Below are 119165 nucleotides of genomic sequence, written 5' to 3'. Positions count from 1 at the left end.
TTGACTGGTACTGTATATATATATACTGCTCGACTAAAACTATCTCGGTCGTCCAACAACCTAACGACCAAACAATCGACCAGTCAACTAATTGGGGTAAGCTCTAATATATACATTGCATTCGGAAAGTATTCCGACACCTTGACTTTTTCCACATTTTGTTACGTTACAGCCTTATTCTAAAATGTATTAAATCATTTTTTCCCCTCATCAACATTTTAGTCATTTAGCAGACGCTCTTATCCAGAGCGACTTACAGGAGCAATTAGGGTTAAGTGCCTTGCTCAAGGGCACATCGACAGATTTTTCACCAAGTCGGCTCGGGGATTAGAACCAGCGACCTTTCGGTTACTGGCACTACGCTCTTAACCACTAAGCTACCTGCCTACACACAATAACCCATATTTTTTTGTACTGTTTCAGTGCATGCATTCAACAAACTTTGGATGAAGACTCCAAAGTTCACTCAAAAAGGCCACCGTTCTGAACTAGGTTTGACTTAGATTTTGTTTTAATTATTTAAATGTTGTTAATTGTTTTTTAAACTTCCATTGGTTGAAATCTATTGCTCAGTTAGCACTTGGCTCATGTAAATAATTATGTAGTTGCCCCTTTAAACATCCCCATAGTGTTCACATTTCTCTCATGTAAATGTTGTAGCTACAAAAAAAGATTAAATAAACCATTTATTTTTTCTTCATTACCATGCTGATGATTTCAAGTTGTGTTGGATTTATTTTTTATCTGTTAAGACATTGAATACATGTTTAGTAGTATTTTTACTACATTTAATGTTGTTGTTTTTTCTCTCTGAGAAGAAATTCATTGAAAGTTATGTGATTTGGTTTATGTAGATACATTTCAATGTTAAAACACAGTAACCAAAAATCGGATCTAATTTGCATATTCATACTGAGTTTGCAGCAAACAGAATGTTCGCCACAAGTTTCCCAGAATTGTTGGCCTGAAGTTCACAAGTTGCCACAAATTTACCGCAACAGTTTGCCACAAAATTTATTTGCATGTGAAAATATGAGCTTGCCGCAAATTTACCGCAACAGTTTGCCACAAAACTAATTTACATGTGAAAATATGACCTTGACAAAGTGCATATAACATCCTTTGATAACTGGTTAGATGTGGTTGTGTATTTCAAAAACTTTAGTTTACTTTAATGTAGATGTAAGCTAGGCGTTGATAGAAACTGGCTGACTCATGAAGTGCTAATTTAACGTTAGCAGGCTGGTAGGGCTAACGTTAGCAGGCTAGCAACCTTTTTTTTTAAATGTAATTTTTTTTTTTTGGGGTCATTTAGCAGACGCTCTTATCCAGAGCGACTTACAGTTAGTGAGTGCATACATTTTTCATACTGAAGTAACCTTGTAACTGATTTGTAACAATATATTCATAAAGTATTTGCTTGTAAGTTGGCTGACAATTAAATTGAAACCAGTAGTCATGAGTGCAAACGTTTTGGTTTAAATTGAAGTTATACATTTGAAGTTACTTCTGTTGGAGTTTAAATTATACAGAACAGGCTGGCTTGCCGGGTCCTCCATATTACGTCAAACCCCGCAAATGTTTTTCCGGCATTACATTTACATTTTAGTCATTTAGCAGACGCTCTTATCCAGAGCGACTTACAGTTAGTGAGTGCATACATTATTATTATTATATATATTTTTTATATACTGGCCCTCGTGAGAATCAAACCCACAACCCTGGCGTTGCAAACGCCATGCTCTACCAACTGAGCTACATCCCTGCCGGCCATGCCCTCCCCTACCCTGGACGACGCTGGGCTAATTGTGCGCCGCCCCATGGGTCTCCCATTACTTCGGCATTCTTCGGAATTCAGATCAGTTTTTTAAAAAATTGAAAAGTGAGGTGTAACTTTGCATTGGGACTTTTAATGCGTATTCTAATGCAAATCCATATGTTACATGTGGTTACATTTATGATACCTACCCTTTAAGTGGATGCTGGGAGAATCTCAATTGGTTTTGCTCACCGCCTGCCTCCTCTCCTCCGTCCTTTCTCCTTGCCTCCTTTTGAAAAAGGTCAAAACTAATCGAGGAGAGGCGGTGAGGAGAGGGAACGTGGAAACAAATGCGCTTGTATGAAATGAGACTCATTTTCCACTTGCGCATTATCAGGCAAATTACGTTTACAGGGGTGGAATCTCTAAATAAATGTGTAAAGTGATACAAATTAATTAAGCTAGTTGTGCAAAACATTTTATAGATAAAAGGATAAGTAGCGTATAGTTTTTAAATGTGTGCATGCTTTTCTCCTTTGAGAAACCAATAGCTGATTCAAAGGGGGTGTGGCGGATTTTAAAACACTTATGAGCTAGCCAGCGAAAGGATACTAATGAATTGACACTCCTCAACCACTCATTGGTTTCCAAGTCACGAAGGAGACATATACAAATATTTACATGATCAAACAAGTATAGAAACAGTACATACACTTTCTTTGAAAATCTGTAAATATTATTCTCTCCCATTATGTAAAGATCAGACCATAGATATAGTACAAATAGAATGGCTTTCAGTATAGATAGAGATCCAATAGAATATTTGTATCGTCAGGCAGGATACTTTCCACAGTCCAACCCTATTCACAGTTCAAGGTTCCACAAACAAATACAAACTCACAAGGAATGATCTGCAGACAGCCAGACGTATGGGAGTAAGTTCTCTTCTCCATATTTACATTTTAGTCATTTAGCAGACGCTCTTATCCAGAGCGACTTACAGTTAGTGAGTGCATACATTTTTTTTTTCATACTGGCCCCCCGTGGGAAACGAACCCACAACCCTGGCGTTGCAAACGCCATGCTCTACCAACTGAGCTACATCATATGAACTACATATGAGCTACATCAACTGAGCTACATCATATGCCATGATTCTCTTCCAGATCAGTCAACAGTTTGTCAGTGCTTTGCCAGGCTATGCAGAATTGGTCTATTTTTAGTCAGTAACAATGTGGGCTCATTAGGAAAATATTGGGAAATACAAAAAGAGGATAAGAAATACAAAAGCAAACATAAACTAATTACAACATTTTATACACAAAATTCCATTGCCGCAACCAACAGTTCAGTGTCCTGTCCGCTAGGCGGGAAATGGAAGAAAGTAGTCTTTCCACGTTTCGGACCATCTGAACATGACCAATAACAAACGTTTGTTTTTATTGCAAAATGTTTCGCTACGTTTTCCTACGGTGTGCACTAATGAACATGATCCTGGTGTGCTTGAACTTCCAGAGGAGAGAAACAAGGCCTTGACCAACATTTTCCCATCCTTCTCTGCCTGCACTCCATCCCAGTCTTTCGCCACCCCTCTCTCCGTCCCCCTTTCATCTCAATCCTTTCCTCCTACTCTCCCATCCATCCTTCTCCTCTTTCTCCATTTCTCTCTCTCTCCTCAGTTTGATATGAGTCTGGTAACTGGTGAGTAGTTGTTGACGATGACCTGGACCACAAAGTCTTTCTGTATCTTGGTGTCCTGGAGTCGGGTCTTGTCTGTGAGCAGTTTCCCTGCAAAGAACCAGCGTTGGTGGGCCGCTTCAATGTCCTCCTGCCCCTCCAGGACTCTCTTCAGCTGGGAAATGGAGTTTGACATGGAGGCGCTTATACGGAGGTCCTTACCTGTGGAGGACAGAGACATTGGTCAATTTACTTCTACAATCAAGGGTCTGTTCAAGAATGGGGAATGGTGTCAACTCTATTCATTATATTTCTTCCTGCAACGTTCGGAATGTTGCCCTCACTGAATGCACCACAGATGTCTAATCTATTTCCAAATATCAGCCATGTGCTGACCCTCCAGATCTCCGTGAGGAATCCCCAGAGAGAAATTGAGCAGATGGAGCAACTCAACGGAAAAAGGGTGGGGTGTAGAGCTGGGATGATAAACCGGAAATTATCGACATCGACCACTTATCGCAGGCATTTTGCTGATATTGTTCCTTTGAAATGAAATATGTTTGCCAATCCGGGTGATTGTTAATGGTACACTTGATGGCTACAACCACCAAAATAGTAGTAGTATTTTAAAGGATAATGAAAAAAAAATAACTGTGTTGCACATTAATGTTATAAACTTATCATTATATTTATTGTTTTTGCCTCAATTCATGCAATTTATCGCAATATGAATTTTTGTCCATATCGCCCCGCTCTAGTATAGTGTCTCTCTTACCGCATGAGAGGCGAACTCGCAGCTGGAACTCCTCTTTGGGAAAGGTGGGAGGCTTTTTCTGCTCCTTTTGATCTGGAGCTTCGCTGTCATTGGTGCGTTCAGTGATGAGATTGGCGGGAGGGGTAAGAGTGTAAGCAGGAAGCTGATAGTGGTTCCCCAGTTCATCATAACTCTCTGTCAGAGTACCTGAAGAGGACAGATAAAGACACAAAACAAACCTCAGTAGCAGTCCTGACTCAAATTAACCAATAGCCCCTAGGGACCCCTAGACTAAGGGTGGCCAACCCTCCTCCCGGAGCTACAGTCCCCCACTGTGTCCTTGCTGTCTATGTAGCTAAATGCCTGATGTCCTGTCATGCTGCCCAGGACTATTATATAACCACACAGCAGTAATATGGGAGGTTCCACACCACTCTCTCACTTGAATATCTTACCTAGTTATTTATAGATTATCTCATTTTGCTCTTCTGTAACTTTGTCAACTATGTGTGTGTTTTCTATACCTGTTCGCACCTCTCCCTGTAGGTTTCACAGACGCTCCCCACCCCTTGGCTGCAACCCTTTTAATTCCGGGTCTCTGGCAGCGTTTGGAACTGCCGATCTGTGGTCAAGAACGCTGAGTTAATCTCAGCCTATGCTGCCCTTCAGTCCCTTGACTTTCTGGCCCTGACGGAGACATGGATCACCCCAAAGAACACTGCTACTCGAGCTGCTCTTTCTTCATCTGACAATGTTTTCTCTCATAGTCTGAGAGCATCTGGTCGTCGTGGTGGTGGCACAGGGCTACTCATTTCTCCTATGTGGAGATTTTCTCTTTTCTCCCTCTCTCACCTGTCCATCTCCTCATTTGAATTCCATGCTGTCACTTGTCCACTCAAGCATAACATTATTGTCATCTATCGCCCACCAGGTGCCCTTGGAGAGTTCCTCAATGAGCTTGACACCTTGATAAGATAATTTCCTGACGATGGCTCACCACTCTTCGTACTTGGCAACTAAAACCTAATGACGTCTGCCTTCGATTAATTTCATTCCAACTCTCTCTTTCCCCTCCTTGCCTCTTTTGACCTCACCCTTTCCCAATCCCCTCCAACTCACAAGGCAGGCAATACGCTTGACCTCATCTTTACCAGAGGCTGCTCGCCTACTAATCTCACTGCAACCCCCCTCCAGGTCTCTGATCACTACTTTGTTTCCTTTTCTGTCTCCCTTTCCTCCAACCCTAACCACTCAGTCCCTTCCCAGATGGCCATGCGCCGTTGCAATCTTTGCTGTCTCTCTCCCACTACTCTCTCCTCTTCTGTCCTATCATCTCTCCCTTCTGCTAAATCCTTCTCCCTTCTGTCTCCTGATTCTGCCTCTTCGACCCTACTCTCCTCCCTTTCCGCATCCTATGACTCGCACTGTCCCCTTTCCTCCCGGCCGGCTCGGCCCTCCCCTCCTGCTCCGTGGCTGAGTGACTCATTGCGAGCTTACAGAACAGGGCTGCGGGCAGCTGAGCAGAATTTGCAAACTAAACCTCCGGAGGACCTATCATCCTTTCACTCCCTCTTCTCTACCTTCTCTTCCTCTGTATCCACTGCCAAAGCCACTTTCTACCACTCTAACCCCAGGAAACTATTTTCCACCTTTTCCCTCCTTAATCCACCCCTCCCTCCTCCCTCTCTGTGGGTGACTTTGTCAACCATTTTGAAAAAAAGGTTGACGACATCCGCTCCTCTTTCACTCAGCCTATTGAGTAGACTGGTCTCACTCAAACAAAACTACCCTACGCCTTGACCTCTTTCTACCCTCTCTCTCCAGATGACATCCTGCGACTAGTGAGGTCTGGCCGCCCGACAACCTGCCTGCTCGACCCCATCCCCTCCTCCCTTCTCCAGACCATCTCTGGAGACCTTCTCCAGACCATCTCTGGAGACCTTCTCCCATTCCTCACTTCCCTCCTCAACTCATCCCAGACCACTGGCTGCATCCCCTCTGACTTCAAAATGGCCCGAGTTGCTCCCCTCCTCAAGAAACAAACACTTGACTCCTCTGACGTCAAAAACTATAGACCTGTATCCCTTCTTTCTTTTCTTTCCAAAACACTTGAGTGTGCTGTCTCTGATCAACTTTCTTGTTATCTCTCTCAGAATGATCTTCTTGACCCTAACCAGTCAGGCTTCAACCGAGACTGCTCTTCTCTGTGTTACGGAGGCTCTCCGCACTGCCAAAGTTGACTCTCTCTCCTCTGTTCTTATCCTCCTAGATCTATCCACTGCCTTTGACACCGTGAACCATCAGATCTTCTTCTCCACCCTCTCAGGGCTGGGCGTCTCAGGCTATGCACACTCTTGGATTGCATCCTACCTGGCAGGTCGCTCCTACCAGGTGATGTGGAGAGGATCTGTGTCTGCACCACGTACACTCATTACTGGGGTCCCCCAGGGCTCAGTTCTAGGCCCTCTCCTCTTCTCTCTATACACCAAGTCACTCGGCTCCGTCATATCCTCACATGGTCTCTCCTATCATTGCTATGCGGATGACACTCAACTACTTTTCTCCTTCCCCCCTTCTGACATGCAGGTGGCGACACACATCTCTGCGTGCCTGGCAGATATCTCAACTTGGATGTCGGCCCACCACCTCAAGCTCAACCTCGACAAGACGGAACTGCTCTTCCTCCCGGGGAAGGCCTGCCTGCTCAAAGACCTCTCCATCACGGTTGACAACTTCACAGTGTTGCCCTCCCAGACTGCAAAGAACCTTGGCGTGACCCTGGACAACACCCTGTCATTCTCTGCAAACATCAAAGCAGTGACCCGCTCCTGCAGGTTCAAATGCGCCGAATACAACAGGTGTAGACCTTACAGTGAAATGCTTACTTACAAACCCTTAACCAACAATGCAGTTTTAAGAAAGAATACCTAAAAAAAAAAAAAAAAGAATAAAGTAACAAATAATTAAAGAGAAGCAGTAAAATAACAATAGCAAGGCTATATACAGGGTGTACCGGTACCGAGTCAATGTACGGGGGCACCGGTTAGTTCATGCTCTACAACATCCGTAGAGTACGACCCTACTTCACACAGCAAGCTGTGCAGGTCCTAATCCAGGCACATGTCCTCTCCCGTCTGGACTACTGCAACTTGCTGTTGGTTGGGCTCCCAGCTTGTGCCATCAGACCCCTGCAACTTATTCAGAACGCTGCAGCCGGCCTAGTTTTCAACCTTCCCAAGTTCTCTGTCACCCCGCTCCTCCGCACACTCCACTGGCTTCCAGTTGAAGCTCGCATCCACTACAAGACCATGGTGCATACCTACGGAACAGCAAGAGGAACTGCCCCCTTCAGGCTATGCTCAAACCCTACACTCCAACCCGAGCACTCCGTTCTGCCACTTCAGGTCTCTTGGCCCTCCCACCCCTACGGGAGGGCAGCTCCCACTCAGTCCAAGCTCTTCTCTGTCCTGGCACCCCAAGCTTCCCCCTGAAGCTAGGACAGCAGAGTCCCTGCCCATCTTCCGAAAACATCTGAAACCCTACCTTCAAACAGTATCTTAAATAATCCTCCCCCTCACCTCGACCCCCCCCCCCCACCAATAAAAACCCCCAGCACTTGCACTTGACCCCCCCCCCCACCCCCCTTCTAGCTCTGACTCTACTGACAGCTACGTTATTGAGGAAAAATTTACTTTCTATGCCTGTGATATGTGGTTGTCCCACCTAAATATCTTAAGATGAATGCACTAACTGTAAGTCACTCTGGATAAGAGCGTCTGCTAAATTACTAAAATGTAATCTGACAACCACAGAGACACCCATAGCCTGGTGAAACCAGCCTGATCACAGTGTTAAGTGAAGCAGAATGCCACATAGAAATATAATTTTAAAAATGTACTTTCTATTTCTATGGGTAAGCCATATGTCATGTCATTCAGGCTGGTTCCATCAGGCTTCATCACCCAGGCTATAAGAAGACATGGTGGAGCTGTTACTTTATTGATACCAATCCAAGTGCATATAGGGAGTTTGGGGTCGATTTGGGTTTAGGCATAGGTTAATATATAGCATTATAATGGCCGTCAGGTTGGTGCCAAATGTTATATTAGTTAAACGTTACAAGTTAGTTATTGGTATGAAACCAATGTTGTATATAAACCCTGAATTGCTGATGCTATGTATTGGCCAATGAGAGGCTTTGAAGCCACCGGTCGGCCATATTGGCACTCCAGTGCGGTGATCTGGTACAAAATCCGCAAGGAGGCCAGGGGAAAGGCAGCCTCGCTGTGTGCCTTTCTCCCACCCTCCAAACTCAATGCAATGCAAGGCATTGACATGACAGCTAACAGACGCCGAAAGGCAGGCAGAGAGCTTCGCTGCTTTTCATGTGTCAATATGTCCTATTCATTTTCATTGCACTCAAATAATAAATGAGCATGCGTATTGGCGTGAAAAAGTAATGGGATGGGCAGGAGGATAGGAAGAGCTTGCAAAATGGATGAAATATATTTTTCTCTCACCCATTTACACACAATACCCCATGATGACAAAGTGTTTTGTAAATGAAATACATAAATATCAAATTTACATAAGTATTCACACCCCTGAGTCAATACTTTGTAGAAGCACTATGGTGCCGATTACAGCTGTTTCTTTTTGGATAAGTCTCTAAGAGCTTTGCACACCTGGATTGTACAATATTTGCCCATTATTCTTTTTAAACTTCTTCAAGCTCTGTCAAGTTGATTGTTGATCATTTCTAGACAGCCATTTTCAAGACTTGCCATAGATTTTCAGGCTGATTTAAGTCAAAACTGTAACTAGGCCACTCAGGAACATTCAATGTCATCTTGGTAAGCAACTCCTTGTGCTTTAGGTTATTGTCCTGCTGAAAGGTGAATTTGTCTCCCAGTGTCTTTTGGAAAGCAGACTGAACTAGGTTTTCCTCTAGGATTTTGTCTGTGCTTAGCTCTATTCTGTTTCTTTTTATCCTAAAAAACTCCCTAGTCCTTGCCGATGACAAGCATACCCATAACATGATGCAGCCACCACCATGCTTGAAAAGAGTGGTACTTAGTGATGTGTTGTGTTGGATTTGCCCCAAACATAACAATTTGTATTCAGGACAAAAAGTTCAATTCTTAGACAATTTTTTTGCAGTATTATTTACATGCCTTGTTGCAAACAGGATGCATGTTTTTGAATGTTTGTATTCTGTACAGGCTTCCTTCTTTTCACTCTTTCATTTAAGTTAGTATTGTGGAGTAACTACAATGTTGTTGATCCATCCTCAAGTTTCTCATATCACAACAATTAAACTCTGTAACTGTTTTAAAATCACCATTGACCTCGTGGTGAAATCCCTGAGCAGTTTCCTTCCTCTCCAGCAACTGAGTTAGGAAGGACGCCTGTATCTTTGTGGTGACTGGGTGTATTGATACAACATCCAAAATTGCAATAACATTGTCATGCTTAAAGGGATATTCAGCGGCTGCTTTTTTAATTTTTACACATCGGTGCCCTTCTTTGCAAGGCATTGATAAAACTCTTTGGTCTTGAAATCCACTACTCGATTGAGGGATCTTACAGATAATTGTATGTGTAGGATACAGAGTTGGGGTAGTCATTCAAAAATCAAGTTAACCTCTATTATTGAACACGGAATGAGTCCATGCAACTTATTATGCAATTTGTTAAGCACATTTTTACTTCTAAACTTATTTAGGCTTGCCATAACAAAGGGGTTGAATACTTATTGACTGAAGACATTTCAGCTTTACATTTTTTATTAATTTCTAAAATGTTCTACAAACAAAATTCTACTTTGACATTATGAGGTATTGTGTGTAGATCTGTGACACCAAATCTCAATTTAATCAATTTTAAATTCAGGCTGAAAAAGTAAAGGGGTGTGAATACTTTCTGAAGGCACTGTAAGGCTTTGCATTTAGGCCAAAAGGTGTGTTCCCTTACTTTAGTGCCTTGTCGCATACAAGATGCATGTTTTGGAATATTTATTCGGTGTATTTATATTCTTCTTTTCACTCTGACATTTACGTCATTATTGTTGATGGTCATTAAGCATGGTCATTAACTTGACCATGCTTAAAGAGATAGTCAATGTCAATGTTGTCGATCCATCCTCAGTTTTCTCACAGCCATTGAACACTGAAGCTGTTTTAAAATTTAAAATCCCCAATGGCCTCATGGTAATATCCCTGAGCAGTCTCTTTCCTGCCCTGCAGCTCATCTATGAATATATGCCACTGTGTAGTGGGGGCAGTAACAAGAACTTTCTAAAGAATTATGCTTTAAAGAAAATGTTTCTATATGTTTAGCTCACATAATATCATGTAAAAGTAGGCATTAAGGTATCTGTAATAGAATAGATGTGGCAAAAGCAAATGTAGACATTAATAAATCAATTTCTATAGTTTCCAAAATATTATTTACAGTGGTGGGGAAGTGCCAAGATGGATGAGCAGTGGCTTGAAAACAGCACCCCCTGTCAGTCTAGTGTATATATTAATCATTGGACGGAACGTGTGAGCTCGTGTGTGCATGCGTGGATCTAACCGTGTGGTAGTGTGATGCAGGCTCCGTCCACTATGGCCTGAGCCTGTTCCACGTCGTTGAGCTCTGCGGCCACTGCTGCCGCTCGGAGCGCGTCCCAAATCTCCTTCCTGCCATCGAAGGCTGGGGCTGTGTCCCAAAACTCATCCCTCTTACTCCTCAGCTGGCCCTCCGTCATAGGGTACTCATTCTTCCATTTAGGACGCTCCTTCTTCAGGGGCTCGTTGCGTCCTGAAGGGACATAAAGATAATTAAATACATCAGTTTGGTTCCCGAAGGTTAGGATATTTTACTCAGTGTTTTATTGTGCATGTCCACTGCCATTCCTCTGAATGTCATGTCACAGCACTCATTACAGAGTGTAGCTTCCTAGCTATCATTCCGTCTATGGCATTGTCTATGGCATTATATCAAAACAGGTGCAAAGATTTCATTTCCAAATGCCAGAACTAGCCATTGTTTAATGGTTTATTAGGGGGTATTTCTACAGTGAGCTCCATAATTCATTGGACAGTAACCATTATTTTGTTATTTTAGTTCTGTACTTGAGTTTGAAAGGATACAATGACAATGAGGGTGAAGTGCAGACTGTCAGCTTTAATTTGAGGGTATTTTCATACATATCGGATGAATCATTTAGAAATGACAGCACCTTTTGTACATGGTCCCCCCATTTTAAGGTACTACAAGTATTTGTTAAATTGGCTTCACAGATGTGTGTCATTAGGCAGGTGTATTAATTTGTGTCGTTAGTGAATGCAGGAGAGCTGTTGATGAATAGTATTGATTCTAGACTTTGCTATTGCCTTTGGAGGTTGTTGTTGGGGTGTGACAACATGAGGAAGACAGCAGTGTCGATGCAAATGAAGCTGGCCGTCATAAGGCTCAGAAATGAAAATCAATCAATCAGGAACATTGCAAAAACCCTGGCCATGCCCAAGTCAACAGTTTGGTTCATCATTAACAAGAAAAAAACAACCGGTGAACTCAATTATGTCAAAAGACCCGGTAGACTGAGGAAGACCACTGTAGTGGATGACCGGTGAGAATACTCTCTATGGTGAAGAAAACCCCCCTGACAACAGCCCAACAGATCAAAAACACTCTCCTGGATGCAGGTGTAGATGTGTCAAAGTCTACCATACGTAGAAGACTACACCAGCAGGACTACAGAGGGTACACTACAAGATGCAAACCACTGATAAGCCTGAAGAACAGAAAGGTGAGATTACAGTTTGCTAAAAAGCACCTAAAAGAGCCCCAAGAGTTCTGGAAAAAAGTATTGTGGACAGATGAGACAAAGATTAACATGTACCAGAGGGATGGAAAGAGGAACGTGTGGAGAAAAAAAAGAAATTCCCATGATCCAAAGCATACCACCTCATCCGTGGAGGGGGTGTTATGGCTTGGGCCTGTATGGCTGCCAGTGGAACAGGCTCACTTGTCTTTATCGATGATGTGACTGCAGACAGAAGTAGAACAATGAATGAAAGTCTACAGAAATATTTTATCTGCTCAGATAAAACCAAATGCCTCCAAACTCATTGGACGGCACTTCATCATGCAACAAGACAATGACCCTAAACATACTGCTAGAGCAACAAAGGGGTTTTTAATGGCCAAAAAGTGGAAAATCCTTGTCTGGCCGAGTCAATCACCGGATCTGAATCCAATTGAACATGCATTTTACATGCTGAAGAGGAGACTGAAGGCAATAAGTCCCCAAAATAAGCAGGAACTGAAGATGGCTGCAGTACAGGCCTGGCAGAGCATCACCAGGGAAGATACCCAGCGTCTGGTGATGTCAATGCATCGCAGACTTCAAGCAGTCATTGCATGCAAAGGATATGCGACCAAATATTAACAATGATTACTTTATTCTACATTATGTTAAACTGTCCAATGTTTTTTGATGCCCGAAAATGGGGGGGACCATGTACAAAAGCTTCTATAATTTCTAAACGGTTCATCCGATATGTATGAAAATACCCTCAAATTAAAGCTGACAGTCTACACTCCACCCTCATTGTCATTGTATTCTTTCAAACTCAAAGTGCTAGAGTACAGAACCAAAATAACAAAAACATGGTCACTGTCCAATGAATTATGGAGCTCACTGTATATGCAGAAGTGGAGACATTCACAGTCTCTTCTTAGGTCACCATGTCTTAGACTCATGCCATCAATTGCTTATCAATTATTTGACCATGCTTGTCACTTATGAACATTTTTGAACATCTTGGCATGGTTCTGTTATAATCTCCACCCGGCACAGCCAGAAGAGGACTGGCCACCCCTCATAGCCTGGTTCCTCTCTAGGTTTCTTCCTAGGTTTTGCCTTTCTAGGGAGTTTTTCCTAGCCACCGTGCTTCTACACCTGCATTACTAGCTGTTTGGGGTTTTAGGCTGGGTTTCTGTACAGCACTTCGAGATATTAGCTGATGTAAGAAGGGCTATATAAAATAAAATTGATTGATTGATTGATTGAATTGCTGAACAGAGTGAGAAGTGAGAAAACATGTAGGGTTAACAGAACCAACCAAAGCAGAATCGTACAAATCCAACAAGGTAAATAAGTGAATAGTCATAGACCTCCACATGCAAGCAGGAATAGTTCTCTAGGCACTCTGTCAATGTCTGCCTCTGAGATAACCAGATATTCTGAGTGAATCTCTACTGGTATTGCCGTGTTAGCTCATATCTAAGGTTTAGAGATATCTGGGGCTTGACTTGATACTGCTGAAGCACATCTCAAGGAGCGGTGTGTTTGTGTGTACCCGTCTGTAAGAATCTTTCTGCAAAGAGACTCAGTATAATACTCTGCTGCCTGCTGGTAGTCATAGTGCTGGAAACAAATTAAGGGAACTTTGAGAGAGAGAGCGGGAGAGAGCAGGAGAGAGCGAGAGAGAGAAAGAGAGAGACAGAACAAGAGAGAGAGAGCGATAGAAATCAAAGTGGTTATTTATAGTGCAGTGTATTACCCACAGTCACACACATACACACACACACACACACACACACACACACACACACACACACACATGGACAACAGTCCAGTGGATTACCGCAGTAATCGGGTGCCACATAACAGGATGTAGTGTCTGCTACCCCACAATGCATTGCTCTGAGAGATGAGTGTTGAGTGGAGACTGCCAGGTGACTGCAATATACTCAATGGACCTCACATTTCTGATAATAACTACATTCTGAAACAACTCCTCAATTGATTAAACAAATCCCTATTTCTTAGATCATGAACCAACAAAGATAGAACCAACCCATTAGATAGATACTCGTTTACCCCCAATGTACACAGCTGTCAACTACAACCTACTGACTCAAGTGGCTTTCAAATAAATAAATCACTGTGCATGTAGCTAAGCTTACACAAACAAAACACACATACACACACGCAGGGACGGCCTGTTCAATAGGGCGATATGGGCGACGCACTGCCAAACTGGAAAAGGAAGGGATTTTTTTTCTAATCAATTATATCACGGCAACAGTAGTTATCAGTGTTGTAATCTGATCTGACTGCCACTAAATGTCAAATCAGGCTAAAGTCGTGCTTCAAATGGCCCCGCCCGTTTTTGGGGCGATTTCAGTCAGGTTGAAAATCGCCCAGAAGTCTCTCATAGCCTGTCATGTAAAATCTATTTTTTTCAAATTTCAAAGCTTTCAATACAATCTCTATGGGTGTCTGTGGGCTTGCACTTACGCGCTTTCGTCATACGTGACGTAACCATGAACGTAACTAAGCAAATAGCGGCTAGCAGCGTCTCTGTTGCGACCTGCAGTGTGGCGTTATCTTATGTTTTTAATTTGTACACTTAGTGGCGTTATTTTATGTTTTTAATTTGTACACTTAGTTTACAAACATTCTGCCAACCATTTCCAGTGGTGGGTTTTGGACTGATCTTGTTGATCGTGTACATACCCGCTACGAACGGACTAAATAATGAAAACGCTGCTTGCAGCGGAATCCAATACAGCTGGGAGACTTGGCTGGATGACAGAGTCCCGGAGAAGTGGAGCCGGCCGGCTTCACCCTGGTCAGAGCGGACCGCGATCTGACAGTCACAGATCGATCCTGGTAAGAGAGCGACTCTGTACCCCCGACATTGAACTGCTTTCTGTGTCACTGCGACCTTACTATCTGCCCCGTGAGTTCCCCCAATTGTTTGTTACCGTTGTGTACTGTTGATAATCACAAGTTTACTGGAGAACTGAGACCAAGTAGAGACTTTGGACAGGGTGGATATGGTATAATAAAGGCAGTTTATTCAGAGGTAAAGATATCTGGAATCGCGTGCACGGACTCGTTCGTCAAACTCTTAGGGAGCTATCTGAAGAGAGCCCCGAAAACATTGTGCAGACATTTTATACAATAAATGATGTAGGTTGAATCTAGTAGTTCTGATCTTCTGATTGGTCCTGATGAGTTGGGCGAGGTCCCCTCCACTGTTGCATTGGCTCTGAGTCGGGTTCTCTGTCTTCAAATGTTCAGCCTAAAGAGAGGGGATTTTTGTGTGTGTGTGTGTGTGTGTTTAACAGTGATGATGTGTGTGTGTGTGTGTGTTATCAGTGATGATGTGTGTGTGTGTGTGTGTGTGTGTGTGTGTCCTCAGAGCAAGAACTCGTGAGTTGGAAGAACTGAGAGACCTATGGCGTGGGTGTTGTCCTTGGCCACCTGCTGACAAGGCTGACAAGATAGGACTCTTTTGTCCATTGTTATAGGATAGGAACAGCATTGATTGAAAACAAACGCCCAACACAAAATGGGTCATGCACAAGATTTTAGTCAGACCAAGCTATAACATTATATATTTACTACCACAGTACATTCAACCAAAAGCTAATATAACAAAGGCATCAGAGATTATTTATAATCTGTCACAGAAACTGGAATCCATCTCCCCAGATCAGTCAATAAATGCTTCTGGTATTGACTTATATGCTGCCCCTGTCTTCATGTTGTTGCTGGACATATCTTTTTTAAAATGTGTGTAGGTCACCTAAATCATCAGAAAAATTGCCCCTCCTGAGAATTTTTTCAGGAGCCGCCACTGCACACACGCACACAGAGGCTTGACATGTGTGAGCATAAGCCCATGATAGCAGCTGCAGGGGGTTGCGCAATGTCATTGTCAGACAAACACAGGGTTGCATGCTAGCATGTTAGCTGCTAAGTGTTAGCCTGTTATGAGCACTAATCCTCACTGCTCCTGTGGTGGATTTAGGCTACTGAACAGAGAGAGAGGTAGCCAAATGCAACGATGCTGTATGTCTTGGCCAATTAATTGACTGTTTGGTTCATTGATTGATTGACTGATATTTATCATCCTTTGATAAGAAATTCTTAGCCCTAGTTGATTCTGACCAACTAATTCTCTCATCCTTGGCATAAGAATAACACTATAGGTGAACCCTATTAAGGTCATTTCCATGTAAAAGGATCCATGAGCACCAACATGTGAAGTTCATAGGAGCGTATCTAAGAGTCTATATTTTGGAGACATATCTCACATATCTTTAATATTTAAGATTTTTCTAATTCCTCTCCCTCATGAGGGAGGATAATGAAAGTTCACAGAAGTAACAAGTAAAGGTAGACCTATCAATTTGTTACAGTGTTGTAATGGAATTTTCACTACTGTCCTCTCTTCCACTGGCATATTGTTATGTTCAGCTGGTGGTCATCTTGTGGTCAAAGCAAAGGTGTGATGTCTGGACAAGCTCTCTCTTTCTCAAACTTAGACGTCTATGATTGGTTCAGATTTGGTCTGGTCCAGACCAACCATATTTGGTCTTGTTTGGTGGCGGAGCTCATTAAAATAATAGCTTTGTTTGTAGAATAATACCCAAATATGCAAAGGAGGATATTGCATATTTATACTTTTGCATACCTATTTAGGATACATCCCCATGAAGAGAACGACAGTTCACTTACTGTAGATCAATAACAAAAATATATTTTTTCAAACTCAAGGTGTCATGTCATAGTTGGCACCCCATTCTTTCTGCAGACATCTTTGAATCTTAATTCTGAGCAGATATTTAACGGTTTTTGGAAAACATGGTCGCATAAAAAACAGAGGGAGATTTTACAGAAATTCTGTTACCAAACTTTGCATCGGCACATTCTTCCAGTAAATGTGTTTTCGTGAAATGTTCAGTGTCAATTGTTAAAAGTAGTCCTTGTGCATAAAGCTGTATGGTATGTAAAACTTTGAAATCAATTGTTTTGTTTATGCATACATTTCAATTGAAAAATCGGAGTAAGCGCAATTCCGTTCCCGTGGAATTGCCCTTAAGTGCTAAAACAAGCCTTATCTGACCATATGCCTGTACACAAAGCACATCAGACCAACTGAACCATGGATCCACCTCCTCAGTGTCCAAATACTGCATGTTATTGTCCATGCCAATTTTTAAGAGGAGAGGAGCAGGAGGTCGGAATTCATTGCTAGATACAGTCTTACAGTCTAAAGCCGCAGATACACACCATGATTTATGAAATCCTACAGTCACATTGCAAGACACGCAAGAGTTCCAATAGGGCGATTCCAGCGTTATGGATGTTACATTCAGCGTTATGGATGTTATATTTACCCCAAAAAGCGGACTTCAAAAAATTGGCAAGATGTTACATGAAATTGGCAAGCATTTTGGGGAGACTGAAAATATTAGCAAAAGTCTGAGTTTGTAAGTCTTAGGTCAAAACATGCATAGCTACTTCGTTATGGTTGAAACAGTCTGAAATAGACGTTCAAATCTTAATCTTGATCAAAATATGTCATCATCTGGAACGTTTCTAAAATGTCAGCAGAAAGCATAGTGCCTTAGGACTGACTACATAATTAAAAGTAGCCTAAATAGTATACTGCATAGGCTAAGGCCATATCAAAATGTTTATTTACCAGTTGAATGGAGACACAAACATTTTAGCATGTATACAGTGGGGAGAACAAGTATTTGATACACTGCCGATTTTGCAGGTTTTCCTACTTACAAAGCATGTAGAGGTCTGTAATTTTTATCATAAGTACACTTCAACTGTGAGAGACGGAATCTAAAACAAAAATCCAGAAAATCAAATTGTATGATTTTTAAGTAATGAATTTGCATTTTATTGCATGACATAAGTATTTGATCACCTACCAACCAGTAAGAATTCCGGCTCTCACAGACCTGTTAGTTTTTCTTTAAGAAGCCCTCCTGTTCTCCACTCATTACCTGTATTAACTGCACCTGTTTGAACTCGTTACCTGTATAAAAGACACCTGTCCACACACTCAATCAAACAGACTCCAACCTCTCCACAATGGCCAAGACCAGAGAGCTGTGTAAGGACATCAGGGATAAAATTGTAGACCTGCACAAGGCTGGGATGGGCTACAGAACAATAGGCAAGCAGCTTGGTGAGAAGGCAACAATTATTAGAAAATGGAAGAAGTTCAAGATGATGGTCAATCACCCTCGGTCTGGGGCTCCATGCAAGATCTCACCTCGTGGGGCATCAATGATCATGAGGAAGGTGAGGGATCAGCCCAGAACTACACGGCAGGACCTGGTCAATGATCTGATGAGACAAAAATAGAGCTTTTTGGTCTAAACTCCACTCGCCGTGTTTGGAGGAAGAAGAAGGATGAGTACAACCCCAAGAACACCATCCCAACGGTGAAGCATGGAGGTAGAAACATCATTCTTTGGGGATGCTTTTCTGCAAAGGGGACAGGACGACTGCACCGTATTAAGGGGAGGATGGATGGGGCCATGTATCGCGAGATCTTGGCCAACAACCTCCTTCCCTCAGTAAGAGCATTGAAGATGGGTCGTGGCTGGGTCTTCCAGCATGACAACGACCCGAAACACACAGCCAGGGCAATTAAGGAGTGGCTCCGTAAGAAGCATCTCAAGGTCCTGGAGTGGCATAGCCAGTCTCCAGACCTGAACCCAATAGAAAATATTTGGAGGGAGCTGAAAGTCTGTATTGCCCAGCGACAGCCCCGAAACCTGAAGGATCTGGAGAAGGTCTGTATGGAGGAGTGGGCTAAAATCCCTGCTGCAGTGTGTGCAAACCTGGTCAAGACCTACAGGAAACGTATGATCTCTGTAATTGCAAACAAAGGTTTCTGTACCAAATATTAAGTTCTGCTTTTCTGATGTATCAAATACTTATGTCATGCAATAAAATGCAAATTAATTACTTAAAAATCATACAATGTGATTTTCTGGATTTTTGTTTTAGATTCCGTCTCTCACAGTTGAAGTGTACCTATGATTAAAAATTACAGACCTCTACATGCTTTGTAAGTAGGAAACCCTGCAAAATCGGCAGTGTATCAAATACTTGTTCTCCCCACTGTATGTTGGTGGCGCAAACCCCCCAAAAATGTTTTAGATGCATGCCAGCAGTCACAAGACAACACTAAACAATAAATCAATTGCACTATAACGGTGACAAACAGTGCCCACAAACTATTATGGGCTACATAAAGCGGTGATGTAGTGTCCCCATGAGTGACAGAACACTGAGCCAATCACGGCGCAACTAGAGAGCATTACCAACCCCTACGCTCTGTATTTTCCGCTGGCTGCCCCACCACCACAGAAAGCACTGGGCTAGGCTGAAACACCTGCATTTTGGAGCTGCATTACTCAAGAAAGCAAAAAACAGACCATGTTTGTATGCGGCTTTATTAACTCAATGATATATTTTTTTATTGTTTGCAAACTGATATGTGACATGAAGTAATGCCAAAATAACATGCAAAACATGCAACAACAACAAACCCAAAACTTTTATATACAGTACCAGTCAAAAGTTTTAGAACACCTACTCATTCCAAGGTTTTTCTTTATTTGTACTATTTTCTACATTATAGAATAATAGTGAAGACATCAAAACTATGAAATAACACATATGGAATCATGTAGTAACCAAAAAAGTGTTAAACAAATCAAAATATATTTTATATTTGAGATTCTTCAAAGTAGCCACCCTTTGCCTTGATGACAGCATTGCACACTTTTGACATTCTCTCAACCAGCTTCACCTGGAATGCTTTTCCAATAGTCTTGAAGGAGTTCCCACATATGCTGAGCACTTGTTGGCTGCTTTTCCTTCACTCTGCCTCCGACTCATCCCAAACCATCTCGATTGGGTTGAGGTCAGGGGATTGTGGAGGCCAGGTCATCTGATGCAGCACCCCATCACTCTCCTTCTTGGTAAAATAGCCCTTACACAGCCTGGAGGTGTGTTGGGTCATTGTCCTGTTGAAAAACAAATGATAGTCCCACTAAGCCCAAACCAGATGGGATGGCGTATCGCTGCAGAATGCTTTGGTAGCCATGGTGGTTAACTGTGCCTTGAATTCTAAATAAATCCTTGACAGTGTCACCAGCAAAGCACCCCCACACCATAACACCTCCTCCTCCATGCTTTACGGTGGGAACTACACATGCGGAGATCATCCGTTCACCCACACCGCGCCTCACAAAGACACAGCGGTTGGAACCAAAAATATTAAAGTAATGATGGACTGTCATTTCATTATTTGAGCTGTTCTTGGCAAATAAATGAGAGCATAGAACTCAGAGATAGCATATAGGCCAATGCAGCAGTAGGCCTATAAGTTCCATCATCAACTAAGTAAAATTCATAGGCTTAAAGCCGACAAATAAAAACAGTAGAAAATATCCTGATGAAAACTCCAGTTCTTTCAATCACATTCATCTCTCTACTCCGCCAGTCGGCCTCCCTTTCTATTTGTCTTGACTTGAGCTATTGCTAGTTAAGTTTAACATTGTATCAATTTATCACAGGGTCTGGCCGGAAGCTGTCGCTAACGAACTTGTAACATTTTATCAACAAGCCTATTCCGGGCCCTCTAAGTTTCCTGCGCCAGTAAGCTTAGAACAGAAGCAGTTTTTTATTATGTTTCTACTGGATAGGATATATGAGATCATCAAATCATGATATTTTGATCTTTCACTCCGAGGCTTGGTGATTATCGAGGCCGGGAGCGTTGGAATGATTTTTTAAAATACTGAGGAACTATCATTCGCATGGATGTTAGTAAAACAGACTTTGTTGACTGGTGTGAGGCAAAGAAAAAATTAGTGGTGAGTTAAGACATAAGACACTGCCAAATGGGCACTTTCCTACATATGCATGCATTCTCGAGAGACGCACCATATCTTCGCCACACCCCCCTCCCCTTTTTCTTGATGCGGCATTTTAAATTATACTCTCGACACATTATCTTCACACATATTTTAGACGCCTTTCACTGACAGCCGCAACTCAATCAGCTAGACCTATTGTCACAAGCACTACCCACATTGCGGCCTACCCAAACACACTAGTGTTTTGAAACAATCCACAGCAATTTTTTTTTTAAAGCTAATGATCCTCTGTGGCTAAGTCATGCTCTCTGGTTAAGTATTTTGAAAGATTTAATTTAGACAGGAGTAATTATATAATTTAGGCGAAACATCAATTTACTTTAGGGCAATCCAGCATCCTAACAGTGCACTATCACCTACAAACTTTCCTTTCCAATTCGCAACAGGCTGAAACCAGAGATCTGTATATAATGACGAGATGTTCATGTCTCCGCCCTAACAATGTGAGTCTTTGTCCCAAAGGCGGGAAGGCAGGCGTGAAGCTTAGGTCTGCATATTATTTCCATAGAAACGCATTGGGCTTATAATGGACAGATTTTCCGAGAGTGTGCCCTTTCGCTTCGCCTCTTCCTCTCTGTTGAAACTTTATCTCCGGAGAAAGCATCCAAGCGAGCAAAACAGCGCCCCTCTATATGTAGCCCATTATGGATGTTATGGATATCATAAAGCTGAAAACAGATACTGACAATAAAAAGGCAGAAACCAATTATAGACCATATAAAACCTTGATGAAAGTTAGCTTTGCAGAGAAAGTGTCAAGATGATCCGATGTAAGGGGCATGCTTTACAAAAACGTATCCTAAAAACATTATGGATGTCACATTGCCTGTCTCAATCACCCCCCTATCTTCACAAAACTGTAGAACTAGGAAATACAACCAAAGACACTCCAATTCAGTCTGTATTACTTCATTAACATCTCAATTTCATAACAAACACTGGTGGACAGCTGTGAGTGGAAAAACAAGATGTGAGCACTTTCGAAAAGCCATGAAATATGATTGACTGAAAATACTTATTTAAGACTTGGCCTCCTACTCTGTAATGGCCAAAATTCATGCAATTTTCTATTTTAACTGGTCAAATAAAACTTGAACTCCAACATTTAGAACCTAAGGATAATTATGAAAGTGGTTTAGTTTGAAAATTACTAACTTTATTTTGCATGCTCAGGTTAAATTTACCACAGAATCGCCCAATAACACAGCTTTAAAATGTTAAGATGTCATAACAGGATGTAGTGAATGTGTTTCAGTGTGCATCAGGGACTGCAAAACATTAAACAAAGTGCAGATCTGCCCCTAGAATAATATAATAGGCATTACAATGTCTCAAAAACGTCTGACAAAGCATTGTCCAGTGTGAGGAAGCCAAGGGTTGTGTTCATTAGGCACCAAACAGGGAGAGACTACCTGGACAATAAGAAACGGCTTTCATTCGCCATTGCAAAATGTTTTAAAACATGTTTTGTTTCGTGAACTAATGAACATGACCTTGCGGTGGCCTAGTGCCAATTTAAGACACAGTAGCATAATAGTTTAGATTAGAGGCCTCTTAATATATAAGGCAGTGTTTCTTAATTCTGGTCCCAAATTGATGCACATTTTAGTTTTTGCCCTAGCACTACACACACCTGATTCCACTAGTCAACTCATCATAAAACCTTTGATTAGTGGAATCAGGTGTGTAGTGCTAGGGCAAAAACTAAAATGTACACCGCTTTGGGTCCATAGGACCAAGATTAAGAAACACTGATATAAGGCCATAGTCCAAAATACAACCTAGTCCTACTCATCCCCACACTCCCTCAGCTTACGCTGCTCCCCAAAGTCGCGACCTTAACTCCCCTCTCCTCTCCCAGGGTTCATGAACCAGGGTCGTGTTCAGTAGGGCACACCATAGCAAAAGGTTTTGAAATGGAAAACTGACATTTCTTACTGAACAAGTTCAGGTAGTACCTCCCTGTTTCACTCTGTTTCAAAAAGTTTTCTCCTGTTTCGCGCATGAACCAGGGTCATGTTCATTAGGCACCATAAAACTGAAACGGAGGGACAACCTGCTCGACCTGTCCAATAAGAAACACTCATTTTAATTTTCCATTGCAAAATGTTTTCGGTTGCACGTCCTAATAAACATGAACCAGGTCTGTGGAGGGTGATGGCACTGGTATAGTAGTACAGGAGAGAGGTCAGAGCTAATAGAATGATCCCTGGGCAGCCACCTGGACTGCAGCCTGTCTACCAATGTTCTCCAGGAAGAAGATTAGAGAGGTGGATCAGGAACTGGAGGTTAAAACTCTTCTGATGAATGGGATACTACTTACCGCACAGCCAAAAGCACAGTTACTTCTAAAGTGTAATACTGTGGCTCCCTTGAACACCAGTAAACAAAACTCCTTGCATCAATGCATTCCTTTTTCATATACATCCAAATAATGTTCTCCAGATTTAAATGGTGCACAACACATCAACAGTCAAATATCACTGGGAAACATAACAATCCTTTGTAAACTGCAGGTTATTTTAGAGTTAAGATTCACGATTATATAAGTATTTGATACATGATACTACAGTATATTCCCATAATAATGTGTCTAAGTCCCCTTATTTACATTACACACTTCCTTCTCCTCATATCCCTTTATAAGCTTCCCTTGTCCCCTTACCTTTTCCCTGTTAACTAAATTAATGAAAAGAGGTAGGTTATATTAACACAGGTCATACTATAACTTATGAGAGATTTTACAACCTGATGCAACCTGATGACAAGTTGTTACTAATATCTAATGACCACATCTTACCTCTTCAACTTGACGTGGTAGAAAGACAAACTACACACAGACTAAACACTGTTGTGTTTCTGGCAATTGCAGCTCTAGAAACTTGAGGCTCACTAAGACAGTTATACAACACTCCAACAATCCATAGTTCATCTCCATCCATACTCACTTTTCAGCACCACCTTGATGGGAGACTGTGAGGGGTGGTACGGATGGTGGTCCCTAGAGTTAGCGACTCCCATGTTCTTCTCTTTCTCTCTCCAAGAGACTTGATCTCTTAGTTCCAGAGACTTGTTGTTTAAATCAAACACGACACCGACTCAGCATCAGAGAAAAGAGCCTTTCAGAGACTTCAACCAGCGACTGGAGCCAACGAAAACAAAGTTATTAGCTTACGTCTCTTTGTCTAAGAAGGTCGTAGTGGTCAAGGGTACAATCCCACCACCTGGACTAGATTTCCACACTTCGGCTATCTGTGATGACTACAGGTATCTGTGAGGAGTCAGAGGTAGGTTAGCTAGCTGTCGTGACACTTCCCCAGTTCTTTACTAATGAATGCCTTAATAGCACACACCCAACCACCCAAAATACCTCCACATGATCAATATATGGCAGATGGAATATCTGACAGCATATGCTATAAACAGCAACAGGAGCAGTATCTGAGGGCATCTATCAATAGTGTTCTATCCACATTGGCTAGTAAGGCAGCTAATGCTTTACACAACAGCACTAATCCAATCAGCTATTTAGAGGAAAAGATCAAGAATAACTTGAGCCAACACAGCAAACCCATTATAGACTTTAAACCCTGGTCAGACCATACTTATCTGCTGGGAATGTGATTGCACCTGTTGAGGACAAGTTAAAGCAAGGTATAAACCATTGTTTGGCCCGCTGGGGCCACCCACAATGTAAAATGTATGCACACAAGACTAAGTCCCTTTGGAAAAAAGTGTCTGCTAAATGGCATATATTATTATATTGTTTGGGGGTGGACAGTTCTTGGTAGAGTCTATTGTATAAGTTACCTGAGTCGTTCCTTATCATTTCAGGAAGTCATGACACCCACCATCTCAGATTGTTCAGATTTTTTGTCTGCAGTTAGAAACAGGTAAGATTGGCATTCCTGAAACATTATTTTGTTGACATGTTATTTTATCTCTTTTAAGCTAATTGATTGTACCCAAATTGGCCAATTTAATGAATAGGTTTCAGATAATATTAAATAAATATAGTACCCAACATCCGATTAGGACCAAACTTCTTTCTACCAATGATTAAGACATGAGGAATCCAAAATAATTGTCAAAAGCCACCCACGGACCCCCCTCCATACTATGTAATGTATTCCCTGTGAATCTGGTGATGTTTTTTTCCCCCTGTTCAGAGAAATTTGTAATTTAAGTCGATTGCATTATTTACCATAAAGTAGTGTGAAAGTACCCAGTTATGACCACTAGATGCCGCTGTTCCTGCTATACCGCCACACTCTTTTATTCATTTAGCTGGTCTCTTTTGTTTATTAAATAGATCACAACATTTCTTTTGTAGAAAACCAATAGATTTGGCTCATGGTGAAAATAAATTGTGTGGTCATCCTCCATGAAAGCAAATCAGTTTGTTCTTCTTTTATGCTTAATATGTGTCCAGGAAACGGACCCTTTGTGTGTGGTTTATTCCCTTAAAAAAAGGTCTGGATTAGTTACTGTTAGACCATTCCTGGCGAACAATCAAACCATGAGGCAGCAGTTCTAATGGTTTCAATGTTATGGTCTCTAATGGTCTTCAATGGTAAAAGTCCTAAATGCACATTGTATAGTGTTTTTCAATTGTAATGGTATTGAGTTGCATTGGGTTTAATGGTGAATTTAGTACATACAGAGGGATCTGTTATCAGAAAAATTATTTTATTAACAAAAGGTATATACGTTTACAGAACATTATTTTTTTGTTGCATTTCTACACCACATTTCCTGCAATTCTACACATTTTGCCATGGGGTGGGGGTAATGTTTTTGCAGTTTTAAAGCTAATTTCCTGCAATTCTACACATTTTGCCATGGGGTGGGGGTAATGTTTTTGCAGTTTTAAAGCTAATTTCCTGCAATTCTACACATTTTGTCATGTTCTATGCCTTGTTAATATGATATCTGAGTGAAAGTGACTAACAAAAATCAATGTGGGCCCCATGGAGATCAGGGTCCCTGGGCACGTGCCCTGCTTGCCTGGTCGGTAATTCGGCCATGATAACTAAAAGTTTAGATAACTGGCTAGACTAACTAGACTAATTTACCAATGGAATTTTGTTTAACTGACATGGGCTCACTGAATATGTTTATATGCACACTAATGACTCAATGTTAAACTGTTTATGGTAGTAGGCCGAGTATGGCATATGTCACTTAAACACCATACTCCGCTTATCTTAATCGGCGTGAGGTCATAATCGGAGTAAGCATACGGCGATTAAAACACTTGGTTTCTGAGCAATCTTTCAAATTATTAGGACATGTAAACAGTGTAATGAGAGTTCCAGCGACGTATTTGATTTGCACATGTGCGGGCACCAGCAGTGCAATCATCCCTCTTATGCTGAAAGTATGCATCTTAGAAATAGTTTTCACATATAAACATAATATATCCGAACTCAGAATCAAATAGAGTTCCCAAAAAAAACATATAACTTATTTTGATTGGCGATTTTCTGCATTTATCAAAGTCCCATCACGTAGCCTGATAATCCCATCACGTAGCCCCACCTGGACAAGAGGAACACCTACGTGAGAATGCTATTCATTGACTACAGCTCAGCATTCAACACCATAGTGCCCTCTAAGCTCATCACTAAGCTAAGGATCCTGGGACTAAACACCTCCCTCTGCAACTGGATCCTGGACTTCCTGACGGGCCGCCCCCAGGTGGTAAGGGTAGGTAACAACACATCTGCCACACTGATCCTCAACACGGGGGCCCCTCAGGGGTGCGTGCTCAGTCCCCTCCTGTACTCTCTGTTCACCCATGACTGCATGGCCAGGCACGACTCCAACACCATCATTAAGTTTGCCGACGACACAACAGTGGTAGGCCTGATCACCGACAACGATGAGACAGCCTATAGGGAGGAGGTCAGAGATCTGGCCGTGTGGTGCCAGGACAACAACCTCTCCCTCAACGTGACCAAGACAAAGGAGATGATTGTGGACTACAGGAAAAAAAAGAGGACTGAGCACGCCCCCATTCTCATCGACGGGGCTGTAGTGGAACAGGTTGAGAGCTTCAAGTTCCTTGGTGTCCACATCACCAACGAACTATCATGGTCCAAACACACCAAGACAGTCGTGAAGAGGGCACGACAAAGCCTATTCCCCCTCAGGAGACTAAAAAGATTTGGCATGGGTCCTCAGATCCTCAAAAAATTATACAGCTGCACCATCGAGAGCATCCTGACTGGTTGCATCACCGCCTGGTATGGCAACTGCTTGGCCTCCGACCGCAAGGCACTACAGAGGGTAGTGCGTACGGCCCAGTACATCACTGGGGCAAAGCTTCCTGCCATCCAGGACCTCTATACCAGGCGGTGTCAGAGGAAGGCCCTCAAAATTGTCAAAGACTCCAGCCACCCTAGTCATAGACTGTTCTCTCTGCTACCGCACGGCAAGCGGTACCGGAGTGCCAAGTCTAGGTCCAAAAGACTTCTCAACAGCTTCTACCCCCAAGCCATAAGACTCCTGAACAGCTAATCATGGCTACCCGGACTATTTGCACTGCCCCCCCACCCCATCCTTTTTACGCTGCTGCTACTCTGTTAAGTATTTATGCATAGTCACTTTAACTCTAACCACATGTACATATTACCTCAACTACCTCAACTAGCCGGTGCCCCCGCACATTGACTCTGTAACGGTACCCCCCTGTATATATAGCCTCCCTACTGTCACTTTATTTTACTTCTGCTCTTTTTTTTCTCAACACTTTTTTGTTGTTGTTGTTGTTTTATTTTTACTTTTTTTGTTTAAAATAAATGCACTGTTGGTTAAGGGCTGTAAGTAAGCATTTCACTGTAATGTCTGCACCTGTTGTATTCGGCGCATGTGACCAATAAAATTTGATTTGATTTGATTTGATTTCAGATGTGTCCATGTAAACTGAATTATTAGGGAAATCATTCTTCTTGCAAAGCATGTAAACGTTTAAATCAAACTATTATATTAATCTGACTATTCACAATAAAAATATTAGTATTATTGTGTGTATGTAACCATACTCACTGTCAGTGAGTGACATATAACACTAGGTAGGTGCAATGGCGACCGAAGTCAGCGTGCATGCGCCTGGCCACCACAAGGAGTCGCTAGAGCGCGATGGGACAAGGACATCCCAGCCGGCCAAACCCTCCCCTAACCCGGATGACGCTGGGCCAATTGTGCGCCGCCTCATGGGTCTCCCGGTCACGGCCGGCTGCGACACAGCCCGGGATCGAACCCAGATCTGTAGTGATGCCTCTAGCACTGCCTTAAACCGCTGCACCACTAGGGAGGCCTCAATAAAAACAAATTGACACTGTAGTGAGGTCTAAGTGCTTGGATCGATAGGCAGTGATAAATTGAGTGATATGAGAAAGAAACATTTGGATAATTTAGAATGCTTTCATAAAACAAAAATAGATTTACTGTTGACACGAAGACTTCACTCTTGGTAGTTAAACATACCGGCACAGATAATCTGGCAAAATGGAAACGCTGGAAATCCATTTCCAAATATTACACAATGCATTTGCATACAAAGAGAGCGAGAGCACAGGATGCAATTATTGTGATAACCAGACCCCTGTATGTATGGCTCCACCCACCTCTGCACACAAGTGGAAGTAGCACAGCAGGATGGTGGCCTTGGAGCAGGTGATGAGGAAAATGATGAACACCAGGAACAGGAACCCAAACATGTAGTACATCTGGTGAGATAAACTATTGAGAAAATACTCAACAATCAATCAAATTCAGTCTCATTGCTTAAAGGCTGAGTTGACCTTGGTTCAAATAAATGATTAGGTATTTACTTATTAGTTAGATTGTAAATGTTATTTACACATTAATAATCAATTAATTACTTGTTTGTTTCTTTATTAATCATTATACAAGCACCACTAGGCTAATTCAGGCTCATGGTTGAGTGGCAGACTTGACCCTTGTTCTTGCCAGATGCTGTTGAGGATGAAGACGAGCTGAATGCAGCCGAAGGGCAGGATGCCCTCCATCACGATGTTGGGTACGGGCTTGGTGAAGAAGGAATGTTCATGGATCTGCCGAGTGATCTTGTTGGTTCACACTGGCTGCTCAATTGCCTGGAGCACAAAGAGTAGCATAGAAACTCATCAAGACATTTTTAGACCCTTGATAGTGTGCTATATTTTCTCTGATTGTTATGCCAGTATGAAAGAGATCGCAAACACAGGAGGGAAATGCACATGATGTAAGATGACCTGAAAGACATTCATACAGACAGTGTGATTGATAGGTGAAACTCACAGGCCTCTTGAAGCCAAAGTAGGCTAGGCGCCCACGAAGGTGAGGGGCACAGAGATGCCAAACCACAAAGCCAAGATGGCCACCAGCGTGCCGAAGGGGATGGCTGCCAAGAAGCCCTCCACCTACAGGATCAGGTTAAAATGTAATGTCAAGGGCCTCCCGAATGGTGCAGCGGTCTAAGGCACTGCATCACAGTGCTAGAGGAGTCAATACAGACCCGGGTTCGATCCCGGGCTGTATCACAACCGGCCGTGATCGGGAGTCCAATAGGGCGGCGCACATTTGGCCCAGCATCGTCTGGGTTAGGGGAGGGTTTGTCCAGGGGGGGGCTTTACTTGGCTCATTGCGCTCTAGTGACTCCTTGTGGCGGGCCGGGCGCCTGCAGGCTGACATCGGTCATCAGTTGAACGGTGTTTCCTCCGACACATTGGTGCAGGCGGGTGTTAAGAAGCGCAGTTTGGCGGGTCATGTTTTGGAGGACGCATTACTCAATCTTCGCCGCCCGTTGGGGAGTTGGAGCGATGAGACAAGATCGAAATTGGGGAGAAAAGGGGGGTAAAATATGTAGATTTATATGAGAAGGACATGCATAAACTTGGTATCATTGGAAGGAAAACACCTGGGAGATAAAGAATGGCACAGTTCAGATCACACAAAATCAAGCACACACTCTTTCATGGACAATCTATAAGTCTATTCTTGATGAATAGAGCTGGAAACGCATCAGATGGCTTCCACAAGAAGTCAAAAACCTTCGGGGAAAAAATTGGGATTGATAGACATAACAGCTAGAACTTTACAGACGTTTTAGTAAGTGGTTTCAGGTGCGGTCAAGGGACATCTCCAAGTGTCCCCTCAACCTCTCCAAAGTGTCCTAAGTGTGTAAATGAGGTAATTCCACAGTTTTACTCATTGAATATGACTAAAAGTTATTGGTCACTGTAAAAACAATTTCTACAATATAAACCTTGCTCAAACATTGTGGTGGTGTCAAGGGACATCCACATGTCCTTTCAACCTCTCCAAATGGGGTAATTTCACTGCTGTTACACATTGAATAAGCCTAAAAGGTATTGGTCCCACATACAAATTAACTATTTACAAAACAAATTATGAAAACAGATATGTCAAATTGTCTTATCGAAACACACACATGGCCTAACTAACTATGCCTATTTACAAAGGAAAACCAGTCATTCACTATAAAACAGTGCAAAGATTGTCACGAGTCTGGGGACTCTTATTTGTTGAGTCAGGGTGTGTATTTTCTATGTGGTGTAGGTCTATGTTGTGATCTAGATGTGTAGTTCTATGTTGGCCGGTGTGGTTCCCAATCAGAAGCAGCTGTCACTCGTTGTCTCTGATTGGGGATCATACTTAGGCAGCCTATTGGCACTTGTTAAGTTGTGGGATCTTGTTCCGTGTGAGGTATGTTGTTTGTGTACCTTGGACTTCACGTTTCGTTTAGTTTTGTCGTTGTTTATTCGTTTCAAATAAACATGTATGCATATCACGCTGCGCCTTGGTCCGTCCCGTCCTTCAACGACCGAGACAGAAGATCCCACCAAACGAGGACCAAGCAGCGTGTCCAGGAGCAGACAGCCTGGACATGGGAGGAGATCCTGGAAGGAAAGGGTTCCTGGACATGGGAGGAGATTCAGGCCGGGATGGATCGCCATCCTTGGGAGGAGACAGTGGAGGCGCGGTATAGAGAGGAGCAACGGCAACGCAGAAGGCGCCGGCCGAGGAAGAAGCCAGAGAGACAGCCCCAAGATACTTTTGGGGGGGGGCTAAAAGGGTGGTTGGCGGAGCCTAGTGTTAGAGCAGAGCCAACTCCCCGTACTCACGCGAGGAGGCGTGTGACTGGGCAGCCTCTGTGTTATGCGGAGCTACGTACTGTGTCGCCAGTGTGCCGGCACAGCCCTGTACGTCCTGTGCTAGCACCACGCACGTGCCGTGCGAAGATGGGCATCCAGCCAGGACGGGGTGTGCCGGCTCAACGCTCCTGGTCTCCAGTATGCCTCCTCGGTCCCGCATATCCTGCGCCAGTTCTACGTACTGTATCGCCAGTACGCGTGCACAGCCCAGTGCGTCCTGTGCCAGCGCCCCGCATGTGTAGTGCGAAAGTGGGTAGCCAGCCAGGACGGGTTGTGCCAGCTCTCCGCTCCAGACCTCCAGTCCGCCTTCGCAGTCCGGTCCGGCCCGTTCCTGCTCCTCGCACCAAGCCAGTGGTGCGCGTCGCCAGCCCGGCCCGTTCCTGTCCCTCGCACCAAGCCAGTGGTCCGCGTCGCCAGCCCGGTCCAGCCCGTTCCTGTCCCTCGCACCAAGCCAGTGGTGCGCGTCGCCAGCCCGGTCCAGCCCGTTCCTGTCCCTCGCACCAAGCCAGTGGTGCGCGTCACCAGTCCGGCCCGGCCTGTTTCTGCTCCTCGCACCAAGCCAGTGGTGCCTGTTCCTAGTCCGGTTCGGCCCGTGCCTGCTCCTCGCACCAGACCAGTGGTGAGTGTGTCCAGTCCGGCACGGCCCGTGCCCGTTCCACCGGTGCCTGGTCCGGCACCAGTCAGCAGCTCCAGTCCGGAGCCAGAGTAGTCCGCTCCACCAGTGCCTGATCCAGCTCCGGTAAGCTGCTCCAGTCCGGAGCCAGAGCAGTCCACTCCACCGGGGTCCAGTCCTGCTCCGGTCAGCGGCTCCACTCCGGAGCCAGAGGAGTCCGCTCCACCGGGGTCCAGTCCAGATCCGGTCAGCGGCTCCAGTCCGGAGCCTGAGCAGTCCGCTCCACCGGTGCCCGGTCCAGCTCCGGTCAGCGGCTCCAGTCCAGACCCAGACGTCAGCCCCTCTCCAGGTTCGGGGTCTCCCACACCAGGGTCCAGACAGGGCTTGGAGTATAGTGGGAGGAAGGAGAGGGGAAGCAGCGCGCCGAGGTCTAGACCAGACCAGGGGCGCAACAGGGAGGCGGAGAATAGGTGGTTGTCACGCCCGGAGCCGGATCCGCCTCCGAGGCGGAATGCCCACCCGGCCCCTACCCTGTTAAGTAAAGGTTGTGCGGTCGGAGTCCGCACCTTTGGGGGGGGGGGGGTACTGTCACGCCCTGACTCTGGGGACTCTTATTTGTTGAGTCAGGGTGTGTATTTCCTATGTGGTGTAGGTCTATGTTGTGATCTAGATGTGTAGTTCTATGTTGGCCGGTGTGGTTCCAAATCAGAGGCAGCTGTCACTCGTTGTCTCTGATTGGGGATCATACTTAGGCAGCCTATTGGCACTCGTTAAGTTGTGGGATCTTGTTCCGTGTGAGGTATGTTGTTTGTGTACCTTGGACTTCACGTTTCGTTTAGTTTGTTGTTTTGTCGTTGTTTATTCGTTTCAAATAAACATGTATGCATATCACGCTGCGCCTTGGTCCGTCCCATCCTTCAACGAGCGTGACAAAGATAGAAATAGACTGAACTATTTACAAGTGACAGTGTTAGTTTCACATCCCAGACTTATATGATCAGCTTTCTTCACTTTGACCATAGATTGCCAAGGTCGTGATACATCTTGAAGCAGTCCCCCTCTGCAGTGAAACAAAGAGAGACCAGGCATTTTGGACAGAAATGGGTGTCTTCACCCTTGGTCTCTTGTTATTTGTGCAATGTCTGCAGTTCTTCCTTTTAGCCACTGCCTTCATCCTTTGTGTGACTGTCTTGGCTTCTGACAAGTATGTTGGGTATTGGCGCTCACCGCGAGTGGAAGGTGCTGCGATGGACGTGAGGTTGCTTTGAACTCCCTGTATTCAGGGATAGGGGCTGCCGTTCTCATCTTAGATGTCATTGAATTAAAACTTTATATCAAGAACCCCTATTTAACGGGAACCTACAATTAAGAAGTTAATTGGGAAGTCTGCAAACACGATCCTGAGAGGGAGGGAGAGAAAAGGGATGGGGGAGGGGTGGGACAGTGAATATCTCACCGGAAACATGGGCAACATAACCTCCATAAAGTCTAAAGGGATGTTTCAAGATTTTTTCAGTCAAGCATGTTGCCGTAATGTGTAGAAGCTGTTATTGACAAAAGGGAATATTTAAATACATAGAAAACATTTTTTCCATGTACAATAGATTGAGGAGGAGTGTTTATTAGAAAAGTGGTGGTGGATTGCATGTAGATGGTAGTTATAAATAATTATGGATGTTAGTAATCCTAGCGAATAATTTACATTCAAATGTAGTCCACTCCAGATCAGCTAAACATTCACATTTGCAAAATAAGGATATACAAACACAACACTCATTGTTCTTGTTACAAATGCATGACTATTGTCTCACGTTAATCAGGACAGCCCTGATCAACAGTCAATCACAGTGCTTTACAGATACCCAGCCTAAAACCCCAAAGAGCAAGCAATGAAGAGGCAGAAGCACAGTGACTACCTGGCTAAACTTGATCAGCAGGGAACATGTAAATGCCAGCTGAAAAGTACCAGTGGCCTGGCTTTGAACTCAAGTGAGAGCAGTTCCGCCGGAGGCATTGCCCAGTGAGACGCGGGTGCCGGCCCGGGTAGATGGAAACAGAAAAGTCTGAGCCTTTTGGGTAAAACACGGGGGTAAATTCTTAATGGAAACACTCATCTTCCTCTATCTTTTTTACTACAAAACATAGAAATGGCCATTTTCACATACAGTACCAGTCAAAGGTTTGGACACATTCAAGGGTTTTTCTTTATTTTTCCTATTTTCTACATTGTAGAATAATAGTGAAGACATCAAAACTATTAAATAACACATATGGAATCATGTAGTAACCAAAAAAGTGTTAAACATATCAAAATATATTTTATATTTGAGATTCTTCAAAGTAGCCACCGTTTGCCTTGATGACAGCTTTGCACATTCTTGGCAGTCTCTCAACCAGCTTCATGAGGTAGTCACCTGGAATGCATTTCAATTAACAGGTGTGCCTTCTCAAAAGTTAATTTGTGGAATGTATTTTCTTCTTAATGCATTTGAGCCAAATAGTTGTGCTGTGACAAAGAGGGGGGGGGGGGGGTTATACAGAAGATAGCCCTATTTGGTAAAAGACCAAGTCCATATTATGGCAAGAACAGCTCAAATTTGCAAGGATAAACGACAGTCCATCATTACTTTAAGACATGAAGGTCAGTCAATCTGGAAAATTCAAGTGCAGTCGCAAACCCCCCCCCCAAACTGGCTTTCATGAGGACCGCAACAGGAAAGGATGACCCAGAGTTACCTCTGCTGCAGAGGATAAATTCCTTAGAGTTAACTGCTCCTCAGATTGCAGCCCAAATAAATGCTTCACAGAGTTCAAGTAACAGACACATCTCAACATCAACTGATCAGAGGAGACTGTGTGAATCAGGCCTTCATGGTCGAATTGCTGCAAAGAAACCACTACTAAAGGACACCAACAAGAAGAAGAGACTTGCTTGGGCCATGAAACACGAGCAATGGACATTAGACTGGTGGAAATCTGTCCTTTGGTCTGATGAGTCCAAATTTGAGATTTTTGGTTCCAACCGCCGTGTCTTTGTGAGACGCAGAGTAGGTGAACGGATGATCTTCGCATGTGTGGTTCCCACCATAAAGCATGGAGGAGGAGGTGTGATGGTGTGGGGGTGCTTTGCTGGTGACACTGTCTGTGATTTATTTAGAATTCAAGTCACACTTAACCAGCATGGCTACCACAGCATTCTGCAGCTTAATGGGACTATAATTCGTTTTTCAACAGGACAATGACCCAAAACACACCTCCAGGCTGTGCAAGGGCTATTTGACCAAGGAGAGTGATGGAGTGCTGCATCAGATGACCTGGCCTCCACAATCACCCGACCTCAACCCAATTGAGATGGTTTGGGATGAGTTGGACCGCAGAGTGAAGGAAAAGCAGCCAACAAGTGCTCAGCATTTGTGGAAACTCCTTCAAGACAGTTGGAAAAGCATTCCTCATGAAGCTGCTTGAGAGAATGCCAAGAGTGTGCAAAGCTGTCATCAGGGCAAAGGGTGGCTACTTTGAACAATCTAAAATATATCTGATTTGCTTAACACTTATTTGGTTACTACATGATTCCATATGTGTCATTTCATAGTTTTGATGTCTTCACTATTATTCTATAATGTAGAAAATAGTAAAAGTAAAGAAAAACCCTTGAATGAGTAGGTGTGTCCAAACTTTTGACTGGTACTGTATGTTGATTTAGGGTGGTGCTGGAGATGATGAACTGTCACAACTTCCTCCGAAGCTGCCTCCTACAGTGGGGAAAAAAAGTATTTAGTCAGCCACCAATTGTGCAAGTTCTCCCACTTAAAAAGATGAGAGAGGACTGTAATTTTCATCATAGGTACACGTCAACTATGACAGACAAAATGAGAAAAAAATGTTATAAATTGATTTGCATTTTAATGAGGGAAATAAGTATTTGACCCCCTCTCAATCAGAAAGATTTCTGGCTCCCAGGTGTCTTTTATACAGGTAATGAGCTGAGATTAGGAGCACACTCTTAAAGGGAGTGCTCCTAATCTCAGCTTGTTACCTGTATAAAAGACACCTGTCCACAGAAGCAATCAATCAATCAGATTCCAAACTCTCCACCATGGCCAAGACCAAAGAGCTCTCCAAGGATGTCAGGGACAAGATTGTAGACCTACACAAGGCTGGAATGGGCTACAAGACCATCTCCAAGCAGCTTGGTGAGAAGGTGACAACAATTGGTGCGATTATTCGCAAATGGAAGAAACACAAAAGAACTGTCAATCTCCCTCGGCCTGGGGTTCCATGCAAGATCTCACCTCGTGGAGTTGCAATGATCATGAGAACGGTGAGGAATCAGCCTAGAACTACACGGGAGGATCTTGTCAATGATCTCAAGGCAGCTGGGACCATAGTCACCAAGAAAACAATTGGTAACACACTACGCCGTGAAGGACTGAAATCCTGCAGCGCCCGCAAGGTCCCCGTGCTCAAGAAAGCACATATACATGGCCGTCTAAAACTTGAAACTCACGTGCTGCTTAAGGACACCAGTTAGGCTCTACACCCATTGTAAAGCGCATTAATGTGCTTAATTATAAGAAGTCATTTGGCCACTTTAGTTGTGATACAAACCTTATCAAAAACATATAGGCCTATGAGCTAGGCTACATGAGGTGTAGTCTATGATTAGAAAAAGTAAAAAATAATTTTTAAAAGGCTTTGTTTCTTGCCTTAAGCTGGGCATCATTCCCAAGTGATAATATATATTTCACAAGTGATAGGCTAATATTGTCACCCATCAGGCTACTCTTGATTTAATCTTGTCTTTACATATACTAAATAATATATGTGTGAAATTTGTTTTGATTTAGAATGGACCATTATCATGCACCTGTCTCGAAACAGGGGCAGGGGAAAAAAACACGTCATCTCTGCACTTAAATAGTGAATGCAGAACGCTTTTCATGTCGTTCATTTTCATGACAGCCAGGTAGGCTATACTCCTGTTGTAAAGATAAGAAATATGCTTAATATTTGCTTAATATTAGGAAAGTTGAGAAAGAAATATAGTAGGCCTAGCCTATAGAAAGCTGATGGGATCCTCCTCTTTTTAATAGAGGCCATCACTCTGTTTTCTTGCGCAATTGCATAGCCTATAGAAATGTTGCGCAACATGAGCTCATGGGCTCTCATGAAGTGTTTGATTAGATTTTCGATACATTTGCATTGATGTCAGAGTGATTGATTAGAGGGACAATAGAGTGCTGAGTACCAGGCAGTTAGCAGGTTTGGTAGGCAACTAATGACCATCAGCAGCATCAGAGCTTGGAGAAGCCTAATTACCATGACTAAACGGTCACGTGGAATTTGACTGTCTTCATGACTCGTGACCGCCGATGTGGCGGTAATACAGTCACCGCAACAGCCCTACCTGTAAAGAGAAGCCAGTCAGGGAATAGATTCATCTTAGTCATTTGCGACTATGCTACCAGATATCCTGAAGCCTGCCCACTAAGAGAAGTGACAGTTAAGCAGGTAGCTACAGCCATGCTCAGGTTTTACTCCCAAGTAGGCATCCAAGGAGGTTTGACTGACCAAGGTCCCAATTTCATGAGTCGTACCTTATCCCTTCTCACTTACATATCTGTTCAATCTAACCTTGGAATGTAATGAAATTCCAAAGATCTGGAAATCAGCATTTGTCCTACCACTTTTAAAAGGGGGAGATCCAACTCTTTTAAATAATTATAGGCCAATCTCAAAGCTGTCACCCCTGGTGAAAATACTTGAAACCCTTGTAAGTGAACAGCTAAAAGAGTTTTTATTTACTAACTCTATTTTATCAATGTATCAATCGGGCTTCAGGAAGAAGCATAGCACAATTACAGCAGCCATGAAGGTTTTAAATGATATCACTGAAGCCCTTGACAAAAAACAGCACTGTGTCTCACTTTTTATTGATCTCTCTAAGGCTTTTGATACAGTTGATCATGCTATACTAAGGCAGAGATTGTTGAGTGTAGGTCTTTCGGAGCATGCAGTTGCATGGTTTGCTAACTATCTGTCTGATAGAACTCAGTGCACTCAATTTGATGGGCTTATGTCTGTTAAATTGTCTGTCCTGAATGGTGTGCCCCAGGGCTCTGTACTTGGTCCTCTCTTATTCACTATTTATATTAATGATTTAGACAAAAATGTCCAAAATGCACAACTTCATTTTTATGCTGATGATACTGTTATTTACTGTTGTGCCTCATCTCTTACAAAAGCTTTCCAGAACTTGCAAACTGCTTTTTATACTGTTCAACATACCTTGTGTCAATTGAAGCTTATCCTCAATACTGACAAAACTAAACTAATGGTGTTTTCTAATGCAAGAAATAGACCTCTGAACCTTTCACCTGTTACTACCTGTCAGGGCAAGGAGATTGAGGTTGTAACCTCATATAAATATCTTGGAATTCTAATTGATGACGGCCTCTCTTTTAAATTGCATATTCAACAACTTACAAAAAAATTGAAGCTGAAATTGGGATTTTATTTTAGGAATAAGGCCTGTTTTTCTTTTGAAGCCAGAAGGAGGCTAGTATCAGCTACATTTATGCCTTTACTAGACTATGGGGATATTTTATATATGAATGCTTCCGCTCAGTGTTTGAGATCAATTGACACTCTTTATCATGGTACTTTGAGATTTATTTTAAACTGTAAAACCCTTACGCACCACTGTACTTTGTATACCAGGGTTGGCTGGCCTTCTCTAGTCACTCGTAGGCTCAGTCACTGGTATACTTTTATTTACAAAGCCATTTTGGGTTTACTACCTTTTTATTTGGGCATTTTTATTGTTCAGAAATGTGGTGGGTACTCTCTTCGTTCACTGGACTTTATCCTGCTAACTGTTCCAAATGTCCGAACTGAATTTGGTAAAAGGTCTTTTATGTACTCTGCGCCATCGTCTTGGAACACCTTACAAAATAATTTTAAACTGGAAGAACTTGTCCCGATTGGTGTTTTTAAATCTCTGATGAAGGATTTTGAGGCTGATTCCCTGACCTGTCAATGTTTTTAATTTGCTGTTTTTGATATTGTTATACTCTTGTGAATTCATGAATGGTTTTTACTAGATTACTTGTAGTTTTTCATGTTGTCTGTCTGTAATTTTTTGTAATGACTTGGTGCTGCCTATCTTGGCCAGGACGCTCTTGAAAAAGAGATTTTAAATCTCAATGAGCCCTTCCTGGTTAAATAAAGGTTAAATAAATAAAAATAAAAATCCCAGGTCTATTAGCGGTTAGTGATTAAGAGTCAGAAGCACGCCTTTCCACCCTCAGACTGATGGTCTCGAAGAACGCTTTAACGCTACCCTCAAAGGTATGTTGAGAAAGTTTGTCTCTGAAACAGGCAAGGACTGAGACAAGTGGCTGCCCTTCCTCCTATTTGCCTACCGTGGGGTGCCGCGGAGCTCCATGGGTTTCTCACCTTTTGAGCTGCTGTATGCCCACCAGGTCAGAGGTCCCTTGGACATGCTGAGGGAGAGCTAGGAGGAGCCGGACAAGCCACAGGGGATAAACCTGAGAGAGCAGCTCATGAAGTCGACAGCCATAGCACGGGAGAACCTGTTGAAGTGGTATGATCGTCGAGCAAGAGAATGAAGCTTTGACCCTGGTGAGGAGGTCCTGTTGCTAACATCAGAGCACAAATTGTTGGCAAAGTGGCATGGCCCTTACCAGGTCAAGCGGAAGATGGGTCAGGTGACCTATGAAATCAAAATTCCAGAGCGCAGGGTACCACTGCAGACCTTCCATGTCAACATGTTGAAGAAGTGGCACCCACGCCCTGAAACAGAAGCACCAACTGCCCATGCCCTCTACATCCGAGAGGTGGAGGAAGAAGAGGAGCCCGCGGAGCAGTACCTACCTGGACAGGAGCAAGGGAAGGAGCTTGACCTGGAGCATCTGTCGGGGGAGAAGAAACGGGAACTTCTTCAGGTGTCTGCCCAATGAACTATTCATGGACACGTTGGGGAGGACAGAGTTGATACGACACCATATCAGCCTATCTACCGGGTGCCGGAGATCCTGTTGAAAGTGTTGAAGGAGGAGTTGGAGATGAAGGGTATGGATGTGGTAGAGTCATCATTCAGTAAGTGGCGCAGCCCAGTCATCCTGGTCCCGAAGAAAGATGGTACCCTAAGGTTTTGTCTTGACTTTAGGAAGCTCAACAGTGTGTAAGCGTGACTTCTATCCCATGCAGAGGATGGATGACCTGGTGGACAGACTTGGAGGTGCACGTTCCCGGAGTACCCTTGAACTCTGTAAGGCATATTGACAGGTCCCGTTGACTCCTGACAGCAGACTACCTTCAGGACCACTTTTGGCCACTACCAGTTCAAGTTTGACCTTTTGGGTTTCATGGGGCTCCTGCGACGTTTCTGAGGATGATGGACAGAGTTCTCAGTGGGACAGAGTCATTTGCAGCAGCATACCTTGATGACAGCAACAGCTGGGAATAGCATAGAGGTGCAGTCTAGAATCAAGGCAGCAGGGTTGACCATCCGCCCTGACAAGTGTGCCTTGACCAAAGAAGAGTCCAAGTACCTGGGTTTTGTACTGGGGAAGGGGGTGATACGGCCTCAAGCTGGGAAAGTTGAAGCAATCAAGTATGCCGAGAGACCTCGCACCAAAGCTGGGGTGAAGTCATTCCTGGGGCTAGTGGGGTAGTATAGATGGTTTGTGCCCAACTGTTCAGCCCGCACAGCTGTTCCTACTGACCTGACAAAGAAGAACAGACCCACCAAGGTACAGTGGACTGAAGCACGTGAAGAAGGTTTCCTGGGTTTGAAGGACTTGTTGTGTAGAGAGTCATTTCTACAGAGCCCTGACTTTGAGCAACTTTTTACAGTCCAAACTGATGCATCTGATCTGGGCATTGAAGCAGCCCTGTTGCAAGGAGAGCCAGGTAACCTCAAGCCCCTTTGCTTAGCATTTGAAGCAGTGGACAACAAAACCAATGCATGGATTGCTGTCATACCTTGTCCATAGACTGCTTACAGGGTAAGGAAACCAATGTAATTTTGTAATTTGAGTGACCTATCCCTTTAACACTTAGGCAGGGGGGGATTCTTAAACAAAATAAAAATAAATGGAACACCACCATGTATTAGTCAGAACCTGGTAATATCATGATGTAGAACATAAACCTAACAACTTCAATGACACATTTCTCTGAACAGGGGGGAAAAAACCCATCACCAAATTCACTGGGAATACATTACATAGGACAAAGAAACAATACTCCAAGCTGTATCTCCATACTACTTGTCAGACACCGAGAACTGATACAATATACTCGTTGTTCAGGTGGGATTGGAGGATCTGTGGGTGGCTTTTGACCATGTCTAACTCATTGATAGAAAAAAGTTTGGTCCAAATCAGATGTTAGTATTCATATAATTTTCAATAAATATAGTAACTAGCAATAAAAATGGTCAATTTGGGTGCAATCAATTAGTTAAATTTCCCAGAGATTAAATTATATTTCAACAAAATAATGTTGTAGGAATGCTAACAACAGAAACAATTTCAGAACAATCTGAGATGGTGGGAGTCGATTTTTGTAATGGCAAGTTAAGCATTCCGTTATTTGAAAGGGCTGCAGGACATGGGTTATTTCCATGAGAGAAAAAGTCATCCAGGTTTCCATCACAGAACTAATGTAAAGTTGGCTAAAAAGTGTACAATCACTTTTTAATGCTGATAGTTGCTTTTTCTCTTTTGTGACTGACTTTGCTTTGGCATTTTGTAAGTAGTGGTATATTATTCCTCTTAATGCTCTGATGGATGTGTTCCTATCAACAATGACTTCCTTGAGATATTTCTGATATTTAGAAGTGCCTAATTGCCCTCAGGACGTCCTTTTGTTAGCAGAGTAGCTAGCTAGAATTCATATTATGACTGTTGTATAACTTTAGCTAGCGAACCAACAAGACTGACATTTTAAGTGAACAAAAACTGCGGCTAGCTTTTCTTGACATGGCTATGGTTGCAGTTTTAAGTTGTAGCGTAATGTAAAAGCCTATGTAAGGAGGACCATCTCCAGTTTAACGTCATATTCAGAGTAAATTACCCATGTTCTCAATAAATTAGCTACATAATTTGACTCCTAGGGTGTGTTGGCAATTAAACTTCCCCCCCAGAGGAAATGCACGTTTAGGTTCCACCTCCAAAAACTGACGAAGCCTACTTATACATCTTAACGAATTGGGTATGGACATTTTCATGTGGATTGATAAACATCAACAAATAAGGCACTGACAGCGTTCAGTGTATCTAGCTTGCATGCTGCTAACCTCAGCTAGCTAGCCATCTTCTACAATGCTTCTACATCTGCATTGCTTGCTTTTTGGGGTTTTAGGCTGTGTTTCTGTATAGCACTTTGTGACATCTGCTGATGTAAAAAGGGCTTTATAAATACATTTGATTGATTGATTGCTAACCTTATCTAGCTGGCTAATGTTATCTGTTGTTGCTGGGTTTGTTTTAACTACACCATATTCAAAAGATTAGCCAGCTGGCTCTATGGCTGGTTCTGGAGCTGGATTTGACATAAGCATTGATTTAGGGAAACTTCGCCACAAATGGAAACCACAGGCCTATCTTTGACTTCGCCATCTATTGTTATCTCCAAGTTTTGGCATCTTCCATAAATTGAGCCCATGAATCCGCCATAGAAATGATATGCATTTTCTACATTGCAATTAACACAGTGCAACCTTTTGTAGGTAGGCTGCTGGCAGGCTTCGGCTGCGGTACAGCAAAGCCAAGTCAGCCTGTGCGGGTGGTTCTCATAGGGGAAGTGTAATGATAGGCTACAATGACTTTGCTCATGATCATGCATGCCGCAAATGACATTTAACTATAAGGTTCCTTGAATTTTCTTTCACGGGTGCCTTTTCATTATCTTGATAGACACTTATGGTTTCTAGCTAACTTAATACCAATCAAAGCAGTGGAGTGTGTAGTGAAGCAAAACTTTAGTGGTCAAAACCATTCATCTTGGGGCGACAGGGGGAGCGGGTTTGCAGAATGTCATCATATCAAGCAATTACAGTGCATTTAGAAAGTATTCAGACCCCTTGACTTTTTCCACCTTTTGTTACTTTACAGCCTTATTTTAAAATGGATTAAGTCGTTTTCTCCCATAATCAACGTACACACAATAACCCATAATGACAAAGCAAAAACAGGTTGAGACATTTTTGCAAATGTATTAAAAATAAAATACTGAAATATCACATTTACATATTGTAAGTATTCAGACCCTTTACTCAGTACTTTGTTGAAGCACCTTGGCAGTGATTACAGCCTCGAGTCTTCTTGGGTATGACACTACAAGCTTGGCACCCTTGTATTTAAGGAGTTTCTCCCATTCTTCTCTGCAGATCCTCTCAAGCTCTGTCAGGTTGGATGGGGAGCGTCGCTGCACAGCTATTTTCAGGTCTCTCCAGAGATGTTCGATCAGGTTCAAGTCCGGGCTCTGGCTGGGCCACTCAAGGACATTCAGAGACTTGTCCCGAAGCCACTCCTGCGTTGTCTTGGCTGTGTGCTTAGGGTCGTTGTCCTGTTGGAAGGTGAACCTTCAACCCAGTCTGAGGTCCTGAGTGCTCTGGAGCAGGTTTTCATCAAGGATCTCTTTGTACTTTGCTCCGTTCATCTTTCCCTCAATCCTGACTAGTCCCCCAGTCCCTGCCACACAAAATGATGCTGTCACCACCATGCTTCACCGTAGGGATGGTGCCAGGTTTCCTCCAGACGTGACGCTTGGCATTCAGTCCAAAGAGTTCAATCTTGGTTTCATCAGACCAGAGAATCTTGTTTCTCATGGTCTGAGAGTCATTTAGGTGCCTTTTGGCAAACTCCAAGCGGGCTTTCATGTGCCTTTTACTGAGTAGTGGCTTCCGTCTGGCCACTCTACCACAAAGGCCTGATTGGTGGAGTGCTGCAGAGATGGTTGTCCTTCCGGAAGGTTCTACCATCTCCACAGAGGAACTCTGGAGCTCTGTCAGAGTGACCATCGGGTTCTTGGTCAGCTGCCTGAACAAGACCCTTCTCCCCCGATTGCTCAGTTTGGCCAGGCTGCCAGCTCTAGGAAGTGAATTGGTGGTTCCAAACTTCTTCCATTTAATAATGATGGAGGCCACTGTGTTCTTGGTGACCCTCAATGCTGCAGACAGTTTTTGATACCCTTCCCCAGATCTGTGCCTAAACACAATCCTGTCTCGGAGCTCTACGGACAATTCCTTCGACCTCATGGCTTGGTTTTTGCACTGACATGCACTGTCAACTGTGGGTCCTTATATAGACAGGTGTGTGCCTTTCCAAATCATGTCCAATCAATTGAATTTACCACAGGTGGACTCCAATCAAGTTGTAGAAACATCTCAAGGATGATCAGTGGTGTAAAGCACTTAAGTAAAAATAGTTTAAAGTACTACTTAAGTAGTTTTTTGGGGTAACTGTACTTTACTAATTATATTTGTGACTAATTTTACTTTTACTTCACAACATTCCTTAAGAAAATATTGTACTTTTTACTCCATACATTTTCCTTGACACCCAAAAGTACTCGTTACATTTTGAATGCTTAGCAAGAAAGGAAAATGGTCAGATTCACGAACTTATCACCAGAACATTCCTGGTCATCCCTACTGCCTCTGATCTGGCGGACTCGCTAAACACACATGCTTCATTTGTAAATCATGTCTTAATGTTGAATGTGTGCCTCTGGCTATCCGTAAATTTTACAAACAAGAAAATGTTGCTGTCTGGTTTGCTTAATATAAGGAGTTTGAACTTAAGTATATTTTAGTAATTACATTTACTTTTGATATTGAAGTATATTTTAAACCAAATACTTTTAGATTTTTACTCAAGTAGAATTTTACTGGGTGACTTTTACTTTTGTCATTTTCTTTTAAGGTATCTTTACTTTTACTCAAGTATGATCATTGGGAACTTTTCCACCACTGAGGATGATCAATGGAAACAGGATGCACCTGAGCTCAATTTCGAGTGTCATAGCAAAGGGTCTGAATATTTATGTAAATAAAGTATCGGTTTTTCATTTTTAATACATTTGCAAACATTTCTAAAAACCTATTATTGCTTTGTCATTATGGGGTATTGTGTGTAGATTGATGAGGGGAAAAAATAATTTTATCAATTTTAGAATAAGGTTGTAACGTAACAAAATGTGGAAAAAGTCAAGGTGTCTGAATACTTTCCGAATGCACTGTATACTATTTATAAAATGGTATATACAGTGGGGAGAACAAGTATTTTATACACTGCCGATTTTGCAGGTTTTCCTACTTACAAAACATGTAGAGGTCTGTCATTTTTATCATAGGTACACTTCAACTGTGAGAGACGGAATCTAAAACAAAAATCCAGAAAATCACATTGTATGATTTTTAAGTATTTCATTTTCATTTTTTGCATGACATAAGTATTTGATCACCTACCAACCAGTAAGAATTCCGGCTCTCACAGACCTGTTCGTTTTTCTTTAAGAAGCCCTCCTGTTCTCCACTCATTACCTGTATTAACTGCACCTGTTTGAACTCGTTGCCTGTATAAAAGACACCTGTCCAAACATTCAATCAAACAGACTCCAACCTCTCCACAATGGCCAAGACCAGAGAGCTGTGTAAGGACATCAGGGATAAAATTGTAGACCTGCAGAAGGCTGGGATGGGCTACAGGACAATAGGCAAGCAGCTTGGTGAGAAGGCAACAACTGTTGGCACAATTATTAGAAAATGGAAGAAGTTCAAGATGACGGTCAATCACCCTCGGTCTGGGGCTCCATGCAAGATCTCACCTCGTGGGGCATCAATGATCATGAGGAAGGTGAGGGATCAGCCCAGAACTACATGGCAGGACCTGGTCAATGACCTGAAGAGAGCTGGGACCACAGTCTCAAAGAAAACCATTAGTAACACACTACGCCGTCATGGATTAAAATCCTGCAGTGCACGTAAGGTCCCCCTGCTCAAGCCAGCGCATGTCCAGGCCCGTCTGAAGTTTGCCAATGACCATCTGGATGATCCAGAGGAGGAATGGGAGAAGGTCATGTGGTCTGATGAGGCAAAAATAGAGCTTTTTGGTCTAAACTGCACTCGCTGTGTTTGGAGGAAGGAGAAGGATGAGTACAACCCCAAGAACACCATCCCAACCGTGAAGCATGGAGGTGGAAACATCATTCTTTAGGGATGCTTTTCTGCAAAGGGGACAGGACGACTGCACCGTATTGAGGGGAAGATGGATGGGGCCATGTATCGTGAAATCTTGGCCAACAACCTCCTTCCCTCAGTAAGAGCATTGAAGATGGGTCGTGGCTGGGTTTTCCAGCATGACAACGACCCGAAACACACAGCTAGGGCAACTAAGGAGTGGCTCCGTAAGAAGCATCTCAAGGTCCTGGAGTGGCCTAGCCAGTCTCCAGACCTGAACCCAATAGAAAATCTTTGGAGGGAGCTGAAAGTCCGTATTGCCCAGCGACAGCCCCGAAACCTGAAGGATCTAGAGAAGGTCTGTATGGAGGAGTGGGCCAAAATCCCTGCTGCAGTGTGTGCAAACCTGGTCAAGACCAACAGGAAACGTATGATCTCAGTAATTTCAAGCAAAGGTTTCTGTACCAAATATTAAGTTCTGCTTTTCTGATGTATCAAATACTTATGTAATGCAATAAAATGTAAATTAATTACTTAAAAGTCATACAATGTGATTTTCTGGATTTATGTTTTAGATTCCGTCTCTCACAGTTGAAGTGTACCTATGATAAAAATGACAGACCTCTACATGCTTTGTAAGTAGGAAAACCTGCAAAATTGGCAGTGTATCAAATAATTGTTCTCCCCACTATATATATATATATATATATATATATATATATATATATATATATATATATATATATATATATATATATATATATATATACACACTACCAGTCAAAAATATGGACATACCTACTCATTCAATATTTTTTGTTAATTTCTTTTTCATTGTAGAATAATAGTGAAGACATCAAAACCATGAAAAAACACATATGGAATCATGTAGTAACCATAATTGTTAAACAAATATATATTATATTTGAGATTCTTCAAAGTAGCCACCCTTTGCCTTGATGACAGCTTTGCACACTCTTGGCATTTTCTCAACCAACTTCATGAGGTAGTCACCTGGAATGCATTTCAATTAACAGGTGTGCCTTCTTAAAAGTTAATTTGTGGAATGTCTTTCCTTCTTAAAGCGTTTCAGCCAATCAGTTGTGTTGTGACAAGGTAGGGGGGGTATACAGAAGATAGCCCTATTTGCTAAAAGACCAAGTCCATATTATGGCAAGAACAGCTCAAATAAGCAAAGAGAAATGACAGTCCATCATTACTTTAAGACATGAAGGTCAGTCAATACGGAACATTTCAAGAACTTTGAACGTTTCTTCAAGTGCAGTCACAAAAACCATCAAGCACTATGATGAAACTGGCTCTCATAAGGACCGCCACAGGAAAGGAAGACCCAGAGATACCTCTGCTGCAGAGGATAAGTTCATTAGAGTTACCAGCCTCAGAAATTGCAGCCCAAATAAATGCTTCACAGAGTTCAAGTAACAGACACATCTCAACATCAACTGTTCAAAGGGGACTGTGTGAATCAGGCCTTCACGGTCGAATTGCTGCAAAGAAACCACTACTAAAGGACACCAATAAGAAGAAGAGACCTGCTTGGGCCAAGAAACACGAGCAATGGACATTAGACTGGTGGAAATGTGTCCTTTGGTCTGGAGTCCAAATTTGAGATTTTTGGTTCAAACCGCTGTCTTTGTGAGACGCGGTGTGGGTGAACGGATGATCTCCGCATGTGTAGTTCCCACCGTAAAGCATGGAGGAGGTGGTGTTGTGGTGTGGGGGTGCTTTGCTGGTGACACTGTCTGTGATTTATTTAGAATTCAAGGCACACTTAACCAGCATGGCTACCACAGCATTCTACAGCAATATGCCATCCCATCTGGTTTGGGCTTAGTGGAACTATCATTTTCAACAGGACAATCACCCAACACACCTCCAGGATGGTTTGGGATGAGTCGGACCGCAGAGTGAAGGAAAAGCAGCCAACAAGTGCTCAGCATATGTGGGAACTCCTTCAAGACTGTTGGAAAAGCATTCCAGGTGAAGCTGGTTGAGAGAATGCCAAGCTGTCATCAAGGCAAAGGGTGGCTATTTGAAGAATCTCAAATATAAAAATTGTTTGATTTGTTTAACACTTCTTTGGTTACTACATGATTCACATGCGTTATTTCATAGTTTTGAGGTCTTCACTATTAATCTACGATGTAGAAAATAGTAAAAAATTAAGAAAAACCCTGGAATGAGTAGTGGTCCAATTTTGACTTGTTCAAAAACATACGTTCGCACTCCCTATTTGAATTTGCTCCATGGCTCAGGCGACCAAGTGGACACAAGGCTGTTTGGCTCATCTCATTCCCGAAGAGGAATAACTTTTCAGCTGTTTCTGATTAATAAACTGTGCCACTTCATCGCAGTGTTGTGGCGTCACTACAGCCACAACCGGCCGTGACTGGGAGTCCCATAGGGCGGCACGCAATTGGCCCAGTGTCGTCCGGGTTAGGGGAGGGTTTGGCAGGGGGGATTTTACTTGGCTCATCATGCTCAAGCGACTCCTTGTGGCGGGCCGGGTGCCTGTAGGCTTACTTCGGTCCTCTGACACATTGGTGCAGCTGGCTTCCGGATTAAGCGAGCGGGTGTTAAGAAGCGTGGCTTGGCGGGTCATGTTTTGGAGGACGCATGACTCGACCTTCGCCTCTCCTGAGCCCGTTGGGGAGCTGCAGCGATGAGACAAGATCGGAATAACGAAATTGGGGAGAAAAAGGGGGTAGAAACTACTAAAAGTAATAATAATAAAATTAATATAAACTGTGCCATGCTGGTGGGTGGTAACTTTCAGATAACTCCCTGCCCTGAAATGAAACGTAGGCTGAAAATTATTTGTACATCATATCATAGGAAAAGACACCGCATTCACACGGATTTGCACGAAGTCGGCAGTTCGGATGTCACTTCAAGCTAAATTATTAAAACGATGATTTATTGACTTCAATCGTTGTGCAACATCATGGGTAAGCTCTGGCCATTGTCTTTCAGCTCAAAAAAGTGGATTTCTACTGATGTGGATGTTAAAAATATATTGTTAATGTGATTCATGTAGTTCTGTGTGCACGGACAAATCATCACAAGTCTCTCAAATAATATTCAGAGTAAATTACCCATATTCTCTATAAATTAGCTACATAATCCAACTCTTAGGGTGTGTTGGCAATTTCTAAACTTGATAACATGGTGTATTTAACCATTTAAAATACATTTGTTAAGGTGATTCATTTAGTAGTTCAACAAAATTTAAGTGGTTTGCAAGTTGATTTCTGGTGTTTCCAGGGCATTTCTGCCACTTTAGGCAGGTTACTTATGAAATAGTGGCGGTCAGTGCTGTTTAAGATGCGGGAGGACGATTTTCTTATTTTTATGAGCATGGCCTTATTTCTATTACAGCATATTTAGGCTACTACATAATACTCACATTTTCCCTATACCCATCATGAGGTTGCTACAAACCAAGCAACAGGGCTAAGTAGGCTACCCTTTGGACTGAACCACAAAGTCAGGATTGTAGTTTAAATGGGTGGTTCTCAAATGTATGAAGTGTTAAAATGTACACTATACACAGTTGTTTATGAATAATACAATACTGTTAATTAACCACGTTGTCTTACCCATTCTGATGGTGGCGTCATCCTTTGTCCACGTTGTTTTGAATTTGGGGAGAAGGATTGCAGCTGCGATCAGCTCAGGGTCGTGAAACATGGGGCTGAAGCGCTTCTTCAGTCCCAGTTGTAGCGCATCCACCAGAGGCTTACAGTACTTCAGCGACAACTTGATTCGGTCAAGTTTCGTGATCAGCAGGTTGATAGTTGGAAGTAGCCACCCCATCTGGACATTGGTTTCAGCCTGCAGGATGTTGATGGCCTTTGCTACTGGGCTCTTGGTGGCAGCATACTCTGTGAGGAAGGCGAGTTCAGCTAGATTGAACCTATGAAAATAAAAATAAAAATAATAACAATACTGTTTCCTAACCCTATAGAAAGGGGACCACTAACCATTTCACCTGATTTAACTACAGTAATCAATGGCTGGATGGATCAATGATAGTGTATGGCTACAACATGTGAAACAGTTATTAGTCCCCAAGCAAAGGGTCAGGAAACACTGCAACAGATTTAGACAACATTCAAGACCTTAAATTATGACAAAATAATACATAACCCTTACTTACATTGGAACCTCGAAGTCTGTGCAGAGAACTCTGACAGCCGCCTCTCCTTTGTCTTTGACGATCCTCAGGAGTCTTTCTACAACCATGAACAAGGAGTTCCACCTTGTAGCATTAAGGCGCAGCAGCTGGAGGTCGTAAGCATCTTCAACCGTTTCGGCTGCAAGTGTGGATCTTCCGCATTTGTTCCAAAGTGCTTGGCACTTGCCAAATGTTGAACGGGACACTTTTTTCTAAGCCTCACTGGATGTTGCTTTCAGGGCATCAACTGTAGATACTAAGTTGAGTAGGTGGCAAGCACAGCACTTGTGCTTCGGCAGCTGGTACTCAAAACCATCATCTTCATTCAGGATCGTTGCCACATCAACAAACTCCACTTCTTCACTCTCCTCTTGTTCCTCTTCACCATCTTCCTGTCCTGGCTGAGCTGCTTCTTTTTTTATATCACCTTTATTTAACCAGGTAAGCCAGTTGAGAACAAGTTCTCATTTACAACTGCGACCTGGCCAAGATAATGCAAAGCAGTGCGATAAAAACAACAACACAGTTACATATGGGGTAAACAAAACATAAAGTCAAAAATACAACAGAAAATATATATACAGTGTGTGCGAATGTAGTAAGTTATGCAGGTAAGGCAATAAATAGGCCATGGTGCAAAATAGTTACAATTTCGTATAATACTGGAATGATAGATGTGCAAAAGATGATGTGGAAATAGAGATACCGGGGTGCAAATTAGCAAAATAAATAACAATATGGGGATGAGGTAGTTGGGTGGGCTAATTTCAGAAAGGCTGTGTACAGGTGCAGTGATCGGTAAGCTGCTCTGACAACTGACGCTTAAAGTTAGTGAAGGAATGGCGGCCAAAGGAGGTGTTGGCTTTGGGGATGACCAGTGAGATATACCTGCTGGAGCGCAGACTACGGGTGGGTGTTGCTATGGTGACCAGTGAGCTAAGATAAGACGGGGATTTGCCTAGCAGTGATTTATAGATGACCTGGAGCGTACAGGTCACAATGGTGGGTAGTATATGGGGCTTTGGTGACAATACGGATGGCACTGTGATAGACTACATCCAATTTGCTGAGTAGGGTGTTGGAGGCTATTTTGTAAATGACATCGCCGAAGTCAAGGATCGATAGGATAGTCAGTTTTACGAGGGCATGTTTGGCAGCATGAGTGAAGGAGGCTTTGTTGCGAAATAGGAAGCCAATTCTAGATCTAACTTTTGATTGGAGATGCTTAATGTGAGTCTGGAAGGAGAGTTTACAGTCTAACCAGACACCTAGGTATTTGTAGTTGTCCACATACTCTAGGTCAGACCCGCCGAGAGTAGTGATTCTAGTCGGGTGGGCGGGTGCAAGCAGCATTCGGTTGAAGAGCATGCATTTAGTTATACTAGTGTTTAAGAGCAGTTGGAGGCTACGGAAGGAGTATTGTATGGCATTGAAGCTCATTTGGAGGTTTGTTAACACAGTGTCCAATGAAGGGCCAGATGTATACAAAATGGTGTCGTCCGCATAGAGGTGGATCCGAGCGTCACCAGCAGCAAGAGCGACATCATTGATATACACAGAGAATAGAGTCGGCCCGAGAATTGAACCATGTGGCACGCCCATAGAGACGGCCAGAAGTCCAGACAACAGGCCCTCCGATTTGACACATTGAACTCTATCTGAGAAGTAGTTGGTAAACCAGGCGAGGCAGTCATTAGAGAAACCAAGGCTATTTAGTCTGCCAATAAGAATGCGTTGGTTGACAGAGTCGAAAGCCTTGTCCAGGTCGACTGCTTCACCACCCACTGCTTCCACTGCCTCGTTGTTTTCATCTTCTCCAAAAACCTGGAAAGCTTTCAAGAAGTTAGAGCCATTGTCTGTTGTTCTCACAATCTTACCCTGGATTTCAAACTCAGAATGGATGTCATTTAGGGCGCCTGGCAACACATCAAAGGTATGCGATCCTTGAGACTGTCAGGGTCTATCCAGTGGGCTGTAACACCAATGCAGCTCCATCTTCTCGCAGACCAGCAGTCGGTGGTGGAGGCGATGTGGTCAACTCCTCTCATGGCCTCAGTCACCTTCTTCTTCATTTCCGTGGAGGCTTCATCAATTCTGGAGTGCAGTGTGGGCCTTGATAAGATATTTGAGTTAGGCTGCAGATCCTGGACAAAATCTCTGAATGGTTCTTGTTCTACAACAGCGAATGGTTGGAGCCCTTGCACCACATACTTCACCACAGTTTTGTTGATGGATTTTTGAGACTGTCTTCAGTAATGTGCTTGATGGTGGAGAGAGTCTTGGGGCATGTTTTCTCTTCAGTGTGTTTGCCGTCAGTTCTCCATACTTCTTAAGATGGTGTACATGCTTTCTCTGAAATAAGAAGAAAAGGAAAAGAGAAAGACAGTTACTTAGCAACATAACTACCATCACCAAATACTTAAGGTATAGGATCCTAATGTTAAAGCTAAAAACAACATTAGTTAAGTGAGAGTTTGTGACCACTGTGGGAAATTATTCTCTTATATTTTAGATGTGCTGTTAGCTTAATAAGAAAGCATTAATGATTAAACATAAAAGGTTTGTACTGTACTGATATAAATTGTTTAACCTAACAAGCTGTGATTAATGTGAGGAGCTGTTAGGGAGTAGGGTGAGATAAGGCTTGTGACTCACACTGCCTGTTTGTTGAACTGTGCAAGGACATAGGTACAAAGAGTACAGTTAGAGTGGGAAAGTACAGGAAAACTGTGTCTATGGGTGCTGACTCTCTGGACAAGCTGCAGATAACAACTTATGCCTGGCAACAGTGAAGCGCCAAGGGGCTGGGACCAGCCTGTGCGCCAACGATAGGCTGAGTAAGTCTGAACCACGCTCAGTCTCTACTCTGATAGGCCAGCAGGGAGCGGGAACTATCTCTGTCAGAGTATTTCAAGAAGAACTTATAACAATGGACCAGTTCTCTGACTGCCCTGTGTGGTATTTCAGTGGACCCGTATATACGAACATCATATTTACCATTGAAGTGTTTTGCATTAATTAAAATACTAGTCTATTATAGAAGACGTGTATTGACCTCTTTTTGTTCCAATACCAGATTTGAATTGACGCAACTTAACAATTGGTGACCACCGACTTGATCTGGTAAAGGGACTTCGCTGGGTATTGTCTGGCCCATTGGACATCTCTGTCATTGAACGGTGTGTTTCACAAAGAGTCCGGACTACTAAAAACAGGTAAGCAGACACCTATTGTTATATAACTAAAGTTCTGCACATTGGCTTTATCCAAATACATTTTGTGAAACACCTGTTTGATGTAAGTGAACTAAATAATGAATTATTATGAGTAAATAAGAAATATTGTCGCTATTGTGATATGCAAATGTATGGTAAATGTGAGTGTTAAACCCTGGTAGCATAGAGTATTGTTCTACCGGCAAGGTCCGTAACTGCGGGGGTACGGCTAGGATCGGGGAAAAATACTGAAATCCCCAGGCTAGGACCACCAGGGGTGGGAACTGTGGGATATAGGGAATTATTGGTCTAAAAGTGTTGCGCTACTGGCAAGGATCGTATCTATGAGGGTACGGCTAGGATCAGAGGGACACTTACAATTTTAGATAGTGTTGCGCTATCGGCAAGGTCCGTAACTAGTACGGCTAGGATCGTAGGAGCACTATAAAGTACACTATAGTGTTGCGCTTCAGCAGGGAGTTGTACTTGGGGGTACACCCAGATCGGAGGAGCACTTTAAAGTATAGGGTGTCGTATGACTGAGAGTGCGAATGATCCCAGTGTAATAAAAGAGTGAATGCAGGTTATTAAAATTAATAAACCTGTATACCTTGATAGAAAACTAATTAGGAGTTAAAGAAGTCTGTGGTTGCTTAAACCATATAACCCGTTAATAACAAATCAAATCAAATCAAATGTTATTGGTCACATGCGCCGAATACAACAGGTGCAGACAATACAGTGAAATGCTTACTTACAGCCCTTAACCAACAGTGCATTTATTTTTAACAAAAAAAGTAAAAATAAAACAACAACAAAACAAGTGTTGTGAAATTGGGAATATAAAGGTAAAAATAATGAATAACTAGTATGACTAAACTGAAACGTTTGAACTGATATAATTGAACTGTAACGTTTGATGTTTGACACAGCATAATACTGGTTTTAAATAATTATGTTGAAGCAATTTGGTTTATTATTTAATTTAACGTTTGATGTTTGACCCTGCAAAATACTGGTTAAATAATTAGACTGAAATAATTTGGTTCGTCGTTGAAATATAAATATGCACCGACTTTAACTAATTAGGTGGGAATAATTTGATTTAAATAAATAGATAGACGTACTTTAAATAATTAAATAACGGACGAATATTACAAATTAAAACGAAAAACAGAAAACCTGTTCCGACTGGACACAGGAGGGAGAACCGCGAGGGGAGGGGCTAGAGACAGCGAGAGTATGGCTTTTGGAGAGTCAGGAAAGACTAAGAAGTGATTTGTGTCGATTAAGAATTGGCTAAAAACACCAAGAAGCGATTATTTGAGAGGTACCTATAAATTTCTAACGATATATACGTATGAACTTGCTCACCCGAACGTAGACGTACGTAATGGGTGAGAAAGTAGAGAATATGAGTTTAAGGTTGTACCGTTGTTTGATCATGTGATAAGGTTTAATGAGTGATCGGACCATGACTGGTGTGGTTATGGAAGTAATGTATAAATAGTGGAGAGCCAATAGGGGGCTCCATTGAACTATTATGTTTTGTTGGGCATTTCGGTGGCATGGAGTGGGGTCTGTGTGTATGAGTGGAATTCGGCGGCTGGTATGGGTGGTAACCGGATACTACTGAGTATTTGGTTAGGTGTGTTGCTGAATGAGGTGAGAGCTAGTGCGGTTTTCATTTGGTGACGTCACTTGCTCTATGAACTGGAAGTCGCAGATTGTGGAAATCGCAGATTGTGTGGAGTGACTGGCAATGTATGTGGAGGGTCCCTGGTTCGAATACAGGTAGGGACAGTGGGTAAAGCTTTCGCATTGGGGCTATAGACCTAGATTACTACGTGGATTGAGAAATGTGAAAGGTTGAATTAGATAGCTTAAGTAGAAGTATTCTAGAAAGGTCTATGAAAATATGTTACAAGGTCCCCGCGCCTTCCCCGTTGTGTAGGAAGGAGCAAGGGGAGGGGTGAGAGATAGTTCAAATGATAGGAATATCATTAAATGTATGCTTATCAACGATAGCAAGTATTTGTTTTATTAATTAGGGCCTAATCAGAGAGAACAGTTAAAGAAATTGAATAGCGAACTGAAATGGCGATGGAGCTGTGAAAATTTAGTTGAGGACAAAGGAGAATAATTTATGGCTCTGGTTAGCGAAAAAAAAATAGAGACAGTCAAGCGAGTTAGATTGAGCTGTAAGATGGTGTATGCAAATAGTTGGTGAATTCTAGAACGATAATTTATTTTCGTTACGGGGACCAGGGGATGCAAGTAGCTTTAGCTATTATGCTGAGGGAATAGCACCAACCTATAGTGGGTTCTAGATGTGTTAAATAAACAAAGTTATATTTTAAACTAAAGTAATGCAAAAGGCTACAATTATAACATTATCAGAAAAAGGCACAATTTAATGTGAAATAGTTATTACAATTATTATTAATAGTTATTACAGTTATTATCATTGATCCATTAATGATAGAAGGATAGTAGAGGAAAGGCAAGGGATTAAATCTCATTTAGGGAAAGAAGAAGAGTATGAAGATATATTAGGGAGAAAATACCATTAACTGAGGGATATAAAACGTTTAGCTGAAAAAGACAACAGGAATAATTTACCTTACACCCTAATATAGACATTAGACCACACCAGAAGTAGAGATGGCAGGATCACCAGTAGCAATCATGAAGAGAAGGTTCCCAGAAAATAGTGAAGATATTGGTAATATCTCTAACAAATGAGAAAAAGGACCAAGGAGGGAACATTTGATGTAACCGTGATTGTATTGGCTAAAAAATGAAATATGACATTTACAGGGGGGACAGGAACAATAGAAGGGGAGACAGATTTTCCTAGGGGGTTGAACAAATAATTGATAATGGATCATTTGAGATGTAGCAGATTTAGTGTAATCAATTAAATAATAATTGTATACTCGAGGAATTTTGAGTGGTTTTATGGATTAGTTATGAGGAATTAGATTGATACAAACAATTATTGATGGGTTAGGACTGGGGATATCTGTATCATGTTTTGTGTGTACTACCAACTTTAGATTACTGATGGTAATTGAAGGTTAACAAAATTATAACCAGGAGAAAGAGAATTAGCTTATCTCATTGGAATGTTGCCCAGGGCTAGGGGGAGCAGTAGTGAAGTTAGGCAGTATTTAAGTGGGGCCTGGCTATTTGTGGTTGTTGTTTTTCAAATTGGGTTTTTCAAACAAAAAACAACACACCTAGTATGATGTTTATAAAGCCTTGTTGTTTCAATTTTGGGGGGGTTTTCAGCAGGTCAAGGGTGATAGGTCTTGGAGGAGCACGCACAGTGAATTTTATGGAGTTTTTCGGTTTTGGCTGAGATTGGGGTATATATGATTTCTTATGAGAATGAATGTCATGAGGACTTAATGAACACTTGGGATAAGTAACATTTATGAAATATTTAGAATAATGGTAATGTTTGGTATGCTATGGGATGGAACAGTTTGTTGAATAATTTCAATTGCCTCTGAACTCTGTTTTAACTTTCTGGTGTTAATTAATCATCCACACTAGTAAATTCTAAAGGCATGAGAATTTATTTTACTAAGTTGAGGGTAATTTATAATACTGTGAAAAGTGTGAAGAAGATTATAATTTGGTAATAATATATATGATTTGAACCATAAAATAACAGAAGAGAGAGAGAGCTTTCCCTGAATGAGGGATACCTGTTGCTAGTCAATTGTACTAATCTTGGATTACTTTTACGGGATAGAAGTAAATTGAGGTATTATCAAATGTTGTCATTTAAATTTCCTTTTTAGTATGCTTTAATAAACAACAAGTTGGTATTTGAAACTAAATTAATGCAATGAGCTGCAGTAATCAGAGGAAGGCACAATCTAATGTGAAACAGCTATTACCTAGATCATTTATTTAGTAATGAGATCAGGAAGTTAGGAGCAATAAAGAAGCAAGGGACAGTCTCAAAAATAAATAAGGGATGGCAATTGGATGATAAATTACCAATATTACCTAAGTGATTGTTTAGGTAGGTGGTAATATTGACACATGAGCAAAACATGTGTCAAAAGCGGGATGGTAGGATTAAATAATAAATATATACGAAGGAGAGGACAAAATACTTAGTAAAACATTTTTTAGATACAGTCTAGAAAGAGAATGCAGTCAGAAATAGAAATTGAGAGCTGAACATGTGTGAAGATAGTTTATTAACCACACCCGTATGTCAGAGGTTTTGTGCCCCACAGGTGAACTAAAGGAGAAGGTGACCCACTCTATCTAACCAGGTGACTGGTGAGCATCCAGTCCCTAAAGAAGAAAAACTGGAAGCAGGCCTGTTGGGAAGGGCCCTATCAGGTTATATTGGTCACTGCCTTTGCCATTAGAATAGCAGAAAGAGCAACCTGGGTCCACGTTACCCACTGCAGAAAGGTAAGAACACATACAAGCACCATTGAACACATGCAGAGTTAGAGAGAAGAACTGAACCAATAGGGTCTGGGGATCACCTCTGTTAACGAAGATCTCCTACCCCGACCTATCATCACTGTAGTGTGTTCTCAGGGTGTGAGTATGGGGTAGTACCAAGCAGAAAGACTGAGGACAGGAGAGGGTTGGCGGTTTTTGGGAATATGGACAACTTGGGTTGCATCATAGTCTCGGTAATGGTCTTGATATGTCAAGATCCACCACCAATTATGCTATGCCCTTACCATTGTTAAGAAGTGAGAAAAGAGAAGAGAAGCGACCCGACATACTGACCGTCAAGGACGAGTGGCCTACAAAATAGGAGTCAGAGAAGGGCAGACTGTCAGATTCAAAATAAGGGTTGGGGACGTAGCCAACGGGTGGGGTACATGTCAATAAGCAAATTGGGATTATAAAATCCTATTATATTCGTGTTCGGCCCCCACGGCGGATTGTTCCTAGATTCAAGTGTTTAAACACACTTGGGGATGGGGATATGAGACCGGGTGGGACTGAACATCCAGATGGGGGGTATAGAGAAATAAAGACATCACCAATTATCAATTGGAGATAGTAGTAATGTGACAGACTTAAGTTCGGAAGCACAGGAGAGAATTCTAAACCTTACAGCCCCTGTAACCAATGTGTGGTGGGCGTGTGCCAGTAAGGGCAGTGTAAGGCAGAGAATTCCAAAAGGGTGGCTAGATACGTGCGCCCTGGTTCTACTGATTCAGCTAGTTAGAATTAGTCACCAGGAACCAAGGATTAAACAGATGTAGGAGGAGTTTTAACAAGAAGGAGAATAGCCCTATTTAGATGGATGCGATTGGGATACCAAGGGGGGTATCGGATGGATACCGAGCTATGAAACAATTGGGGAAAGGGTTTACTACCACGTTCTTTTGGTGGGTGACAATAAACAAAATTGTGAATTGGATTAATTATATCTATTACGACCAACAACAATTTATTGGCTGGACTAGGGATGCAACAGAAGGGATCTTTTGAACAATTATCCGCCATCTCACTCTTATGACTTAGTAAAACGAGGTTGGCTCTAGATCAGGCAGAAAGGGGGGGTGTCTATAGAATGGTAAGCCATTGTTGTACGTTTATCCCTAACAATACCAGTCCTGACGGGAGTATCTCTAAAGCCCTAGTTGGTTTAGATAAACTATCAGCTGAAATGAAGAGCATGGCTGGAATGGAGGGAAACGGACTGTTCTCCTGGTTGGGGGAGTGGTTTGGTAAGTTCGCATCAATGGTGGTTACTGGATTTCTGACCCAAGTAGTTGTGTTTCTAATATTAATGTGCTGTACTGCCTGTGTAATTTCTTGTCTGAGAAAGTCTGTTGCAGATGTCGTGCATACGGCTGGTATGATGCCCCTCCTAGGGGCTCAAGAAGGAGATGCAGACACTGAGATGGGGTTGACAAAGGATGACCCTTAGTTTGCTATTGGTAAAGTGTTGGAGTGACACCCTAGAGGGTGTCTAAAGGGGGCCAAAATCTACTTCCCTGTTTGTGTTTTATGTTTTATTAATCTTGTGTTCTATTAATCCTGTGTTTTATGCTTTATTAATCAAGTTAACCATTGTGAATGTTTGTCTTTCCTTATGTGAAGGTTTGAAGTTCCTGGGTGGCTGGTAGACAACCTAGTACAAGTTGGGTGTAGATGGAAGGACTGAAGGCCTTTTTATTATCATTATTGCCTATTAATAAAAGTGTGATTATTTTGTTTGTATGAGTGACACCCTAGTGGGTGTCAAAAGGGGGAATCCTACATTTCCCTGAAATTTCTTATTTTGGGTTTTCTTATTTTGGGTTCACACCCAGTGGGTGTGAAAAGGGGGATTGTGGGAAATTATTCTCTTATACAGTGGGGGGAAAAAGTATTTAGTCAGCCACCAATTGTGCAAGTTCTCCCACTTAAAAAGATGAGAGAGGCCTGTAATTTTCATCATAGGTACACGTCAACTATGACAGACAAAATGAGGGAAAAAAATCCAGAAAATAACATTGTAGGATTTTTAATGAATTTATTTGCAAATTATGGTGGAAAATAAGTATTTGGTCACCTACAAACAAGCAAGATTTCTGGCTCTCACAGACCTGTAACTTCTTCTTTAAGAGGCTCCTCTGTCCTCCACTCGTTACCTGTATTAATGGCACCTGTTTAAACTTGTTATCAGTATAAAAGACACCTGTCCACAACCTCAAACAGTCACACTCCAAACTCCACTATGGCCAAGACCAAAGGGCTGTCAAAGGACACCAGAAACAAAATTGTAGACCTGCACCAGGCTGGGAAGACTGAATCTGCAATAGGTAAGCAGCTTGGTTTGAAGAAATCAACTGTGGGAGCAATTATTAGGAAATGGAAGACATACAAGACCACTGATAATCTCCCTCGATCTGGGGCTCCATGCAAGATCTCAACCCGTGGGGTCAAAATGATCACAAGAACGGTGAGCAAAAATCCCAGAACCACACAGGGGGACCTAGTGAATGACCTGCAGAGAGCTGGGACCAAAGTAACAAAGCCTACCATCAGTAACACACTACGCCGCCAGGGACTCAAATCCTGCAGTGCTAGACGTGTCCCCCTGCTTAAGCCAGTACTTGTCCCGTCTGAAGTTTACTAGAGTGCATTTGGATGATCCAGAAGAGGATTGGGAGAATGTCATATGGTCAGATGAAACCAAAATATAACTTTTTGGTAAAAACTCAACTCGTCGTGTTTGGAGGACAAAGAATGCTGAGTTGCATCCAAAGAACACCATACCTACTGTGAAGCATGGGGGTGGAAACATCATGCTTTGGGGGTGTTTTTCTGCAAAGGGACCAGGACGACTGATCCGTGTAAAGGAAAGAATGAATGGGGCCATGTATCGTGAGATTTTGAGTGAAAACCTCCTTCCATCAGCAAAGGCATTGAAGATGAAACATGGCTGGGTCTTTCAGCATGACAATGATCCCAAACACACCGCCCGGGCAACGAAGGAGTGGCTTCGTAAGAAGCATTTCAAGGTCCTGGAGTGGCCTAGCCAGTCTCCAGATCTCAACCCCATAGAAAATCTTTGGAGGGAGTTGAAAGTCCGTGTTGCCCAGCGACAGCCCCAAAACATCACTGCTCTAGAGGAGATCTGCATGGAGGAATGGGCCAAAATACCAGCAACAGTGTGTGAAAACCTTGTGAAGACTTACAGAAAACGTTTGACCTGTGTCATTGCCAACAAAGGGTATATAACAAAGTATTGAGAAACTTTTGTTATTGACCAAATACTTATTTTCCACCATAATTTGCAAATAAATTCATTAAAAATCCTACAATGTGATTTTCTGGAAAATAAATTCTCATTTTGTCTGTCATAGTTGATGTGTACCTATGATGGCCTCTCTCATCTTTTTAAGTGGGAGAACTTGCACAATTGGTGGCTGACTAAATACTTTTTTCCCCCACTGTATTTTAGATGTGCTGTTAGCTTAATAAGAAAGCATTAATGATTAAACATAAAAGGTTTGTACTGTACTGATATAAATTGTTTAACCTAACAAGCTGTGATTCATGTGAGGAGCTGTTAGGGAGTAGGGTGAGATAAGGCTTGTGACTCACACTGCCTGTTTGTTGAACTGTCCAAGGACATAGGTACAAAGAGTACAGTTAGAGTGGGAAAGTACAGGAAAACTGTGTCTATGGGTGCTGACTCTCTGGACAAGCTTCAGATAACAACTTATGCCTGGCAACAGTGAAGCGCCAAGGGACTGGGACCAGCCTGTGCGCCAACGATAGGCTGAGTAAGTCTAAACCACGCTCAGTCTCTACTCTGACAGACCAGCAGGGAGCGGGAACTATCTCTGTCAGAGTATTTCAAGAAGAACTTATAACAATGGACCAGTTCTCTGACTGCCCTGTGTGGTATTTCAGTGGACCCGTATATACGAACATCATATTTACCATTGAAGTGTTTTGCATTAATTAAAATACTAGTCTATTATAGAAGACGTGTATTGACCTCTTTTTGTTCCAATACCAGATTTGAATTGACTCAACACCACCATTTAATATTACAATGAGAAAAAACGGTTAATTGATCTAGCTAGTAGGTTATGTCAATAACTTAAGTCTACAGTAATTAGCTAGGTAAGAACAACTTTATCCACTAACACAAAGAATAAAATGGCTAGCTAACACCCGAAAGCTAACATTAGTTAGCTAGCTAGCTTGACCAGGTGTTTAGAGAAAAGGTATTTGGCTAGACTAACGTTAGCTGACTAAAATGTGCCCAGATTCGGAAACTACTAGTTAGCTAGCTTGTTATCTCGTGTCAGTTTAGTTAGATTGCGTTAGCTAACAAAGCTTCCGAATCTGGGCACATGTTAGCCAGCTAAAGTAGGTAGCTACTAGCTAGTGAACTATTTAGGTATATAGGATTAGCTAGCATCAACTAACACTGCTTGTTGCATTAACAAATGTGGGCTAGCTAGGTTAGCATACTAATTAGTTAACATAAGCTAATGTAATTCTAGCTAGCAAGCTAAGAGGTAGGCTTACCTCAATGCGTTTTTTTAGGTTTGAAGGCGAGTTCTTGAACTCTAGTATTTCCTGAACTTTTGGTAAACATAACAGACATTTCATCCGGTAGGATGAATCCTTCCTTCCGAGAAAATAAAACATTTATTTTAGATACAGCCAAGGGTGTTCATCCTCATCAGGAGGTGGTGGTAGAGCGATGTCGGTCATGATTGTGCGATTTCTGAGATGCTTGGGCAAAGTGCTACTGAGTGGATGACTGTTTTGCAAGTGACAGGCTCCCGGTGGTTGGGGTTTGCACTTTAGGACCCTTGGATTTGCCCAACACGATGAGAATTGGATCAACTCTGCATGTCGTCGCCTGCTGCATTGCAAAACAAGTTCACCCATGAGTGTGCCGGCCGATGTTGCTTGCATCTTTTTTCCAACATGATTAGTTTTTTCCTTCCAACTTCAGATTGATTTGATTTTGTAGCGAGTAACGAAGGTGTCATGGGAAATGTATCGGAGTAAAAGTATACTTTTTTTAATGTTTATGTAGTGAAGTAAAAGTAAACAGACAGAAATATAAATAGTAAAGTACAGATATCCCAAAAAAACTACTTAAGTACAGTAACAAAGTATTTCTACTTTGTTACTTTATACAACTGGAGAGGTGGTGTTTTGCCAGTGCAGTGAACATGCTGTAGAGGCACTCATCATGGACCCTGGTGGTGGGTCCGTGAACAACGATGTCAGAGGTACATGGCCTTCTCTGGGATCCCCGCCAAGACCGACATTATGATATTTTGGAAGCAGCTGGGGGCGGAGCTTAATCCAACCGACATGTGCTTGTAGCAGAAGACCCCTAAGTGGGTGAAGAACACTGTGAGGTTGCGGCTCCTGTAGGTATCACTCATGGTGGTCCAGCTTGGTGAACACAGTGGCGCCATAGAACCGGGCAGTGAGCTATTCCGCAGTGGGCAGGGGGTATTTGTTTTGGATGATGGTCTTGTTTGCTGCTCTAAGGTCCACACAGGCACGCAGGCTCCCCGATTATTTTTTTTCCACCACCAGGTTTGAGATCCAGGGGGATGCATCGATAGGCACAATGATGTCTTCCTCTAGCTGGCGCCGGAGCTCGGCGTCGACGTCTGTGCGTAGGGCCAGTGTGACGCGGCTTAGAGATCATATGACGGGGGTCAATCAGGGACTGGTGTGCGAAGGAGGTGAGGCAGCCCAAGCCGTCGAACAGTGCAGGGTGCTCTCCTCGCTTTGAAGTGCCGCCTCACCCTCCCTCGGGGGTGGGGCATCTCTGTGTATAGTGTCTGAGCAAAGCGGTCCGTGTCAGTTTGAGCGAGTGGTTGGAGAGAGGAGGCTAGCTTTGCAGCACATTCTGCCACAGACTCCAATTGAAAAGCCAGCTGGAGTGCCTTTGCCTTTGACAAATCATCAGGTTCGAGTAACAGTCTTTCACATACATTCTTGTTGTTTTAATGGTCAATGAGTTGGTCACGTACCATTTCATTCTGCACTGCCCCAAATCTACACGAGCTAGCTAAGCCCAGTAGATTTGCCTCATACTGGTGTGCACACTCACCAGGCAGCTGGTGGCACCATCTGAACACAAACCGACAGAGGAGGGCACTTTAGGGTGTAGAGAAGTGTCTCCAAGAGAGCCACAGCATTGCTGTATTTTTCAGCATAGCCAAGTGTCCCGAACACATGCTGTCCCTCTGCGCCTAGGCAGTGTAGCAGCAGTGCTTTTAGCCTAGCATCACTCACGTCCTGTAAGCCCAGCTTGTTAATGTATGTTTCAGAAGTTTGAATCCATAGAGACCATGGAACTGGGGACTCACCTGGCAGAGCGAAAAAGGGAGAGGGTGATGGTAGGGAAAATTCAGCCATCCTTGTCGCCAAATGTTAAGTGTGAAGGATAGACGCGACCACAGGTGTCAGAGCCAACTACTCTTTTAATCATAATGTCAACTGAACAATGGAGAACATTGGGGGGGTCAACAAATGTAAAATTGCATGTAACTCTCCTACTGTACAGACATATGGTGTTTTGGGGTAGAAGGAAGAGTGCATCGAGCATAACACGTCAACCCTGTTACCCATTGATAGAGGTTTAAACAAGTTCAAATGTTTTATTAAGCTTGCATTCAATTTCCCCTCCCTTGCTTCCATTTTCCTGGTAGCAAGGGGTTATGGCTGATTTATGATATCATTAACCGTTACCGTCAATTTTCTTAATGTAACCTCATGTGATGGGAAAACATGTTTATGATTTTGAACGTGCTCCTTATGACAATGTTAAAATTAGCTTAAAGCCGAGATCCACATTTGTTATTGTTTTGAGGAAATGTCGTAATATCGCAAACGGATATCGCAACCCCCCGCGGGTTTTCGCTCCTCCCTTGTACTTGATTGATGAATTAAGGTCACTAATTAGTAAAGAACTCCCCACACCTGGTTGTCTAGGGCTTAATTGAAAGGAAAAACCCAAAAGCCTGCAGACACTAGGCCCTCCATGGAATGAGTTTGACACACCTGATGTACACCATAGAGTTCCACAGTGGACGTGTCATAATACCCATAAAACCTAGCGGTCAAACAGGGAAATGGTTTCAATCGTTTTTCCACCATTCATTTTTCCCCATAGGGGATTTTAGAAACAAATAAGGGCTGTGTTTCATGTAGGTTTACCCTGGCGTGACGTTTTGATAAGCATGTAAATCTCTCTCGGACAAGGTGACTTTTAAATCAATATTCGGCTCTACGGCGATTCAAAAATGTCCATCTAAAGAAATTTTGCCAATTTATTCATTACTATATTTAGCTGACAGATAGTTAATCCAGTGATTCTTACCTTTGCCTCGATTCGGCAGTCTCGTCCAGATCATCATGGCATTTGTAGTTCTTTATGATAGCCACATACTCATTTTAATTTTGGGGGGGTAAATACAGGCGAATATATTGATAAAAGTTACCTTGTCCTAGAGAGATTTACACAGTTATCAAAACATCACACCAGGGTAAGCCTACAAGAAGCCCTTATTTTAAGTGTTCCTAAAAACCCCTATGGGAAAAGTGAATGGTGGAAAAACAATTGGAACCATTTCCCTGTTTGACCTCTAGGTTTTATGAGTAATATGATGACTCTGTAGTCCAGTCTGAAAACATTATGAAACAGTTCATCCCCACATCATTACAAGTGCTGGAGTGTGGTAGGCCTTTATTACGCAAGCCCAGACCGCTGTGCCAGGACCAGGGTTGAAACATTTTGTAGGGTTGTTTCACTTGGGAGCAGCAAACATTCCCCATCTCTTCCCTGTAGTCCTCCCAATATTCACTCTCCTGCTCGTCTACACAACCTGGTCATGTGACTTCAGCACATGTAGGGAGCAGGGGCCGCTGGGAGATGTAGTTATCTGTGGACAGAGTCTGTGGGGTCAGTGGTCAGACAAACATTGCCTCATTTTGTAGAAGTCTCAATTCAGTTCTTTTCTATTTGGCTCAGACGGGCATCATGTCTTTTCTGATTGGATAGATGTCCCAGGTCAGGCTGTTCCCAAAGGGGACATGTCCAGAGGGCAGGAGGACTCGCGTCAGCCAATGACTGGAGAGAGAAGAGAGGCAGAGGTTACCACAACTAAATACAATACTTAGTAATAGTGTTTTATTTCTGACCTAGTCACATAATGTGCGTGTTAAATATCTGTGCAGACCAATAGATTGTCACACTGCCTGGACAGGAGACGCATCTAACTAACCTTTTCTTCGCCACACCTAAGAAGACTTTCCAGTTGTTCAGTCTGCCATAGTTAAAGGGGTTCTTGTACACCTGGGAGAAATAGGAGAACAGTTTGAATAGCTTGTGTCCACCAACTGTAAGACTAGGTGTGTGTGCGTGCGTGCGTGCGTGCACCTTGCCATGTTTGCGCATCCGTTTGGTCTCCTTGTTGTTGAGGTGTCTCTCTATGCTGGTCTCTCCTCGGGATATCAGCACTGCGTGCCAGATAGTCAGCCCCCCAAGAGATACAGCCACCATGCTAAAATGACCAATCGCAGGTTTTTTAAAACACATTTTTATTGCCAAACAGCCAGTGACAACACACAGTACTGTGGGGCTGAGTTTCTACCATCATGGGGAAAATAATGTGCTTTTAACTTGGAGCTATTAAAATATGTATTTTCTAAGATCACTGTGTCAAAACTAACTAAAATACAGTAATCTCGTCGAGTACATCTCACCTGGTTAACACCCACATGTAGATGATACTCTTGTGGAACATCTCATCTCTGAACGTGAAGGGAGGAGTCTGGTAGGGGCTCTGATTGACAGACAGAGGTCATACAAACAACTAAATAGGAAAACATATCCTAGTCAGGACCCAGGGTTGTGCTTAAGTCACCTGTTTTATGAGTATGCAGTAAGCATAATACAAGATCAAAGACCGTATGAACAATATCACCCTTTAAAATCTAAGTCATCTATTGAACCACCACCAGTAAGAACAAAAAAGTAACCAGGAGAGGCAGAATGAAGTGGGAGGGGTAGTGTGTGTGTGTGTGTGTGTGTACTACCTGCACAGGCGGTAAGATGCCTATGAGTTGCCCCATCCCTGTCACCGGGACACCAGAGTTATCAAAGTACATGTGTTTGAAGCGCTATCGGACAACGCAAAAACACACACCCTCAGACCACCAAGAGTTAGAGACAAACACCAAAGTTAGACAAACAGAAGAAAACACTTCAAAAGTTAAAATTGAACACAGTGACAGTTAAAGTAGACCATGAGCCTCTCACTGATCGAAGCCCTACAATGGAGGAGATAGCAGACCAGCAGACCCAAGTCTCCCTCAAAGAGTTTGTGTGTACCTGTACAGCACTACAAGCATCTAGGAAAAGGTTCCGGCCACTGATGCTGCAGTAGATACAGCCCAGGGTCATGGCGACACAGAAGGAGAAGAAGTAGCGCTGGTTAAAATGGCCGACACAGTTATTCAGCCATGCTGGGGGGAACCAGAGTTAAGGAAGAAACCAAAAACACTAACACCCATCCTCAAAATACTGTGTAATAATCTTCATTTTTGTGCTTAACAGACTTGCTTGTAAAAGATGCAACTATGGTAGACACAATCTAAATGGGGTCAACCATCCCTGATAACGTGACATTACCAGTACACTACCAATCAATCTCTACTCTCCAACTTCAAACTCCATTTAAAAGGATACGACAATGATGGTCCATTTTCAAAATGCACCTGTGAAGTAGAAGACGTCATGTTAATGTTAGACATCTACAACGCTACTATACTGTACCAGGGTTACGAGTTCTCATTGAGTAGATAAATATCTGACGGGAATACTAATTCTAATTCCCCTAATGGTTATGGTTAGGATAGGGTCCTCTGATCCTAGATATGTGGTTAGGGGAAAGCAGAGTTTGTCTTACGTGTTGCAGATGGCACAGTGGTGAGTCCTGGCTGGTTTGGGGTTGACACACTTCTTACACACGGACACAAATGGATAGTCATTTTTCATCTGGAATAAACAACACACAGATCTCTATTACACCTGTGTGTGTGTGTGTGTGTGTGTGTGTGTGTGTGTGGGCGGGCAACCGCAGGGTGCATGTGACGCGTCAAGTGCAGTAGTGCCTAGGTAGAGTTAAGTTGCATGCTCGCTTACTACGTGCTTACATACTCTCGCTTACAGCTCGCTGCCACCAGCTAGCCCTTGTGGTGAATTGGGGAGCAGCTTCATGCACAAGTCTCACCTTGCCGGTACAAAGCCTCTCCATGACCAAAACTCCAGTCGGGCCACTTAGTGGCAGCACACTTTAACTGGTTGTCTTGAAACTCCAGGCTAACCAGCATGAATCTCTGAGCAGCAGTGGGCCCCAGAGAGGAGTCTGTACAGGCCCACCTCTGTGTGGACACACCCTGGCAGCCATCAACCACTGCCCCACTGCCTTGTTGGTTAGTCTGGTACGACAAAGGCTAGGGGAGCACACCCTGAGAGAAAAGTAGCGTGCTGCCGGCACGCGGTAGGCAGACACCGACAGACTGTGGACCTGGCAGCCTCCTGCAGTGGAAGACGCTGGTCGTCCTGAGTTTCCCCCCCTTGCCACTGGAATAAGACTCCTGAAGCTCAGTTGGTAGAGCATGGCGCTTGCAACGCCAGGATTGTGGGTTCGATTCCCACGGGGGGCCAGTATGAAAAATGTATGCACTCACTAACTGTAAGTCGCTCTGGATAAGAGCGTCTGCTAAATTGACTAAAATGTAAATGTTAAATGAATACACCTTCCTACAGTGAAGTAGTGCGGTAGGGAATTGCGCACCCTCAGCGGCACTTTAAATAACCTCCTTTGCGCAGGTATCCACTTCTGACCTTGATGAAGCAATCAACTGGGAACTGGACTAAAGCCTGGCTGTGTTGGGGTGTCTGGTGACGGGGGCAGGAGTGAATGCACTGGGAGACCTTAAATCAGACCTCTGCACGCCAGCGGCAGAGGGCTATTATGATCGCCAGCAATTGGGACTTGAGTGGCAGCTGCTCTCGGCAGACCCGTGTGACTGAGCAGACATATTTAGGAGCCACACTGCTCACCCCAGCTGGGGAGAGGCCTAGAAAAGGTGGCCTAAAAAGTGCCCACTCACTCCTTCCTGGATAGGCTATCGCACCTATCGGCAGTTCCACTCAGCGGTCAAATATGCTAAAAAATATATATTATTCCCCTGAAACTGGCGACATGGAACATCAGAACTCTTTTGGACTATGACGACAATAATGACAGACCGCTCTGATTGCTGCAGAACTAAGGTGCTACAACATTGATAGTGATACCAGGTTCCTGGATGAAGATGGCGCCGACGGAGATGGCAGCCTCACGACTCGCTCTTAGGAAACTGCAGTATTTTTTTTTTTGGTGTATTTTTTTTTTTTACATTAGCAGCTCAGGAAATGTTGTGTGTCATTACATACAGCCGGGAAGAACTATTGGATATCAGAGCGGCGGTAACTCACCAGAACTACCAGCATTACGACTTCCCGAAGCAGATCCTTTGTTCGCTCTCCCCAGAGCAATTAGACTGATTCCAGAGGCCGACCCAAAACGTCGCCGGCGGAGGAGAGGCACTGGTTCGACTTAGGAGGCGCGCACACCACCCACCGCTTCCGAGTATATTACTCGCTAATGTTCAGTCTTTTGGATAACAAAGTTGACGAGCTCAGGGCAAGGACTTCTTTCCAGAGAGACATCAGGGCCTGTTACATACTTTGTTTCACGGAAACATGGCTCTTTTGGGATACTCTGTCGAAATTGGTCCAGCCAGAGGGGTTCTCAGTTCATCGCGCAGACAGGAATAAATATCTCTCCAGGAAGCAGAAGGGCGGAGGTGTGTTTCTCATGATTAACGACTCATTGTGTAATTGTAGTAACATACAGGAACTCAAGTCCTTTTGTTCACCCAACCTAGAATACCTCAATCAAATGCTGACCGTATTATCTCCAAAGATAATTTTCCTCCGTTATAGCCACGGCCGTTTATATCCCCCCTCAAGCCGATACCACGACGGCTCTCAAAAGAACTTCACTGGACCTTATGCAAACTGGAAACCACATATCCTGAGGCTGCATTTATTGTAGCTGGGGATTTTAACAAAGAAAATTTGAGGACTAGGCATATCGACTGTAGTAAACACACTGCTAAAACACTGGACCACTGTTATTCAAAATTCCGGGATGCTTACAAGGCCCTCCCCCGCCCTCCTTCCGGCAAATCTGACCACGACTCCATTTTGCTTCTCCCTTCCTATAGGCAGAAACTCAAAACAGGAAGTACCCATGCTAAAGACTATCCAACGCTGGTCTGACCAATGCCAACGCGGACTGGGACATGTTCCGGGTAGCTTGCATAAATAATTTGGACGAATACATTGATATGGTAACTGAGTTTATCAGGAAGAGTATAGGAGATGTCATACCCATTGTGACTATTAAACCATGGATAGATAGCAGCGTTCGCGCGAACCACCGCATTTAACCATGGCAAGTTGACTAGGAATATGGCAGAATACAAACAGTGTAGTTATTCACTCCGCAAGGCAATCAAACAAGCAAAACGTCAGTATAGAGACAAAGTGAAGTCGCAATTCAACAGCTCAGACACGAGACGTATGTGGCAGGGTCTACAGACAATCACAGAATACAAAAGAAAAACCAGCCACGTCGCCGAGACCGACGTCTTGCTTCCGGACAAGCTAAACACCTTCTTCGCCTGCTTTGAGGATAACACAGTGCCACCGACGTGGCCCGACAACAAGGACTGTGGGCTCTCCTTCTCCGTGGCCAACGTGAGTAAAACATTTAAACGTGTTAACCCTCGCAAGGCTGCCGGCCCAGACGGGATCCCTAGCCACGTCCTCAGAGCATGCGCAGACCAGCTGGCTGGTGTGTTTACGAGCATATTCAATCTCTCTCTATCCCAGTCTGCTGTCCCCACATGCTTCAAGATGGCCACCATTGTTCCTGTACCCAAGAAAGCAAAGGTAACTGAACTAAATGACTATCGCCCCGTAGCACTCACCTCTGTCATCATGAAGTGCTTTGAGAGACTAGTCAAGTATCATATCACCTCTACCTTACCTGCCACCCTAGACCCACTTCAATTTGCTTACCGACCCAATAGATCCACAGACGATGCAATCGCCATCACTCTGCACACTGCCCTATCCCATCTTACATACCTATGTAAGAATGCTGTTCATTGACTATAGCTCAGCAATCAACACCATAATACCCTCCAAGCTCATCATTAAGCTCGAGGCCCTGGGTCTGAACCCCGCCCTGTGCAACTGGGTCCTGGACTTTCTGACAGGCCCCCCCAGGTGGTGAAGGTAGGAAACAACACCTCCACTTCACTGATCCTAAACACTGGGGCCCCACAAGGGTGCATGCTCAGCCCAGTCCTGTACTCCCTGTTCACCCATGACTGCGTGGCCAAGCATGCCTCCAACTCAATCATCAAGTTTGCAGACGACACAACAGTAGTAGGCTTGATTACCAACAATGACGAGGTAGCCTACAGGGAGGTGGTGAGGGCTCTGGGAGTGTGGTGCCAGGAAAATAACCTCACTCAACATAAAGGAGATGATTGTGGACTTCAGAAAACAGCAGAGGATGCACCCCCCTATCCACATCGACGGGACCGCAGTGGAGAAGGTGGAAAGCTTCAAGTTCCTTGGCATACGCTACACTGACAAACTGAAATGGACCACCCACACAGACAGTGTGGTGAAGGCGGCGCAACAGAGCCTCTTCAACCTCAGGAGGCTAAATAAATTTGGCTTGGCAGCTATAACCCTCAAACTTTTACAAATGCACAATTGAGTGCATCACCGCCTGGTACGGCAACTGCACCGCCCGCAACCGCAAGGTTTGCCCCCGGTAACGCATTACCGGGGGCAAACTATCCGCTCTCCAGGACACCTACAGCACCCGATGTCACAGGAAGGCCAAAAAGATCATCAAGGACATGAACCACCTGAGCCACTGCCTGTTCACCCCGCTATCATCCAGAAGGCGAGGTCAGTACAGGTGCATCACAGCTGGAACAGAGAGACTGAAAAACAGCTTCTATCTCAAGGCCATCAGACTGTTAAACAGCCATCACTAGCACATTAGAGGCTGCTGCCTATAGACAGACTAGAAATCACTGGCCACTTTAAGAAATGGAACACTAGCCACTTTAATAATGTTTACATATCTTGCATTACTCATCTCATATGTATATAGTGTATCTTAGTCCATGCCGCTCTGACGTCGCTCGTCCATATATGTATATATTCTTAATTCATTCCTTACTTAGATTTGTGTGTATTGGGTATATGTTGTGAAATTGTTAGATATTACTGCGCTGTCGGAGCTAGAAGCACAAGCATTTCGCGTCAACCGCAATAACATCTGCTAAACACGCGTATGTGACCAATAACATTTTATTTGAAAGAGGGAGAAGGCTACACCTTCTTCTGGAAATGTTACCCTCCGGGTGGACAACATCAGCACGGTGTGGGACTGGCAATTAAGAACAGCCTCTTACCCAGACTTACCCACCTGTCGGCATAAGTGAAAGACTCATGTCTCTCCGTATCCCCCTAGCCAAGATGCGCTATGCCACTCTTCTCAGTGCATACGCACCAACGTTACCATCTGAAAATGAGGCAAATGACTGCTTCTACCAGTCACTATATGAGGCCCTTTACCGCATCCACAGGAATGACAAGCTCTTTCTGCTGGGTGACTTCAACGCTAGGGTAGGACAAAACAGGATATGGAGCGGAGGGCTGGCTAGGCATGGTGTTGGCCAGGTCAATGATAACGGCATGAGACTGCTAACTATGTGCCGAGCATGATCTCATCATCACTAACACCTTGTTCCAGCAGAAGAACAAATACAAATCATGGATGCACCCACACTTCAAACACTGGCACCTAATCGACTACGTCATAGTGAGATGTTCTAACACCAATGACGTCCTGCTGACATGTGCCATGAGGGGTGCAGAATGCTGGAAAGATCACAGTATGATACTGACTAAACTCCAGGTGAGACTATGTTGTCCCCCGTCATTCAAATACCTGGGCAGCATCCTCGGAGGACTGCAGCGTCAACCCCAACATTCAAAACAGGATCAAGCAATCCTTAACTGCCTTCGGGAAACTCAGACGCAGGGTCTTCCAAAACAGCGATCTCCACATGCACACCAAAGTCGCTGTCTATCAAGCCGTCTGCATTACTACAGTTCTTTACAGCTGTGAAGCCTGGGTCACCTACAGTCGCCACTACAAGCAGCTCAAGCGTTTCCACATAGGATGCCTGCAGCGCATCCTGGGAATCACTTGGCGCGACCGTGTGCCCCATACGGAAATACTTTCTAAGACCAACTGCAAGAGTATGGACGCCATGGTCACCCAACACCAACTGCGCTGGCTCGAGCATGTCATTAGAATGTCTCAGGAGCGCTTGCCACAGAAGATCTTGTATGGCCAGCTACACCTTGGCCGGCGGTCTGCAGGGGGGCAGATGAAGCGCTACAAGGACCAGCTGAAAACGTCACTGAAGAAGTGCAACATCAAACCCACAGACCTGGAGGACGCTGCTGCCGACCGTTTTACCTGGCGGCAGCTCTGCCAGAGCGGTGTACAGAGGTAGGAGGAGAGGAGCACAAAGAGACCGCAAAAACAGCTCAGGAGACATAACCATGCCTGCCCCCGCCAACACAGACTGCACATGCCCCACCTGCAATAAAGTTTGTGGATCTCGGATTGGACTCTACAGCCACCAAATATAATAATTCACTGTTAACTCAGAAGTGGAAGTCATCATCGGATACGATGGACTACCGCAAGGCAAGTGTGTGTGTGTGTGTGTACCGTAGGGGGGTATCCTGGGGTAGTATTGGTAGCTTTATAATAGTGGAAGACGATCATGACAAGGTTCCAGTGTCCGTACGTGATGTGCCAGGCTATCCAGGATGGAGAGTACGTGTCGAAGATCATGGGCAGCAGAACCACATAGACTACCACCAGGATAGTACTGGTCAGTATCACTACCAGACATACAAACACCTGGAGAGAGAGGGTAAATGAGTGAGAAACGGTTTCATGAACATCTGTGCAACTCTCACTGACACACACACACACACTTACCGCCCCCAACCTGCGGGTGAGTAGGTCCACCATCCAGATGATGGGTTCCAGCAGTGAGTCCATGACGACGTCAGAGTTGGTGAGGGAGTTGTAATAGAGGGAGTCGACCATCAGTCTGAGGTAGGCCCATATCTGCCTCACACACAGCGGTAGTCTGCAGTTGTTGCCATTGCTGTTGCTGCAGTGCCACTGTCTGGTGCACACACACAACCACAGCCAGCGCATCAGTGGGAAGGTGGGGCACGGCCTCATTCTGCTTCTGAAACACACAGGGATGAATGTACACCAGGAATTATACTACCATTGAAATCCTTGGGCGGGCCGCCAAAGGGTTTTTCGGGATGCTTGAGTCCAAACAGTGTAAAAAATAAACATCTGTGTAAACTTAAAAAGACATCCTCCAGCGATTGTGGAACTTTTACTGTTGAAAAGTGATATCCCATGTATAAATACAGTAAAGAACAATTGTTGGATTCGAACTTCTAACTTGAAATATATTACACTATTAGAACTGAGTGGATGGAAATATACTGAGTGATAAAAGGGGAGTGCAGAAAGTTTACATTCTGTTAGAACATGTTGTTATGGTTAAATCTCATGTATACTATGGAGAAAAGAAGGGCAACGGTCTGGTTTCAGTCACTGATAAGGTAGGACAGCCGTGAGTTAGGAAGGAGTGAGGAAATCGGGCCGAGGTCAGACGAAGTGAGAAAGAACAGTCACCACTAAAGTCCTGCCTAGCAATAGAGATTTATTGGCTGTCCAGATGTGAGGGTATAAATATATGTGCTGGTGTAAACACGTCTTTGTCCTATGCAGCTGTTTGACCCAGTGGGTGAATAAACTTGGTTTGAGCTTTGACTAGTTGTCCTTTAGGTTTTTCACTCTGTCAGAACCTAACACACTAAAGGCTAAAAAAAAAAAAAAACACCTTTTTTTAGACACCTGCAAACTTCAAGGAGTAGGGCATTCAAGGACTAGGTCTGATGGGAATCCATGATGTCGGCCTCCCCACTTGATTGAGGAACAATAGAGAACAAAAGATTCAACCACAAAGACAAGGGAGGTTTTCCAATGCCTGGCAAAGGGCAGCTATTGGTAGTTGGGTAAAAAAAAAAGCAGACACTGAATATCCCTTTGAGCATGGTGAAGATATTAATTACACTTTGGATGGTGTATCAGTACACCCAGTCACTACAAAGATACAGGAAGGAAAATACTCAGGGATTTCACCATTACGCCAATGATGACTTTAAAACAGTTACAGAGTTTAATGGCTGTGATAAGAGAAAACTGAGGATGGATCAACATACTCCACAACACTAACCTAAATTACAGTGAAAAGAAGGAAGCCTGTAAAGAATGCAAATATTCTAAAACGTGCATCATGTTCGCAATAAGGCTCTAAAGTAAAACTGCAAAAAAAAGGCAAATAAATTAACACTTTGTATTCAGGACACAAAGTTATGTTTGGGGCAAATCCAACAACACAACTGAGTACCTACCACTTCATATTTTCAAGCATGGTGGTGGCTGCATCATGTTATGGGTATGCTTTTCATCAGCAAGTAATAGGGATTTTTTTTTAAATAAAAATAAATGGACTAGAGCTAGGCGCATGCAAAATCCTAGAGGAAAACCTGGTTCAGTCTGCTTTCATTATACCCTGATGAAAACAGCTTGTCTGTCGAAACGTTGGTTATTAGGTTATTACATTTTTTCATCTGAGCTCCTAGAGTGTGCGGCTCTCCTTTTCTTTTTCAGTCTGCTTTCCAACAGACACTGGGAGCCAAATTCACCTTTCAGTAGGACAAAACCTAAATTAAACAAGGCCAAATATACACTGGATTTGCCTACCAAGACGACATTGAATGTTGCCCAGTGGCCTAGTTACAGTTTTTACTTAAACAATGATGGCAAGACATGAAAATGGCTGTCTAGCAATGATCAACAACCATTGTGACAGCGCTTGAAGAATAAAAAAAAAAGAATAATGTGCAAATATTGTACAATCCAGGTGTGCAAAACTAAAGAGAATTACCCAAAAAGACTCTGCAATCGATACCAAAAGTTGATTCTAACATGTATTGCATATTTTTATATAATCTTTGAAAAGTAACAGTCACCAAAATAAAAGGTACAGTGGGGAGAACAAGTATTTGATACACTGCCGATTTTGCAGGTTTTCCTACTTACAAAGCATGTAGGTCTGTAATTTTTATCATAGGTACACTTCAACTGTAAGAGACGGAATCTAAAACAAAAATCCAGAAAATCACATTGTATGATTTTTAAGTAATTAATTTGCATTTATTGCGTGACATAAATATTTGATACATCAGAAAAGCAGAACTTAATATTTGGTACAGAAACCTTTGTTTGCAATTACAGAGATCATACGTTTCCTGTAGGTCTTGACCAGGTTTGCACACACTGCAGCAGGGATTTTGGCCCACTCCTCCATACAGACCTTCTCCAGATCCTTCAGGTTTCAGGGCTGTCGCTGGGCAATTCGGACTTTCAGCTCCCTCCAAAGATGTTCTATTGGGTTCAGGTCTGGAGACTGGCTAGGCCACTCCAGGACCTTGAGATGCATCTTACGGAGCCACTCCTTAATTGCCCTGGCTGTGTGTTTCGGGTCGTTGTCATGCTGGAAGACCCAGCCACGACCCATCTTCAATGCTCTTACTGAGGGAAGGAGGTTGTTGGCCAAGATCTCGCGATACATGGCCCCATCCATCCTCCCCTCAATACGGTGCAGTCGTCCTGTCCCCTTTGCAGAAAAGCATCCCCAAAGAATGATGTTTCCACCTCCATGCTTCACGGTTGGGATGGTGTTCTTGGGGTTGTACTCATCCTTCTTCTTCCTCCAAACACGGCGAGTGGAGTTTAGACCAAAAAGCTCTATTTTTGTCTCATCAGACCACATTACCTTCTCCCATTCCTCCTCTGGATCATCCAGATGGTCATTGGCAAACTTCAGACGGGCCTGGACATGCGCTGGCTTGAGCAGGGGGACCTTGCGTGCGCTGCAGGATTTTAATCCATGACGGCGTAGTGTGTTACTAATGGCTTTCTTTGAGACTGTGGTCCCAGCTCTCTTCAGGTCATTGACCAGGTCCTGCCATGTAGTTCTGGGCTGATCCCTCACCTTCCTCATGATCATTGATGCCCCACGAGGTGAGATCTTGCATGGAGCCCCAGACCGAGGGTGATTGACCGTCATCTTGAACTTCTTCCATTTTCTAATAATTGCGCCAACAGTTGTTGCCTTCTCCCCAAGCTGCTTGCCTATTGTCCTGTAGCCCATCCCAGCCTTGTGCAGGTCTACAATGTTATCCCTGATGTCCTTACACAGCTCTCTGGTCTTGGCCATTGTGGAGAGGTTAGAGTCTGTTTGATTGAGTGTGTGGACAGGTGTCTTTTATACAGGTAACGAGTTCAAACAGGTGCAGTTAATACAGGTAATGAGTGGAGAACAGGTCTGTGAGTTTTTCTTAAAGAAAAACTAACAGGTCTGTGAGAGCCGGAATTCTTACTGGTTGGTAGGTGATCAAATACTTATGTCATGCAATAAAATGCAAATTAATTACTTAAAAATCATACAATGTGATTTTCTCACAGTTGAAGTGTACCTATGACAAAAATTACAGACCTCTACATGCTTTGTAAGTAGGAAAACCTGCAAAATCGGCAGTGTATCAAATACTTGTTCTCCCCACTGTATATAGTCAGGGAGAATTGAAAATTCCCAAAACAATGAATTTAGCAGTATTGATTTTGTTATCATGTTTTTTTTTTTTTTTAAACACAGCATTAGCCATGGCAAGAGGCATAGAATTGCATGAAATTCTCTCAGCTCCAGAGAATTTTTTTGAATTGTAAGAAATTGACTTAAATTCAAAAATGTCTCTTCCTCGCCAAGATGGGGTCCCTCTAAAATTCAGTCGTGCCGACGAGGTCGTCACTAGTTAACCTCTTAAGGATCTGACCCTTTTTTCCAATTTAAGCCTAAAATGACATAGCCAAATCTAACTGCCTGTAGCTCAGGACCTGAAGCAAGGATATGCATGTTCTTGATACCATTTGAAAGGAAACACTTTGAAGTTTGTGGAAATGTGAAATGAATGTAGGGGAATATAACATTAGATCTGGTAAAAGATAATATGACCAAAAAAACATGCATTTTCTATATTTTTTGTTTTGTTCCATCATCTTTGAAATGCAAGAGATAGGCCACAATAATATTGCAGTTTAGGATCAATTTAGATTTTGGCCGCATTGTGCCAAGTTTCAGATTGATCCAGTGAAGCATTGCAACACTGGACTGTTTTGTATTAAGTCTGCCCAAATGTGCTGAATTGGTCAATTGATACATTTTCATGTACATAACTATAGAGAACATACAAAAATGATATGGTAATACAAAACGTAAGTTTACACACTTCCAGGAATGTCATACATGATGGATCATTAGCTTATACACTAACTTTCACCCATCTAGATGGCCTGGCAGGGTGGGTGTGGAGCCAGAGAGAGCAGGGGTCCAAACTGTAGAACCCAGTTCCTAGATTTGAATATAAAAATTGATTTTATCAAACAAAACTATGCTACATTTTATCTCTGGGACCCTTAGGATGACAACTCAGAGCAAGATTACTGAAAGTAAGTACATTATTTACCTTCAGAGGTGAATGTATCAAACCAGTTGCCGTGATAAGTTTGTTGTTGTGCACTCTCCTCAAACAATAGATGTAATAGCTACTGTAAATTGGACAGTGCAGTTAGATTAACAGGAATGTTTTGCTTCCTGCCCATTTATAACATGTCTATGTCCTGGAAAGTTTGCTGTTACTTACAACAGTCATGCTCATCACATTAGCGCACGTTAGCTCAACCGTCCCGTATACGGGACACCAATCCCGTAGAGGTTAACACACCCACAAAGTAATAAACTCCACCTATTTCTACAATTGATCTTCTTAAAATCAGATTTGAAACCTAACCTTAAACTACACTGGTAACATTATGCCTAACCCTATAATTAAGACCAAAAAGCAAAATGTTTGTTTTCATGTTTTAAGATAACACAGCCACAAAGTCAAATTTGTCTATCTAGTGGAAACCCGCTGACGTCCGACCGCGCCCCCTGCCACATTCACCACCTAAACCCCTTTTTGATCCATAAAAACAACCTACACACACACCTGAACAATACTATACACAACAGAGCTACAAAGACCACATGGTGTAAGGACTGGTTCCGTTTTAAGACCTACTTTCTGATTTTAATTTAGGAAATATGTTCCCAAGTATTCCCACACACAAATAGAGGCATATGTGATCATATCCCAATGTTTTTGTCATACTATCTGTTTGGGATTCTTGCGGTCAATTTGATGTGTACAAATTATTAATAACTATATTCCGGGACCCCGACCATCCGCGCAAGAAAATTTTTTAAATCAGCCCACAGCTGAATGTAATTGGGGGCTCCTGTAGATTTGAGATTGGGCCACAAACTTCTAGTTCTACTGCTTTAAAACAAAAAAACAAAAGATTATGGCAACTCTTCTCTTGCTCTTCTGCATTCCAATCAAGGGATATGAGCAGGGCGGAACACAATAGTGAGAGCGACACAGCCCATAATGACAGCTTTGAAAGAATGGAGTTAGCTACATTGTTGGAATCCTATCCAGACGTTCTGAACCTTCAGGTCTAGCACATTGTTGAGCATTTTCACCGCAATCTTCCATGAACATGCCTCTGTCACTCACTGCCCATTCCTCCAATTTGTTATAAACCATCTGCCAGTGTAGCAGCAATTATCAAGTTCTGTCATGATTCAATGTTCTATGTTTATGACACGGACAAAAGGCTGTTTATAAAAAAGATAGCTAAACAATATGATTGAATGAGTCATATACATTTAAAAACTCTTCCTCAACCCTTATCTGTCAAAGATCATCAGTTGAAAGGACCACTGGCACTTGACCAGTGTCGTGAGCTACCAGCAGCAAGCTTGAAGAGCAGCGCTGTATACTGCTAGTTACCATTGCACAAAGTAATACATTCCATTTATATACTCACTTTCTTAGGATCGCATGTCACCCGTGAGAAATGTGTTACCTCTGGCCATGATACCAAGGTGAAGAAGGTTGAATTAACACGGAAGCTAATAATTGAACGGGAGACAATCTTCTCGAGTGAGAGATTCCTTAGCACAAACGCTTCTCCTCTACCTTGTCATAGTCATTTTACTTCCGGGAGAAGCTATACGGACCAATGGTGTATATATAAATAATTGATTTGGACACGCCTGGTGCCCAAATTGTTTACGTATGTCGCGCAACTAGAGTCGAGTATAGATGAACGGATTCGGTTCAGTCAGTCCTCCTGATGAGCCTTCCCAGCCAGCCGTCCTGTGGGTTTTTACTCCAACCCTAATTTTGCCCATTAGTTAGTTATAACTGGGGATGGAGCAAAAACCTACAGGAGGGCAGCTCTCCAGGAACAGGGTTGGAGAGCCCTGGCATAGGGTCTAGACCCGGGTTCCCCATAAGGTGGCAAGCGGGCCATATTCAGCCTGCAAGTGATTTTATTTGCCCCCCCCCCCAAATTAATATTTGTTAAATATAATTTGTGTTGTTGGACAGAATACTAAAATCACCAGGAAAACAGTTCAAAGTTATTTTAATTTAGGAAATCTGTTCCCAAGTATTCACACATATAAATAGAGAGGCATATGTGATTATCCCAATGTAATCAAGGTTTACTATATCTGTTTGGGATTCTTGCGGTCAATTTGCAGTGTACAAATTATTTATCCTGATGAGCCCTTCCCAGCTAGCTAGTTTATACTTGTGGCTAGACACTTCAGATAGAATTTGAAACTTGTCTGCCGAAGTTGGGACTTGTGTAGCTAGACTGTAGCTAGACTTTAATGCTGTAGTTCTACATTTTGGGTGACAATCACTACAATAAATGAGTAGCCTAAGCATAGGACACGATTCAGTAACAGTAGTCACTGCAGCCTAAAGTAAATTGAAATACATTTGCCAAAATTATAATTACTCCTGTTTATATATAAAATAATTCAAAATACTTCACCAAAAAGGATGACTTAGCACAGAGGATCATTAGCTTCTTTTAAAGCTGTGGATTGTTTCGAATCACAAGCGTGTAGGCCTAGTTGGGAAGCCTGCAATTTGGGCAGCGCGTGTGGCAATAGGCCTAGCTGATTATTGAGATGCAATGTTGTAAGTGAAACACAATGCTTCTAAAATATGTGTAAAGATAATGTTTCTTGAGTATAATTTGAAATGTTGAGACAAGAAGACGGGGAGGGGTTGTGTGGCAAAGATATTGGCGCCTCTCTCCAGAATGTGCTCAGCTCTCCAGAATGCGCTAAGCTGTCTCCCCCCAATTATTGTGCATTCATTGTTTTATTGTGTTAATTGTTTGTCCTTTGATTAATTCCCCATTACATGTCACCAGTAGTACATTTACCGTTAATCGCGTCATTTCGTTACATTAATTTATGTTAATGCATGGATTAATTAGGCCTACAGTCATTTACCATTCTCATTCTCGGAGTGGAAACTTTTGCAGAGTTTACAACCTGCTACACTTGTGAGAAACAAGTTTTGGTTTATTTCATACCATCATTTACGAATTTAGTCAATTGTTTCATTGTATTTTATTGGAGCGCACCATGTGAGCAATGAGAATGTGTCTGGTTTCTATGTCATCTTAATGTTGACGGAACGCTTGCACCTGAGCACCCATAGAAGTAGGCTAACTGGCCTGCTGCATGCAAATGTAGGAAAGTGCCCATTTGTGATGTTTGATTTCTGATTGTCTTAACTCGGCACCACTAATAAGCTGAGCTTGTCAGTAATTTTTTCTTCACCTCACACAGTAAGTCAACGAAGTCCATTTTTTTGTTATATAAAAAAAAAGAATAGTTCCTCACAGTATTTGAAAACTCTTTCCAAAACTCTCTCCCTCGATAATCACCAGGCCTCGGTGTGAAAGAGCAAAATGTCATGCTCTGAGGATCCAATATATCCAGTGGTAACGTCATAAAATACCTGAACACATTTCCCTTTGGGCAAAAACAGCTGTCTGTCCAGAGCTCACTTGTGTAGGAAACTCTGAGGGCCCGGAATAGGCTAGTTGATACAATGTTGCAAGTTTGCTGGCAACAGCTTCGGGCTGGACCTTCAAATAAACAGTCATTGGGCCGGAGCCAGTTGATTGATTTGATAGGGTACAATGTTGCACTTCACTAGTATAGCTCAGGTCAAGACAGATAGAAAAGGACGCAGACAGGTGGAGTAGAGAGATGAATGCGATTGAAAGAACCTGCATTTTCATCAGAATATTTATTTTTATTTAGTTCACAATGGAAGTTATATGCCTACTAAGCCATGGGTCTCGCAGACCACCTATGAGTAGCTCGCCAAACAATTCTGAAAGCACATGCAATTTTCACGTGTTCCACCGCAAACTGTCATAAACAAATCTCACAAGTATCAGACACCGCAAGCTCCCAGCTACTATCTAATCAACATTGACATTATCCCACCCTGGTTAGACACTATTGGCTTACAATGCCAAACCTAATACAAGATCTGCCAATTTCCAGCAATATTGCCCCTGTCTGTCTGTGTGGGGCGCACGTTTGTTTATCACTCCGTGTCTAGCCAGTTGATATGATAACCCTCTTGTGGGTTGTTAAAAATACTTTCCCCAAAACCTTCTCAATTAAATGTTAATTGCAAAGTAGGCTTACCTGGCAGAAGTATATCATGAATAAGTATATCATTTGTATCTACACTGAACAAAAATATAAAACGCAACAATTTCAAAGATTTTACTGAGTTAAAGTTCATATAAGGAAATCAGTCAAATGAAATGAATTCATTAGGCCCAATCTATGGATTTCACAAGACTGGGAATATAGATATGCATCTGTTGGTCACAGATACCTTAAAAATGGGCCTCGGTATCTCGTCATAGTATTTCTGTGCATTCAAATTACCATCGATCAAATGCAATTGTGTTCGTTGTCCGTAGCTTATGCCTACCCATACCATAACCCCACCGCCACCATTGGGCACTCTGCAGTCAGGTCAAGACCCTGGTGGGTACGACGAGCACGCAGATGAGCTTCCCTGAGATGGTTTCTGACAGTTTGTCCAGAAATTATTCGGTGGTGCAATTAAAGGGCCAGATGCGCAATTAAAAGGGTAATTACACTCAAAAATCTAAATGTGTTAGTTTTCTTCCAGACCTAAAAAAATGTGTCTTAATCATTGACATGGACTCAGATCATCCAGTGTTGTTGTTTCTCTATGAACAAAAAATAAAACAGAACATAATTTGGGAAAATATAAAACAGAATTATGGGGAAAAAACATACAGATTTTATTAACCATTATTTTACCAGGTATATTGACAGAAAACATAGTGCACTACTTTCTTGTACATTAAGGACCCGGGAAGAGTTGCAGGGGAGAGGAGAAGAATGTGCCTATTTGAAAGCTAGAAAAAAAATTGTAGCTCACAACATGTTTCATTTTTAAAAAGTAGCTCTCATGCTAGAAAAGGTTGGAGACCCCTGGCATAGACTCTTAGTTCCATGCGCTCATTTCTTTAGCCACCAATGGCTCACGGTGAATCAATGTGTCCATATGGCAGAGGCTGGTGCTCTGGCATTAATGGAATTTTAACTTTTAGATTTTATCATTCTAAGTCCGATTTGTATTATTAACCACGTGACAATGATTTTGAGAAGCTAAAACGTTATTATTAAAATGAAACTCTTCCATGAAAATGTGCATATGAAAATCATAACTGGCATGCAGATCGGTAGAAATGGAAGGATAAATTGTAAGCTTCCCCAAACTTGAAACTCATGTGCAGCCTTGGAATAGATTATTGTGAACAGAGCACACATTTCTTTATACCATAGGCGAAATTGCCACGGGGGGATAGGTGGGACATGTCCCCGCAATATTCAGAACATGTAGAATATTTATTCGTTTTTTTTTGGTCAGGGGCCCTCTAGATAGCATATGAACACGTCATAAGCAATGGCAAAGTGTGTAGAATTGCAGGAAATTTGCTTCAACAGTCGACTTTGGGCATGAAAAAAGGTCCAACTCCTCCTCTTTCTCAATTTTCAAACAGAAATGGGGTGTGCCTTTGGTGGTTTATTGATGTGTCATTCTAGTTATGCGTGCCGCGACTGACGTAGCTAGTTCGTTAGCTAAGCTAGCCACTTGTAGCTAGCCGGTAACTCCTCCAGTATGTGTTGACATAATTTCAATGTTTTGTTTTTGGACGGAAGCTGTAGAGATCGGTAAGAAATGGCACTTCTGTAGCCAAATATCTTATTAATTCATTTTGTTTTTAAGCATTAAATTACCTGGTATGATGGTGCATTGATTAGTTATTAAGTTTCTTTCTTTTTGAGCTTTTGCCCAAAGTCGACCTTTAAAGTAACGGTCCAGTGTTTCCAGATTTCTATGAAATATGACCTATAATTAATGACACTATGAATTAAATTGTTTTCCTTCCCAATTTTTTTAATTAAGCATGTTAAAAAGCAGCTTTTCTGTATTGGAATGCTGTGGGCATACCCCGACAACAGAATTGTGTGAGCGTATACCGGTCATTAACCTTTTGACCTGTACGATCACTTATTTGTGATCATTGTTGAGTGGTCCCTGCAGCATACAGAACAGTAGCAACAGAACTTCTGCATGTAATGCAACATAACATCTAAATAGCGTTGTTGTCTGTGGAAGGTTTTCTAGTCAGTAGGGGGTAGAAATGGGGGAAGGTATCGTGGGGGGAAATCATAGGAAATATTACTATGATGAGGGATTTATCAATAAATGGGGGGCAAACACAGCACAGCTGAGTATACATTGAAATAATTTGCTAATAATTTGCTTTTTTATTTGACTGGACTTAAGGTATATGCATCTTGGAACTCAGAGAAAAAAACAGGGCAAAATCACAACTTCAGTGATTTTAGGTCAGAAAGTGGGGGCTCTAGAAATATGCTAGAGTTTCCGACTTGGAATTCCAAGTTGGATTACGTTCAAAACGATTTTTTCCATAGTTACCAGTTGTATGAAAATGTAACACTCACTAACTGTAAGTCTCTCTGGATAAGAGCATCTGCTAAATGACTAAAATGTAATGTAAATGTTTTGAACGCATTGAAGTCGGAGATCTCCGAGCTCCAAGTTGATTTGAACACAGCATTAGTCTCAGCGGACGGGGATAGAGAGCAGCAGAGGGTCAGCTTCTTACGGTCCCTGCACTCCTACCTTTCCTCAGGTGAGACTGACCAGAGAGAGGGGAGACCGTCTTCCACCTGATGGCGAAACTGGAGTCGCACCGCATCTGCCTCGAGTACAAATTCATGTTATTCCTATGACCAGAGAAATTTAAATATTCCTCGATATTAAAATAGACACGACAAGCTGCTAAAATAAAATAATAAAATAATAAATTAAATAAAAACGCAGGGCTATCAGTACACTTGGCTACTCATTCATTGCAGTGCAAGTGGGAGTAGGGAGAAGGCGTTTTATGTTTTGTAATAGTGTTGAATCATTTTTTTACATGACCTCGCACATAAAAACAGCAGCTCTTTGCTGTATTATTTGACAGTCGCTCTCTGGTCATGGTTTTAAAAGTTATGAAATCTGACGTAGGCTAGTATCAAATTGATAGGCACAGTGTTTTGAGCTACCAGATTGGCCAGCGCGGTAGGCGCACTGGATTTAGCCACAGATCTCCCAGTCTGCCAGGTAGGCGGAGTTTGTCTTTTCAGACAATTAAATGGTTCAAAATGGGAACACTTTGTCTACCCAGCTTCTGAATCAAGTGCACCTACCACCAACAGCGCAACACAAATAATAATACCAAAAAAGGTGCGCAAGCCTTTAACTTTTCTACAGAAATGTTTGATGATTGACTAGGAATGCCTTGAAGATCAACCAGTCGATCGTGATCAACCAGTTGGTGACCACTGCTGTAGACCATACTATTGGTTTTCATTTGTATTTTTCGTAGCTATTTACCACCACAAACCATTGCTGGCAAATCGGACCATAACTCTATCCTCCTGATTCATGCAAGCAAAAACTCAAACAGGAAGCACCAGTGACATGCAGTGGTGTAAAGTACTTAAGTAAAAATACTTTAAAGTACTACTTCAGGAGTTTTCTGAGTATCTGTACTTTACTTTACTATTTATATTAAAATAATGTACTTTTTACTCCATACATTTTCCCTGACACCCAAAAGTGCTTGTTACATTTTGACAGGAAAATGGTCAAATTCACACACTTATCAAGAGAACATCCCTGGTCATCCCTATTGCCTCTGATCTGGCGGACTCACTAAACACATGCTTTGTTTGTAAATTATGTCTGAGTGTTGGAGTGTGCCCCTGGCTATCCATCTTTTTTTTTTTAAACAAGACAATTGTGCCGTCTGTTTGCTTAATATAAGGAATTTGAAATGGTTTATACTTTTACTTTTGATACTTAAGTACATTTTAGCAATTACATTTACTTTTGATACTTAAGTATATTTAAAACCAAATACTTTTAGACTTTTACTCAAGTAGTATTTTACTGGGCGACTTTCACTTTTACTTGAGTCATTTTCTATTAAGGTATCTTTACTTTTACTCAAGTATGATGATTGAGTACTTTTTCCTCCACTGGTGATGCGCTCAATACGGAAGTGGTCTGATGAAGTGGATGCTAAACTACAGGACTGTTTCACTACCACAAACTGGAATATGTTCCGGGATTCATCCGATGGCATTGAGGAGTTTACCACATCAGTCACCGGCTTCATTAGTAAGTGTTTCAAGGACGTTGTCCCCACAGTGACCGTATGTACATATTCCAACCAGAAGCCATGGATTACAGGCAATATCCGCACTGAGCTAAAGGCTAGAGCTGCCGCTTTCAAGGATCAGGATACTAATAGGGACACTTATGAGGAATCCCGCTACTCCCTCCGACGAACCATCAAACAGGCAAAGCATCAATACAGGACTATGATCTAATCCTACTACATCGGCTCTGACACTTGTTGGAGGTGGCAGGGCTTGCAAACTATCATGGATTACAAAGAGAAACCCAGCCGAGAGCTGCCCAGTGACGCGAGCCTACCAGACGAGCTAAATGCCTTCTATGCTTGCTTGAAAAAACTGAACCATGCGTGAGAGCACCAGCTGTTCCGGACGACGGTCATTGTCAACACCATCATCCCAGAAACCCTGAACCTACTCCAATTCGCATGCCGCCCTAACAGATCCCAGTTGACACAATCTCTACTGCACTCCACACTGCCCTTTCCCACCTGGACAAAAGGAACACCTATGTGAGAATTCTGTTCACTGACTACAGCTCAGCGTTAAACACCATAGTGCAGGGTTCACCAACTGGCGGCGCGCAAGCCGAATTTGGCCCGCGGGTGGTTTGATTGGGCCCCCACATGTTTCTGAGCAAAAAACTAAAATATATAGCTTTTTTTTTTCATTTTCTTTTTTTTCCCATTGTTGGACATAAAAGACTGTAAAAACACCAGGAAATAAGCTCCAAGTGATTTTAATTTAAGACATCTGTTCCCAAGTATTCACACGCATTATAGAGAGACACATGATCGTATACACATGTAAGCAAGTGTCACACCCTGGCTCTGGGACTCTATATGTTGAGCCAGGGTGTGTTTATTCTGTTGTGTTTATTTCTATGTTGGCTAGAGTGACTCCCAATCAGAGGCAACGAGTGTCAGCTGTCGTTGGTTGTCTCTGATTGGGAGCCATATTTAAACTGTCTGTTTTCCCTTTGTGTTTGTGGGTTTTTGTTCCGTGTTCGGTCATTGTTACCGTGGACTTCACGAGTCGTTTCTTGTTTTGTTGATTGTGTTCTATTATCACTAAAGATAATAAAGTTAAACATGTTCGTTCATCACGCTGCGCCTTGGTCTGTTCAATACGACGATCGTGACAGAAAAACCCACCAAGTAAGGACCAAGCAGCGTGTCCCGGGGCAGAACTTGGACTGGACATGGGAGGAAGCGCCGGGAGAGGCCCTGGCGAAAGAGGAGCAGCGGCGTCAGCAGTGTCAACGTCGGACAGGCGAGAGGCAACCCCAGAAAATGTTTAGGGGGGGGCACACGGCATGGACGACGGGGCTGACGGAGGCAGAAAAGGGGCGGATTCAGAAGGCCACCAGGTTACGGGTACACCGCCCTGTACGTCCTGTGCGGATGCCTCACACTGAGTGTGTGAGGGTAGGCATTCAGCCAGGACGGGTTGTGGCCGCTTTTCACTCCAGGTCTCCTATCCGTCTCCACAGCCCGGTTCGGCCTGTCCCTGCTCCACGCACCAAGCCTACGGGGTGCATCGCCAGCCCAGTCCGGCCTGTCCCTGCTCCACGCACCAAGTCTACGGTGCGCGTCGCCAGCCCGGCCCGGCCTGTCCCTGCTCCACGCACCAAGTCTACGGTGCGCGTCGCCAGCCCGGCCCGGCCTGTCCCTGCCACTCGCACCAAGTCTACGGTGCGCGTCGCCAGCCCGGCCCGGCCTGTTCCTGCCACTCGCACCAAGTCTACGGTGCGCGTCGCCAGCCCGGCCCGGCCTGTCCCTGCTCCACGCACCAAGTCTACGGTGCGCGTCGCCAGCCCGGCCCGGCCTGTTCCTGCCACTCGCACCAAGTCTACGGTGCGCGTCGCCAGCCCGGCCCGGCCTGTTCCTGCCACTCGCACCAAGTATACGGTGCGCGTCGCCAGCCCGGCCCGGCCTGTTCCTGCCACTCGCACCAAGTATACGGTGCGCGTCGCCAGCCCGGCCCGGCCTGTTCCTGCCACTCGCACCAAGTATACGGTGCGCGTCGCCAGCCCGGCCCGGCCTGTTCCTGCCACTCGCACCAAGTCTACGGTGCGCGTCGCCAGCCCGGCCCGGCCTGTTCCTGCCACTCGCACTAAGCCAGGGGTGCGAGACGTCAGCCTGGTAAGGCCCGTCCCTCCTCCACGCACCAAGCCAGGGGTGCGAGTCGTCAGCTTGGTAAGGCCCGTTCCTCCTCCACGCACCAAGCCAGGGGTGCGCGTCATCAGCCTGGTAAGGCCCGTTCCTCCTCCACGCACCAAGCCAGGGGTGCGCGTCGTCAGCCTGGTAAGGCCCGTTCCTCCTCCACGCACCAAGCCAGGGGTGCGCGTTGTCAGTCCAGCACAACCCGTGCCTGGGTCACCGGTGCCTGGTAAGGTACCGGTCAACTGCTCCACTATGGAGCTGAAGCTAACCGTTCCTGCTAAGTCCAGTCCAGCTCCAGCCAGCGGGGCCAGACTGGACCAGGGGCGCTATGGGGGGTTTATTGGAGGGTGGGTGGCAAGGCCGGAGCCAGAACCGCCGCCGAGGAGGTATGCCCACCCAGCCCTCCCCTGTTTTGTTCAGGTTGAGGCGCGGTCGCAGTCCGCGCCTTTAGGGGGGGGGTACTGTCACACCCTGGCTCTGGGACTCTATATGTTGAGCCAGGGTGTGTTTATTCTGTTGTGTTTATTTCTATGTTGGCTAGAGTGACTCCCAATCAGAGGCAACGAGTGTCAGCTGTCGTTGGTTGTCTCTGATTGGGAGCCATATTTAAACTGTCTGTTTTCCCTTTGTGTTTGTGGGTTTTTGTTCCGTGTTCGGTCATTGTTACCGTGGACTTCACGAGTCGTTTCTTGTTTTGTTGATTGTGTTCTATTATCACTAAAGATAATAAAGTTAAACATGTTCGTTCATCACGCTGCGCCTTGGTCTGTTCAATACGACGATCGTGACAGCAAGGTTTGAAATGATTATGTTTTAGTCAAACATTACATCTGTTTGGGCTTCTTGCAGTTCATTTGCAGTCTACAAATTATTTCTAGTTATATTCCGGCCCTCCCGACCATCCACTCAAGAAAGAAATTGGCCGTGTAGTGTCAGGATAACAAACTCTCCCTCAACGTGATCAAGACCAAGGAGATGATTGTGGACTACAGGAAAAAGAAGAGGACCGAGCACGCCCCCATTCCCATCGACGGGGCTGTAGTGGAGCAGGTTGAGAGCTTCAAGTTCCTTGGTGTCCACATCACCAACAAACCATCATGGTCCAAACACTCCCCCTCAGGAGACTGACAAGATTTGGCCTGGGTCCTCAGATCCTCAAAAAGTTCTACAGCAGCACCATCGAGAGCATCCTGACTGGTTGCATCACTGCCTGGTATGGCAACTGCTCTGCCTCCGACCGCAAGGCACTACAGAGGGTAGTGCATACGGCCCAGTAGTGCGTTTTTCTTAAAACTGCATTGTTGGTTAAGGGCTTGTAAATAAGCATTTCACTGTAAGGTCTACACCTGTTGTATTCGGCACGTGACAAATAACATTTGATTTGATTTAGTGGTGACAGTAACATTAATAATTTCTAAACGTTCTACTTTAAGGAAAATGTATTTATACATTTGTTCATTTTATTTGTATGTTTATCACACGTAATATAATTTAAAAGTATGCATTAAGGTGTCTGTAATAGAATAACGTGGCAAAAACGAATGTAGACATTAATAAATGCATTACTTTATCTTCCGAAAATCTTTTACAACGGTGAGGGAGTGCCAAGATGGAGGCAAGGTGACTTCAACACAGCGCCCCCTATAAGTCATCTAGTGTATATATAAATCATTGTAAGCAACTCACGTCAGCAGCACCTCCATACAACACCGTTGCACTGGTCATTTGGCACAGGCTTGTCGTTACGTAAGCTAATTTGCATGTCATGGTGACATTCAGATGGTGACCAATACTACAAGTTATTTCTCCCTCTCCCATCAAAATAAACATAACTTTATTTTACAACTAGCTAGCCAGCATAAACTAGATACAGTAGCTAGCTGGGAACTGAAAATCATCCATTCGTCTCCACACACGACTCCTCTTCTTCTATGGTATTATGGAGGTCCGCAAGCATATGTTAGAGGTGCATGCCGCCACCTACTATGTGGGGTAAAAACTAGGGAACTTTAACGCAGAAAACACGGGGAAATAGGTAAAGGGTGAAAGAAAAACAACCCCCCTAAAAAACAAACAAACAAAAATCTATGTACTCCTTTAGTCACATTCAGATGTCTACTCTGATCCCTACAGGCTCTGGGGTCATGTCTAGATGGGATCCAGCTTTTGTCAAATTTGCCAAAAAGTTGGACGCACAGAATCGTCTAGAATATCATTGTATGCTGTAGCGTTAAGATTTCCCTTCACTGGAACTAAAGGGCCTATCCTGAACCATGAAAAACAGCCCCAGACCATTATTCCTCCTCCACCAAACTTTACTGTTGGCACTATGCATTTGGGCAGGTAGCGTTCTCCTGCATCCTCCAAACCCAGATTTGTCTGTCGTTCTGCCAGATGGTGAAGCGTGATTCATCCCTCCAGAGAACGCGTTTCCACTTCTCCAGAGTCAAATGACAGCGATTTTTATACCACTCCAGCCGATGCTTGGCATTGCGCATGGTGATCTTAGGCTTGTATGTGGCTGTTTGGCCATGGAAACCCTTTTCATGAAGCTCCCGACGAACAGTTCTTGTGCTGACATTGCTTCCAGAGGCAGTTTGGAACTCGATAGTGAGCGTTGCAACCGAGGTCAGACAATGTTTACACGCTACGCGCTTCAGCACTCGGCGGTCCCGTTCTGTGGAGTCCCGATCTATTTTACTATGGAGACTGCATGGCTGTGTGCTAAATTGTATACACCTGTGAGCAACGGGTGTGGCTGAAATAGCCGAATCCACTAATTTGAAGGGGTGTCCACATATTTTTGTATATATAGTGTATCTTGACATGCTATATAGTTTGACCACCATCAGTGCATGTTACGATAATAATCTATATAAAGTACAGTCATTTGTTAAATTAGAGGTACTGTGAAAGTGAAACCATTGTTGAAATACTATAAAAGACTGAGATAATGGGAAATGGAAGATTCTGATCTTGGAAGATTTGGCACACGCTGCATTTCCCAGAGAGCAAGTTTTTAGAGAGGTGGGACTTTTTCTGCAGAAAGTACAGATTGGCTCATCAGATATCGTTTCCCAAAAACAATCTTATAGGATTTTTGGCAGGATTTAAGACCTAAATCCTCGCAAAACACATGCCATTCCAGTGCTCATCCAAGTGCTATCCACCCTTGGGTTTTTGGCAACAAGCACTTTTCAGAGGGAGCTTGCCGATCGGCAACTCACATCCCTCGATGAGCCAATGTTTTGGATGCAATCATCAGTAAAACGAACTGTAACATACAATTTCCATACACCATCACACAACAGGTCAAGAGGGGTTTCTTTGCCATCAATTGGTTCCCAAATACGGACAGAGTAATAGACGGCACCCACATCGCCATAAAAGCACCATCCCAAAACTAGTTCAACTAGGCCATGTGAACAGAAAAGGCTTCCTCTCTTAATGTGCAGGTGATAGCTTACATGGTACACAAAAAACTCTACTGAATGTGGTGGCAAGGTGGCCAAGTGGAACGCACAACTCCGTTCATTCTGCATTACAGCAGTGTTGGCCTATACGCCTACAGGAGGGAGCTGTTGAGGATGGATGGCTTATTGGTAAGTGTTGCCTACTCATTTGAAGTATTTAAAACCTTGTATGTCAAATACTTGAGGTGCGCTTGATTAAGAAAAGAAAGCAGATTAAGGAGGAGTTTGAGAAGCTTTACCAATTTCTATAAGATGAAGAGGGGACCAGGATAGCTGCACTGGTGGAGGAAAGGAAGCAGAAGTATGATGATAAAGAAGATTGCGGAGATGAGCAAAAAGATATGTGATATTCCATTATCATGGCGCCATTGTAACGCGCAAACTAGGCCTATAACAAGCATACCTAAGTATTTCAAATGATTTGTCTCAAATGTATTTAGCCTGTTTTTAACAGGACATCTTTACAAGTACCTACTATACATGTGTCTGTACAGTACTCAATGTGAACATGTGAAAGTGTCTTCAACTCAGTTTCCATTTATTAAGTGTATGTTTGTGGAACAAAAAATTAAAGCTGTTTGTATTCATTTTGGATCATGTGGTCATAAAAGTATTAGTTGACGTAGGTGCAATATACGACCCAAAATAAGATGCCATTTCATGTCGCCTCTCTTTCACTTCCTATATAGACCATTAGAATAGGGCTGGTGCCAGTAACTGAAGTGCAGGGGAAAAGCGGAGAGGAGGTAAAGCAAAAAAAGGTCTTTACAGGGGGGATTGATGGAGGGGGGGGGGGGAGGGGGGAGAGGAAGGAAGGGAAATGGGCTCAGTGACCTTTGCGGGAGATTCCCCCAGTGTTCAAACGGCACCATGAAAGCCAGGCTTGTTTCTGAAGTCCGCCGCAAAATGTCAATTGCAACTTATCCCACCTGCCCAAGGACGGGGTCTGAAAGTGGAGTCTGGAGTCACTGTAGTGTAGCCCATCTATTCTACAGTGGGGCTCTATGTGGTCTCTGTGTCTCCTTCTAATGTCTGAGTCTTGCTGAGTGAATTCACCTTTTCACATTTTAAGGCAGCAAAATGTGAAGACTGTGCAAAGGGTGTGTAGACTTTCGCTAGGCACTGTGTCACAATTGACACGCTTTTACCGTAAAATATTAATTTCACTTCAGTTCTGAGAACCATATATTATTAGAGCTTGGTGAGAGCATGGCTGTCCTCTGGTTATTTTGCATACAACCTTCCCACAACGTTCTGGGAATGGTGCAGGATAGTTTATTGGCTTTGGAACATTCTCAGCACATTTAAGGATCTTGACAAAATAACGATTTATTTTTGGTATTGCATTACTTTAAAAGAACGTTTCCTAAAAGTTAAAATATCGTCACATTTAATTACATTTTGGTAATGTTCTAAGAACGTTCTCCAACTGGTTTGACATTGGGAACACATGACTCAAATAGTTCATAGAACGTTAAGAAACAACATTCTCCTGTGGGAATTTAAATACTTCAGCATAACGTTTCCGCCATGTTTCCTCATGGTTCTATTTAAAGTAATGTTCTCAAATTGTTCTGAGAACGTGAAGAAACAACATTCTTCTGTGGGAATTTCAGTACTTGAGCATAAGTTTTCAGCAGGTTTCCTCATGGTTCTATTTAAAGTCATGTTCTCAGAACATTACAACGTTACATAAAAACCACAAGAAAACATTAGTAATGTTCAAAGAACGTTCTAAGAATGTTATTGAAAAACATATACACCTACTGTTCTCAGCTACAACAAAATGCTCTCTATCGCCTCTCTAACCTGGTGGTCCCTGCATGCACCACCCACGTGGAGTTCCAGGTCTCAGGCAGCCTCTGGAACTGCCGTTCTGCTGCCAACAAGGCAGAGTTCATCTCAGCCTATGCTACCCTCCAGTCCCTCGACTTCTTGGCGCTGACGGAAACATGGATTACCACTGAAAACACTGCTACTCCTACTGCTCTCTCCTTGTCTGACCATGTGTTCTCGCATACCCGAGAGCATCTGGTCAGCGGGGTGGTGGCACAGGAATCCTCATCCCTCCCAAATGGACATTCTCTATTTTTCCCCTGACCCATCTGTCTATCTCCTCATTTGAATTCCATGCTGTCACAGTCACTAGCCCATTTAAGCTTAATATCCTTGTCATCTATCGCCCTCCAGGTTCCCTTGGAGAGTTCATCAATGAGCTTGACGCCTTGATAAGTTCATTTCCTGAGGATGGCTCACCCCTCACAGTTCTGGGGGACTTCAACCTCCCTACGTCTACCTTTGACTCATTTCTCTCTGCCTCCTTCTTTCCACTCCACTCCTCTTTTGACCTCACCCTCTCACCATCCCCCCCTACTCACAAGGCAGGCAATACGCTTGACCTCATTTTTACTAGATGCTGTTCTTCTACTAATCTCACTGCAAATCCCCTCCATGTCTCCGACCACTACTTTGTATCCTTTTCTCTCTCGCTCTCCTCCAACACTACTCACTCTGCCCCTACTCAGATGGTAATGCGCCGTCGCAACCTTCGCTCTCTCTCTCCCGCTACTCTCTCCTCTTCCATCCTATCATCTCTTCCCTCTGCTCAATCCTTCTCCCTCCAATCTCCTGATTCTGCCTCCTCAACCCTCCTCTCCTCCCTTTCTGCATCCTTTGACTCTCTATGTCCCCTATCCTCCCGGCCGGCTCGGTCCTCCCCTCCAGCTCCGTGGCTTGATGACTCATTGCGAGCTCACAGAACAGGGCTCCGGGCAGCCGAGCGGAAATGGAGGAAAACTAGACTCCCTGCGGACCTGGCATCTTTTCACTCCCTCCTCTCTACATTTTCTTCATCTGTTTCTGCTGCTAAGGCCACTTTCTACCACTCTAAATTCCAAGCATCTGCCTCTAACCCTAGGAAGTTCTTTGCCACCTTCTCCTCCCTGCTGAATCCTCCTCCCCCTCCCCTACCCCCCCACCTCCTCCCTCTCTGTGGATGACTTCGTCAACCATTTTGAAAAGAAGGTTGACGACATCCGATCCTCGTTTGTTAAGTCAAATGACACTGCTGGTCCTGCTCACACTGCCCTACCCTATGCTTTGACTTCTTTCTCCCCACTCTCTACAGATAAAATCTGATCTCCGGTGACCTTCTCCCTTACCTCACCTCGCTGATCAACTCATCCTTGACCGCTGGCTATGTCCCTTCCGTCTTCAAGAGAGCGAGAGTTGCACCCCTTCTCAAAAAACCAACACTCGATCCCTCTGATGTCAACAACTACAGACCAGTATCCCTTCTTTCTTTTCTCTCCAAAACTATTGAGCGTGCCGTCTTTAGCCAACTCTCTTGCTATCTCTCTCAGAATGACCTTCTTGATCCAAACCAGCCAGGTTTCAAGACTGGTCATTCAACTGAGACTGCTCTTCTCTGTGTCATGGAGGCTCTCCACACTGCTAAAGCTAACTCTCTCTCTCCTCTGCTCTTGTCCTTCTAGACCTGTCTGCTGCCTTTGATACTGTGAACCATCAGATCCTCCTCTCCACCCTCTCCGAGCTGGGCATCTCTGGCGCGGCTCACTCTTGGATTGCATCCTACCTGACCGGTCGCTCCTACCAAGTGGCGTGGCGAGAAGCTGTCTCCGCACCACGTGCTCTCACCACTGGTGTCCCCCAGGGCTCAGTTCTAGGCCCTCTCCTATTCTCGCTATACACCAAGTCACTTGGCTCTGTCATATCCTCACATGGCCTCTCCTATCATTGCTACGCAGACGACACACAACTAATCTTCTCCTTTCCCCCTTCTGATAACCAGGTGGCGAATCGCATCTCTGCATGTCTGGCAGACATATCAGTATGGATGACGGATCACCACCTCAAGCTGAACCTTGGCAAGACGGAGCTGCTCTTCCTCCCGGGGAAGGACTGCCCGTTCCATGATCTCGCCATCACGGTCATCACGGTTGACAACTCCGTTGTGTCCTCCTTCCAGAGTGCGAAGAGCCTTGGCGTGACCCTGGACAACACCCTGTCGTTCTCCGCTAACATCAAGGCGGTGACCCGATCCTGTAGGTTCATGCTCTACAACATTCGGAGAGTACGACCCTGCCTTACACAGGAAGCGGCACAGGTCCTAATCCAGGCACTTGTCATCTCCCGTCTGGATTACTGCAACTCGCTGTTGGCTGGGCTCCCTGCCTGTGCCATTAAACCCCTACAACTCATCCAGAATGCCGCAGCCCGTCTGGTGTTCAACCTTCCCAAGTTCTCTCACGTCACCCCGCTCCTCCGCACACTACACTGGCTTCCAGTTGAAGCTCGCATCTGCTACAAGACCATGGTGCTTGCCTACGGAGCTGTGAGGGGAACGGCACCTCCGTACCTTCAGGCTCTGATCAGTCCCTACACCCAAACGAGGGCATTGCGTTCATCCACCTCTGGCCTGCTGGCTCCCCTACCTCTGCTGAAGCACAGTTCCCGCTCAGCCCAGTCAAAACTGTTCGCTGCTCTGGCACCCCAATGGTGGAACAAGCTCCCTCACGACGCCAGGACAGCGGAGTCACTCACCACCTTCCAGAGACATTTGAAACCCCACCTCTTTAAGGAACACCTGGGATAGGATAAAGTAATCCTTCTAACCCCCCACCCCCTTACCCCACTCCACCCCCCCCCCCCCCCCCCCCCCCCCCCAAAAAAAATATGTGGTTATCCCACTGGCTATAAGGTGAATGCACCAATTTGTAAGTCGCTCTGGATAAGAGCGTCTGCTAAATGACGTAAATGTAAATGTATCCTCTATCTTGTTAAATGTGTTCAGGTGTGTTGGCCGCGGCTTCTAATTCTTCTTCTTCTTCTTCTCGGGTATAATGGCGTTTGCAACAATTGGATGTGCATTCCGCCACCTACTGTGCTGGTGGATAATAAAGATCCCCAAAAATAAATAATGTGGGGTAAAAAAATATTCATACAAATGATCAAAAAGAAGGTTAACGTAAACAAATTCAACCTGCATTTCTGTTAAAATTCAAAATTCAAATCAGGTCCCTACACAGGCTCAGAAGGATCCTGTGAGGGCGGGACATTTTCTGGGGACAATAGTCCTTGCAGTGCCTCTGCTGTGAAGTCTTGAAGACCCAATAACTTTTCTGGCTGCAGATACAGTGATGTCCAGCTTCTTAAACTTCTTGGACACTTGTTTAGTACAATTAACACCTTCTTTACAATTAGTGTATCCAGATCTCTTGACTGACGTAAAACATGTGCGACTAGTTGTGGTGCATCCACCGCCATATCTTCTTCAGCTCTGTGGCCTCTTGCCCCTTCGACACTCTTCACTGCCTCCACACAGGAAATCTGGTGTACAGCCTTATCCTTGACACCTCAACCTCTTTAACCCTAACAGGGCACTCAAATAAGTCTGCAGTATGATCCCCACCACAATTGCAAAATGTTCCATACATAGAGTCTTCAAAAACATAAATTTGACACGTGGCCATATATTTTGCAATTCCAACACTGTAGTTGTTTGGCCACAAATGCTCTCACCACATACCTCACATATCCAAGCTTCACATGTGCAGGTAGTCTCCTCAACCAACAATAGTATCGATAGGCTTTTCTCCTTCTTTCCATTTACCATACTGGTCAGGTGACTTTCACTGATCACTCCTGGGATTTTCTGAATAAGGTACAAAAAATGTATATCTAACGAGACTCCAGATATAACTCCTTTGGCAGGCACCCTTCTCTGAAGATCAATCCAGGTCACATCCAACTTTGCCACTTTTTCCAGATCCAGTGTTTTGGTTAATTGTATAAATAAAAGAACAGAAGAAGCGTTTCTTCTGTTCTTTATTTATACAGTTAACCAAAACAAGGCCGCTTCTAGTCACCTTGATTGAATCTACCTTTCCCACTGCTCTCTTCACAGTCCTCGATAGAACCAATTAATCTCCAGCATTAACCTCCTTGTCTAAAACATGCAGTCCAACAAGTAATGTATTATTGGACTGATCTTGTCTTCCACTACAACGTTTCGTTCCATTCTTTGATTTCACCATTCACTGTCACAAACTTCACTTGCCACACTCTCAGATAGTGATGTTATGTTTGATACCGGAGCTCCGAGGCATGGGTTGAAATTGCTAAGCAGCTAAATTCGAAGCAGTGTGCCGATGCGTGTATCACTTTATCAGAAGAACGTCATCAATGACGTCTGAAGCTTTGTTTGATCAACCCATGTGTTGCAAAATGCGAGATCCCATTGATTTCGCCATGATTCCGGTGCATTCTTCAATTCCAAGCTGCCTTCAAACACCAACCTCTACTGTCCACCATACTTAGAAATATTGTTAGGATTTTGTACAAGAAGTTTCACCTTACCGGTAGCTTAGCGGGTAGAGTAGGGATCTATGGAACATTCAGGGACGTGAGTGTCACGGATTCAGTCGAGGCTGCTCCTCCTCCTTGCTCGGGCAGGCTTCGGCGTTCGTCGTCACCGGAGTACTAGCTGCTACCGATCTATGTTTCTGTGTTCTACTTGTCTTGTCTTTATTGTTCACACATGGTTCCCATTAGGTATTGATTACTTCCCTATTTAACCCTCTGGCTCCCACTGTATGTTGTGCGTGTTTGTTCATGTTTGGTTGTCGTCTGGTGAGCGGGTTTGTTTCCTCCCTGCGTGGAGGTTATGTTACTTACGTTACCTACGAGTAAAGTACGTTTTCGATTAGCTCTGTGTCCTGCGCCTGACTTCGTCCTACCGCATCACACTGACAGCCTGACAGTGAGGTTCGATCCTGTTGAAGATTGTTTTGAAAATAGTTTTATGTGAAACCACACTTTATGCACTGTTGTTAAAATAATTTGTTTTATTTAGTATTGTATAAGCTTCTGTCTTAAGCATCCTAAATAATGCCATAAATTCAGTTTTTGAAAAATAGTCAACTTGAAGGCAGAAATGGTAGGCATGATGTAAACCTGGTATTCCAACTGATTTGAGGCGACTTACCGCTGCGCCATGGAATTTTGATAAAAACTGTGGAGAAATGTAGCCAGTGGCACCTAGTGTCTGGTATGAAATAAGAGGAGGTGAGCAATGTCATAAATACCTGAGCAGAACCTTTCAGGTGAGAGTTGTGGTCCGCCCCGGAGGACAGGGAATGGTGCACATCCCTGTTCATGCCGTTGGCTGTGTTGATAGAATTCTGTCAAACTTTTGTGATGTGTTTAATGTGGTTTGGGAGAGGTGTTCAATGTTATCGGAGACTCAGCGTTGATGCCTTTTGATGCTTGTGTAGGTCGGGAAAGAGTATGGCTTACCAACTGTAAAGATAAGCCTTTCGCTGCTCTTACTGTAGCTTTAGTTTGTGTCTCTTACGTTAGGCAGGTAGGGTTTTGTCTAGTTCGTCATAGCACCAGAACTGGTACACAGGCAAAAGTGTTGGGGTTGCCTTGGTGGGCGGAGTAGTTTCTTTTTCTTTGTTATATGTTTGGTTGTATTATGTGTCTTATTTTTGTCATCACATCCCCAGACAGACCTCCAGGGCTGGCCGTTGTTGGGAGGGGCTATTTTGAATAGAACTCAGCAGCCAGTCTTATGAATTCTTATTTGTCGTTGGACTCCAGTCCCCTGCCATCCAGCGTTGTGAACTCGCGCCCACTAATTGGCCACACCTGATCTTAATGAGTGCTTGTTTCCTTTGAAATGGGATCTGAATAGGCTAAAATGAACAGCTTTGTATGAGTTAAAAAACATGGCATGCTCACTCCATCCTGGTGGTGCAGTGGACTAATTCCATTGCTAGAGAACAGAAGTTCATAGGTTCAAATCTCACTGATGCCATACCACAATAAAAACATGTATTTGCATGATTAATGCCTAAGCAAATGCATTTCTATCTGTGCTAAGAGTTCAAAACAGTTAACATAAGCTGGCAGTGTTATTGAAATATTCAGTGAAAGTTTTAAGGGACAGATCGCAATTTACTGTGGGGGTGCGTGTCCAAAATAGGGGTGTGTTGTCAACTTTGTTTTTATAGTCTACCAGTCTAGTCTATCCTGCCCTCTATAGTGACAATAGTCAGCTCTGCAATAGGCTAACTAGCAATATACCACACATAAAAACATTCAAACCTGCATCAATTTTCAATATGAATCGCCCCAACAGATCCACAGATGATGCAATCTCTATTGCACTCCACACTGCCCTTTCCCACCTGGACAAGAGGAACACCTTGGTGAGAATGCTATTCATTGACTACAGCTCAGCGTTCAACACCATAGTGCCCACAAAGCTTATCACTAAGCTAAGGACCCTGGGACTAAACACCTCCCTCTGCAACTGGATCCTGGACTTCCTGACGGGCTGCCCCCAGGTGGTAAGGGTAGGCAACAACACATCTGGCACGCTGATCCTCAACACAGGGGCCCCTCAGGGGTGCGTGCTCAGTCCCCTCCTGTACTCTCTGTTCACCCATGACTGCATGGCCAGGCATGACTCCAACACCATCTTTAAGTTTGCCGACGACTCAACAGCGGTAGGCCTGATCACCGACAATGATGAGACAGCCTGTAGGGAGGAGGTCAGAGACCTGGCCGTGTGGTGCCAACGTGATCAAGACAAAGGAGATGATTGTGGACTACAATAAATAAAAGAGGACTGAGCATGCCCCCATTCTCATCGATGGGGCTGTAGTGGAATAGGTTGAGAACTTCAAGTTCCTTAGTGTCCACATCCCCAACAAACTATCATGGTCCAAACACACCAAGACAGTCGTGAAGAGGGCACGACAAAGCCTATTCCCCCTCAGGAGACTGAAAAGATTTGGCATGGGTCCTCAGATCCTCAAAAAGTTATACAGCTGCACCATCGAGAGCATCCTGACTGGTTGCATCACCGCCTGGTATGGCAACTGCTCGGCCTCTGACTGCAAGGCACTACAGAGGGTAGTGCGTACGGCCCAGTACATCACTGGGGCCAAGCTTCCTGCCATCCAAGACCTCTATACCAGGTGGTGTCAGAGGAAGGCCCTAAAAATTATCAAAGACTCCAGCCACCCTAGTCATAGACTGTTCTCTCTGCTACCGCCCGGCAAGCGGTACCGGAGCGCCAAGTCTAGGTCCAAAAGGCTTCTTAACAGCTTCTACCCCCAAGCCATAAGACTCCGGCTACCCGGACTAATTGCATTGCCAAACCCCACCCCACCCCAACCCCCTCTTTTACGCTGCTGCTACTCTGTTTATTATTATTTATGCATAGTCACTTTAACTCTACCCACATGTACATATTACCTTAATTACCTCGACTAACCGGTGCCCCCGCACATTGACTCTGTACCGGTACCCCCCGTATATAACCGCCCTACTGTTATTTTATTTTACTGCTGCTCTTTAATTACTTGCTATTTTAATTTTTTTCTTAAACTGCATTGTTGGTTAAGGGCTTGTAAGTAAGCATTTCACTGTAATGTCTACACCTGTTGTATTCGGCGCATGTGGCAAATAAAATTTGATTTGATTTGATTTGAAGAACAAATAGGAATCGCTGATAGGCAGCAGAGAGGCCAAGTGCATCATTGCACATAAAACTGTGAAGACTTGAAACACACAGCTCAAACAGCTCCCCTATTGATCTTGTTTAGGGACAATACAATTACCCTACCTAGACTAGCCTACAACACCACAGTGCAATGAATAATTGAATTATTGTTTTCAAGTGAGCACAAAATTATACTCTTGGCTGCAGTGAAAATGTCAAAAAAACCTGTGATTTGAATGTTTAATTCGATTTGGATCAGTTGTGGGTCTATTCTCAACAGTTTATATGGTCTAGAAAGGCACAGTAGCAGTCCAGTCTGGCTGTATTTTTATTTCTGATACTGAATGCACTGCTGTGGAGGCTCCTCAGAGGAGGAAGGGGCAGACCATCCTCCTCAGTGAATTTCATAAAAATAAAAATGGTAAAACATTTTAAAAAGTTATCATTTTTAGATAAAACTATGCTAAATATAATCACATCACCAAATAATTGATTAAAACACATTATTTTGCAAAGAAGGTCTACAGTAGCCTCAACAGCCCTCTGTAGGGTACCATCATGGTGTAGCTGGAGGACAGCTAGCTTCAGTCCTCCTCTGGGTACATTGATTTCAATACAAAACCTAGGAGGCTCATGGTTCTCACCTCTTCCATAGACTTGCACAGTATTTATGACAACTTCCAGAGGTCGTCCTCCAACCTATCAGAGCTCTTTCAGCATGAACTGACATGATGTCCACCCAATCAAAAGATCAGATAATGTATCTAGTACTGAAAGGATAAGCTACAGCTAGCTAGCACTGCAGTGCATAAATTGTGGTGAGTTGTTGACTCAAAGAGAGAGAAAAACAATAGTTGAACAAATTGAACAAAGTAATTTCTTCCAAAATAAAGGAGAATCAAGAGAGAAATAGAGAGAGAGACTGTCCTTTTTTTCTGTTTCACTTACAACAAATGCAGCTAGCTAGTTTAGCCTACTGAAACACCCTGCTCAAACAGAGGGATGCTATGTTAGCTAGCTGGCTATGACTATCCAACACAACACTGGAACTCTTCCAAGTCAAGGTAAGCTTTTGGTTTTACAAATGTATTGCCACCGGGGCCCGCCGATGTAACTGCTTACTGACTGTACTCTATAAGGTTACTGCGTGATTGTAGCGGGTTTACATAAGTGATAATGCCCTCGAAACCGGTGTTTGAAGGATATATTGGCACAGGTGATGTTAGGCCCGAGATGAAGTCAAGAAGAAGGCAAACCGTGCCAATATATCCTCCAAACACCGGCTTCGAGGGCATTATCACTTTTATACAACGGGTTACCAACATATTCAAATAATGATTGACATATTTTCATTAATAATGTTATTTTGATGAATTTATTCATACTATTTCATCCTTCCACAAGATATAGTCCCGACACAAATCTAGGGTTGCTACCCAAGCCGGCTGGTCGTTTGTTCTATCGGTTCGGTTGCAAGAGATGCAACCCAGTCGTTCAGTCTTTTTGTTCTGTATCTATGGACACACTTTTTGTTCTGTATCTATAGTCATTCGTTCTAAATGTTCCATTGCCATACTGGCTGGCAACGTTCTTATCCCTTGCTTGCTAGTTAGCCAACTACGGCTAACGTACAGTCACGTCAAAAACTGGAGCCCAAGCCCCAAAATAGCCAAGTGATTGTGCCATTATCCAATACATAGCCTATGATACAGTATATACATATATGATATAGGCTACCGCACATTACGTATGACAGAAAAACATAAAAGCCCATAGATGTATCTATGCTCTCTTTGGTAAGTAAATGACACAAGCTCCAGTAAGCTAATCTTTTTGAGTGTGGACTGTATTATTGTATTGTATTATACTGTATTATATAGACTAGAATTCCGCACCTCTTTCAAACCATGAACCTGGGAGAGAATATGTAATGCTGGTGCAGGACATGTGGCCTACAAAGTTACCATTATAGGCTAGATAATTTGATTTTAATTTAGAAATATAATAGGGCCTATTTTACATTTTAAATAATTAGTAGGCTGATGTATGCATACCTTTCATAATATTTCCCCTAATGTTGTGAGATATTAGCCTACCTCCTCTTTCTCGCTCTATTGTTTCTTCATTCCTTCCTTGCTTTCAACAGTTAAATTAAATATATTTTGTTGTCCTGATCTTCATCATTGAAATGACATGCTTGAATAATATAGGACTAGAATAAGATGCAGACGGCTTTCTTTTCTCTTCATGAAGACTGAATGATTACAGTTCTGAACAAATAACTGCTATAGCCTACTGCCATCCCGCGTTCTCTCTTCTTTCAAACTCCCCAGCCCGTGGCCGTGAGTTCTATTGGCTGCTGTATTTAACATTCAGCAAACAAGAGCTTGCATCCCTCTTTGAATACTCTATTAGTATAAAAAGTGCAAAAACAAAAACATTCCAGCAACGTATTCTAGTCTAGTTTTTCCTGGGACTCCAAGAGCTAATTAGCATTTTTTAAGGAGAGAGGCCAGCGGAGCGCAGGTGCATATTGCGCAAGAGACAAAGGCTATAAGTTAGAAGCTTATGAATAGCCAATCATTCATTAGATAAATATAAGGCTAATAACTGCATTTAATTTATTATCTGAAATTATTACCTGAAAGAGCTAGGCTAGGACATCTACAGTGGGAAAAAAGTATTTAGTCAGCCACCAATTGTGCAAGTTCTCCCACTTAAAAAGATGAGAGAGGCCTGTAATTTTCATCATAGGTACACGTCAACTATGACAGACAAATTGAGAAAAAAAATCGAGAAAATCACATTGTAGGATGTTTAATGAATTTATTTGCAAATTATGGTGGAAAATAAGTATTTGGTCACCTACAAACAAGCAAGATTTCTGTCTCTCACAGACCTGTAACTTCTTCTTTAAGAGGCTCCTCTGTCCTCCACTCGTTACCTGTATTAATGGCACCTGTTTGAACTTGTTATCAGTATAAAAGACACCTGTCCACAACCTCAAACAGTCACACTCCAAACTCCACTATGGCCAAGACCAAAGAGCTGTCAAAGGACACCAGAAACAAAATTGTAGACCTGCACCAGGCTGGGAAGACTGAATCTGCAATAGGTAAGCAGCTTGGTTTGAAGAAATCAACTGTGGGAGCAATTATTAGGAAATGGAAGACATACAAGACCAAGATCTCACCCCGTGGGGTCAAAATGATCACAAGAACGGTGAGCAAAAATCCCAGAACCACACGGGGGCCTAGTGAATGACCTGCAGAGAGCTGGGACCAAAGTAACAAAGCCTACCATCAGTAACACACTACGCCGCCAGGGACTCAAATCCTGCAGTGCCAGACGTGTCCCCCTGCTTAAGCCAGTACATGTCCAGGCCCGTCTGAAGTTTGCTAGAGTGCATTTGGATGATCCAGAAGAGGATTGGGAGAATGTCATATGTCATATGGTCAGATGAAACCAAAATAGAACTTGTCGTGTTTGGAGGACAAAGAATGCTGAGTTGCATCCAAAGAACACCATACCTACTGTGAAGCATGGGGGTGGAAACATCATGCTTTGGGGCTGTTTTTCTGCAAAGGGACCAGGACGACTGATCCGTGTAAAGGAAAGAATGAATGGGGCCATGTATCATGTGATTTTGAGTGAAAACCTCCTTCCATCAGCAAGGGCATTGAAGATGAAACGTGGCTGGGTCTTTCAGCATGACAATGATCCCAAACACACCGCCCGGGCAACGAAGGAGTGGCTTCGTAAGAAGCATTTCAAGGTCCTGGAGTGGCCTAGTCAGTCTCCAGATCTCAACCCCATAGAAAATCTTTGGAGGGAGTTGAAAGTCCGTGTTGCCCAGCGACAGCCCCAAAACATCACTGCTCTAGAGGAGATCTGCATGGAGGAATGGGCCAAAATACCAGCAACAGTGTGTGAAAACCTTGTGAAGACTTACAGAAAACATTTGACCTGTGTCATTGCCAACAAAGGGTATATAACAAAGTATTGAGAAACTTTTGTTATTGACCAAATACTTATTTTCCACCATAATTTGCAAATAAATTCATTAAAAATCCCACAATGTGATTTTCTGGATTTCTTTTCCTCATTTTGTCTGTCATAGTTGACGTGTACCTATGATGAAAATTACAGGCCTCTCTCATCTTTTTAAGTGGGAGAACTTGCACAATTGGTGGCTGACTAAATACTTTTTTTCCCCACTGTATATATGTGTCAATTAGTCGTGCATTTAGTCCTTATATTACTCTAGCATATACTGCAGCAAATGTAGGGAGCACAATGGAAATAAGTCCCTGACTTTATTGTGCAATCCCGGTCACTTTTTCAATTATTGTGGGGAAAGCAAGTATTTAGTCAGCCACCAATTGTGCAAGTTCTCCCACTTAAAAAGATGAGAGAGGCCTGTAATTTTCATCATAGGTACACGTCAACTATGACAGACAAATTGAGAAAAAAATATATCCAGAAAATCACATTGTAGGATTTTTAATGAATTTATTTGCAAATTATGGTGGAAAATAAGTATTTGGTCACCTACAAACAAGCAAGATTTCTGGCTCTCACAGACCTGTAACTTCTTCTTTAAAAGGATCCTCTGTCCTCCACTCGTTACCTGTATTAATGGCACCTGTTTGAACTTGTTATCAGTATAAAAGACACCTGTCCACAACCTCAAACAGTCACACTCCAAACTCCACTATGGCCAAGACCAAACAGCTGTCAAAGGACACCAGAAACAAAATTGTAGACCTGCACCAGGCTGGGAAGACTGAATCTGCAATAGGTAAGCAGCTTGGTTTGAAGAAATCAACAGTGGGAGCAATTATTAGGAAATTGATCTGGGGCTCCACACAAGATCTCACCCCGTGGGGTCAAAATGATCACAAGAACGGTGAGCGAAAATCCCAGAACCACACGGGGGGACCTAGTGAATGACCTGCAGAGAGCTGGGACCAAAGTAACAAAGGCTACCATCAGTAACACACTACGCCGCCAGGGACTCAAATCCTGCAGTGCCAGACGTGTCCCCATGCTTAAGCCAGTACATGTCCAGGCCCGTCTGAAGTTTGCTAGAGTGCATTTGGATGATCCAGAAGAGGATTGGGAGAATGTCATATGGTCAGATGAAACCAAAATAGAACTTTTTGGTAAAAACTCAACTCGTCGTGTTTGGAGGACAAAGAATGCTGAGTTGCATCCAAAGAACACCATACCTACTGTGAAGCATGGGGGTGGAAACATCATGCTTTGGGGCTGTTTTTCTGCAAAGGGACCAGGACGACTGATCCGTGTAAAGGAAAGAATGAATGGGGCCATGTATCGTGAGATTTTGAGTGAAAACCTCCTTCCATCAGCAAGGGCATTGAAGATGAAACGTGGCTGGGTCTTTCAGAATGACAATGATCCCAAACACACCGCCCGGGCAACGAAGGAGTGGCTTCGTAAGAAGCATTTCAAGGTCCTGGAGTGGCCTAGCCAGTCTCCAGATCTCAACCCCATAGAAAATCTTTGGAGGGAGTGGAAAGTCCGTGTTGCCCAGCGACAGCCCCAAAACATCACTGCTCTAGAGGAGATCTGCATGGAGGAATGGGCCAAAATACCAGCAACAGTGTGTGAAAACCTTGTGAAGACTTACAGAAAACGTTTGACCTGTGTCATTGCCAACAAAGGGTATATAACAAAGTATTGAGAAACTTTTGTTATTGACCAAATACTTATTTTCCACCATAATTTGCAAATAAATTCATAAAAAATCCTACAATGTGATTTTCTGGAAAAAAAATTCTCATTTTGTCTGTCATAGTTGACGTGTACCTATGATGAAAATTACAGGCCTCTCTCATCTTTTTAAGTGGGAGAACTTGCACAATTGGTGGCTGACTAAATACTTTTTTTCCCCACTGTAGTCTATTTATTGTGGTGTTGAAAACGCAAACTATGATATTGATGTTCCCGAAGTCGGTATGTTTTGTTTATTGGTTGTGTGGTGCAAAACACCTGTTGGTGAAAAATGTGTTGCATATATTTAATATAATTATAAAAATGGCATCAAAATTGAAAATCTGATTCCCCCCTAGCTGATCATTGTCTGCAACAGGCTCTGATCGTGAAGTAATGAAACAGGCAGTGAGTGTGAGCTCGTCTGTGGTGGTCGGCGAACCCTCAATCTTAATAATAATATAAATAATATAATAATAATAATAATCTTCTTGCCTGTAGCCCTGCATGGCATCGACTGTGCCACAAAAGCATGCTAAAGTAGCAAAGTCGATATCCACTTTTATAAACACAGGGTCTCCAGTAAATGTAAATCTGTCCATAAGGAAGTTATAAAAAAAACTCAAAATAACCTATAATTTCCATTAATAAAACCTTCCAGTAAAACTTTCAGTGAACCATAGTAATACGTTCAGAGAACCTCCCTACAACCAAAACATTTACGTTCCCAGAACAGGCGAAATGTTCACTTCCATTCTCAGAACATTTAAAAAAACGTTCAGTTTTACCATTCAGGAAACTTATGGCTTCGTTCCCAGAACTAATGGGAAACTGGGTTATTACAGTAAACCTATGAGTGGTGACCAACCAGGGTAGATTATGTAGAGTAAGAGAAGTCAAGCATGCTGACATACTGGTATAGCTAGAGTGGAATCCCCTTTTTAGCTTCATCACGGAAATACTGTAACAAAGACGGAGAGAAGGAAGGGAAATACAGTAAAACCAGTGGGAGAGAAAGGGGGATTTCCAAGGAAGAATAACAAACAGGGCAGAACCACCAAGCTGCTTACTCTTGAGTAGCTGTCAATATAACATGAGGAAGAAGGATTAACGTGGGTTTTACGGTTATCATATGTCATGTTTCACTTACCGATAGTTTATGTACACATTCATCTATATACTGTGTGTCACATTCATCTCTATATGACTGGTCTGTTCCATTCGTTGAAACTTGCACACACTACCTCTCGAGTGCCCTGTTTCATCCATGACATCATGGGTTTCATCATGCAGATAGTGGAGACCTAACAATGGAGACAATGTTCTTTTTTAGGCTTCAGGCTTGTCTAGATTGGTCTAGAAGAGTTGACTACACAGTCCCTCATAGGCATTCAGCATACATTTTTTGACCTTGCCAATGTTTTTTGTTTTTAGATCAGTAAAGAGAAAGAAGAGAGAGATGAAGGTGAGAGAAAAGAGGAGACAAGCAGAGGAAGCCACTGTAGACTACTAAGCCACCCCCTAGCCTCTCCCCAGGCTTTCTGGGAAGTGAGTCAGGGAGGGAGGGAGGGAGGGAGGGAGGGAGGGCAGGGCTGGTCTAATGGAGTTCCTCAGAAGTAGCTCTGTTGAATCACTGTGTGTGGGTGTTAGCCTCACTCCCACTATTTCCTCCTTCATGGGAAGTGACTGCCTGGCTTATCATACAGAGAAAGAGAGAAAAACAAAGGGACGGGGAGAGAGAGGGAGGCTTGCGTGGAGGGGAGTGGTATTTAAGAAATGCTCAACTCTGAATGTCAGGCAGTGAGTGGTGTCTGTGGGGCAGGGAAGACAGTGGGGACCTGGCTGGACAGTACAGGTGGATGTCGGTGGAGGCTGGTGGAGAGAGAAATGTGGATGATAGGCTCAAATCCAGTAGGATTTCAGACCGAAACAGAATATCCTCAATGCTGTTTTAACTGGACATATCAGATGCCAAAATGGGAGCTATACCTCTATTTGTTGGGTGAGGTTCATGTCACTATTGTGAGTTTCATTTTAGAAATAGCAAGAACATTGTTCCTGGGAAAGCCACGATGCAGAATTTCTGAGATGTACCTAAGCAATGGGACAGTGTTTATTCTGATGTAAGTATTTGAGTAACAAATGTCTTCATCTGTGTGAGTATAATTTCTGTATTGGAATAAGAAATTACGTGGCGCTGTTACTATTCAAAAAAATTTTTTCATGAAAATATATGTATCACACAATGTAGTATCAATCGCCTAGTCTAAAATGAACCATTATATCCTTGGACACTTCTTGGTGGCCTCTCAACATTTTGTGAGAATTGGATGGATGTAAGCAACATGGCAGAAACCCAAAGGCTACAAGGGCTGTATGGAGTTATTATACCGAGAGTGTCTGATCCTTTCAGATGTATGAGGGGCCATTGAATGCACAGCTAGCACATTTGGTTCCTTTGATATTGTAGGAACGTACATTTTTTGTTTCCCATTGGTTCTGGGACTGAAGACATACTGTACGTTTCCTGACCGGTAAAACTGAATGTTTTTAAAATGTTCTGAGAATGGAAGTGAAAATTCCGAATATGTTAAGTTGCAGGGGGGTTCTGAGAACGTTTGACTATGTTTCCCTGAGAGTTTTCCTGGGAGGTTTTATTAACATTCTGAGAACGGAAGTTATAGGTTATTTGAAGGTAATTAAATAACATTTCTCTAAATGTTGTGAATGTTTTGAACAAAACTTTTAGATGATAATGGATTATTATTATTTTTTTACTTAAAACTTTTACTGAAAGTTTCAATAAGACTTTTAATAATACTGCTAGCTTTGGTTAACTGTTTTGAACTCCAAGCACAGATAGAACATATGTAAATTAATTTTCTTAGGCATTAATCATGCAAATACATTTATTTTTTTATTGTGGCACAGCATCAGTCAGATAACCTATGATCTTCTGTTCTCTGGCCATGGAATTAGTCCACTGCGCCACCAGAATGGAGCCAGCATGCCATGTTTTTTTAACTCATACAAAGCTGTTCATTTTAGTCTATTCAAACCCCATTTCAAAGAGATCAAGCACTCAATAAGATCAGGTGTGGCCAACACACTTGAACACACTTAACAAGATAGAGGATAGAGAGAGTTTTGTGACGGGAATGTACAAAACATCAAGGACACCTTCTCTTTCAATGACATAGACTGACCAGGTCAATCCAGGTGAAAGCTATGATCCCTTATTGATGACACTTGTTAAATACACTTCAATCAGTGGAGGAGGCAGTATAAAGAAGGATTTTTAAGCCTTGAGACAATTGAGACATGGATTGTGTATGTGTGCCATTCAGAGGGTGAATGAGCAAGACAAAAGATTGAAATGCCTTTGAACGGGATATGGCAGTAGGTGCCAGGCACACCGGTTTGTGTCAAGAACTGCAACGCTGTTGGGTTTTTCATGCTCAACAGTTTCCCGTGTGTACCAAGAATGGTCCACCACCCAAAGGACATCCAGCCAACTTGACACAACTGTGGGAAGCATTGGAGTCAACATGGGCCAGCATCCCTGTGGAACGCTTTCGACACCTTGTAAAATCCATGCTCCGAAGAATTGAGGTTGTTCTGAGGGCAAAAGGGCGGGGGGTTGCAACGTAATATCAGGAAGGTGTCCTTAATGTTTAGTACACTCAGTGTATATGTTTTTAAATATCATTCTTAGGATGATCTTTGAACGTTAGTTTGTGGTTTTATGGAAAGTTGTCTTAATGTGCTGAGAACATGCCTTTAAATACAACCATGAGGAAACCTGCAGAAAACTTTATGCTGAAATACTGAAATTCCCACAGAAGAATGTTGTTGGGTGTGAGGTAGTCTAGCGGTTAGAGTGTTGGGTTAGTAAACAAAAGGTCACTGGTTTGAATACCCAAGGTGAAAAATGTGTCAATGTGCCCTTGAGCAAGACCCTTAACCATAATTTGCACCAGGGGTGCCGTACTACTATGGTTGACCCTGTAAAACAACACATTTCACTGCACCTATCCAGTGTATGTGACAATATAACTTTAGTGTTTTTGTTACCATTCTCTGAACATTCTGAGAACATGACTTTAAATAGATCCATGAAGAAACCTGCAGAAAACGTTATGCTGAAATCCTGAAATTCCCACAGAAGAACGTTGTTTCTTAACATCCTCTGAACAATTTGAGAACATTACTTTAAATAGAACCATGAGGAAACTGAAATTCCCACCCAAGAAACATATGGTTCTCAGAACATTATGTGCTAGCTGGGTATCCTGCACCATTCCTAGAAAGTTGTGGGAAGGTTGTACACAAAATAACCATGGGACAACCAAGCTCTCACCAAGCTCTAAGAAACATATGGTTCTCAGAACATTATGTGCTAGCTAGTCTGTCTGGGTTACAGATGCTAGAGGTTGATCAGAGATTAGAGACAATGTTGGACTTTGCCTGGTAGCCAGATTTGTCCCTGCTTTAGTGTGTGTGATTCATATATTTACATGTACTTTTTTAATAACAAAGTCCCTAGTAAGTGACTGAATGGGTTTAACTGTGTTAACCCATTGAGCTAAACGCCTAGGCATTAGCTCTGGGAGCTAACACAAGTCTTGAGGCCTCAGACAAGGTTAATCATCATGTGAGCATGGTTCACCGAACCACCTCCACTACACTGGGACTCTCTAGTCAGTTCCTCTGAATACCAGGGTTTTCTTTATTCCAGTTAAGTACCAGGCAGTTCAACCGGTTGTTGCTCAGTTCAACTGACTGGCAGGAAGACTTGAGTTTCCTGAGCATATATTACCCAGCTAGCACATAACGTTCTGAGAACCATATATTTATTAGAGCTTGGTGAGAGCTTGGTTGTCCTGTGGTTATTTTGCATACAACCTTTCTGGGAATGGGGCAGGATAGTTGATTGGCTTTGGAGCATTCTCAACACATTTAAGGAACTTTACAAAAAATATATATATATTTTCTTGGTATTTTATTACTTTAACAGAACGTTTCCTAAAAGTTCAAAGACGGTTACATTTCATTTACATTTTGGTAATGTTCTGGGAACGTTCTCCAACTGGTTTGACATTGGGAATGTTATCAGATTGTTCAGAGAAAAAAAAAATGTGTAACCTTTTTCTGTGGGAATATCAGTACTTTAGCATAACGTTTCCTAAAGGTTTCCTCATGGTTCTATTTAAAGTCATGTTCTCAAATTGTTCCAAGAACGTCAAGAAACTACGTTCTTCAGTGGGAATTTTAGTACTTTAGCATAACAATTCCTACAAGTTTTCACATGGTTCTATTTAAAGTAATGTTCTCAAATTGTTCCGAGAATGTTAAGAAAACGTTCCATAAAAACCACTAGAAAACGTTTGTAATGTTCAGAGAATGTTGTAAGAATGTTATTTAAAAACATATACATTCCAATCTCAACGTCAACAAAACTCTCTCTTTCTCCCTCTATCTTGTTAAGTGTGTTCAGGTGTGTTGGCCACACCTGTTTTTAATGAGTGCTTGTTTCCTTTGAAATGGGTTTATTTGAATAGACTAAAATGAACAGCTTTGTATGCGTAAAATAAACATGGTATGATCGCTCCATCCTGGTGGCGCAGTGAACTAATTCCATGGATAGAGGACAGAAGATTATATATTTGAATCTCACTGCTGCCGTGTCATAATGAAAGATACATGTGTTTGCTTGTGTCCTATCTGTGCTTGGAGATCCAAAATTAGCTAGCAGTGTTATTATAAGTCTTATTGAAACACACAGAAGTTTTAAGGAAGTTATTCAAAAACCTAAGAATAACTTAATCTTCGTTCCCACAGCCAATGTGAAACCAAAAACATATGTTTCCACAACTTCCAAGGAACCAAATGTGCTAGCTGGGTGAGCTGTGTTCTTCCTCACAATGTTCTCTGTGTGTGTGTGTGTGTGTGTGTGTGCGTTTGCATGTCCACTCAGGAATACACTATAAACCACCAGGAGATAACACTGAAGGTTCCTCAAACCGTACTCACACTGTCAATATTGACTCTAGTCATTTGAATGGGTTATATTGCTGCAACTTAAATTGTTCAGATTACAATGAGTGGCAAACCATTTATTTCTATTATTGTGGATTTAAAGATATACTAAGCGACTTAGAACAGATATGATTGCCTTTTTTTATCTGAATGTTTCACCTTCCTGAATACTTCCCTGGTTTCTCTGAAACTGTTGAATGTGATGAGTCATCTCTCGGCTTGACCAGGGCCATGTGTGTGTGTGAGTGTGTGTTTGTGCGTGCAACTGACCAGTGCTGTACAGTATCTCTCAGTGCGATCTGAATCAGGCCTTGCATCACCCCACCACAAAATATTTCCTTTCCTCCCCGCCAACTGCAATCATAGAAGTTGTGAAACACTTCCAGGAATCTTGTATGCTGCAGATGGATCCTTTAAACATCATTTAGCAAGGTTAAGGTTAAGAGTAACCCTTAGGCACAGATCTAGAATCAGAAACTTCATACCCCTCTAATAAACAGGTTCATCGTTCAGTCTTAAATGAAGATGGAACATGCTCAACCATATAGCGTTGTACTCTTAGGAGGAAGAGGTGCTGGTATCTACAATCACCATCTTCTCGCCACCATCTTAGCAACTTTTTCTAGAAATAGGGAAGGTCACCACAGGGTGAAGCTGGGGGTGAGAAGAGGTTGAGCAATCTCTTCACTGGTCTACTGCTTGTCGTTCCACTCCCTTTTATCAGTCTCAGTCTCATTCTGAATAGGAGCCTGGGCAGGTCCGTTTACTGAGGTTTTAAAAGACGTGTCTATGCTATTGAGACTAAGAGACTATGCTATTGATACAATGTTCACTACACTATTGTTCAATACCTGGGTCAAAATAGTTTTTGATAGTATTAGTTGTCTTTAAAATACTTAAAATATGCTTGATTGAAATTGCCTGATGGGACCAATTGAACAAGAGCACCTAATTTATTTGAAAGAAAACAAATACTATTTTGAGCCAGGTGTTACAGAAGCCATTTTAATGGATTGTAAAGGTGCTAAAGCCTAAATTGAGAGAGAAGACACAGTTTGGGAGGAGAATGAGAGGTGTGAGAGGTGTTGTGCCCTGAGAACTGAATTCCATAGATGGTGGCTACTGGAGATGTCATCTATGGGCTCAGTTCTTCTGGCAAGGCACTGCTTATCAGCATAACAAGACATCACCTATACTTTTATATGAGGAATATGGATTATCTGGCTTTCCATGGCAAACTTGTGGTTTCAAATGAAATAATTATTGTGTCCTTCTGTAGATTACATGTTGTCAGCATGTTACAATTCAGCATTGTGTGTTGTAATAAACTGCTTAAGTCTGTAATTGGGGTATGTATTTTGTATGTATACATATCATGTAAATGAATAAACTTTTCCTATTCAGAAAATACACTTTATATCTCATTAATGTTTACAATCTCATCATAATTAATATTTATTTACACTGTGGCGAGGATTACAAATGACAGTCAGACATCCATGTTTTGTCAAATCATCTGTGACACATATTTGTAGAGAAACAGGATGTGTGCTCAAGCACATAGATATTACTGGAAATGGTGCGGTACAGGGAACATTCTAAAGTGAAGTAATAGCATGCAGCATACCCAACCCACACACCCTGGCCACAACTATGTCTTATCTCTCTACTGCGAGAGGTGACTCAGACCCAAACGCCTGTTCCATAGAACCTGGAGTCGACAGAGAGAAGAGCAGGGTCCATAAACATCAATGACTGGTAGGACAGACATAGAAACAGAATGACAAGTCATACTAGTCAGAGTTACTAGTTATTGAATTGAATGGGAATGTCCATTCTAGTAATTATATTTCTATGTTGATGGACAAAGTGATGAGATACAAGAGATTGGACCGTGTTTAATACAATATGACACAGGGTTACAGTATGAGAGATGAGAAATTACTAATATGATAGACAAGGGTTAGAACGACAGCACGTTATGTACGAGAGATAAGGTTTAACTGCATGACAGGGGTTTTTCAGTGAGAGATAAGAGGCAAATGACAGGAGTTTATAACAAGAGTGGCAAAGTAAACTGTAAAATGAGTAATCCCCTCGTTCCTTAAGCAAACTTGCTAATGCTAATGCTAATGTTACAGGAACCTTGATACTGTAAATCATAGTAGTACACACCACCTAATGAAAACACTAGACCAGAATGACTCCAGCATTGTAGTAGCCTGAGGTAGCTCCATATAATGAGATGAAGAATATTAACAAATAAGTAGCATTTGACTGCTTTGTATTAAACTTATCTGGAATTTGGATGTGGAATAATTTTTTTTGCAATAACATTACTACTATTAACATTTACTAATATACAACGACTACTATATAACAGTTTTCATCCGTTTTTTCCATAAGCATTTAACAAAATTATCACAAATTGTGTAAATACATTTTCATATGTCAACAAAGTTGCCATTTATTAGCCAAACCTCCATTACAATCATCTCACCTTTCTCCTCTTCTTCATCTTCTCCACTATCTCCCTCTCGCTATCCCACTCAGGACTCTCCTGCTGCCTCACTATCCTCCTCTGCACTCTGTACTCCTGTTCCCCAACATGGGTGTCCCCTCGCACCACGTACTCCCCTCCCTGGTAGGTGATACTAACATCCGTCCGGGGGTAGGTACCGTACACTCTCCGCAGGTCCTTCCTCACAAACTCAGGCAGCTCCCTGCGGGGGCCATACACCCTCTCCAGCCTGCCCCAGCGAAGCTCTCCTCTCAGGGTGAAGCCCTCGGGCCAGGTCCCTCCCTGGTTCTGGAACCTCTGGGGCCTGGTTGGAGTAGGGGCCACAGGAGCCACTGGAGCAGCAAGGTTGGCATAAAGGCACTGGTGGTAGGTCCAGTAAGGGTTAGACATAAGTCTATGGTTACACCAGGGCAGGGGTGAAGGTTGATGATAGTGGTGGAACTCCCTAGGATCAGGTCCCTGGGATCCACTAGTGCTCCTGGAGATCAGGTTTAAGGGGAATTGATACTGGGTGGGGATAGATGGAAGGTAGGGACTGTAGTTGTTGCGCCACTGCATCGGGGTGATGGCGGTGGGATACATCAATCTGTAAAAGTGGTGTGTAGGTACAGGTCGAGGTGATGTGTATGTGTAAAAGTAGTGAGAGTTCATGTTCTAAGAGAAAGGTGGTGTGGAGAGAATGGTACATGGTCCATGGTTTGGGTTGTCTTCGTCCATACAGGGATCTCACTCTGCTGAAATAAACAATAAACACAAAACAAAGAGGTGAAAAGTACTCACATTAAAGGTATATACAAAGTACTTTCATAATCCAACAATGTAGCTAGCTCCCATTTCCAATAAAACTAAACTATCTGAAAAAAGAAACACAGAAAGTCTAAAAAGTAGTGAAAAGAGTGTTGACAGCTTGCACAAGAAGATAAAGGTAAATCAACTATGTGTTCCTCACCTGAAGGAATATGAAGTGATTAACTCGCATAGCCATTGCCATTTTGTCAGAAAATGAAATGAACTTCAATTAAATACAGAAAGTGGCTGCCATACCTTAGTCAGAAGCCTGTCACCTGACTCTTTGTTACAGTATCTAGGCAACAGGTAACATCAGTTATGTACATAGATCCTGATAAGATGGCAACTATATCTTATCTTAATTAACTATGCTATGCTCAATGGATAAATAGTACGTCGGTGTCGTTGGCAAGTCATAAAAGTTAAACACCAAATTGCATTTTAGGACAGCCTACCATTGACAGTGGCACCTTTGAGTTCCCTTGCTGTTCCTCCTATACTACTAGAGAACTCAAACAGTAGTGGGCACTATAGGCCTAGCAAAATGTGTGTTTGCATAGAGCCCCACAGTGGATGTGTCATAATACCCATAAAACCTAGCGGTCAAACTCAGAAATGGTTCCAATCGTCTTTCCACCATTCATTTTTCACATAGTGAATTTTACAAACACTTCAAATTAAGTATGTGTTTGGCGTAGGCTTACCTTGGCGTAACGTTATTAAGTTAAGTTTGAGCATCTTAGCAATACCATGTGTACTATACAGCTTCTACTAGGATAGAGACACTTAATCAATTATATAATCATTAACCAGATTATTCCAGATACCAGACTTAGATGAGTGATAACTCAGTTCTATAATGTTGTTATTGATGTGAATGAATCTAAAAATCTATTGACATTCAGAATTGACTTTGTTTAGACATCCAGCCTGTATTGTAGTTTCATGACCAGAGACAAATCTTCTATAGCTGTAATGTCATCAATCAAATTAAACTTTATTTATATAGCACATATCTTACAACAAATGAATTTCAAGGTGTTCAAAGTCATGCATTGAAAGGCATGTGGCACTTAACATCCTTCCTCTTGGCAGGTCTCTATAGGTGACCAGGGGATTCTCTCTACCACATGCAAATGCCTCTGTGGAGCTCATAAGTGTAGCCATGCAGCCTATTTTGGCAGCTCACAATGTCGGCCGTACGTATGTGGAATGCGAGTGGAGGAAGCCAGCCGTGGCCAACCAGGTGCAGTCTGTGGAGGACCTGTACCCGGCAGAAGACCACAACCCTCTGTCCCAAGAGCCCACAGAGGAGGATCTTCAGTAGCTAAGGAACCGTCTCCGGGGCAGGTTCAGTGGAATGGCATGTCTCTTTGAACCTGAGCCAGAACAATCGCTACCCTCCCTGTTATCCCTGTCTGTACTGGACATTGTTAAAAAACAAGGGCCCCTGGGGCATGCAGGCATCCTGGCTAGCATGGTGCTGTCGCTCTCATACTGTGGTACTCAATTGACACATTTTATATCTCAGAATGTCATTATGTTTGTGACAAGCATTGATTGCAGTCAGAGGTCAGGTGGGTTGCTTGCAAGTTGCCAGCAGCATACCACACTGCATCCCACTGCTGGCATGCCCGTGAAGCTGCAGGGTCGGTCCTGGTCAGTCCCTGGATGGGAGACCAGATGCTGTTGGAAGTGGTGTTGGAGGGCTAGTACGGGCCACGCTTCCCTCTGGTCTTAGGAAATCTTAATGCCCCAGGGCAGTGAAGGGCACATTGCCCTGCGTGGTCACTAAAGAGCACATGGCACTTATCGTAAAAAGAGTAGAGCTGTTAACCCTGGGGTCCTGGCTAAATTACCAATTTGGCCCTCATGCCATCATGGCCACCCATTGATCTCCA

General features: G+C 43.1%; 2 protein-coding genes across 4 annotated transcripts; both read right to left on the bottom strand.

Moving 5' to 3' along the window:
• Positions 1-3434: 3434 nt before the first annotated feature.
• Positions 3435-28993, bottom strand: LOC311110557 (ubiquitin domain-containing protein 1-like; the record flags this gene model as incomplete). Its single annotated transcript, XM_084153063.1, has 6 exons — positions 3435-3658; positions 4212-4397; positions 10767-10994; positions 23906-24026; positions 28589-28703; positions 28935-28993. 6 exons carry the CDS (start codon positions 28991-28993, stop codon positions 3435-3437), a joined length of 933 nt encoding a protein of 310 aa, XP_084009189.1.
• A 35332-nt stretch (positions 28994-64325) lies between these two features.
• On the bottom strand, positions 64326-80365 carry LOC311110997 (palmitoyltransferase ZDHHC16A-like). Of its 3 annotated transcripts, XM_084153678.1 has the most exons (11): positions 80184-80362; positions 74094-74352; positions 73818-74012; positions 67833-67921; positions 67613-67641; positions 67256-67389; positions 66961-67044; positions 66628-66707; positions 66302-66425; positions 66147-66217; positions 64327-65992 (listed from the first exon to the last, which is right to left on the bottom strand). In XM_084153678.1, the coding sequence occupies exons 2-11, from the start codon at positions 74343-74345 to the stop codon at positions 65890-65892; spliced, it is 1161 nt and encodes a 386-aa protein (XP_084009804.1). In that variant the 5' UTR covers positions 74346-74352; positions 80184-80362; the 3' UTR covers positions 64327-65889. The 3 variants fall into 3 exon arrangements, with proteins under 3 accessions (XP_084009802.1, XP_084009803.1, XP_084009804.1); XM_084153676.1 differs by lacking the exon at positions 66961-67044 and having other exon boundaries at positions 64326-65992; XM_084153677.1 differs by lacking the exons at positions 66961-67044; positions 73818-74012 and having other exon boundaries at positions 64326-65992; positions 80184-80365.
• Between the last annotated feature and the right edge of the window lie 38800 nt (positions 80366-119165).

Source organism: Coregonus lavaretus (genome assembly GCF_964263955.1).
Source record: "Coregonus lavaretus genome assembly, chromosome: 36".
NCBI lineage: Eukaryota > Metazoa > Chordata > Actinopteri > Salmoniformes > Salmonidae > Coregonus > Coregonus lavaretus.
Note: the sequence above shows the minus strand (reverse complement) of the source record. Positions and strands in the feature narration are given on the sequence as shown.

Coding starts and splice junctions, on each gene's coding strand:
- LOC311110997 (XM_084153678.1), bottom strand. CDS start 74,345: ATGAGGCCGTGCCCCACCTTCCCACTGATGCGCTGGCTGTGGTTGTGT. Junction 67,045..67,255: donor ATGCTTGTAGTGCTGTACAG/GTACACACAAAC, acceptor GTTGTCCGATAG/CGCTTCAAACACATGTACTT. Junction 66,426..66,627: donor TACATGTGGGTGTTAACCAG/GTGAGATGTACT, acceptor TGGTCATTTTAG/CATGGTGGCTGTATCTCTTG.